We start from the raw sequence: 102,500 nt of genomic DNA, 5'->3' as shown, positions 1-102,500 counted from the left end.
AGACAGATATGTTGTAATAGGTAATTGATGAACCTATGATGAACCTACATACATACTTCTAAAGGTCCAAATCTGTCAAAACAGTGGAAATATATTTTTCCATTCCTCTGAAATGCCATAAATAGAAAAGTGAAATATAGACTACATGGCAAAAATAAAAATGTTTCCTACCATGAGCTTTACCACACACAACACACAAACATAGAGCTCATTAGAGCAACAAAGTCTCACGAACCGAGAAACACAGTTATCCCTGAATCCCCCCTCCTCTCCACCAGATCCTCACCTACAAAACAACATCTCCAAAACGAGGTGAACGGTTGCTCAAAATAGGCCCTGTACAAAATAACCATAAGCCATTACACCTCCAACACCAATTGATCAATTGTAATTACCTACCTGTGTATTAGCCTAGCGCTGCTAATGCTGCTTCTTAGGCACCTGGGGCTGGTGCTATAGACAGACCTGGAGCCGGAGAGCCAGTCAGTAGAACTCCATAGGAAGGAAGGGAGAAGGAGCTTTTAATTGCTTTGTGCACTGTGTGTAATTGAAGGTTGAAGTGTGTTTGCCATGAGGAGTGTGACTTCACTTGGCCCTGTCTAATTAATCCTGTCACACGAGCCTTCTGCCTTCAATTTTCACTTTGCCGCTCAGCATCGTAAGGTGAGAATACAACTGGAAAATAGGTTGGTAACTGTATACCGCTCACTGGGCCAGATGCAGCTCAAAAACAGCAATATGGAAGGGAGAGAGAGAGAGACTCTGTTCCTGTTTTTGTCAATGTGGGGGGAACACATATTGGGAGATGTTTGATTCAATCATCAAGCTTTAGCAAAGCAACTGTCCCAGTACACACATTTGATCCCAGTTTTTTTTTGTGCTATAGGACCAATACTGTTGGTTCAGGTGTATCAATACTGCTTCATTAGCATAGAGATTAATTACATTTTTAATGAGTGAAATCTCATATAGGATGAGGATGACTCATTCAGACCTTCTGGCTTGAAGATGTATATATCTTTCTTATATGATGAAGTCTTATCTAAAGATAAGAAGTATGCAGATGTAGAATCTTAATTTAACCTATATTGTCACAGCAAAATCCTGCAGCAACAGGATTTGAACGTTTTGTCCATAATGTTGCTTGATCGGTGGTTAGGCTATTAGCTGGCCAAAAGCAGGCTACATGAAAAGTGCAATGCTGTTAATATAACCGTGTGAAAGTGCGGGTTTTCAGTGAATTTATGTAAATCACGAAGCTCATCTGCATTTCCTACGGTGCAGGAAAAGCTCTCGGCAACAAAAGAGTGATCAAATTAAAGATCCTACATCTGTAGATAAATACTTGACTTACTTCTCAGTACACTAGAAAATAAACACCTACTCATAAAGTAATCACACATCTTATAACCATAACCTCTCCATCCTACAGACACTGAAGGGCAGAGCCAGAGACAAAACAAACAACCTCCTGCCTCCCCACAGACTTAATGCTGACATCTTTGGCCCACATTCTGCACAAAGACTTCTGATCATTATCACTTTTTACTATTTTTTCCCCATTTCCACTGTTTTCCCTGCCTGGACTTGCAGGAGGAGTGAAGACGAGTCGTTGCCCATAGTGAGTCTCCCTGGCACAGATAGACATGGGATGGCCGTGCAACAGTATGTGCAGCCTTACCTTCCTTCTGTTAGCAGTGCATCTGAAGATAGCAAACTGCACTGTTGCTCGCACTCCCCGATCCTGTTGTTGTCATTGGCCAGCAGCCACCACTATAGCGAGCCAACTGAGTTAACAGACACTTCCGCTCGGCACATAAGGAACCATCTGTTTAAAGGCAAAAAATAAATAAATAAAGGGCCTCTCTATACCAACCGTTTCCTCCCTCCTCCCATCATTCTATGGCCATGCTACAGTAAACAGTGTTTTACAACAGGGCTACTCCTCATACTTCACTGAATAGCAAATGAAATAGTGTTAAGAGTGACTAATGTGCCTATTGTCTCTATCTTAAAGGAATGACTTAACAACTATTTCTCGACACCTAGAAGGGCTTGATTCAGGACTCTCATCGCTGTCTAATAGGCTTTATTTAACCTCAAATGTTGATTTATATTATCCTTTTCTGGCAGCAACATTATTCATTGGTTGATTTCACACAATAAGTGTTGTTGTCCCTTATGAATTATTTCATTGTCATGTTACTTACTATGGCAGAAATAACAGACTTCTGCCAGAGTCTTTGAGCAGTAGAGTACTGTGGTCAATGTCAAGTAGGGTTTTGAAGCCTGATGATCCTAATGTCTCGTTGTGTTTAAACCATGGTTCCACAGTAGCCTTGGCTCTGTAAATCTCCTCAGACATGCCAGCTTGTAGCTAAATAAATATTGGCTGAGGGGCATTTGAAAAAACATATTGTCCTGGCTCGACATCCCTCTGCCCTCTGTTGCCAAAACAACACGATGGGGGTCTACAGCAGAATTTCTCCTCACATGAGTGGGTTTGTAATGGTCAACTCAAACTCACTGCCATGGCTGTCTCTCAGGCTTTGTTCAGGTTTTGTGTATATATCATATACTGTTTATATCATATATAGGCACATATTACACTGTCATATACAGTTCCTTCGGAAAGTATTCAGACCCATTGACTTTTTCCACATTTTGTTACGTTGCAGCCTTATTCTGAAATTGATTAAATAAAATAAAAATCTACACACAATACCCCATAATGACAAAGCGAAAACAGGTTTGTAGAAATGTTTGCAAATTTATTAAATATAAAAAACAGAAATACCTTCTTTACGTAAGTATTCAGCCCCTTTGCTATGATACGCTAAATTGAGCTCAGGTGCATCCTGTTTCCATTGATCATCCTTGAGATGTTTCTACAATTTGATTGGAGTCCACCTGTGGTAAATTCAATTGTTTGGACATGATTTGGAAAGGCACACACCTGTCTATATAAGGTCCCACAGTTGACATTGCATGTCAGAGCAAAAACCAAGCCATGAGGTCGAAGGAATTGTCCGTAGAGCTCCGAGACCGGATTGTGTCGAGGCACAGATCTGGGGAAGGGTACCAAAAAATGTCTGCAGCATTGAAGGTCCTAAAGAACACAGTGGCCTCCATCATTCTTAAATGGAAGATGTTTGGAACCACCAAGACTCTTCCTAGAGCTGGCCGCCCAGCCAAACTGAGCAATCGGGGGAGAAGGGCCTTGGTCAGGGAGGGGACCAAGAACCTGATGGTCACTCTGACAGAGCTCTACATTTCCTCTGTGGAGATGGGAGAACCTTCCAGAAGGACAACCATCTCAGCAACACCACCAATCAGGCCTTTATGGTAGAGTTGCCAGACGGAAGCCACTCCTCAGTAAAAGGCACATTACAGCCTGCTTGGAGTTTGCCAAAAGGCACCTAAAGACTCTCAGACCATGAGAAAGAAGATTATCTGGTCTGATGAAACCAAGATTGTACTCTTTGGCCTGAATGCCAAGCGTCACATCTGGAGGAAACCTGGCACCATCCATATGGTGAAGCATGGTCGTGGCAGCATCATGCTGCCGGTATGTTTTTCAGCGGCAGGGACTGGGAGACTAGTCAGGATCGAGTCAAAGATGAACGGAACAAAGTACAGAGAGATCCTTGATGAAAACCTGCTCCAGAGCGCTCAGGACCTCAGACTGGGGGTGAAGGTTCACCTTCCAACAGTACAACGACCCTAAGCACACAGCCAAGACAATGCAGGAGTGGCTTCGGGACAAGTCTCTGAATGTCCCTGAGTGGCCCAGCCAGAGCCCGGACTTGAACCCGATCGTATATCTCTGGAGAGACCTGAAAATAGTTTTGCAGCAATGCTCCCCATCCAACCTGACAGAGCTTGAGAGGATCTGCAGAGAAGAATGGGAGAAACTCCCCAAATACAGGTGTGCCAAGCTTGTAGCGTCATACCCAAGAAGACTCGATGCTGTGATCGCTGCCAAAGGTGCTTCAACAAAGTACTGAGTAAAGGGTCTGAACATTTATGTAAATGTAATATTTCCGTTTTTAATTTTTTTCATATAATTGCAAACATTTCTAAAAAAACGTTTTTGCTTTGTCATTATGGGGTATTGTGTGTAGATTGATAAGGAAAAAAACATTTAATCAATTTTAGAATAAGGCTGTAACGTAACAAATGTGGAAAAGGGGTCTGAATACTTTCTGAAGGCACTGTATGACGTTACGTCATGTAAGCTTGTGGAGGAGCCTGGGTGTGCCATTTACAATATCACACAGTGCCTTTGTTGTTCCCGATATGGTTAACGAGAAGAGGGGGGTTCTTGTTCTTCTGTCTTCTGTTTACACCTTGAAAGAAACACATTCAGAAATATATTTGTCTCCCTTGTTTATACATGTATTTTGAGATGGTGTTCTAAATCTGACAGGCGCCACACTGAGGTTTATTTTTCATCTTTAGATATCATTGGCCAGGGTCTGTGTAGGCCTCCGCAGACAATTGTTTGCTTGTGCAATTTCATATGTACACTCTTTTGAGCATTTTGTCAAGCTTAAAATCATAGTGTTTCTATTATTTTTGGTTTAGCTTACTTTATTGACTCTGTTAGGTTCCAATATATGCACATTCTTAGAATCTTGCAAGGTCCTGGATTGAGCTAACAAACCAAAGCTAACTTTTCTCTGCCTACCTTATTTAACATTAGGGAAACTTTAACACTGAGCTACAAAATAATTAAATAACTTTAAGAGAAGTATGATTAGAATATTACCACCTGTAGTCAATCTCACAGGTGAATGTCCCATAAATTCTCATCATAAAGAAATTAAGGTGTATTGTAATAGGTGCATTATTTAGTACATTTGACATGGCTGCCATATATTAACACAGCGACTGCGTCTGTAAAAACTCCACAGAGAAAGAAACTGATAATTTTCTCAGAACCTATTTCTATTTCTCCTCTTAAGCCTATTTTAAGAGCATTAGGTCGTTATAAATGTGAGGTGGTCTAAATTTAGCCTTGCAACATCTATCATCATCCGACTACATTAGTGTACTTTCCAGGCTCTGCACTGACTAAACTCTCTCTATGAATTAAACGAGTGGATTCCATGACTCTTATATTTAAAAAAAGTTACTTCTCCCAGATACATTTTTCTTAGAGTTGTCTTTATTATTATTTACACTACCATATAGTATCTATACAATACATATCTATATTGCAGAAAAATATTTGTTAAACGGCTGAGGAACGGCATGTAAATGGTTGAAAAATGAATTATGTATGTATACACTAAAAAGCAGCCGTCTGGGAATTATGTAGCTAGGACTCCATTTTGTGCCTATTAAGAGCCCCTCTGAGGTACAGTCGCTGTATATAGCAGAGCTAATGGTCCAGGGGAGGGGAAACTGTGCGTGCGGAGGTTGGGCCCAATGCTGCTAAGGTTTCCGGGCCCGGCGACAGATGGTTAGCCACCACACTGACACTGGGTGGCTGTGTGTACTAGGGTCTGTCGGTGTTGGCGTGGCAGAGATCAAACGACATTGTGGAAGGTGAAGAGACGGGTCGAGCGCCAGGCCAACAGTGTGACACCCTGGAGAAGGAGATGCGAGACGAGGCTCCATCGTGGCAACCCTGCCTCGACTGGGTTTTGACCTCCCGTTTGTGTGTACAAAACGTCTCCGGAGTCGAGCGTTGGCTGGCAGTGAATGTGGCATGCCACATGGTGTGTTGGGGCTGTCGTGTGAGAGTGTTAACCCTCACTACTCGTAGTCCAGGCAGGAGATGAAAAAAGTTGCCACACTAGCAATAAGTACAACAACAAATTATCACCATCATCATCATCATCATCAACACTAAATGCAAAAACAATTTGCAGATGCAGGCAGCAATCATGACTTATAGCTCTGTGAACAATAGATGCCATGCTGCCATACAATCACAGATCATCATCATGACACAAACACAGTGTTAGTAAGGGGTTGTTTAAATACATCACCCATTTTGACAAAGGATATTGTGTAAACGGTAACAAAGATAGGCCTACATATTGAATGGCAAAATACATTTGTTTTCATTTAATGGTAGTAGACAAAATTAGATGAATGTGATAAATCCCCATTGAAAACAAGCAGGGTATCCATTCTACAACAGATCCACCCTCTGGATAAAGGATAGGGCCGCTAAGCGATTACTACCCCGTCTTACATTCCCAATGATCAGATTACCTTCTGCCCACAGTCTAGTCAGAAACCAATTCGACCCGACGCTCCCACCTAAAAGCATCTCAATATCCAATTTCACAGCTTTCTAAACATGGATCACGCCCCTGTTTATTACTACCATGATCTTTGTGTCAGTCTCAGTCAGTCAGCCCCCAGTCTGCTCTTTGTGTTTCATCTGCTCCAGAACAGGAAGATGGCAACCAGATCAACAGGGGGAACAGTGTAATGAGCGTGGATGGAACCACCGGCGATGCCTGGATCTGAGAGGGCTCCTCGTAAATTACAGACGACGCTGTTCGTCTCTGGAGTCAGCAGCTTCTCTGAGACCTTTGATCCATTTGCTGTGAATGAGTGGCTACTGGAGAAAACAATTACAACAGCCTGTACAGTACACAATCTGGATGTGCTTGGTGCAATTGATGAAACTGGTAGGCCCACCTACATTGGACATTAAAGGGCCAATGTGAATTTATGAAAATGAGTGTTTTCATGTTTTACTTTCATTCTATTCCCCATGTTTAGTGGATGAAATATGATTGGTGTGTAAAATATATATATATGGAACCAGTTCAGAGAACAGAACAGAAAACTGGCAAAGAATGACATTTTTCAAGGAACAGAAATGGAACCTGGAACGAAAGTGATCCATACTGTTCCAGAACAGAACCGTTATTTTAAAAGCATGGGAACCGGTTAATAATGTTATTTTATGTTCCAGGCATTTCTTTCTATTCCCACAACAAAACGCAACAAAGCGCCTGCCTGCAAGCTAAATATCTTTGCCTGTGAGTGTTTAGGCTACCTGCCCCTCCCCCTCCAAAGCATAGTCTACTATAGCTACTGACGTTACAAGCATGATTCAGAAATTAGGGAGAGAAATTATTTATAAGCTAGAGAAGATTGGATTAACTTGTTCAATGCTAGTTAAGGATCCTATAGGCCTAGCTGCCACTTTTCACGTTGGATTAAAAATTACAAAAAGGTAAGATGTGTTTTTAATTCTGGTGCCGCTCTGAACGCACAAGCTTGTTAGCTAGCTAGCTCAAATGACATTCAAAGTTCCTCTATAGAAGTGGCTTCTCCTAGGTATAATTCTGTAGACCTAGTTCATATAATGCATGTCATAGCAAGATGCCCAGCACTTCAAGCCTCCTCCTCAACCCTCTCTCACTCTCTCCCCACCTGCAAAATTTCAGTTGGATCTTGCGCCACAGGCTACACCTTTTTTTGGTTCAATCCGGTTCAGAACTTTATTTTGCTGGTCGGAACAGTGGAACGAAGCGAAAAAAAATAGTGTTTCTGTTCAGAACGAAACAATTTGAAAATAATTTCAGTTCCAACCCCTGGTTATTTTTTTTATCAGCGGACAGGGCCTTTAACTGTACCAACAGCTGTAATGGGACTGCTATTACAGAGGCTTTATTATCTCCCTGCTTTTCCTTGTAAAACCACTGTTGTTCCTCTGATTTACTCCCTGAATGATTTATGCTCACTGGTCTGGCCACTGATAGACCCTGGCAGGAAAGATAGAAACACACTTAGGGGCTTTCTCGTGGGTAAACACACCATATTAAAAGCCAACTTGTTTCGAATGCCCAAACACATTTGCTACATGGGGTTGGCCCAATGTCATTTCACTTGTCAAATACCACAGTGTCAGAGCCAATCAGGCAACACGGCTGGCAACACAAGCCATTTAACCTGAGCAAACACGGCGTGTCATAAAGCCCAAAGAGAACTTAGAGCCTCTGCAAACACCGGCGAGGTATAGCGAGGACCATCGGGCACGAATCAAGGCAGCCACGGTGAAGACGAGTCACTCCCGTAATGGGTTTGTGATGACTCAAGAACCAAGGGCCATCTGCTTGCTCCAGTGGGGGAGGACAGAATGGACAGAATCACAGTTCAGAGACACACGAATCAACCGATATTAGCATGATTGGTAGTAAAGGGAAAAATTGGGCTACTGTCACAGAATGCATAAGGTTGAAAAAAATATACATCTTAAAGTGATAGTTCAGTGATTTGACATATTAATATACGTGTTTTCTTTGAAAAGCAGTATATGCACAATGAACGAAAATATGTCAAATAGCTGAACTATCCCTTTAAGCCATATTCTATGTATTGTAGCCAGATAACAGGATTAGCATGGTGATTTTCAGCTCCTATACAATAGAAGACTTCACAAAATTAACCCCTTTCTCCGAAACCCATTTCTTTCTTTGTGAAATAAAATGTTATAGGATCTCTATAAGCTCTCTTGCTTAGTGCTCTTTTGTAGGGCATTATATTTCCCTGATGACATGAACGCTCACCACGTATTTAAAACACAGAGGTTTGCATGGGATTTCAATGTGAAACTTTGAATAAACCACAGTCATTTGTGTCCGCTCTGCAACCGTGAAGTTCATTTCAACAGCCAAAGTCAACCACAGCCTCGGACACACACAACTGAGATGAGGCACCAGAACAAAAAGGCTTTTCTCCTGGAAGCACAAGTTTGACTGTACGGTCGTTCCACAAAAAGAGTGCCGTTTGCTTACTTTTAATATTTTAGGTAGAAATTGTGCATCAATATCTAATTTTAAAAGCCTGCTATATCAAATGAAATGCCCTTTAATATAGACCACATGGAGAATTCAGTAAATCACATTTGTAATATGAACAGAGGCTTGCTAAAGTGAAAAAAGGTCCAAGTTTCACCATCATTGTAAAGCCCTAGTTATTTTGTTGCTTTGATAAAGTCATTTCTGAAGACTATTATTTATTTCATGTTGATTAGTGACTCTGTCCCTCATTTTAAGGTCAACCCTGTTACATGAACTGAACTTTTGTTTGAATAGAGTGAAACTATTCCTTGCATTTTTTTCAAAAGAAGCATTGAACATCTAATAGTAAAATCATAGTGTAAAATCAGGAGAGCTGGTTCGAGTCTTTTTGGCCATTTTCTGATGTTTTGTGGTGGAAAACTGAGCGAGTCGAGCATACCACGTTAACCCTGTTACCAATAGATAGATATTTTAGCAAATAATTTGCCACTCCCTGTTGCACACAACAAGATTCCTTCCTCCTGTCACGAGGGGATTTATGGCTGATTTAACATGAAATCTCTAACCCTGTTACGGTCAACCCTGTTACTTTTATTTGGCATTTAATAGGCACTTACTATAGTCCGTTTTTATTTAACCTCTTGAGATGGGAAACTTGTTTTTTATGTATACTGAATAAAAAGGAGTATTTCTGTTTGTAATAAAGCCCTTTTGTGGGGGAAAACGCATTCTGATTGGCTGGGCCTGGGTACCCCGTATGCCCTCCCAGGCCAAACCAGGGCTGCGCCCCTGCCCAGTCATATGAAATCCATAGATTATGGCCTAATGAATTTATTTCAATTGACTGATTTCCTTGTATGAACTGTAACTCAGTAGAATCGTTGAAATTGGTGCATGTTGAGTTTATATTTTTGTTCAGTGTAGTTGAACATGTGCTCTTTATGAGTTACACTCAAGGCACCGAATTGGTGGAACAACCCTGTAATCAAATAATATGTAATCCATCATATTAAAAGTTAGGTGTTAAATGCTTCAAAAAAGCAATCAGATGGATAAAGTTAAAGGGGCAATACATTGCACTATAGGCAATCAATAAAAACATCTAAGAGTAGGACCTATAATAGGGTTTGCCTGTAACCTGGCCTGACAAATTAAGGCAAGCTGTGTTTTTTCATTACTTACACATCCGTTTTCATTTTTCCCCCAGTGAAACCAATTAAACAACGCTTCCTTAAATTAGCCATTGATTTTTTTCGAGTGACACTTTACACGAGGCAATAATAACTTTAAGGCAGTGTTACTTTTTCATTACTGACACTCCAGCTTTTTAAGAGTAGGAACAAAAGACACAAACAATTGTCCAACATGAAAAAAATACTGCCTTAAATTAGACATTGATTTTTCTTTGGGTGTCACTTTTGGCTAAATGCTTTGTGGTAGGGAGTATCCCCACCAACCTGGAAATTGACAAGTTACTTTTCTCCATTGCACTTCACTACACCAACACACACATGCTTGGTTGAACTGCTCTAAATTTGTCTGTGCCTGTCAGTAAATCTATGAACTACAACCTGTTATCCTTACTGAGTAATGTGGTTTTGAAACCTTACAGAATATATGTGTTTTATGCAACAAGAGGTTTCGTGGTAAGATTGGCTGTGGAAATGACGACAAAAATGTTATTTTCTATTTCAGTAGTTGCCATAGATAGCTCAACCAAGATCCCATACTTCGATTCTCTTTAAACATGTTTACTTGTTAAGACACTTAAATAAATCTGAAAATATTGTATTCATGGTAAAAAAAAAATATATATATTATTTTCATGGGTGACAATCACGCATATACCAGTTTTTCAGCACTATTTTATTACAGAATTTTGGCTATTGCTAATCCCATCCCAACCTGTATACTTTTTACAGAACTTCATCATGGTGACTTAATTTTTTTCATTTTCGAAGAAATAAAACAAAACATATGAATAAACAAAACACTTAAACAATTGAACGCAGAATTGCAGGTTGCAGTTGCCATTATTTTTAGACTATAAAATGACAGTTACAATTAGAAGCAGCAACCAATTTACCTGATTATACATGGAACCCTATTTCAGATATAACATGGATCTTTATCATACTATAAAATTCTAAATATTTCTGATATCTTTTTATCAAAATGCAACCCAAGTGATGGCAACGATGTATGCAACATTTTCATAATTTGTCTACAAACAAAAAGGAAAAAGTTAGATTTTTTTGATTTCATTTTGCATGTTTTTCTCTTTTTTGTATGCATTCCTCAAATTACATTTGATTTTAAAAGGGGAAAGCAACATCGTGTGATAGGATTTATTTAAAAGAAATGTTTGTTTTGTACATTTAACCCATTGTGGCCTTCAAATATCGGATAACTAGTGAGTGTTATGGCTGAATTTATACACATCATTAACATAAAAACCATTTGTGACATATAATGTAGGACAAATCAGAATTAAATGTTTGTTATAAAAATGTAATTCATTAAGTTGACTGCTGGTGTGATATACACAAAAATGCAAAGGCTTAATGAAGGTACAGTGTCTGCATTACATATGCAATTATAAAGTATGTTTAGGGTGAATTTGATTGCATCTGATCGTTTGTGTCGAATTTCTACAGGTCTACACTGTCAATGCAGTTTTGAAAAGGAACCCAACATCCAGTCATATCATGATGTACTGTGGGGCAGTCAGTATTGGCAGATAAAGGGGCACATTTAAAACAGGTAACAAGGCAGCATGTAGATGTCAACTAAGAGTGTTATAATTACATTACTGTTTCAAGTCTATAATTATGTCACTTCACCATAAAAGTATCTTAAAAGCATGTCATTACAATACATTGCATTATTCACTTAAATGAGTAAGAAAGTACACATGATGGAGATAAAAGGGTAATTGAACAAAAAGATAATTGAAAGAAATAATTGAGGATGCTTCCTGTAACTGTCGAAAAGATCAGGATTATTTTTTTCTTTAAGCTCTGAGGATTCACCTGCCTAGACTGCAGGAATATGTCCATATGTGACCGTTGGCCTTTGAGTCCTGTCTCATACAAATACGGCATGCTCGGGGGAAAAAAAATCCCTCCTTTAATATCAACATAAACATCTGAAACGACCCAATTACATAGCTAGCCCCCGCAGGTTCACACACCGTCAGTCAGTCCCTGTCATAAAGTGCACTCTCCATCCTGCAGTACAGCTTGGACGTCAAAAAAATAAGAAGAAAAAAGTTTGTGAGAGAGGGTGAGTCGGGGTCCTCTGAATGACAAAGTATTTTCCCCCGCTCGTAGCCACTGTGAAGTACATTGCAGTTCGGCGGCTTGGGGCTTTACGTTAATAAACGTAGCCCTCGCTGTACGGGTGTGGCGGGTTGCAGTAGGGCCCCGCCTCCTGCACGTAGGCCATGTTCTCGTCAAAGTGTGACAGCGGCACTGTGTCCTCCTCGTTGATCTGCCGCTCGATGTCCGTCTTCAGCACGGGCCGCTGATTGTCAGGGAAGGCCATGGAGAACAGAGCCTCGGGGTCGCACACAAATTTGTACACGTATCTCTCCCCTGCCACCTGGAGATAAGATAAGATTAGATGAGATAAAATCAGATTAACTTTATTGTCCCCAAAGGGACATTTGTCAGAGCACATGGTTGACTATGGAGAAGAAGGTATTACAGCTAATCAAACGCAGAAACATTGTCATATGTCTCTTGTCAGGGTGCAGCCTTAGGCCTCTTTTACCTTCTGCATAATGCCTTTTTCGTAGTAATAGCGTAACGATCGGCTGAGTTTGTCATAGTTCATAGCTGGTCGATTCTTCTGGATTCCCCATCGACGTGCAACCTTTGTTACACACACACAATTAACAGACAGACACAAAGGGGAAATGGTCATGGTGTTCATTATTAGAACCAAAATGTCATAGAAATATCACATTTATTATGTTTTGTACAGATTTGTGGCATTAGTCTTGTAAAATATTCCTTATCCATAATAAGAGCTGACAACATAACACACTTCCTGTTACACAACTTCCCAGTAAGAATGCAATGACGTTGTCTAAATGTCAAAGCTTACTAATCCATATTTCCTAATAACAGCAATTAGAGTGGATCCAGACTCCACACCCCTTAACAGAGATGTGTTCATTAGGAACTTGTCACCCACCCAGTGGAGCAGGCAGCAGATGTTACAGCACCTGTCTACCAGACCACACACCCTCACATCCTCCATTCCAAAGCCTCTCTCTGTGTACAGCTCTCTCTCTCTCTCTCTCTCTCTCTCTCTCTCTCTCTCTCTAACCCTCTCTCTCTCTCTCTCTCTCTCTCTCCTCTCTCGCTAACCCTCTCTCTCTCTCCCTCTCTCTAACCCCCTCTCTCTCTCTCTATTTTGCTCTCTCTCTCTCTCTGCCTGGACCCAACACTAAAAACGTTGCACCCCACTTTCATGTCCTCATGCTCATTCATGTGATACACCTGCCCGGGCCAAAGGCAGAATTTACGGCCACCCAAAGCCCAAAGTAAGCGCTTTTGGTCACCTGATGGTATGAATGGCCCCCCTGTTTCGCTGCAGCTGGCTGGTCCCACTGAGTTGGGGCATGTGGACTGATGCCAAGTTACCCCCCCACACACACACACACACACACACTCCTCTAACCATTACCCTACCAACACACCGGACATTGACCGTGCCTCTCTGTCTGCTATGTAAGAGCACAAACCCAGACCTGTTCCATTTCAAAGGGCCGAACCGTCAACACCGTTTATATTTTTAGGAACAGGTTCATTTAAATATTTAGTAGGCCACTCTCCGGTTGACAGTGTGTTTGATTTGATCAGATTACATACTTTTAGCACGTGGTGAGGCAATAAAAAAGGAACTTCAGTACGGTACATTGCTTCGTTCAAACATTTCCTAACACGTTATTCTGACCCTTTGAAGAGCAGATTTCACCTCAAATTCACATCAATGATCAGAATAATCTGGTCTGTTGCTTTAAGGGACTAATTTACATTTACGTCATTTAGCAGACGCTCTTATCCAGAGCGACTTATAAATTGGTGCATTCACCTTATAGCCAGTGGGATAACCACTTTACCATATGTTTTTTTTCTTTCTTTCTTTGGGGTGGGGTAAGGGGGGGGTAGAAGGATTACTTTATCCTATCCCATGTATTCCTTAAAGAGGTGGGGTTTCAAGTGTCTCCGGAAGGTGGTGAGTGACTCCGCTGTCCTGGCGTCGTGAGGGAGCTTGTTCCACCATTGGGGTGCCAGAGCAGCGAACAGTTTTGACTGGGCTGAGCGGGAACTGTGCTTCTGCAGAGGTAGGGGGGCCAGCAGGCCAGAGGTGGATGAACGCAATGCCCTCGTTTGGGTGTAGGGACTGATCAGAGCCTGAAGGTACGGAGGTGCCGTTCCCCTCACAGCTCCGTAGGCAAGCACCATGGCCTTGTAGCAGATGTGAGCTTCAACTGGAAGCCAGTGGAGTGTGACAGGGAGAGACTAAGATACTCTATGTGGAATATGATGAGACAGACATGCTCTCACCTCCTCTGGCTCGATGAGTTTGAACTCCATACCCCGGCCGGTCCAGGCTATAAAGTGAGAGTTGGACGGGTCGTCCAGGAGTGCCACCAGGAACTGCCAGAGCTGCAGAGATCCTCTGCGCTGGTAGGTTGGACCTTCACGGTACAGACCTGACTCCTGTTTTATATCACCTAGTGGAGGGATGGAGGGACGGGGGGATGGAGGGAGGAGGTTGTCATTTCACGTTTCAATTACTTAAAATGTCTTTGATTGAAATGACAAGTGAAAGCAGCAGTTTAGGTTTATGTGACGACTCTTGGACGACTCACTTTCGACCTTTTCGGGGACCACGCAGGTGTCGTCGTAGAAATGTCTCGTGACTTTATCGAACATGCAGCCTGAGAGACGAGACAGTGTTGAGAAAATCACATTAGGAAAACGGCAACATGAACAGGATGAATAACCCAACCAACATGCATATCTCCAAGTGTCATCCCTCACCTTCAGTCCTGCTGGTGTGAGCCAGATAGCCGTCTTGCCTCAGGTAGACAGAATGGCAGCTAGGCACTTCTGCTGGAGACAGGGAAGAATGGGTGTTAGAAGCCCTTAAGGGAGCATTAGGACAGTATCAGCTATCTGAGAGCAGTCAGTTACCGCTCACTCACTGCACCACTGCCCCTGATTAAAGAACATGTCTTCTAGCGTCACACTGGAGCTCAGCCAACAGTAAGTGTACAATATTACACTAGTACTGAACAGTGTAATATCACAGTCTAGGCTAAGCTCAGGATAACCTATTAGCAGCATTGGAGTAAATGTAGCATAACATGTTTGGGCATGTTTTCTGCTTGTTCTGTTTCTTCAGCAGTGAAGCATGATGGCTGTGATGGCTTTGTTTCACTGGTACTATTTACAACAGTATAATACTATACTGTATATGTCTGGGCCTCCTACAACATTACAGCTGCTGGTTACAATCAAAGGGCAGAAACAGTTACAAAGTGAATGTTCAATAAAATGACTAACCCCGTTAATTTAGGGCCATCAACATTTCTCTGAACTTCATCAAAGTAATGGACTTGTGGAGGAAATTACTTCTAATAAAATTATCAGGCTCCCCTCCCATCCTCTCAACAGGCCTGTTCTAGTAAACAAGCCGCAGAATGACTGCTAATAAATTCCCCTAAATGGTCAATCTGGTATAGAAAAGATGCTGGAAAAGGCCTCCTCCCTCAGTTCATCCATGCCATTGAGATACATGGAAACCTGGGTAAATGTTTGCAGGGTAGTGTTCATTAGGCACCAAACTGAAGAAAACAGACTGAAATAAACTGTCCAGTGTGGCTCAGTTGGTAGAGCATGGTGCTTGCAACGCCAGGGTTGTGGGTTCCATTCCACCGGGGACCAGTATTGGAAATGTATGCACTCACTACTGTAAGTCACTCCGGATAAGAGAGTCTGCTGAATAACTAAAATGTAAATAGTGAGGACTACCTGGATATAGAAACATTTGTTTACTGTTGCAAATGTTTTCTCTTGCGTGCTCTTATGAACATGTCCCTGTTGAAAAGGGCTCATGTTACAGAGAGAAGTCCAACTCAAAGGGAGCTCAGTGCTGTTTATATTGAAATCTTTCTCTGCAGGAGGCAGCAGAGTGGACGCCACATTCCACTCTGACTGGGCACACTATTACACCACTCCACAGTAATCTCTCCTTGGCTCTATCTTATGAATGAAGCCAGCAGTCCAGTGCAGGTTCATTCATTCATGCCCCGGCGTGGCCTCAGGCCTCCGGCCTCTGGGACCCGGATTAGAACCCCCCCACCACCCCTTCTGCGGGGGCGGACTGTGACCAGGCACAGACATTAGAGCACCACAGGAAATGGAGCCCGGCACAGACACCCAAACCAGAAACCCCCTGCGCTAATAATGGGTTAATCCAATCAACATGCTCATTCCTCAAATGACAACTATCTGGTTTGATTAAAAAGAGTGTGGCTTGATGCTGTGGTGGTTCCAAATGCACAAGTATTTGGTTATGTTATTGAGTGAAAATAGTGTTCTTTGGTCGAATTTGTCATATTTCTCTGATGGTGGACACTAAAATATAAATATACAGTAGGCTACATTTCTCTACAGTCCTTACCCTAGTTATAGATTCAATGGTTGTAAAGATGGGGAGAGGTCTGTCCGTAATAAAGAGATTTTCTGCTTTTTTGACACCACACTCCACAAAGCAAGTCCTGCAGGCTGTATGTTTTGATATGTAGACTATGTATGTAGTTCTGTCCTTGAGCTGTTCTTGTCTATTAATGTTCTGTATTATGTCATGTTTCATGTTTTGTGTGGACCCCAGGAAGAGTAGCTGCTGCTTTCGCAACAGCTAATGGGGATCCTAATAAAATACCAAATACCAGTTACAATGTTACAATGACATCACAATATTAAACACAACATATTTTACTGTATCTCTCTAACAACCACCTCCTCCCCCCAAAAAGAAGAGGACACCCAACACACCCACTCACCTGAGTCATAGGTGAAATCCCTGGGCTCTTGTTTGATCATCATGGAGGCGGGGGTACGTGTGGGGGATGGGGGCCCCCACCATGGCAGGGTGCTCAAACAGGGGGTCAGGGGTACTCCTGCTTGAAGCCTTGTGGGGGGAATGGGATGTTGGGCTCAGACATCTGTCTGTGGTACATGGGCCTTCCATCCCGAGACATCGCCGGTGGGGAAGGGAACGAGTGGCAGGGCTCCGACAGCTGACGTCGAAATCTGTCACAAATATTTTCACTCATTTTCATGATAACTGATTGAGACAGACGGACTGACAGAAAGGCACATTTTTAAACCTTAACAATGTATACAACCCGTTGTGTCTAATTAGAATGGTACATCTAGATTCTGGTAAACTGTACTGAATGTACTAAAATGATCAAATAAACGTCAAATGTGCACTTGAAACTATGTCAATAATGTTTTGTTAGTGACATTTTAAAGAGGATGTAGTGGTAGCCTACAGTATACAGTAGCTGTGTAGCACAGTACCTGTGGTCCATGGAGTAGGCGCTGTCCGGGAGGGGCTGGGAGGGCTGGAGGTGGGGGTACGTCCTATCTGGTTTAGGGGTGGGGACAGCCGTGGGGGAGCCATGATGAAGGGGGGACACGGGGGTGCTGCAGGGGGGTGTCGCTGGGCTGGAGGGCTTCATGCCTGTGGGGTGTTTGTGCTGCTGGTAGGCACTGAGAGACACACGGGGTGGAGGGATCAGTCTCTTGTTGTTTTTAGATTATAGCCATGCATGTCATTTGACAGAAGCCATTGTAGTGTGGCCTAGTATTTGAACGCTGTCAATCTTTTTTTATTTAATAGTTATTGTCAAAATGACAGTTTTGAAAACTTTTTTGACATAGGCTCAGAATACATTTTGACCAAAAGCTTGACGAATTTGAATTCTGACACATTTTCCTTCTTTAAAAAATATATATTTTTGCGTATGTTGAGGGTTTCAAATAGTCTTGTGTCACCTCTTCTAGAATACTTCTTCAAGATGATCCTTGACGTACATGGTACTGTAATATCATAAGCATATATCACAATGCCATATATCACAAGTCAAATAAATTCAAGATTTAATGTAACTAGGCAACTCTTGTGCCATGGGCATTTTGGTTCATTTGAAAAAAGCAGTTCATTGAATTTAATTGAACGTGCACCTTAGGTAGACAGTATATTATCGTAGATTCCCCAAGTCAAGTGCATCCCACTTGAAACATTTAGCACAGCACCTGGCCTTTTGTTTCATAGGAATGGCTGCAATTCCAATGTCTTGAATTCTCAAAATGGAAGGAAGTAATACAACATTGAAAACAGAGTGGGAAGCCAGAAGTACTGTAGTTTATCAAGCAATCATAATGAAGTAGTCATTATCCATCCAACAGTGTGGAGATATATTAGACAGCCCGTGGAGATGAAAAAAGACTGTACAAAGTGTATTTATTATTTTTTTCATCAAACCACATTTACCTGCAGAATCCTTGTGAGTGTCACTACAGGTAAAATAAATACTACAATATCCCACAGGATATTTTCCAAACCACCAAAACCTAAGGTGTTCATTTTTGGGTGTTAGTCTATTTCTTTGTGTGCAATCTGGCACTGTTGGTTCCAGACTGGGAAAAATGGAACCGCATCTGATATCATACTGGCTGATGCAGAGAACTCTGATGTTTTCAACCTGTTAATACTTATTTTATCAAGCTGAGGCTGGTGCTGTGGCTTACCTACCTGATGTTGTACAGGCACTTCTCCCCATAGTGGAGTTTGAAGGGCCGCTCCTGGTTACAGGTGGAGCCCAGCTCGGAGCAGGGGCTGTGGGGCTCTTTCTTGATCTTCAGCTGCAGTCCGTGGAATGCCACTACGACATATATGTGTGAGAAGGAGGGAGGGAGGGAGGGAGGGAGGGAGGGAGGGAGGGGAGACAGGTGGAAAGGTACATTAGATAGGTGATGTTGAAACATTTATTCAGTAACTAATTCATTATTTATCAGTACTCTATATGTCCAAATGTACAATAGTCATATCACCATGGAAAGTAAACCTATTCTGAAGGCCCTTCCACCATATAAAAACATCCTTATTCCACACTTGGGTAATAGGTATACATAAAAGCATGTCCAGCACTTCATCGTACTCCACTGCTGTCCCTAAGGACAGGGCCAGGGAATATCTAGTCCAGAATCCCAGTCTTCATCACTCACTGTAACTCACTTCTCGCAGTTACACAATGTGAATCTCTTCCTTCATGAAATATGACAATCTCAAAGCAGGTCTAGACTCCACTAAATCCCTATCATGTTTCAGCTAACTGCCAATACTGTCCAGACAACAACAACAAGGCCCATTGATCTGAGCCCACTCTCTGTACCTATGCCCAGTTGCCCCACAGTGGCCTGTGCATTTAAGAAGCTGTTAAGTGCCAAATCAGTCCTGATTAACGTCCCATCATCTTGAGTCATGATCAACACTAATTCAATTGGCCACGCTGATGAAAACCAAGTCAGTCAGGATCAAGTCAGTCCTGGGTACCTGGAGAGCTAGCGTGTCACCGCTAATAAACACACATAGGCTATGAACGTGCACAAACATGCACACACAGTTGCACCAGGCACACGCACAACTACTAAGGAGAGTATAAACCCAAAGTGCTTTACTTATGCAGAGAATAGGGCACAATCATTTCCTCATTACAGTTGACAGGAAGAGGTGTGTCAATCTTCATTTCAAAATCCGCATCAGACACACTGTGACGTCAAAACAAATTAAATACCGATCTTGAAGGGAAGTGAAAACCTAAACAAAAAAATTAAATTGCTTGTCTTTTCTCTGGTTATTTAGGGCTAGAACCATGCTAAAATGTCTACCTGGGGGATTGCCAGCCCAGTGTATGTTTTTCTTGAATGGGCTTTGTAAAACAAGTCCATTCCGGGGCTGATGACTGAGGAAGTAGTTTAGGGGTTGAGGAGCTGAGAGAAGCGGATGTTTTGAGTTTCTCACTGCTGACTGACAGCTTGCCCTGTGTGACAGTGTCACAGTCTCTCTGTGTGGATGAGTCGATCTGTCAACACCCCATCTGACGCCTGGGTCCCCGGGGACTGATGCACGGGGCACGTTGTGGCAAAGCACAGGGGATGTTCACAGGTCTCGCTGGCCTCAGTGGGGCGCGACCTTTACGGGTCATCGATCGGAGGTCAAAGTGGTACTTCCTGAGGGAGACCTTTGACGAGGTCGAACGGCGTCACAGGCGTCGCAGACACAGAGGCTGCAGCCTTATCTGGCTAATTAAAGGCTTATGACAAGAGGGACAATAAGCAGCAGAGACTTATTGTGATGATTGTGTCTGTTCATTTCGCTATCGAGAAGCTAAAGGTACAAGTTGTTTACTGTTTTGTGATGTACATGTATTTCTCAATGGACATACACTGAACATAAAATATAAATGCAGCATGTAAAGTGTTGGCCCCATGTTTCATGAGCTGAAATAAAAAAATCCCAGAAATCTCTCACATTTTGTTTACATCCCTGTTAGTGACCATTTCTCCTTTGCCAAGATAATCCATCCACCTGACATGTGTGGCATATCAAGAAGCTGATTAAACAGCATGATCATTACACAAGTGCACCTTGTGCTGGGGACAATAAAAGGCCACTTTAAAATGTGCAGTTTGGTCACACAGCACAATGCTACAGATGCCTCAAGTTTTGAGGGAGCGTGCAATTGGCATGCTGACTGCAAGAATGTCCACCAGAGCTGTTGCCAGAGAATTGAATGTTCATTTCTCTACCATAAGCTGCCTCCAACGTTGTTTTCAGAGAATTTGCCAGTACGTCCAACCGGCCTCACAACCGCAGAACGCCAGCCCAGGACCTCCACATCCGGCTTCTTCACCTGCGGGATTGTCTGAGGTGGGGGTGGGGCCTGGCTGCCAAGTGGATGGCCTATGCCCTCCAAGGCCCACCCATGGCTGCACCCCTGCCCAGTCATGTGAAATACATAGATTAGGGCCTGATTAATTTATTTCAATTGACTGATTTCCTTATATGAACTGTAACTCAGTAAAATCTTTGAAATTGTTGCATGTTGCGTTTATATTTTGTTCAGCATAATTATGCTTTATGAAATTATGTATTTGTTACACAACATAGTAAGTTAATATGTACATGAACTGAATGAGCTACAATGTTAAGAATAGCTCATGCGCTCTAAGAGAGGCACCTAAAATAGAGATGGAAATGTCACAATAGATTTATCAGTTGGGTGCCAAGGTACACCAATCAATAGGGAAGACATCACCTGTAACTAGAACAGATGCATCCCTTTTTAGAATGTCAGGTCCATCAATGTTAAATTGCTGTGATTATCTACAGATTGATTTATCTAAATGACTGTGTTTTTTAAGAACAAGCATTTATGACTTATTTGGCTGGTTTTCTGTACACAAATGAATATGTGTTATGCTTGCCCACATTAATTGCATTTTGATAACAAATGACTAGTGTTTGTTTTATAGCTATTCCTTATTTAGAAACCAAAGCATACATTTGGTTCAAAACAACCATTTGATCATAGTTTTATTTAAATACAGATTTTAGTCTATTTGCATTTTGTCTCTGACTTTATGCTTTGCAGTGCACAAAGTAAATGCACACACTCTCTTTCATTGATTATTTCGGTTCCCTTATTTAAATAATATTTGAAATACCCCCCAACCAGCTATGCCATTCACAGTGAATTTTCTCAATACAGCCACTATATTAGCTGCAAGCTAAGAAATGTCATTTTGGTTCCAATCATTCCTAATTACCACAAAACACCCTTGAGGGCAACAGTTGTGTGTGTTGGGTTGCAAACTGTGTATTTTGCCATTTACAGTGAAGTCTACTTTTGGCAGATATTTCTCCAGTCCATTCATAAAATATCTGTTTTTTGGCAACAGGGAAAAAACCCTGCGAATTATCACAAACTGTAAGTGCTCGCCATTACTGTTAATGTTAAATGTTAGTAGCTCTTATCCGCTGATTACATGTGGTCTCATTTTACACCACCTACAGCACTTCTTCGTACCCTGCTAAGTTATGCTAATGAGAGCTTGGAAACCACTCAAAGAAAATATTTCCTCCATGTGCACAGCCTGAAGATTCAATGGCTGGTGTGTGGAAGTTTCCCCTTCAAATTTGATGATAAGTATGGTCGATGGACCTGGAAAAATTGTCCACAAGTGAGGTGATAAAGTGAGGACATAATGCTTCTTTCATCTCTATGAAGCGCAAGAACATATGTCAAAAATATCTGCTTATATTAACAGTGTTCTCAAAGTCTATTTCCACGTTTCCACCTATTCTCAATGTCTATTTCCTCATACTGTAAGTGACTGCCATACACCTCGTTCTACCTCTATTGACCTCTAAACAATCCCACCATCCTCTCTCTCTCTCTCTCTCTCCTTGGTGAAACCCATATTGGAGTGCTGCAGGCTGGGACGCCTGCTCGAGAGCCCAACCACGGTGCCCTCGCCCTCCCTCCCACCATCTGTTTGTATCTCTCCAGTCTGGTCCAGCATGCCAACAGGACGTTTCCTATGGTCAGCAGTCTCCTACTACAACGGACATGATGGGCCCTGGATGGCTTTGAAGGACATGGGGACGGTTTCTGTGACCTCAAGACCTTATGGATGTTACTGTGCAACCATTTTGGATCCTATAGTGGATATGTACCACACTGTGGTTCCTCAAAGCCAAACAGTTCCTTGAGACAAAGAAATAAAAGTAGTGAAATGAATAAAATATTCTGAGGTCAATATCAAACATGTGAGTGATAGAGGGAGGTAATGGTTATTATAGACAGATAGAGCACTAAGGGCGTGGACACAGTTTCCTGCTTTCTCACTGTTGCATAGGCCTTTTGTCTCATCTGAAAGACATGTGCTAGCACTGGATCCCACTGAGCTCCACTCACTCCAGTTCTGTCTACACGCTGGCTGACTTGACTCATAACCACATTGTGCCAACAGCCTCGTCTCCACTCACTTTAAAGGCTCACTGTACTGTACCACCAAGTGCATTATAATGTATAATGAATACATTTAAGTAACGATATATTTCGATTTTTTCCAGTATAACCATCACAACAAATACTGACAGTTACAAAGATGTCTTTGTTTCAGATTATAAAAACCTGTTGGAAAATATTGAGTTTGAGAAAAAATAAAATAAAAATTAAACACTATCTGATTATTATCACTCATTGCAAATGACTCCAAATATTTTTATGTTTTCCTACATAAATAAACCCCAGTGCTATAATATCACAGCTACCTCTTCCACCCCCTCTCTTCTGCACCTGTCTGCCAACCCGCAAGACTAGCTCTCTGGAGAGCACATGTGAGAGTGAATGTGGGGGTACTGAGAGACATGGAAAAACACACACACTCACACATACACACACAAGTTCAAACACACACACACACACAAACACAGACTCACACATGCATACACAAATACAATAACATTGTGGCATCATATACTCACAGTTTTCAGTCTGGAAGTCTGGGACAAACTGCTCGTCATTGTCGGGAACTTGAGCTAGAGAAAGAAGCAGAGAGGAGAGGAAAAGGTGATTTTCATGCCGATGGACAACACCAAACAATGATATCTAGTCTAACCGTCTCAATCCTTTCCTTTGGCGAAAAGCCTCTAAAGACATTAAACATCTCTTTATGGACATGTATCTATTCATGAACAAAGCAATGTAACTGTAGAATCCTCCCAATGTTTATCTAATGTATAATGCACCGATGGACAAATAGAATGCAAATGGAGCAGCTAAAAGCTAAAATAATGGTCTCTAGGGAGAAAGAATGTATTGGTTGTCTAGTCTGTTTTTTAGATTATGCTGTAGCTTCAGGAGGAGTTTGCTATCTCCACGCCGATAGCAATAACACCAATTGTTAACAGTAGCTAATTGGGCTCCTCCCCACTGCTGAATCCACCTGTACCTGCCGAGTTAGCTCTATTCCAATCCAGAGTGTTTCACCTATCATCACACTCCTGTGCTTTCGGCTAATGCTAAGATAATGAAGGCTCTGCACAGGGTCCAATTAGGCATGTACATATTTATATCACACATATTTGCACTTTTTAGGTCCCTGAAGTTTGACGAGTTTGGAGAATTGTGGCAAACGGCAATATGAGAGATTTAAATGTGTCATTAGCGCGTCTATTTTTAAGCACAAAGAGGTGGATTCTCATTATCACTGAATCAGTAACATGTTGAGGCAGGTCTGTATCACATGATCAAATTCTGTACTTTCACTTTCAAAATGATCTTGATGTTTTTTTAAATCTGGTGTGAAATGACGAGAGAGAACAAACAATCCAAGAAAATAGAAAAATAAAAGCTCCTATTTTCTCACAATATAAGTGGTGTAAAAACAACTGAAAAACTATTACATCAAGCCTTGTGTGAACTAATGTTCACTGTAACCAAGTGTCAATACAGTACACTGTTCTGATACACACTAGGAAATACGAATTATATTGTATGGTGCAATACTGTATAGTAATAAAGATCAACATAACAGCAACTGAAGTATAATTGTAAAACCCTGTGCACCTGCTGACTTCAACTCTTTGTGCCAGCCAAGCCCCCTCTTGAGGGTGTGTGGTGTGCACTGTGATTTCTGCATCAATATGGCCATTGTAAGAACTTGAACCGCTTCATACAAAGCACCCTTTAGTGCAAAATAATGTCATACCTAGCCACTATATATAATTACAGACCATAACTTTCTCTCAATTCAAAATACTGGCTCCACCACAAGACCATGACTGGCAAACATTCACCCAGTGCAAGCCTGACCACTCAAAGAAAATAAAACAACAACGTCTCCACCACAACCATGTACAACTTCTTTCTACCTCAAGTTTGCTAGCACTGTGTAACACACGCACACTGCAGACATCACAAAGTCGCAAGGTTCAAAGCGAGAGGGGAAGAAGAATGGAGACGGACAGGCGGAAACGAAAGGAGAAGGGGGAGAAAAGTGATATTGCAGCCAGAAGGAGCTGCAGCAGGATGCATGAGTCACTGGACCCAGTCTGTGAATGGGCCAGCTGATCCCTGCAACAATTCCTGGGGAGAGCACCAAAACTGGAACTCTGCCGCCATTCACAAAAAGAGAGAGAGGGAGAGAGAAAAAAGAGAGAAAAGAAAAACAGCAAAGCCCCATACACAGGCCCTGAGTAGTAGTGGCACATCCTTTGTCTTTTTCTCAACCCGTTCTTTTCATCTCAGCCCTGTTGTTGGCGCGCTAGCTAGATTTGTTTGAAACCCAACACCATCGGCCTCCTGTACCTACAAGTGCTGTGTGTCTGATTGTGTTGGGTTTCAAACAAATCTAGCTAGCGCGCCAACAACAGGGCTGAGATGAAAAGAACGGGTTGAGGAAAAGTATTTACCGTCTCCTTTTAAAACTTTGAATTCAATAGACCAGACTACATCAACTATCATTTTCACATTTGTGTCAACATTTTCTTTAAAAAATGACAGTATTCAAAAATTGTGGTAACCTCACTGAATAGATCTCAAAGTCAAATTGATACTTGAAGAGCTCCCAAAAAGAGAGAGAAAAAAAGCCTTGGCCAAAATGGCCAGGTTAAGGACCCTTCAACCTCTCAGACTATGATGTCGGAAATTCAGTCCGTCTCCCATAGCTCCTCCTCTTATTTCCAATTACCTGAATTAATAAATCTTTGAAATAGGTAGCTAGGTATTCCTTTTTATCTTAATGGACAGGAAGTCATTTATTAAATCTACTTCAATCTTGAGACGTACATCACATTGATCCACGACAGGCAGAACTGTACTCCTTACAGTAATATCTATATCAGGAACCAAGGGCTTTTTTTCTCACTTAAATATTAAAACGACGTCTTATTCTTTTATAAGCCCTGCGGTATATACTTCATAATCTAACTGGCAGAGAGTAGCTGGTAAAGTATTCCAATATCTATTTCAAAGCATACTTCTCATTTTTAAAACCACTAAATTACACTGCAAGCATTTTTAAATGTATTAAAGAATAGATGAATCTCATCAATTATTAAGTTGCCTATCCACCTGTGCAAAGCAGGGAGCAATATTTTTCTACCTCTTTGGAAAATGTATTAAGATAACCTCAAAAAACTTACCAGAAAAACATTAAAGTTGATAGAGTATAATAAAAATGTATACTATTAGTTAAGGATCTGCTGTACACTTTAGACCTTAACATTACAACTAGAATCATCTGCCAGTAAAGACTAAGGCCTACTGGATAAAGAAGCAGGTTGTCTTGTTCAATTCTGATATAGTGCAACAGTAGAGCTGAAGAAAATATTCAAAAAAATGTATGATAACTACACATTTTTCTATATGAATTAGAAATATGTGGTCTGAATATAAATAATCAAAAGGTCAACCTGTCATCAAACATTGATTCCCCTCAAAGCTTGAGAGACCAACAAAGGAAAAAAGCCATGACACTGACATAGATTGAACAACAAAAGAATGATGTCATTACTGATACCAAATGTAGCATAATTCTAATCCAAACAATATTTGTTTTAAATAGTTAGCTGACACAAGATGTTGGCATGTTTTTATCTTCCATAATGCAGTCCACATAAATCAACTATGTGTTGAGCATATAAGGGGAAAAGTAAATATGCAGTGCATTGAGAAGGATGTTATACTATGTGTAGAAAGGGAACTCATGGTACATTTACAATACGAGTTAAGGTGATGGGCCCAAATTATACAGCACAAAATGTTGTGGGCTTGTTTTGGTCCCTAAGCAGGCAGCAAGTACAAACGTCAAGATTTGTCATGCATGCATACAATCATATTGACATTGGAAATTATAATGATTAAAAAGTAATGCAGATTACTTTTATAAAAGCTACAAAGAACTCACACGTTGAATCCACATCCTACTTCATATTTACACCACTATTTACTCAGTCAGAACCTTTGTGATTTAATGTTTTAAAACCTAATGCCAATAACATAGATTGGACATATGGTATATTATAATTTATAGCTCACTCTAAATGTAACCAAAGCAATAATAACATCCATAACTGTAGCAACAAAAGTTTTAAAGAATAAAAGGCCATGTTTTTCTGTTAACGCATATTGCAGCTTATTAGCAATCAATTGTAAGGAAGAAACATTGCAAACTAATAAAAATGTCCCATGCGAAGGAAAGCATTTTCAATATGTAAATGATATTCAAGAGAAGATGAACAAACGTAGATACAAATAGCAGACTAATACGTTTACAAACTTAGACATGCACAAACACATGAAACATGCATCTTACGTAAATGTTACAGGCACAATATGATCAATATTCTTTACTAACCAAAACTTCTGTGCTGCAAACAGGGCGGAAAGAAGACACCCGCGCTTAAATCCTGAAGCATCACGTCTGAGTTATACCACACAGAGCAAGTCTTGCCATTAGAAAAAAAATGATTAAATAAATAAATAAACTCTCAGAAAAAATCTCTGTTGCTGATCACAGACCAACTGATTTTTCTAAGTAAAAAGTAAATCCGTTCTTTTTCTTCCAAAAGAAAAATAAAGAAATGGAGAGGACAGCTGATACTATAGATATAGCGGATGATCTTTAGAGAGAGATGCACTTTGAGGAAAATAAAGAGATTGAGTGAGGGAGTGTGAGAGAGAGGGAGCAAGAAAGAGAGAGAGATAGAGAGTGAGTGAGAGAGAGGAGATGGTAGAGGACCGGTGGAGGTGGTGCGGTGGTGGCGGCTCACGTGCGTTAGCTCTTGCCAAAAGCAGAAGAGACAGTGAGCAGCGGAGAGCTTTCTCCTGGTAATTTGTGATGACACTCTGGGTAGAGCCTCCTCAGTCTCCCTCAAGACCACGCTCATCACAGTCTCTAATGTATGCATGACACACAAGGTGCCTCTTCCACACAAGCTTTAATTGGACTGCACGTTAGTAGGAATGTAACTTGGGGCCGATTTTTTCTACATCTCTACCGTTCCCTTTCCCTCTCTTCAATTCTCTTACTCTGTCTTTCAAACCAAGTGAGCTTGTTGACCTTCGACACTACAGTAAATGGGTAAACACTTACCTTCAGCCAGCCAGGTCTCTTGCAGTTGACTGAGGTCCTGGAAGAGTTCTAGGGGAATAAAACAATGGAGGACAATCATGGAGGGGAAGAAAAAACACGACAAAAAAGCTTCAGACACAATTCCTTCCACTATGACAGAATGATAGGCTTAGAGTGCCATTGGAGGCTTGGCCAGATGATTCAGAGGCACGTGTGCAGCTAATAACAACTCAATTTGTGTCTGTAGCCACTGACAGATGCTACTTGCAATCTTCACAGGTGAGTGTGTTGTAATTGAGATTTTGCTAAAGAGTACAGGTGGCCACAAACCGATTGAATTTTGCTAAATGTTAAGAAGCCGTGAAATTAACTTTTCCCTCCCCTCTGCTCTACCTACCTTCAGTGTCCAGGGCCAGGTCAGCGTTAATGAATTTTCTTTTTCTGTCATTTGCTGGTCTCTCGCTGCAAGACGTCTTCCCTTGTGGCCTCTAAAAGGGAGGAAACAAATCAATTTTTCCCACTGGAGTGATTCTGTTGTGTACTAGCACACTTACACAGAAGACAGCTGAGAGAGCAATATATGGCCATCAATCACACAGCTCACACACTTTTAAACTTGACCATGTCCCCTTTCTTTACCTATAACTACAGAGGGAATGCAACACATCAGTGATAACTAGTAATAATATTATTACAATATTTCTTTGAATATATAACATCATGTTTTACACAGTAATAGTTAAAATATTAGGCTATCCGTTCAAACATCTGCACATGGATGTGACTGAGGATGTGACTGAGTGACCAGCTTGCAGGTTTTACATCAACTTAGTAACACAATGATGAATAACAATTTCCTGATATCTAAGTGCTGTTTATTTGTTATTTGGTCTTGGGTTATACTCACATTGGATTTAATATAAGGCACTTGTTGGTCTTGAATCCCATCCATTCTGCAACGCTAGTGCTCTACTTTAATTGATAAGCAATTAGCCAGAAATGTCCGCCGAGTGTGCCGTCTGACCACCCTATATCAAGATGGATTGGGGGAAAAAACATGAATGGACCGTCTAAACCTGCCGAGGTAACCGACCTAAAACAGTTTCATTCATAAAGGAACTTGTACTACGATTAGCCCACTACAAAAGTAAATAAATGATATATTAGCTGCATAGCTCACAATGAGTTGTGTTTACTAACCTTTGTAAAGAGGTAGGCTACGCACAAGGTTGTTTACTAACGGTCCACTTCTAGCTATAGGCTGTGCGCACGGATGGCGATAAATATTGAGAACAACCACCTAACGTGACCAAAAGCTCTCCTAAATAATATTCAAAGGCATGTTGTAAACACAAAATAGAAAAGAAAAGGATAGGATATGGACACTCACCTAATTAATATACGACGCATTCATTCACGGGTTTCTGTCTGTACTTAGTAAGAAACAAAAGTCAGCGATGTGAAGCCCACTGCTGAATCTGCCGCTGAAGCTCGCGCACACTCAGCTCTGGTGTCGCTTTCGCGCGGCTTGGCTTCTCTTCCTGGGGCCTCCCATGGAAAAAGAAGGCGCTCCGTTTCCTATTGGTTGTCAATGTCTTTCACTGGATCAGATTTCCACCCTTCAATCAGACACAGTTTTAATCATGTGTGTTGAACTTCTAAAGAGAACAACTTGTGAAGAACAGTGTCACAACTGTGTGTGTGTCTGTCTGTCTGTGTTTATGTGTGTGTCCGTGCGCATGTGCGTTTTAAACTTTTATCACTTTGCACAATGTTTCTCAAAAATGGCATGGGGCTTTTAAAAAGCCACTTTTTATACATTTACTTGATGCTACATTTGAAAGAAGGAACAGGCTACCTGTGTACAGAACCTGTTTTGTTTTGTTTGAGAGCATGTTTCTCAGAGCATGTTCTTGATCACACACACTCTCTCTCTCTCTCACACACACACACACACACACACACACACACACACACACACACACACACACACACACACACACACACACACTTATGTTCTTCTATTTTCCCTAAACCCCTAACCCTAAACCTAACCCTTACCTTAACCCTAACCTTAACCCGTAACCCAAAACCTAACTCCAAACCCTAAACCTAACCACTAACCCCTTACCCTAAACCTAATTGTAACCCTAACCCTAACCCTAATTGTAACTCTAACCCTAAACCTTAAACTTAAAATAGCCTTTGTCCTCATATTCCCACGAGGAAAAATCCTTGTTTTACTATCCTTGTGATTTTAGGTCCCCACAAGGATAGAAGAACCAACCCCCCACACACACACAGACACACACACACACACACACACACACACACACACACACACACACACACACACACACACACACACACACACACACACACACACACACACACACACACACTCTCACCTGGACCCTTAGCCTTAACCCCAAAACCTAAACTTAACCCTAACCCTAAACCTAACCCTAGCTCCTAACCCTAAAACTAACCCTAGCTCTTAACCCTAAACCCAATTCTAACCCTAACACTAATTCTAACCTTAACCCTAAACCCCTAAGAAATAGCATTTGACCATGTGGGGACTAACAAAATGACCCCAGTTGGTCAAATTTCTGTCCCCACAAGTATAGTTAAACATGTCCACACACACACACACACACACACACACACACACACACACACACACACACACACACACACACACACACACACACACACACTCAGACATGCACGCACACACACTCATACTCACTATCTCACACACAAACACACACTCCCTCTGTCCTTCTTTCTCATTCAGAAGCAACACACACACGTGAACACACACACTTTGTGACCATGGAAACAGTGTTTTGAAGTGTTTCCAGAGGGACTTGCTAAAGCTGCAGCTCTCCCCTAATGTAAGGGATACATTATTGAGTGTGCCTCAGACCTGCAGAAGGCACTGACCTGTAAGTAAATCACAGGTCACTGGGCAACTGAGGACAGGTTTGCGCACCGACAATGGGACACTAACACACACTGAGAGCAGTCTGGTGCTTTATAGGTAGCTTAGTGGTTAAGAGCGTTGTGCCAGTAACTGAAAGATCGCTGGTTCTAATCCCCGAGCCGACTAGGTGAAAAATCTGTCGATGTGCCCTTGAGCAAGGCACTTAACCCTAATTGCTCCTGTAAGTCGTTCTGGATAAGAGCGTCTGCTAAATGACTAAAATGTAATAAAAGAAAAATATCACAAACACTCACACTTGACTCCCCCCCCTTAATAGCGCTGACTTTGCTGATAGCTACAGTTGAAGTCGGAAGTTTACATACACCTTAGCCAAATACATTTAAACTCAGTTTTTCACAATTCCTGACATTCAATCCTAGTAAAAATTCCCTGTCTTAGGTCAGTTAGGATCACCACTTTATTTTAAGAATGTGAAATGTCAGAATAATAGTAGAGAGAATGATTTATTTCAGCTTTTATTTCTTTCATCACATTCCCAGTGGGTCAGAAGTTTACATACACTCAATTAGTATTTGGTAGCATTGCCTTTAAATTGTTTAACTTGGGTCAAACGTTTCATGTAGCCTTCCACAAGCTTCCCACAATAAGTTGGGTGAATTTTGGCCCATTCCTCCTGACAGAGCTGGTATAACTGAGTCAGGTTGTAGGCCTCCTTGCTCGCACATGCTTTTTCAGTTCTGCCCACAAATGTTCTATAGGATTGAGGTCATCGCTTTGTGATGGCCACTCCAATACATTTACATTTACATCATTTAGCAGACGCTCTTATCCAGAGCGACTTACAAATTGGTGCATTCAACTTATGATAGCCAGTGGGACAACCACTTTTTTTTTATGGGGGGGAGGGGAGGGTGGGGGGGGGTAGAAGGATTAATTTTATACTATTCCAGGTATTCCTTAAAGAGGTAGGGTTTCAAATGTCTCCGGAAGGAGGTCAGTGACTCCGCTGTCCTGGCGTCATGGGGGAGCTTGTTCCACCATTGGGGTGCCAGAGCAGCGAATAGCTTTGACTGGGCTGAGCGGGAACTGTGCTTCCGTAGAGGTAGGGGGGCTAGCAGGCCAGAGGTGGATTAACGTAGTGCCCTCGTTAGGGTGTAGGGTCTGATCAGAGCCTGAAGGTAAGGAGGTGCCGTTCCCCTCACAGCTCCGTAGGCAAGCACCATGGTCTTGTAGTAGATGCAAGCCTCAACTGGAAGCCAGTGGAGTGTGCAGAGGAGCGGGGTGACATGAGAGAACTTGGGAAGGTTGAACACCAGACGGGCTGCAGCGTTCTGGATAAGTTGTAGGGGTTTAATGGCACAGGCAGGGAGCCCAGCCAACAGCGAGTTGCAGCCAAGGTTCTTTGCACTCTGGGAGGAGGACACAATGGAGTTATCAATCGTGATGGCGAGATCATGGAGCAGGCAGTCCTTCCCCGGGAGGAAGAGCAGCTACGTCTTGCCGAGGTTCAGCTTGAGGTGGTGATCCGACATCCACACTGATATGTCTGCCAGACATGCAGAGATGCGATTCGCCACCTGGTTATCAGAAGGGGGAAAGGAGAAAATTAATTGTGTGTCGTCTGCGTAGCAATGATAGGAGAGACCATGTGAGGATATGACAGAGCCAAGTGACTTGGTGTATAGAGAGAATAGGAGAGGGCCTAGAACTGAGCCCTGGGGGACACCAGTGGTGAGAGCACGTGGTGCGGAGACAGATTCTTGCCACACCACCTGGTAGGAGCGACCTGTCAGGTAGGACGCAATCCAAGAGTGAGCAGCGCCGGAGATGCCCAACTCGGAGAGGGTGGAGAGGAGGATCTGATGGTTCACAGTATCAAAGGCAGCAGATAGGTCTAGAAGGATAAGAGCAGAGGAGAGAGAGTTAGATTTAGCAGTGCGGAGAGCCTCCGTGACACAGAGAAGAGCAGTCTCAGTTGAATGACCAGTCTTGAAACCTGACTGGTTTGGATCAAGAAGGTCATTCTGAGAGAGATAGCAGGAGAGTTGGCTAGAGACGCCACGCTCAAGAGTTTTGGAGAGAAAAGAAAGAAGGGATACTGGTCTGTAGTTGTTGACATCGGAGGGATCAAGTGTAGGTTTTTTGAGGAGGGGTGCAACTCTCGCTCTCTTGAAGACAGAAGGGACATGGCCAGCGGTCAAGGATGAGTTGATGAGCGAGGTGAGGTAAGGGAGAAGGTCTCCGGAAATGGTCTGGAGAAGAGAGGAGGGGATAGGGTCAAGCGGGCAGAATGTTGGGCGGCCGGCCGTCACAAGTCAAAAGATTTCATCTGGAGAGAGAGAGGGGAGAAAGAAGTCAAAGCATAGGGTAGGGCAGTGTGAGCAGGACCAGCGTTGTCATTTGACTTAATAAATGAGGATCGGATGTCGTCAACCTTCTTTTCAAAATGGTTGAAGAAGTCATCCACAGAGAGGGAGGAGGGAGGGGGAGGAGGAGGAGGATTCAGCAGGGAGGAGAAGGTGGCAAAGAGCTTCCTAGGGTTAGAGGCAGAGGCTTGACATTTAGAGTGGTAGAAAGTAGCTTTAGCAGTGGAAACAGAGGAAGAGAATGTAGAGAGGAGGGAGTGAAAAGATGACAGATCCGCATGGAGTCTAGTTTTCCTCAATTTCCGCTCGGCTGCCCGGAGCCCTCATCTGTGAGCTCGCAATGAGTTGTCAAGCCACGGAGCAGATGGGGAGGACTGAGCCGGCCGGGAGGATAGGAGACATAGAGAGTCAAAAGATGCAGAAAGGGAGGAGAGGAGGCAGAATCAGGAGATCGGAGGGAGAAGGATTTAGCAGAGGGAAGAGATGATAGGATGGAAGAGGAGAGAGTAGCGGGAGAGAGAGAGCGAAGGATGCGACGGCACATTACCATCTGAGTAGGGGCAGAGTGAGTAGTGTTGGAGAAGAGCGAGAGAGAAAAGGATACCTTGACTTTGTTGTCCATAAGCCATTTTGCCACAACTTCGGAAGTATGCTTGGGGTCATTGTCCATTTGGAAGACCCATTTGCGACCAAGCTTTAACTTCCTGACTGACGTCTTGAGATGTTGCTTCAATTTATCCACATCATTTTCCTTCCTCATGATGCCATCTATTTTGTGAAGTGCACCAGTCACTCCTGCAGAAAAGCACCCCCAAAGCATGATGCTGCCACCCCTGTGCTTCACAGTTGGGATGGTGTTCTTCGGCTTGCAAGCCTTCCCCTTTTTCCTCCAAACATAACGATGGTCATTATGGCCAAAAAGTTATATTTTTGTTACATCAGACCAGAGGACATTTCTCCAAAAAGTACGATCTTTGTCCCCATGTGCAGTTGCAAACCGTAGTCTGGCTTTTTTTATGGCGATTTTGGAGCAATGGCTTCTTCCTTGCTGAGTGGCCTTTCAGGTTATGTCGATATAGGACTCGTTTTACTGTGGATATAGATAATTTTGTACCTGTTTCCTCCAGCATCTTCACAAGGTCCTTTGCTGTTGTTCTGGGAATGATTTGCACATTTCGCAACAAAGTACGTTCATCTCTAGGAGACAGAACGCGTCTCCTTCCTGAGCAGTATGAAGGCTGCGTGGTCCCATGGTGTTTATACTTGCGTACTATTGTTTGTACAGATGAACGTGGTACCTTCAGGCGTTTGGAAATTGCTCCCAAGGATGAACCAGACTTGTGGAGTTCTACAATTTATTTTCTGAGGTCTTGGCTGATTTCTTTTGATTTTCCCATGATGTCAAGCAAAGAGGCACTGAGTTTGAAGGTAGGCCTTGAAATACATCCACAGGTACATCTCCAATTGACTCAAATGATGTCAATTAGCCTATCAGAAGCTTCTAAAGCCATGACATCGTTTTCTGGAATTTTTCAAACTGTTTAAAGGCACAGTGAATTATAAGTGAAATCTGTCTGTAAACAATTGTTGGAAAAATTACTTGTGTCATGCACAAAGTAGATGTCCTAACCGACTTGCCAAAATTATAGTTTGTTAACAATACATTTGTGGAGTGGTTGAAAAACAAGTTTTAATGACTCCAACCTAAGTGTATGTAAACTTCTGACTTCAACTGTACTTTATTGAGGAAAAAAGTACTTGCTATGTGATATGAGGTTGTCCTACCTAGCTATGAATGCACTAAATTAATGCACTATCTGTAAGCGTCTGCTAAATGACTAAAATGTAAATGTCAAATATCAAAATCAAATGATTTATGGGAAATTCTAAACAGTTATTCCTAATATTATACAAATTGGTTTTTACATTAATCAATTCACTTGCATGGCTGATGAAAATACCACAGAAACACATGTAATGTTCAGTTGAAATGGTGCTATATGTCAGTAGCAATATTGAAGCCATCCTATGGACATTATTTAAAAGAAAGGTAAAATATGTTTTATTGTGACATACACTGGATAGGTGCAGTGAAATGTGTTGTTTTACAGGGTCAGCCATAGAAGTACGTCGCCCCTGGAGCAAATTAGGGTTAAGTGCTTTGCTCAAGGGCACATCGACAGATTTTTTCACCTTGTCGGCTCGGGTATTCAAACCAGCGACCTTTCGGTTACTGGCACAATGCTCTAACTGCTAGGCTACCTGCTGCCTAAGATGTTGATGGGGATAGGAAGTGAAGTATCATGTCACTCCAATGGAACCCCCCGGAGGCCTGAGAAACACAGGTCAAGCGGAGGTGTCCTGTCCATCTGACACCAAGCGAAGAGGTAAACACTAATGCAACACTCATTTGCAACATCCCTAGAGAGTTAGGAAAACAAGCATTAGCTGTGTGTTCCATTTGATATTTTACATTTTATTGAATGAGTAGCAATACCATGTAGTTACTTAGTGCAGAAGGCATTCATTTTTTTATGTATAACATAAGCCCACAGTAAAAATATAAATGAGATCATAATGAATGAGGAGTTAGGAATGAAATTATGTAATCTAATCAAGATTATTTTCATTATTTTAAAAGTAGTATAGGCTAAGGGAAATTATTAGATTTGGTAAGGGACATTTCTGACTAATCATATATCGATTTAGTTGAATCAAGCAACAACAACAAAAAGCATGTTAAAGGGTAATTGAAGGGTCATCGCAGGGTCAGGGTGTAAACTGTACACAGCACTGTCAAGTGTGACATACCATGAGCCATAAGACAGTTTGACAAGCATCTCTCGTCCACTGTATAAATAGCTTTAGAGCAGGTGTAAGAACACTAACAGGATAGTGAGTGTCCTGTCGGTGACAGTCAACCCGTCTCAGGTGACATTGAGTGACAGGGTTAAAGGTAAAAACTCATGTAAGCGAGCATGTCAAACGACAACATTTTATTATTTTATTATTCGTTTCTCAGTCAAAATAGGCAGGCTCTTTTTGAACAGAACAACACATTGGCGTGAATTACAGAGAAGAGCAATGCGTTATGCAGAAAAATAACATTGTGTACAAAAATACAACTTCACTGTACTAAGCCAACACTGCACTTACAAAGCAAAGTCGTGGAAAACTTGGCGGAACCAAATCTTCCATAAGCAGGATGGCACTTTGAACAGAGACAGAAATCCAATACAGTAATCTTCTATCCTTGAATTGTACTTAGAAAACATGCAGGAATGCATTTCAGTTGAAAACATGTATCTATTCATGTACTGTATGTGTGTCATTCATGTGTAACAGATTTGAAGAATTTCAAACAGTGTATGGATCTGATCTGAATATGGCCTTTTGTTCTGTTTATCTTTGGTAGTATATTATATTGAGGTAAAATGGGTCAGTGGTTTAGGTGAAAACTGGAGGAATTATGTCAATATAATAACAAGTCACTATAGATTTCTGAAATTAAAAATACAAAATACTATTCAGAAAAGGTTCACAATATCAGGACCTTCTTATAGATAGTCTTACTTATATGCACCTCTAGTGCAAGACAAAATAGCCTCTACAGATATCTAGAGGCAGGACACAGAGCTTATTCTTGTCTCTGAATAACCCAGTCATGCAAATTGATTAGACTGATTCTCAAGATTGATCTTCAATTCCAGCTCAATAGTAATTTCACATTTGGACTTGAGTTCTAATTGGTTAATGTATGCATGTATGAGTGATGTATTGTAAACATGCTCAATGGCAAACAGCTAAAAAAGACTGAACAAATCAATGACCTAAGGAGGTCAAAATCTGCTCTGGAGTCTCGACTGTGCTAATTGTACTACATTTACATTACATTTTAGTCATTTAGCAGACGCTCTTATCCAGAGCGACTTACAGTTAATGAGTGCATACATTTTTTCATACTGGTCCCCCGTGGGAATCAAACCCACAACCCTGGTGTTGCAAGCACCATGCTCTACCAACTGAGCTACACAGGACTACTACATGGTGTACTCAATTCTATTCTTTGAAAGGTTTTTGTATAATAATAGTTATTGTTTAAACCTTTGAGCAATATTATATCTTAAAAATACCTGAGTACCTGCCCTTGAAAAACAGGACTCCCTGACCACAAAATGTTGATTTCAGGTTGATATGATTTCATATAGTGTGAGAGAAAGGCAGTAGTTGAACCCTGACAAAGTATTTTACTTTCAAAATGACCAACACAGTACAATTCCACAGGTTCAAAAATAGATCTTGGTTATCCATGCAACTCAAGATGTGCACAGCACAATTAGAAGAAATTGTCTGGATATCCCGTGCAATATAGAAAAAGTGTATATGTCATGTGACATGTGTCATGCATTTGTTACCAATTAATATTCCTTAATTGTTCTATGATCCTTAATATAAATAGTTTATATGATCCAGCTGCAAGACATTTGAGCATCAACCTGTCAAACATGTTTAGTGGGAAACCTAACAAAGCCTTTAAGATTCTTAAATCCATTCTCTGATAAAGTCAACATTGAAGAGAAAGTCAGTGCCCGAAGAATTGCGTAGCAAATAACCTGAAACTTTACCTTAGACCAAACACTTATACTATACGTCAACTCAATGTCATCACTGTCCTTATGCACCCTGAAAGATATGTTCACCCCATAAACAGTAATCCAAAGTCCATCATGCATTGGGGTGTTCAAATGCAAACACATTAAAAACATTGATGCAGCATAAATCAATACCTTCTCATACAAATGACTTTCAATGATTGACAGAAATGTGTCGCTTCCTTCAAAGGACTTGATCCACATGGCACGTTGCACAAGACCTCTCTAAAAATGACATTTCGAAAAAAAACATGCCATCGTAACGGTATAAAGTTGTAATCTGGGAAGGTAAAAAACTGTTCCAGAGGAACAATGCCACTGCGTTGGCATTGTGGAGTGGCACCACATCATGAACCAAAGCCTCTGTTCCTCACTCTAATTAAGTAAGGGGGGGCACTGACATTTCCATGGCAGCTGTAGCATGCACAGCTACAGTATGCTATTGAATGGAGCTAGGCTAAGAAATTGGAATCCTAGCATCATAACGTAGTGACCCAAATGGAGCTAGGCTAACAAATTAGCATCCTATCATCAAACCTAGCGACCTCCATGGGTAAGAGGGCTTGTTTCTCTGGAGAAGAAGTCTCTCTCTCAGTCTTTGCTCTCGCTGCATGTTCGTCGGATCACAGAGGAGAAGAAGCTGTTGCCTTGTGGGGGACCCATCAACATCGGGGCCTGGTTCTTATGCACTATTTCAATCTGGTGTGGACAGAGAGTGAGGGAAACAGGATAGAGTTACATGGTGGTATGGTATGGTATGGTTGGCTGAATGCTTTCAAAACATGGAGCACACACATTTTTATGGACCCACTGAACATACACTGTACAGCAAGGGAGGTCATGGTCTATGTGTAATAATGTAATCATGCCATTCCAATAAGCGACCACAGAGAAAAGCTTGATGCTTGAATTCTATGAGTATTAGATGCTATTAGTATTTCAGAATTAAAAAAAAGTGAAACTACCACAGATCAATGAAATGGTGAATACCAACCATCAAGGTATGCCCTGACCTGTATGTAGCTCATTATACTATAGCCCTCGTTGTACAAACAAGCATAATGAGCAAGGTAAATGGAATCATCAGCATAAAAGAAACCCTTTTACTTCAAAGAGAAGCATGCCATTCATCGTTCCTGAACTCTAACACTGTAGTGGACGTTATTGTGCATGGGCTTGATGTCCAAATTATATTCAACATGATTGAACTTAATGTTACTGGAGTATCACTTAATTGACAAATTAACCTTTCCATGGGAATTGAGGTCAAAAAAAGGTTCAGCACAAAAGAAGGACTTGAAAGAGAAGCTGAACATGTTTGAAAGCTTAAAGGGCTAAAATAGTTTGTATTTTATGGTAAAGGGGAAATATTTAGTTGAAACCACAATAAAGCGGCTACCCCGCCACTGTTTTGGTAAATAGCTGAGGGATGGGGCTGGAGAATGTAACCACTCTGAAATTCATCAAAACTGGGATTGACCATCCATTAGATGAAAATATATTTTTAACCATGTTTTAACGCTACACAGTCAGTGTTTGTTTACAATTGCATGGTTTACAAACAATAGAGTAAAACAAATGTATATTTTGGGTTGAACTAAGATAATTAAGGAATTTATAAGTTATACCCTTCAAGAATCAATGACTATATATAATGAATTTAAAAAATGTATGCCCCTTTAATGGTTATGCCAGTGTACAATAGAGATGTAGTAATACATGTTATAAGTGCAAATTAATGGGGTTAATTATCTTATGCATGCAAAACATGATTTGCATAACCGTTCTTGTTAATAATTAGTTGGATATCATCCCATTTTAATTGTACTGTTTTTGTGAACATTTAACAGGTTGACTGTAACTCACCATGGAAATCACGCAACACACAATTATGTATTGTCAGAGCCTAACTTTGATTTGTGGAGTTTTGCCAACAGACACAAGTGCACTTATAAACTACTTGTTTTGTCATGCACTAGATTCTCCCACATTGACTGAAAGATCTGTATGTAAATTCTGTCTCCACTTCATCTGTGATGCTGTCAGAGAAGTCACATTGTAATTAAAAGTAAACACTGGTTTAATCAGCACAAATTTAAAACAGAATAAACACTTGTACTTGTGTAGGGGAGTTGTATGAGGGACCAGGTGAATACATTAAAAGAAAAGGTTTGTATTATTACATATCAGTTATGATAAATTACGAATATGTATAAAACAATGCAACTTCACTCTCAAGAACTTTCAAGCATTAATATCTGTGGGAGCATAGAGTGCAGCAGATGATGAACTTTCTATATGGACCACCTGTGTGTAGCACATTGTACATGCATTAATACCACAATAAACGGAACATTGACATGACCTACAGTACAGGGAGTCTGCATCCAGGGCTCTCCATCAATCTGCATGGGGAGGGCTTTGGTAGTCCTGACAACGACAAACAAAAATCCCTCTTAAAACATTATTCTTGACTTCTGTAATGTCTTCCATCTAGATTGTTTCTATGTTGTTAAAAAGTCTGAAGGTTGAATGGATGGGATAAAACAAGGTAACTTCAAGTTCCTTGGTGTCCACATCACCAACGAACTATCATGGTCCAAACACACCAAGACAGTCGTGAAGAGGGCACGACAAAGCCTATTCCCCCTCAGGAGACTGAAAAGATTTGGCATGGGTCCTCAGATCCTCAAAAAATTATACAGCTGCACCATCGAGAGCATCCTGACTGGTTGCATCACCGCCTGGTATGGCAACTGGTTGGCCTCCGACCGCAAGGCACTACAGAGGGTAGTGCGTACGGCCCAGTACATCACTGGGGCCAAGCTTCCTGCCATCCAGGACCTCTATACCAGGCGGTGTCAGAGGAAGGCCCTCAAAATTGTCAAAGACTCCAGCCACCCTAGTCATAGACTGTTCTCTCTGCTACCGCAAGTCTAGGTCCAAAAGACTTCTCAACAGCTTCTACCCCCAAGCCATAAGACTCCTGAACAGCTAATCATGGCTACCCGGACTATTTGCACTGCCCCCCCACCCCATCCTTTTTACGCTGCTGCTACTCTGTTAATTATTTATGCATAGTCACTTTAACTCTACCCACATGTACATATTACTTCAACTACCTCAACTAGCCGGTGCCCCCGCACATTGACTCTGCACCAGTACCCCCCTGTATATATAGCCTCCCTACTGTTATTTAATTTGACTTCTGCTCTTTTTTTTCTCAACACTTTTTTTGTTGTTGTTTTATTTTTACTTTTTTTTGTTAAAAATAAATGCACTGTTGGTTAAGAGCTGTAAGTAAGCATTTCACTGTAATGTCTGCACCTGTTGTATTCGGCGCATGTGACCAATACAATTTGATTTGATTTGATTTGAACTGTGGTCAGACAGTGATCAGTGGTTGTGGTCAAGGGGTACTGACCTGATGGTGACCGAGGAGCACTGGGCCAGGCGTCTTCCTGCACTCCTCAGGCCGATATGGATCTGTCCCATCTCCATGGCTCCCTCCAGACCCACCACCTCCAACAGCTGGTCTGACGGGTCTGCAGACACAGAGCCATAAACACACTTACACATAGAACTCAGACCATCTCTCGAACATCCTGTTGACCTGAGCTGAGCATTACAGTTTGAATCGATCCTAAATCAAGCCATTGGTTAACTCAGGAATCCATTCACCTTGAGTAAGAAGAAGGAGGAGGAGGAGGAAGAAGAAGAAGAAGAAGAAGAAGAAGAAGAAGAAGAAGAAGAAGAAGAAGAAGAAGAAGAAGAAGAAGAAGAAGAAGAAGAAGAAGAAGAAGAAGAAGAAGAAGAAGAAGAAAGATGGTGAGAACAGGAGGGATAAAAGAGGCGAAAAGGAGGTGTGCCTCATTTTCAAGGTACACAGTTTGCCTTCCGCTCTCCAAAGCCTGAATATTCACTGTTGAAAGGAAAAAAAGAAGCAACAAGAACAACAACCAGCAGCCATAAACAAAACACCTATTAATTAGATTGCGCTGGCAATGCAAACCAATCTTGTCTTCCTATAATTATAAATTTATTTTCTGTTTTGAAGTTATGAGCATTGATTTTGCCCCTGCTGGAAGCCCAGTGTCGCGCTGAGCCCATCTGTTTCAGCAGGCCTGTTATTCCTCCTACTCTCAGACTACTCGCCCCTCCGCAAATTAAGCCCTGTTGGGAGTGCAGAGAGACACTAATTGAAACTAAGACCCATTTTAGGGCCTTGGTGGGTATGGTAGAACAAACTAGCATGCTGTCATTGTCGTGCTAAGTTGCTAATGCTAGGTTGCTGCTGCTAGGGCCAGGTTCATGTTAAGGACTTCTAAGATGTTTGAGTGTTGCCTTAGATTACCATAGTTACCATACAGTGAGGGAAAAAAGTATTTGATCCCCTGCTGATTTTGTACGTTTGCCCAATGACAAAGAAATGATCAGTCTATAATTTTAATGATAGGTTTATTTGAACAGTGAGAGACAGAATAACAACAACAAAATCCAGAAAAACACATGTCAAAAATGTTATACATTTATTTGCATTTTAATGAGGGAAATAAGTATTTGACCCCCTCTCAATCAGAAAGATGTCTGGCTCCCAGGTGTCTTTTATACAGGTAACGAGCTGAGATTAGGAGCACACTCTTAAAGGGAGTGCTCCTAATCTCAGCTTGTTACCTGTATAAAAGACACCTGTCCACAGAAGCAATCAATCAATCAGATTCCAAACTCTCCACCATGGCCAAGACCAAAGAGCTCTCCAAGGATGTCAGGGACAAGATTGTAGACCTACACAAGGCTGGAATGGGCTACAAGACCATCGCCAAGCAGCTTGGTGAGAAGGTGACAACAGTTGGTGCGATTATTCCCAAATGGAAGAAACACAAAAGAACTGTCAATCTCCCTCGGCCTGGGGCTCCATGCAAGATCTCACCTCGTGGAGTTGCAATGATCATGAGAACGGTGAGGAATCAGCCCAGAACTACACGGGAGGATCTTGTCAATGATCTCAAGGCAGCTGGGACCATAGTCACCAAGAAAACAATTGGTAACACACTACGCCGTGAAGGACTGAAATCCTGCAGCGCCCGCAAGGTCCCCCTGCTCAAGAAAGCACATATACAGGCCCGTCTGAAGTTTGCCAATGAACATCTGAATGATTCAGAGGAGAACTGGGTGAAAGTGTTGTGGTCAGATGAGACCAAAATTGAGCTCTTTGGCATCAACTCAACTCGCCATGTTTGGAGGAGGAGGAATTCTGCCTATGACCCCAAGAACACCATCCCCACCGTCAAACATGGAGGTGGAAACATTATGCTTTGGGGGTGTTTTTCTGCTAAGGGGACAGGACAACTTCACCGCATCAAAGGGACGATGGACGGGGCCATGTACCGTCAAATCTTGGGTGAGAACCTCCTTCCCTCAGCCAGGGCATTGAAAATGTGTCGTGGATGGGTATTCCAGCATGACAATGACCCAAAACACACAGCCAAGGCAACAAAGGAGTGGCTCAAGAAGAAGCACATTAAGGTCCTGGAGTGGCCTACCCAGTCTCCAGACCTTAATCCCATAGAACATCTGTGGAGGGAGCTGAAGGTTCGAGTTGCCAAACGTCAGCCTCGAAACCTTAATGACTTGGAGAAGATCTGCAAAGAGGATCCCTCCTGAGATGTGTGCAAACCTGGTGGCCAACTACAAGAAACGTCTGACCTCTGTGATTGCCAACAAGGGTTTTGCCACCAAGTACTAAGTCATGTTTTGCAGAGGGGTCAAATACTTATTTCCCTCATTAAAATGCAAATCAATTTATAACATTTTTGACATGCGTTTTTCTGTTTTTTTGTTGTTGTTATTCTGTCTCTCACTGTTCAAATAAACCTACCATTAAAATTATAGACTGATCATGTCTTTGTCAGTGGGCAAATGTACAAAATCAGCAGGGGATCAAATATTTTTTTCCCTCACTGTAGATACAGTATATAAATCAACCATAGTTGTATTTCTATGGATGTTTCTGTTGAGGGGTAGTGTCCAGCTGTCACTATAGCAACAGGCTGGGTCCACACCCTCTGTGTTAAATTGCGAATGGAGAGCTTGCCCTGGCATGAGAGCTAAAAAGAGAGTTTGTGTGCGTTCGCACATGCGTGCTTGTGTGTGAATACATGTGTGTTCACACCTGTGTGTGTATGTGTGTGTTTATGCATGCATGCCTGTGTGTGTGTGTGTGTGTGTGTGTGTGTGTGTGTGTGTGTGTATGCATGTGTGTTTGCACGTGCGTGGCTGTGAGTGTGTGTGTATGCCTCCGTGCCTGTGCATGTACACAGTGTGCTAACCACCTGACACTGGGCCCTCCCTCCCAGCATGCCTTCTCACGTTAGCGCTGCTGGCTTACGCAGCCCCTGGCTGACACGTATGATGGACAGTGTCACTACGGCGATGGATAAACGTGTGGAGATTCCTGGTTGCCCGGGGCTACACACAGGTCATATAGTATACCCCAGAGTGCTTACTGTGGGAAAGGCCAGGAGCGTGATCTGCTCTCAGCAACCAAGGTCAGGGCAGGGAGATCATCAATGGACATTTATGAATTTGCCTATGTTTGAAAATAACAAATGATGGGTATATGATTATCATAAACAGTGGTGGTTGTATTAGTATTTTCATGAGGCTACTTCAGTTGTTTAACCTCTAAAAGCATAAGCCGTTGGGGGGAGGGGTGGGGGACTAAGCTAACATATGAAATTATTTTAAGATGGTCATACCATGGATCATTTAGCTATTTGATTTTGAATTTTAGGACCCCTTTAGGTATCCCCCAAAAATAAAACGTGTACTATTTTTGGCCTTTACTACTATTGCCCATAGAAACACATTGAATAACACAATCATTAATAGCAAAATACACAGTAAAAAAGATTTAACCCCGTATTTTTGGGGGCACAAAACTACCTCCATACTTCCATTCGTTTGTATGGGTTACCTTCAGACGAGCCCCGTGACACTTGTGGGTCGTAGATATCTCTAGCTTAAACTGACAGATTTTGATGGGGATTTTTTTACTATGTTACTTAGATTGACGCACAGGTGCGTCAATAGACTCTTAAGGATGAATGAATGCGTGTATAATACAATCTGACTGTTACAACCAGTGCAGTGCCTGTTTAATAATAGTGATGGATGCCTGGTCTGTAGTCTATAGTCATGGAAGAAAGAACAGACTCCAGTTTTGATTTGATTTGAAAAGGAAATCATGTGAGCTCAGAGGCACTAGTTGCACATGTCAGACGAGAGAGAGATTAAAGATATATTTTCTTTCTTATTTTCAAGTGATAAAAAAAAGAAAAGGTCAACACTAGTGACACCAGCACTTCCGGACAGGTTTCTCTAACTCAGAGCCATGTAAATATATGGGTCTGCTCTCACTAATCTGTCTACATCATTCTGGTCAAGTGTTATTGGTTGAGAGTTGGTGATAGCGAAGAGGTTTTCTAACATATCATCAAGTGCTGTACTCTGAGAGAAGACCCACATTCACTCATCATGCAGTGTTTAAATGGGTAAAAGGTGGAGGGTGAAGTGGAAACATAGATCTAGCAAAAATAACAACTTGTTAGTGTTGAGCGATTAGTGCTTTTTGAGGTCGGTTCTGTTTCGGTTCGATTACTACAAAATAATCATGGATTTCGATTATTATTATAATTTTTTACATTAAATTAATTATGAAATAATGACATTTAAATGATTTTAGAGCTTTTTAATGGAAATTGCAAAGCCAAAAATAGTGATCATTTAATCGCCAAAACATTGAAAATATTCCATTGTCTCTGTCAGGTCCACACTGGGTAGACATCAACAGAAACATAGGAAATTACTATGAAATAATACAATATTTCAGTTGTGTATATTACTTCGTTTTTATTTGATGGCTTTATTATTTTTCATTCCTTAAAGTCATCATCTCATCTCTGCTTAGACAGTAGCAGCCATACTGTACTGTCTGTAGTCATCCTATTTAGCTAGGCTAGCCTGCCTAAGTATGCTGCAGAGCTGTCTGACGAAATCATTTTACTAGTTCTTCAAAGTAGATAAGGCATACTTTCACAAGCTGTCTCTATCTCTCTCACTCGTAGTTGTGTTGTGTACATTCGGTCTCTGTGTATCTAATCTAATGTAGCAGGCGTAAAAGTGTATCCATCTCTGTCTGAGCCGGAAAGAACAGGTGCAATAGGTTATGGTCATTATAGTTAATTACCACGTTGCTGCTCTGAACTAGGTTGAATATTTGCTTACTGAAAACTACAACTCCCTTCAGCCCAGCATCCCACATAGCTCTTGACTTGATTTCTCTCATTAATAATTTGATTTTGCTCTAGAAAAATGGCGCATTGTGCTCACAAAAAAACATAACTAAATGGAATTCAAGTAATTGAACTAAAGTCCGTCAATTACTTGTTTAATAACCGGGGGGGGGGGGAATTACATTTTAGTTAATCGCTTAGCACTACAACTTGTCCTCTTCATACATCAACCCCACTTATCTTAGATAAATGGAAAATACAGAGTCATACAAGTAATAGGAATTTAGTTTTACACTCATAGTAGTTTCAAAATAATCTGTTTAGAAGAGGGGACCAAATAAAGACCAAATCATTCCTGTTCACACATCAACATCACTTATCTCAGATAGAAGACAAGACCGAGTCACAGAGATGTTGCAGTTGCTTACGCACACAGCCAAGTCCTGCATTAAGCAGCCCACGCCTCATAATCGAGTTGTCACAGTGCAAGATTAGTCCCAGCATCTTTGTCATTGTCAAATACCTGTCCAGGGCAGTCTCTACTACACTGACAACATGCAGAGTGACAGAGAGGGAGTGGGTGAACTACGTTGAGACCACCTTTGGAATCTCCGTGGTACATGTCTCAGGGCATCAATCCCCCACACCCACCCTCCACGCCCCCTCACCCTCCCCTTGTTACCCCTCCCTTCTGCCCCCGTTCTAAATAATTCACCCATAGCCATTCCCTTCCACCTGAGGGGCTTGTCTCCTGGCGTCAACAGCGGGACGACTTAACAGCTCCAGAAAGGTCAGTCGTTTTTTCCCAGTTTGATCCACACTTTGCGCTCCGTGCTCTGGGTATGCGTATAGCCACCAGCCCCCATGGCCCCCAGCCCCAGGGCCCCCCAGGCTAATGCACTCTGTGTTTATGGGCCCCTCTAATACGCCATTCTCTGATCTGACAAGTTGGGCCTCTCACCTTGAACATACCTTCAGCAAGGGCAACCAGCAACCAGCACTCACTCACTGGCCACTAAGTGCCTTTTCAGGTTCAGGCTGAGGGTTAGGATAAAAAAAAATCCTTTACACCAAATCAAATGATTTTTGAGTGAATTAATGGAAGGGAGTGACTACTGTAGTGTATCGATGCTGTGTGAATTGATCATCTCCGACCACCACTACCATCTTAAGCCCTCTTGCCAAAGCCGTCATTTACAGTGAGGGACAAAAGTGTTTGATCCACTGCTGATTTTGTACGTTTTCCCACTGACAAAGAAATGATCAGTCTATAATATTAATGGTAGGTTTATTTGAACAGTGAGAGACAGAATAACAACAACAAAAATCCAGAAAAACGCATGTCAAAAATGTTATAAATTGATTTGCATTTTAATGAGGGAAATAAGTATTTGACCCCTCTGCAAAACATGACTTAGTACTTGGTGGCAAAACCCTTGTTGGCAATCACAGAGGTCAGACGTTTCTTGTAGTTGGCCACCAGGTTTGCACACATCTCAGGAGGGATTTTGTCCCACTCCTCTTTGCAGATCTTCTCCAATTCATTAAGGTTTCGAGGCTGACGTTTGGCAACTCAAACCTTCAGCTCCCTCCACAGATTTTCTATGGGATTAAGGTCTGGAGACTGGCTAGGCCACTCCAGGACCTTAATGAGCTTCTTCTTGAGCCACTCCTTTGTTGCCTTGGCTGTGTGTTTTGGGTCATTGACATGCTGGAATACCCATCCACGACCCATTTTCAATGCCCTGGCTGAGGGAAGGAGGTTCTCACCCAAGATTTGACGGTACATGGCCCCGTCCATCATCCCTTTGATGCGGTGAAGTTGTCCTGTCCCCTTAGCAGAAAAACACCCCCAAAGCATAATGTTTCCACCTCCATGTTTGACGGTGGGGATGGTGTTCTTGGGGTCATAGGCAGCATTCCTCCTCCTCCAAACATGGCGAGTTGAGTTGATGCCAAAGAGCTCCATTTTGGTCTCATCTGACCACAACACTTTCACCCAGTTCTCCTCTGAATCATTCAGATGTTCATTGGCAAACTTCAGACGGGCATGTATATGTGCTTTCTTGAGCAGGGGGACCTTGCGGGCACTGCAGGATTTCAGTCCTTCACGGCGTAGTGTGTTACCAATTGTTTTCTTGGTGACTATGGTCCCAGCTGCCTTGAGATCATTGACAAGATCATCCCGTGTAGTTCTGGGCTGATTCCTCACCATTCTCATGATCATTGCAACTCCACGAGGTGAGATCTTGCATGGAGCCCCAGGCCGAGGGAGATTGACAGTTCTTTTGTGTTTCTTCCATTTGCGAATAATCACACCAACTGTTGTCACCTTCTCACCAAGCTGCTTGGCGATGGTCTTGTAGCCCATTCCAGCCTTGTGTAGGTCTACAATCTTGTCCCTGACATCCTTGGAGAGCTTTTTGGTCTTGGCCATGGTGGAGAGTTTGGAATCTGATTGATTGATTGCTTCTGTGGACAGGTGTCTTTTATACAGGTAACAAGCTGAGATTAGGAGCACTCCCTTTAAGAGTGTACTCCTAATCTCAGCTCGTTACCTGTATAAAAGACACCTGGGAGCCAGAAATCTTTCTGATTGAGAGGGGGTCAAATACTTATTTCCCTCATTAAAATGCAAATCAATTTATAACATTTTTGACATACGATTTTCTTGATTTTTTTGTTGTTATTCTGTCTCTCACTGTTCAAATAAACCTACCATTAAAATTATAGACTGATCATTTCTTTGTCAGTGGGCAAACGTACAAAATCAGCAGGGGATCAAATCGTTTTTTCCCTCACTGTATAAGGCTCTACCAATTGCCTTTCTCCCAGCCTATAAGAGTAGAACTCCATGAAATGGATGATGCCTTAGGATATTAGAAAGAACATGCATGATCCAAATGGGTGCATTCATCAGTCCTTGACTCATATTGACTGAAATTAAAGAGCAGGGGGAATCTCTTCAATACTCCACTGTTGGCGAAGCACACAGGCAGATAATGGATTTGGTACATTGATTTTAACTGAGAAGGATATATATATATATATAATCAATGGGTTGCCTATTATAAAGTGCAGTGTACATCGCAGTGGTACTAATTCATGAAAACATCCTTGGTATAATTTTACATTTGACTGTAAAAAATTGTCACATGCCCAGTCTTGTGTGATTTGACTTTAACTATACACTGTATGAATCTGATTTGGTTGATCTATGATCTAATCAAGCCTGGACATAACACACCAGCAAAATACTACCACATACTACAGATGTAGAATCTTAATTTGATCACTCTTTTGTTGCTGAGAATCTTCCTGTGGCGAAGGAAATGCAGATTAGCTTAGTGATGTACATACTTTCGCTGAAAACATTAACATTATTGCACTTTTCATGTGGCCTACTTTTGTCCAGCTAACAGCCTAAACACCAATCAAGCAACATTATGGACTAAATGTTCAAATCCTGTTGCTATTATTTCTCTACAACAATACTGGTCAAATTAAGATCCTGTATCTGTACAATGCCCTTGTAATAAAATACTGTACACCTTTCAATACAAATACTCCCCTAACACCTTGCTCACACCTACAGCGTCATTGCGCAAAATGGTATGCAGCATCATCTGGATATGCGTGCAACAAAAGTTTAACATTCACCTTCTGCTACCATTTCTGTCAAGCGGTCTACGCATACAGTTTGATGCATACGTTTGATTAATCCAACGTATGCACCTCACAGAACGCACTGCAACTGCCTCTGCAACGCAATGCTGCGACGCAATGACGGTGTGATCGAGGCGCAAGGAGTAACCCTAGTCCACTGTGAATTACACTCCCCTACATTATGCTGCTCCATGTGAGGACAACCCTCTACATAATATTGTATAAGAAGTTGATAAATGCTTGTTTACAGTAACTTAACTAGTGACTAAGGTGATCATCCACAAACTAGACATGAGTAGACAGGTTACCAGTTTACCGTCTGACGTTAACTCCTCCTAAACAATCATCTGTGTTAATTCATAGATTCTCATTGATGGGCTCCCTTCTGACATATTTATGTATTCAGTGCCCACAAAGGCAGCAGAATTCACACTGAGCTCATACAGTCTGCTCCTATTAGGCTAGGTTGTCCACTGCCGCCTACACAAGCCATTACCAGTCTAGTGACAGTGCGAATCAGTGACATTAAACCGTACCCCTTCATCCCAAACCAAATCTAAGCACTGTGATTTAACTTGTCATTGGTGAAATATTCATACCAGTGCCGTGGAAAACTTGTCCCAAAGTTTGTCTCTGATCTGTCTAATGTGAGCTTGGACAAGGTCTTGCCTCTTAGTGTCACAGATTATTAGGAGAAAGGGTCTTCTATGCTCAAAAATCTATACACAAAATGGCAGCCGATCAGCCATGGAGTTGTAGCATTTCAAGCCTGGTGTTACCCTGTGTATGCTTGGTTGTAGTACTGATCTGTAAGAGGCATACCTGAATATGACCAAGCCTTTGACATTTTAAAAGACCTTAAAGGACCTATGTAAAATACTCCATGTAAAAGAAATTGACAATGTGAACAATGTTTCCTCAAAGTTGGAATTGCAATAAATACATTTTAATTTCACCAGTATCCATCATTACAATAGCTACCTTGGACAGCAAATTGAAGCTCTTTGGGGTCCAGCACTGTTGTCCTCTTATCCTGGGTCTTCTTCCCTCCCCGGCGGTTGCTCCGCCTTTTCCTGCTCTCACCCCACAGGTTGGAGCCGCCATGCATGCTGGGAATGTTTAAAATTGCGATACCTTCCAAAGAGATGCTGTCTAGGTCCAGAGTGATGCCATCGCACTTTACAAAGGACAAGGGTCAGGAAAGAAAGCAAGAGAGAGGGAAGAGGGAGGGAGCAAGAGAGAGAGTGATTACATTTACGTCATTTAGCAGACGCTCTTATCCAGAGCGACTTACAAATTGGTGCATTCAATTTATGATAGCCAGTGGGACAACCACTTTTTATTTTATTTTATATGGGGGGGTAGAAGGATTAATTTTATACTATTCCAGGTATTCCTTAAAGAGGTAGGGTTTCAAGTGTCTCCGGAAGGTGGTCAGTGACTCCGCTGTCCTGGCTGGCGTCGTGGGGGAGCTTGTTCCACCATTGGGGTGCCAGAGCAGCGAATAGCTTTGACTGGGCTGAGCGGGAACTGTGCTTCCGCAGAGGTAGGGGGGCTAGCAGGCCAGAGGTGGATGAATGTAGTGCCCTCGTTTGGGTGTAAGGTCTGATCAGAGCCTGAAGGTAAGGAGGTGCCGTTCCACTCACAGCTCCGTAGGCAAGTACCATGGTCTTGTAGTAGATGCGAGCCTCAACTGGAAGCCAGTGGAGTGTGCGGAGGAGCGGGGTGACATGAGAGAACTTGGGAAGGTTGAACACCAGACGGGCTGCAGCGTTCTGGATAAGTTGTAGGGGTTTAATGGCACAGGCAGGGAGCCCAGCCAACAGCGAGTTGCAGTAATCCAGACGGGAGATGACAAGTGCCTGGATTAGGACCTGTGCCGCTTTCTGTGTAAGGTAGGGTCGTACTCTGCAAATGTTGTAGAGCATGAACCTGCAGGATCGGGTCACCGCTTTGATGTTAGCGGAGAATGACAGGGTGTTGTCCAGGGTCACGCCAAGGTTCTTTGCACTCTGGGAGGAGGACACAATGGAGTTGTCAACTGTGATGGCGAGATCATGGAGCGGGCAGTCCTTCCCTGGGAGGAAGAACAGCTCCGTCTTGCCGAGGTTCAGCTTGAGGTGGTGATCCGACATCCACACTGATATGTCTGCCAGACATCAAATCAATAATCAAAGTGTCTCTCTTGAAACATTTCTTTAGTACTTCAAGGTCTCAGAGCGAGTGACGTCGCCGATTGAAATGCTACTAGCGCGTACCGCTAACTAGCTAGCCATTTCACACCGGTTACACTTGAGCCAAAGCATCTCAGTTAGGTGTTTTCAAAACTTTACATGCTCATCTGACAGCGTTCACTGCTGAGTGATGATTTACCATCTATGTCGAAGCCATTTGATCTTTGGCAAGCTGGAAATGTCCACCAGAAGGGGCCCTGCCACCAGCCATGACTCCTAACAGCCTTATACTAGTACGGCATCCATATTAGGAATTCCCTCAGTTGCCAGCTGTATAATAACAGGCCACTTCTCTGTCCTCTCTCAGTGTATTTTAATACAGAGCCTGTATTCCACACTATACCTGCTCCCCTTCAGTACCGTACTGTCCACAGCTAATTAATGAAGACCTCTGCCACCGCTGATGGCTCTGAGGAGGGGGAGATGGATCGGATAGACACCACCTTCATTATCCCTCAATATCACACACAGCAGGGTCGTGCCGGGATAATTACCTGTGTGTTGGGCTGAGGATCAGTTAGGGGAGTGGGAGGGGGAGAGGGGAGGCCTCCCTCCCTCCTCAACACTTCCAGAGTGAAATTGGTACAAATGGAAGGCTATTTGTGGATCAGGAGGTGGCTGGTGCTCAGTGTCTTAAAATGGTGTGCACTAAATTAGAGGCATTATTCTCTCTCCCAGGGAGATTGTACATAGGTGTTTTACTTTTTGCTTTTTGTTCTCACTGCACTGATGTGATGATTGTGTCTGCTTTCAAAGACTTCATTTTTCATGTTAACAGTAGGTGTTATTGTTGCAGAGAACAGTACAAGTGAGAATAGTTTGTTATATTATTACTTATTTATTACACAGTAGTGCAATTAAATGGTGACAAGTCATAGCATTAAATAGCATACAAATACTTAGTCCCAATCTCCCAAAATTGAAAGCAGGCAGTTGTATTTACCTCAACCTCCAGAAAGTCGTGGAGCTTCTTGCATGTGGCCGAGAAGGTCTCAGAAGTGCCAAACTCAAAGTACCACAGCTTATTCTTTGTTCTGAAAAACAAAACAACAAGAAGTGTAAGGGGACTAGGAGGAAACAAAAATCTATCTCTCCCCACATCAAAATCTACTGCCATACAGTGAGCAATACAAAAAGTGGACAAAAAGTGGATAAAAAGTGATTTCCCTCTCTCTCCTCGCAATTTCTCTTTTAGTCAGTCTGGGTTTTATGGAATAGCTCTCTGTCTATAATAGCTTTGATTCATGTACAGTTTGTCAGAAATGTATTTATTTCAGACTTTTCAGAATTGATTTGGAAGTATTCTCCACCATTTTTTATCAACAAAAATATATATTACAATAAAAAAAGTTTTATTGTCACATACACCAGATAGGTGCAGTGAAATGTGTTGTTTTACAGGGTCAGCCATAGTAGTGCGGCACCCATGGAGCAAATTAGGGTTAAGTGCCTTGCTCAAGGGCATATTGACAGATTTTTCACCTTGTCGGCTAGGGTATTCAAATCAGCAGCCTTTCGGTTACTGACCCAACACTCTAACCGCTAGGCTACCTGCTGCCCTACAACCCACTACTGTAAATACCATCCACTATTGTTTGAGAATTTAAAATACATTTGATATTGGATTTAAAACATATTCACAACATCTCCAAAAACATACGTCATTCATTAACCATAATGTCTCACACACGTAGAAGCCCAAAGGCTAACGTAAAGCCGATTAACCACCAGAGTATGTGGGGTGGGTACCTAGCATTAAAACACAGCAAGGGGTGAGAGAGGGTAATCTAACTGGCCCTTCAATTAACTGAGGACTGAGGTGCTGCTCCCCTGGTTTCCTAGGGGCACACTCTCCCAGAGCTAAGCCTGATGATCAATGACCCTGCTAGTTAGAGTCACCATCTGTCTTTATAACAATGTGATACTCTGTATAGAAACTATATGCTTTTACTTTACTGAGCCGTGTTGTATTTATTAAGCGTCTCAGAATAGGAGTCCGGGACTAGGATCAGGTTCCAACTGTCCATTTATTACAATCTAAAAGGCAAAACTGATCCTAGACCAACACTCCTACTCTGCGATGCTTTATGAATACTGTCCCTGACGTTAATCTGAGGATTGATGCAGAATGTAGGAGAATGGATAACTGTAGGCGTAATACCCAAAGGGAAATGATCATACAGAACATAGAACAAAAATCTCTATGAAGACAGGATTTCTTATAGACACTCCAAGGTTTTAAAGGCCTACAAGGTGAATCAATATTGCTAAACGCTCTGGTAGCCACAGTTTGGCCAGCAAAGATTAGTTGTCTCAACTTATTGCACTCTGCCCATAGAGTTAGTGAGCTTTGAAAGATTCATAATAACTCGCAGCTCCCCCTTTGAGTATGAATTAAGTGGGGAAAGAAAATATCTATCAACATGTGTTAAGAAAGATGTTCAAACTTCTTTCGCCTGGCAAAAACAGATGGAGCAATCTTTGAAGGAGGAATATTAGCTACTCTTTGTAGACCCTGTACTGTACATGTAGTACACATTGAAGTGAAGTTTAATAAGTTAATTTAATGAGGCATAAAACAACGATGGTGGACTGATTGCGAGATTTCTTTGAAAGCACACCTCACAGCCATTGGTTAATTTAGCCAGAAACCCCAACAGAAGATTTATCATCATGGGGCTTTCGACAGAGAGAAAAAAACAACCTTACAACAGTGCTGACATGCAGAACTGAATACAATAAAAAATGTCCTTCTTTTTGCTGGAATCAAAGCCTTACAAGCGGGATGTATTAGTGTAAGCAGAGTAACAATCACTAAATGATTGATTTCCTCATTAGGAATTTTGTCAGGACCATTTAGCCGCTTTGTAAATGAGCTTTCATTAGCCACTTGCAGGATAGCCCGGCCCGATGTTGATTTATAATGTGCAACATGGTCAATAGGTGCGGAAAGAGAGGAGTAAGGAGAGAGAGAGAGAGAGAGAGAGAGAGAGAGAGAGAGAGAGAGAGAGAGAGAGAGAGAGAGAGAGAGAGAGAGAGAGAGAGAGAGCAAAAGAGAGCGAAAGAAAGAGTGAAAGAGAGAGAGAGACAGTGGGGGGAGACATGGGGCATGCTGAGAGGGCCTACTACACAATAACACATCTACCATCTCTCAAACATGACTTCCAACAGCTGCCCTGGGCTCCATGTGCAAACCTCACCATAAATCTGTGCGCTTAGCAGACTTGGGTTCAAATATTATTTGAAATAATGTAAAATACTTCCATTGTGCTTGATTGAACTTGCCTGTTGCAATGTACCAATAGAAAAGTCCCCAACATGCAATTCCCCTGACCTTACACTTAAGGCAGGCTAAAGCAAATGCTCAATGTAGGCTATTTCAAATATTTCAAATACTATTTGAACCCAGGTCTGGTTCCTACTCACAAGAAACTTGCCTATGGCAGCCGAGAACGAAAACACACAAGCACTCCTGTTGCAGACAAAACACAAATACAGACGTGAGCATAATTTGCAAACAAAAAAATGCGGTGGCCTATTCACCAGTCTATTCAAAAACAAAGCAACTAGTGGTGTAACTGAAACTAAATGATGTGCAGTCTTTACACCTGCAGTGAGCTGTTGGACGAATTATTTCCAGCGCTAGCTGAGGTGAAATTATTTTGGTTTGTTTTTGTTATTTTCAAGAGGCTCTCGCACATCTGAAGCCCTGCGACCTTTAAGACACAGGGGAACTACCCAGGTCTCCAAGCAGCTGTATTACTTGGTTGCCAGGCGGAAAGTTTCTCGCTGTTTACATAAGAGATGGAATCTCAACAGGAGGCTATTATTCTCCTCCGATGTACAGTACCTTTTGTACAGCGCACCACTTATCACCACAGTAATAGGCTTAATACAGCATGTCTAAAACACATAACATACAGTACACACAGCACACACAGTACAATATAACCAAAACCAAACACAGCACTTTGTAGACAGTCTCAAGTCGAATGGGAACAGATAGTCGAAATCTAAATGTCCTGTTTGTTCCCTCCTCTTAATGTAGGATGTCTAAAACACGTGTAAAACATACAGTAGTTTATACAGCAAATTCACTCTTTTACAGTACAATATCAAGTTTATATTGTACTATAAACAGAACCAAAACACAGCACTTTGTCGTCCTCAAGTCTACTTAATGTAGTTATACAAGGGAATAGATAAAGTCAAAATCAACATATACTACTAGAACATTGACTTTTTTACAGTACAATATAACCAAAACCAAAACGCAGCACTTTGCCTTCTTCAAGTCTACAACTTTGTGTAGTAGTTAAACATGGGAATAAATAGAGTCATCTGACAGTCCTGTCGATTCCCTCCACTTAACCTAACAAGAGAGCCATGGCAACAAATCACGGCCTTATCTCCCTGTTCATTAAGTAATTAGGAGCATCCCATTGGCCCCATCGGATTCCCATCCTTTTTGTGCTGATAGACTGGCGCTCAGCACCATGATCTGACACACAGCTGGAACAGGGAGAAGCTCCAATGAGATGGCCATTGAGGATCAATGGAGAATCAACTGAAAATGATGGTCTGAACAGGTTGATACTTTTAATGTGGGTCAAGAGATTTGAATATAAAGGGGTTTCATTAACCAGAGTGTGTCCATAATATCATAACATATAATATATCGCAAATGTAAGTTAATTTTGAAGATCAGATACACAAAGAAAGGTACTTTTTCCACCATTGAGTGCATTAGAGACAATTTGTATGGGCGGCAGGTAGCTTAGTGGGTAAGAGCGTTGTGCCAGTACCTGAAAGGTCGCTGGTTCTAATCCCCGAGCCGACTAGGTGAAAAATCTGTCGATGTGCCCTTAAGCAAGGCACTTAACCCTAATTGCTCCTGTAAGTCGCTCTGGAAAAGAGTGTCTGCTAAATGACTAAAATGTAAATGTTGTAGCTACAACTGCAATGTCAAAGACAACACTGTCTCAGGTTTCACCAACCACTGAAGCAAGCAGCTCCCTGAGCAGACTTAACACAGTATTATGCCCCTGTTCTCTCCTCATTAGTCAACTCATCTACTTTATAAACCCCTGTCTCGTCACTGTATTAAAAAGTGTCAAAGGCAAACAGGCTTCAGTGTAGCATGGCTAGGCTATCCCCAGGCCACAGCACCTTGTAATGCTCTTTCTACTGTCCACTGTTAGCATGAGGCACAGAACCATTGATTTTTCCCTCTGACACTTAATCTAAGCCCCCATGATCTATGACCTTATTTTCACACTAATTAATTTTTTATCAGAGGTGATAAATATCACATTGACATAACCAACTCTTTGTGCATTGCATCAATGCACTGTTTTGTTAAACATGACACCGCCCCGAGTGCTACAACACTGACTGGCAGCTTGAAAAATGGCCTGTGTTGTGTTGTCTCCCCTTTCTTAAAGAGATAACGCCAAATAAAACAGTACAATGAATGGGTTTGTTTGAACTACAAGCAAATGATCCCTGGGTGTATTTATAATATCAGTATCATCCCAGCAAAACAAAATTGGTTCTGTGAAAGTTCCCAGAACATTTGTTAAGTTGCAGCAAATGTTCTCATAACACAAAAACTGTCCAGTCTTGCTGATGATTATACAATGTTTGTATAAAACATTCGCCTGATGTTGCGAGATCGTTCCCAGAGCACATTTAGTCTGTTCTTTAAAGGTTCCCAGAATGTTTCATTAGATTGTGGGAACATTGTGGGGATACGACAAGGTTCGCAAAACACTAAAACTGTCCAGTTGTGCTGATATTCAGATAATGTTTGTATCAGGGTGCACAAAACATTCCTTTGATGTTGCAAGAATATTGACAGATCAGCGTTTCTGAGTACTTTAAAGGTTCCCAGAACATTTAATTAGGTTGTGGGAACAGTGTGGGTACAATATATGCTCAGTTGTGATGACATTCATACAATGTTTAAGTTAGGGTGCACAGGACATTCCCTTAATGTTGTAAGAATGTTGACAGAACACCTGGTAAAAATTCCCAGAACATTTAATGAAGTTATGGGAGTTGTCTGGGATGTTGCAAGAATATTATTGTGATACTCACATATTGTACTTAAGAGATTGCACAGAACATACCCACAATATTGCACGATGTTCCACAATTTCCAAATAAGTCTGTTTTTATTACTTTTATTTGTTTTATGTTTAGAATACTATTCCATTGATGTTCACACAATATATATTTTACCTTGTCTTGGAGGTAGCCTGATGAGGACAGCTTGTCTGTCGAAAGGTTGGTTATTAAATGATTGCATCTGAGCTCCTAGAGTTTGCGGCTCTCCTTTTCTTTTTCAAGTGTTCTACTCCGCTAGCCAGCACCTCGCCTAAACAGGTGTGCCTTTCTTTCACCTTCAGATTAACCTTGTCTTGGAGGCCCTCAGAACATTTCAAGAAAGTTTAGAAAATGTTCTATTTAAGTTTTACCTAATATTACCACAACATTCTCAGCATGCACATTTCTAGTTCCTTGAAGCATACTAATGGCAATTTGCATTTGAGGATTGTATTGTAGGCCCACTACAAGGTGATATAGACACACAGCATTTCATTTCATCCATTTAATGTAATCTTTTCTTGTCCAATATTGAAATACAAATAATCCTAGATTCATCACAATACATATACTGAAGTAACAGAATGGTTTGGAAGGGATATGGTCCTATCAATTGTTATAATATAGGGACTACAATAATCAGACACATAAAATCTAAAAACTAAAAATCTATCTAATGTACATTATTTGCAGTCTGTTATCTCTCACCCTAGACGTGAACATACTGCTGGTGGGAAGGTGTGAGAAGGGAACCGTGTAGCCAGCTGGTGGCTCTGCAGGGGCCATGGGGGCTCGACAGAGGCTGGGGGACACAACAGGGACTAGGAGACTATCGGAGGAGTGATGGGGAGTCAATATGTGGTTGGGGTCTTGGACAGTAAGAGCTGCTGCTACAATGTGAGAAATCAGAGGGCATTGAGACTACTATAGGGGTTTCATCTTAGAAAAAAAGGGTTCCAAAAGGGTTCTTCGGCTGTCCCCATAGGAGAACCCTTTTTGGTTCTAGGTAGAACCCTTTTTGGTTCCATGTATCACCCTCTGTGGAAACGGTTCTGCATGGAACCCCAAAGGGTTCTACCTGGAACCCAAAAGGGTTCTACACCATTTTTAATTAGAGTTTATGGGATTTACTGAAGACTGGTGGCTCACTTCTGAGGTCCAGACAAGTGTGAAACTATGTTTATATAGGATATACGGCTGTGTGTGTGTGTGTGTGTGTCCATGCATTAGTGAGTGTGTGCGTTTGTTCATTTTTGTGTGTACAGTATATGTATGCGCTCACTGCGTATGCACGTGTGTGACTGTGTGTATACTCAAGCTGGGCTGGGGACAGGGCCACAGGTGAGATCTCTCTAAATTACACTCACAAGTGGCCATTAATTATAGATGACATCCTGGTCAGACAAACGATTTCATCCTCAAATGAGGTCCGAGGGCGGCCCCTGCCCAGGTCCACAGGGGCCCAGCGGGGAAGCGGTTTGGGAGTGTGTGTGGCAGTGTGTGAGTGGATCTAGTGGGCCCTGTACGCACGGCAGGCTTTGATGAACACACTCATTATGCTAAAGAGCGCTCCATGCCTGGGCTTCCCTGTGCCTCCAGGAAAGGTTAATGCCGGAGTGGTTCAACAGCACAGCCACAGGCTACATGAGGGAGAATGGTAATAGAACCAGTGCCTAAGACAGTAGTAGTAATAGTAATAGACTGTCATACATCAAATACAATACCTCAGGCTTAGAACACAGACCTGTGTTGGTGGCCATTGAACTGTTGCTAACAGGTTATTGAAATTGGGTGAAAGTGTAACTGCTTTTGAGTGTACAAAGGCAAAAACAACGGGAAAATCTCTATCTCGCTATAATCACCTCTCTCTCTCTCTCTCTCTCTCTCTCTCTCTCTCTCTGAGGCAGAGATTAGTGTGTAATTACATGGGAGATCAGTAAAAAGAGAGAGAAGAAAAGGAACAGTGTATTTTAACTAGGCAGAGGGAGGTAGTGTGTGGTGTCGTCAAGGACCGACTGATTGTCTTACTTTTAATCCTCGACCTCATTATCACCTCTTGGTCAGGCTGCAGTCAGTAAATGAATCTATCTGCCGACGTGTCAAATCTTCACACTTTCTCCCTCATAATCACACAGAGGTGCCAATACAGCCCGGCCCCAGCATTCATTACATTCAGCAACCAAATCCCTTCATTTCATAATTAAAAAAACAATATGCCATTATTTTGTTGCTAATTAAACCTGATCAAATATGTATGTCTTCTTTAAGGTCAACCCGAAGACAAATGTAATTGATATCCTCTGAAGAATGAGAGAAAGACTGAAAGAAAGAAAGTAGGGCAGTGTCTGTTGTGATTTCTATGGGGGAGGAAGGGAGGAAGGGAGGAAGGGAGGAAGGGAGGAAGGGAGGAAGGGAGTGGTGGGATGCTTCTTCCATTCATTGTAGCTTAGTAGCCTCCCATGCCAGTCCTGATGGCTACTGAAAGACACTAATACAGTAACTGAGAGACTGTGAATATATATGATTTGGAAGAGTCATACATTTATGTGCAGTTCAACTGTGACACTCGTAAAACTGGGGGTTTTGTGGGAATGTGTGTTGAGTTGGGCCTGCTGTGAACCTTCATGTGTCTTGGCGTTGGCTTTACACAGGCCCAAATGTTCTATCCTGCACAGACAGTGTTCTCTGCCTTACACCCGCTATTGAACACTGTTCATACACTCGGAAGGAAATGGCTCCATGATAAGTTGCATTCTACTTGCAATGGACATGAGCCCATTGGACAAATCCAACAAAATATATGCTACCTTGAAAAACTATAATCATGCATTATTCAATTGGCAAGGATAGTGTGTAATAGAGAGATCCTAAACCCATTCCCTCCTGTAAATTATTCATTGAATTCAAATAACAGATGGTATAATTTTCTTAAAATATCTCAATCATTTTTCACATGGGCTTAAAATGGTTTAAAACAATATATTTGATGTCTTTGTATACATTATTTTTGTCCTGTGTATTAATATATATAGCCATATAATGTAATTGATTGATATTAACAGTTTGGGAATTTAGATTTAACCCAATGATTTAAAAATACGCAGTGTGGTTAAACCTGTACCTTCAATGTATGGCTACAGTAGCATTCAAATATGCTTAAAAGACACATATTGTAAAAAAAACAACAACAAAAAAAACATGCAATGCAAGGAAAATTTGAGTACTCTCCCAAATTTCTCTTTGTACTGCAGCAATCCTTGCAGATCATGTAGCCTAAACGAACCTTTGGATAATAGTTCGCTAAATGTTGAACTAAAGTCAGAGTAAATATGATATATTAGTACAAATGGGATTATTAGGAGACTGTGTGTCATCACTCCGACAGATACAGTGGGGAAAAAAAGTATTTAGTCAGCCACCAATTGTGCAAGTTCTCCCACTTAAAAAGATGAGAGAGGCCTGTAATTTTCATCATAGGTACACGTCAACTATGACAGACAAAATGAGAATTTGTTTCTCCAGAAAATCACATTGTAGGATTTTTAATGAATTTATTTGCAAATTATGGTGGAAAATAAGTATTTGGTCAATAACAAAAGTTTCTCAATACTTTGTTATATACCCTTTGTTGGCAATGACACAGGTCAAACGTTTTCTGTAAGTCTTCACAAGGTTTTCACACACTGTTGCTGGTATTTTGGCCCATTCCTCCATGCAGATCTCCTCTAGAGCAGTGATGTTTTGGGGCTGTCGCTGGGCAACACAGACTTTCAACTCCCTCCAAAGATTTTCTATGGGGTTGAGATCTGGAGACTGGCTAGGCCACTCCAGGACCTTGAAATGCTTCTTACTCCTTCGTTGGCGGTGTTTTTGGGATCATTGTCATGCTGAAAGACCCAGCCACGTTTCATCTTCAATGCCCTTGCTCAAAATCTCACGATACATGGCCCCATTCATTCTTTCCTTTACACGGATCAGTCGTCCTGGTCCCTTTGCAGAAAAACAGCCCCAAAGCATGATGTTTCCACCCCATGCTTCACAGTAGGTAGGTATGGTGTTCTTTGGATGCAACTCAGCATTCTTTGTCCTCCAAACACGACGAGTTGAGTTTTTACCAAAAAGTTCTATTTTGGTTTCATCTGACCATATGACATTCTCCCAATCCTCTTCTGGATCATCCAAATGCACTCTAGCAAACTTCAGACGGGCCTGGACATGTACTGGCTTAAGCAGGGGGACACGTCTGGCACTGCAGGATTTGAGTCCCTGGCGGCGTAGTGTGTTACTGATGGTAGTAGGGGTGTAACGATCCATCTACTACATCGATGTATCGATTTATATTCCTATGATCCAACTACATCGATCTGTGCTCGGCGAGTTGGCCTTTTGGACAACATATATCAATCTAACATCGTTTTAAAATGTAATAAATCGATTGTATCGATACTAGGAAATAACCCATTGGATTTAAGCACGTCAGACTTTATATGGATGTTTTTTCTTAGCACTTTTAATGATAAAGGCTTTAAACATTACTCAATTCAGTCTGCCTATCCGTGACGTCATCGCCCGCGCCAGCAGCAGCGCAAAGGCGCAAAGACAACAAAACATAGCATGGCGGACGACAGAGGAGAAGCCGACGAGCGAGAAATTATCAAGCCACCATTGCGGTCCTTACAAGAAACAGGAATCTAGGAAACTTCACCTGCACTGTCCAGTATCCAGGTATTTATTTCAGTCACACTGGTTGAATTTTTGGCTAAAAGGTTACTGAATCGATTTCAAGTCACTGAATCATTTCGGATCGTATCGTTCTAAATGAACCAATATCGTCCTTGAATCGTATCGACAACCACGAATCGTGATACAAATCGAATCGTTGTTAAAACGAATCGTTACACCCCTAGATGGTAGGCTTTGTTACTTTGGTCCCAGCTCTCTGCAGGTCATTCACTAGGTCCCCCCGTGTGGTTCTGGGATTTTTGCTCACCGTTCTTGTGATCATTTTGACCCCACAGGGTGAGATCTTGCGTGGAGCCCCAGATCGAGGGAGATTATCAGTGGTCTTGTATGTCTTCCATTTCCTAATAATTGCTCCCACAGTTAATTTCTTCAAACCAAGCTGCTTACCTATTGCAGATTCAGTCTTCCCCAGCCTGGTGCAGGTCTACAATTTTGTTTCTGGTGTCCTTTGACAGCTCTTTGGTCTTGGCCATAGTGGAGTTTGGAGTGTGACTGTTTGAGGTTGTGGACAGGTGTCTTTTATACTGATAACAAGTTCAAACAGGTGCCATTAATACAGGTAACGAGTGGAGGACAGAGGAGCCTCTTAAAGAAGAAGTTACAGGTCTGTGAGAGCCAGAAATCATGCTTGTTTGTAGGTGACCAAATACTTATTTTCCACCATAATTTGCAAATAAATTCATAAAAAATCCTACAATGTGATTTTCTGGAGAAAAAAAATCTCAATTTGTCTGTCATAGTTGACGTGTACCTATGATGAAAATTACAGGCCTCTCTCATCTTTTTAAGTGGGAGAACTTGCACAATTGGTGGCTGACTAAATACTTTTTTCCCCACTGTACATGATGTCAAACTACCCAAGCAAATTCAATTACCCACGCCATTACTCCATACTGCTAGTGGAGACGTATTGGTCACGTTAAATATTGATGGGAACATAGATGCCACATTTGTTCATCTCCAAAGGTGAACACATCTATTTAAGGTAATCACAGATGCTAAATATGAGGCAAGTCCATTTACTGTATCAAGTGGCTACTGAAAAAATAAGAAGAAAGAGTCTATTGCAATACGAAGGTTCTAGCCATGTTTTTAATGGACCGAAGTTTAGTATTGTATAGAGCTTTCTGTCTTGGTGAGTATTTCTGTTCATAGATGTCACACAATCAGAGGTTTTGAATGTCACTTTTTTCTCATATTGCTAAATGAATGATCAACTTCAGAACCATCCCTAGTATGTTTTAACTATAAACTTTGACAGAACCTACTGTATACATTGACCAATCAAACAATCTAAAAGTCCCCCTGTACCAATGCAAAATCCATTTGACTCATACATATGTTTGATAAGTAAACAAAATAAATCAAGTTAGATATGGGCTAAAGTAAGAGGAGAGAGAGAGAGGGAAATGTAGCATCACTTTATACCAGTGTTAACCATATACCAGTTAGAAGTGGTAGCTTCACAGGTACTGACAGTCAACAGGGAGGGAGGAGTTAACAGGAAGTGTTGGTTAAAACCCAACAATACATACCTGCTGTTAAAGCGTTCAGGGTGTCTCTCCCTCATCATGTGGAACCGATGTGCAATGGAAGCATCCTTAATAAGGGAGAGAAAATAACATGGATTCAGCAATGACTTTGATTTTGATACTCATTTATACAGTGGAAAAGGCCTATTAACCAATGACTATATAAATAAGGGGTATACATATATTAGGGGTATAGAACTATATAAATATTTTCATTTTTAAATAAGCTACAAGACTAAAAGGGTTTAAATATTGTAATTTCAATTAATTAATTTATGAGATATAAAGATGTAGCAAAATACAGGCAAGATGTTGGTACTAAAAACAATACGATGGCTTTTAAACACCAATTAAAGTCAACTTCTTCCCCTCTGCTGATAAGCATCTCAGCCAACTTTCTATTGCATCCAAAAAACGACACATATGCCTGATGCATATTGATATGCCTAAACAGAACCAGGGTGTTTTGAATTCCTGGCCAACTGGAAGGCGGGCGGTGGCTTAGGTTTGAGCCAGGGATGAGGGTATTGACAGAGAGCTTGACGAACAGCACGCCGTCTTTCCACACAGGCTAATTAATTAAACACACATCGCTAGTAATCACAGCTCCCAACGTACAGGATGCTGCCGGCTCCCCTGGCAACCAACTTGTTCTCTCTCTCTCTCTCTCTCTCTCTCTCTCTCTCTCTCTCTCTCTCTCTCTCTCTGGCTAGAAGTGCACCACATCGGTAGACTCACAGGCAGTGGTGGGTGTTTGTTTGGGTGTTTGCGTGCATGCATGTGTGATGACAATGACAGACTGTGAGATTGACAGCTACTCCAGTAATCAAGAGAATCTAAGGAAAGAAAATCTGTGCCTGTTTGTTGAAAATTCAGTGTATTCTGTGAAATGCTACCAAAAAAGTTGACTACCCTTGGGCCATTTGAAGATGAAACCTCACTAGAATTTACCATGGTCTTTGAGAGTCACGATGATTGCCAAGTAAAAACAACAACAACTGACGAATAGTCTTCAACCACAAAAAGGGGGGAAACTTCAGGAAACTTTTGGGGTTTGTTCCTATCCCCCCACTTGAGAAATCTGTTTTGACCCGCTCCTTCTTGAGTGGCTCTATTGAAACACCAGCCACAGGGAGGACCCCCTGCTAGCTCTCAGTACAAGATGTAGGAGAAGCCCAAAAAAAAATCAATGCCGTTTTTCTTGATGTCTTTTCAAGACGCTGTTAAATAAAGACCAAAGAATTTCCAAGATCCCCGCAGACTCTATTTATCTTCAACACAAGCCAGAAAAGGTGAGATGATGGATATATCTGAAAGATTGTAACTTGATTTTCTTACAAACAGGACAATAACTGAAAACAAGAGAGCGAAACGAAGGAGGGGTTGTTTCCCCTTTGGTTTGAAATCTGTGAAAATATACTGTAGCTCAGAAACCAGTGAGCAACCACTTCAAGTAACCTCCAAATTGAAGAGGGTACACTATAACCCTGTATACAGTATGTCAAATCAAAACGAATTTTATTGGTCACGTACACATATTTTGCAGACGTTATCGCGGGTGTAGCGAAACGCTTATTTTCCTAGCTCCAAAAATGCAGTAATACCTAACAATACAAAACAATACACGCTAATCCCCAAAAAATTTAAGAAAGGAATTAAGAAATATAGAAATATTAGAACGAGCAATGTCAGTGTCCGGTGTATATAGACATTGGTGTGTATAGACATTATGGACAGTATATTAATAGAAAAGGTGTGTACAGCAGTAGTTATAAAGGATGAGCCTTGACTAGAATACAGTATATACATAAGAAGTGGGTAAAACAGTATGTAAACATTATTAAAGAGACCAGTGTTCAATGACTATGTACATAGGGCAGCAGTCTCTAAGGTGCAGGGTTGAGTACTGGGTGTTAGCCGGCTAGTAACAGTGACTAAAGTTCAGGGCAGGGTACTGGGCAGAGGCCGGCTAGTGGTGACTATTTACCAGTCTGATGGCCTGGAGATACAAGTTGTTTCTCTGTCCCAGCTTTGATGCACTTGTACTGTCTCCGCCTTCTAGATGGTAGCGGGGTGAACAGGCCGTGGCTCGGGAGGCTGAGGTCCTTGATGATCTTCTTGGCCTTCCTGTGACACCAGGTGCTGTAGATGTCTTGGAGGGCAGGCAGTGTGCCACCAGTGATGCGTTGGACTGACCGCACCACCCTCTGGAGAGTCCTGCAGTTGAGGACGATGCAGTTGCCATACCAGGCGGTGATACAGCCCGACAGGATGCTCTCAATGGTGCATCTGTAGAAGTTCCTATCCTTCCTATTGAAGTTCCTGTCAGTTTCTATTGTAACTAGATGGACTGCTTCTGCATATGTGATGTACTGTATGTGCTACTACATTCTACTAAAGCTACTTTGTCTCTTAGGGCCAATGTAATGTAGAGCAAGTTCATATGTACATTAAGAGGACATTAGCAGTAGATCATCTGAACTGATGATACAAACATCTTCAACCTCAATCCCCAAACAGCAGTAGGGCAATGGAGTCTCACTCTCACACTCCCTCTCACTCATCTTGGGGCCGCCTTCAAATAATTACCATTGTAAAACTCTGGCACCCAAATTAATACAGGACATGTGTAATGTAATGTGCCCTCATAGCTCAAAGTTTAGTCCAATTATGAGTGGTGCTCAGGCAGCTGACGACTCTCCTTCACAGGGAGAGTAATGACTTTGACATGCGAGCCCGGGTCATTAGGCGAATTGACTGCATCATCTTAGGACCTCCTCTGTGATTAGGTCTGTCCCTCAGCACACTAAGCCCTGATTGAGATCATTACACTTCACGTCACTTTAACGTCTTCATAACGGGATGGCGCCATTAATTCCATTCAACTGGATGGAATGGCTAGATTGGAAGGATAGGAACAGGAGGTGTGCTAAAATAGTTGACGATGTGGTCGGATGATGGTCTATTGGGAAGATTTTATGACTTGGCGTTTGGTGTAAATCTTGTAAAAATGGAAGAGGAAGTTGTAGGTGATCCTAGTACTTTGTGAAGTTTGACAGGAATGGTGGGTTCAAAAATACGTTTTGAAATATACTGTCCCCATCCAACACTGTTACCCATTCATTCACCAACCCCAGGGCTTGTACAAGTTCAAACAGACGCCTTTCGGTTTGTGCAATGCCCCAGCCACCTTCAACGCCTGATGCAATGGCAGGTTGATGCTTATTGTCATAAATCTTGCCCTGGAGGCAGAAATGAGCGATTTCCGCTGGATGGGCCAGTTGCAAAGTCAATTGGCTGTATTGTAAAAATTCAGGAAAACAAAAATGATATTTTTGGTCTTAATTTAAGGTTAGGGTTAGGAGTTTAGGGTTAGCAGTGTGTTTGGTTAAGGTTAGGGTTAGGTTTCAAATCCGATTTTATGACTTTGTGGCTGTGCCAGCTAGTAGCCATTCTGCAGAGCTGCCTCCAGTGCAAGATTCATGACAATAAATGCCAACCTGTGATGCAACGCTTAGAATTTTTAAGATAAACAGATATGTACACTCAGTACATGAAATGTTTTAAATCCAAGAATAAGATGCTTATGATTACACTTTTCTGTGCCTCGACATACTGAAACCTTTTGGTTACTACTGATCTTCAGAGTTTGACTCTACAGAAATGTCATTACAGAAACAATCTTTCTTCATCTGCATAATCTCTGAGGTAATTATTAGCATGACTTGTTTTGTAATCTTTATTATATTCAGTGATTTCTTCCAACGGAAAACAAAATCTGATGTGAAATGTAACACAAAATATATCACACTCAATTCCATCGAGGGCTCAGAATCTTCCTAATCCTGGGCAAACAACTTCATTTGTCAACACTTTCGTTAGATACTAATCCCACTGTTAGAAGGCCATGAAAATAGTGTTATAGCAATGAAGTCTATTGGTTGCAATGGCTTAAAGTAATACTTCTGCTAAGGCTGCTACCCTTGTTTGGTTGAAGGGTATTGCAATATCTGACATACATTCAGAAAACATGTTTTGCCTCAAGCCATGACGAATATTGTGGAATTATGAGAGAAATTATCTTTATTTATTCCCATGCTTACAACCCCTTCGTCTGTTAAGTGGACCTACCTTCGTCATTACGGGACAAAGCCAGGGCATTTATTTGACTAACATTTGTAAAGACATGCATCACTCATTTCCCCGTCATGTTCGAATGTCACAACACCAAGATGCCACCGTCTCCCAACCTGCAAATGTCAATTACCATATTTCCCCTGACATTTATCAGTAATGACCCACATGAGCTGGGTGTAATCAGTGTCATTATGTTGAAGATGGACAGAGATGGGCCTGACTCTGCTGTTGATGAGTTTAAAGGTACGTAACACCACGCAGATGCACACAATACAACATATTTTTCAATCAGAGGTGGTTGAAGCTTAAGCACATCTCAATAAAGGCTTATTAACTAGCATCTGATCAAAATGAGTAAGACTACTCAGAAGAACATATGATTATGTTGCTGCTTTAAATTCGGTATACAGTATTTATCCAGTTGAGGCCTTTATATAGAGTATTCGATTGAAATGGATGATCCACGATAAGCACGAAGTTGTCAGTCTTCTTGTTTTAGGTGAGCGCCTTAGATCAAACATGGCCCTCTCCTATTGATTAGTCCAGTTTGTTGACCCACTGTTCTTGCTTAAAGGGATAGTTAATCAATTTTAGATATTTAGATATGCGTTTTACTTATCTTGAAAGCCATCTATGGACAAGGAGTGACTGCAATCCACACTTTAGTTATGTTAAATAGCAACTGACAAGAATATTTCAAATCGCTGAACTATCCCTTTAATGTGACACATACTCTGTAAATTAGTGTAAGTAACTCACCACCCCAATAGAGAAATAGTTGTTGACGATGCTGTAAGGCACAGGGTCTCCCCTCTCTTCTTTGTCCGTGGGTGTGACGTCAATCTTCCAGCGGTCCAACAACACCTCAGAGCTGTTCTCTATGTCCCTGAGGATGTTCAGAATGCTCTCTCCCTCATAACCTAACACACAAACAACATAGGATAGCTTATGTAATACCCCAGACCAGAAGATAAAATGCATTATAGTATAGGCCATAAGTATTTTAATATAACATTATTCTCTGGAATTTTATGTATTCTAACTATTTATTCCTACTGATTTATTCCTACATGAAAACATTGGTACAGTCAAAGGAGAAAATGAATATATGGTGAAATCTAAATTCAATATCATGAATCACATAATTTGATTTTTTGCACACTTTGGGTCAGTAAATTGCCATTAAACATACCTCCTCCCCATCGCAGACACCTTGCCAGGTCATTTCCTGTTCCAAGGGGAAGTACACACACAGGGGGGTTCCTGTCCAGGTTGGCCTTATCTACACAAAAGGTACAAGAAAAACATAATGACATCATACTGAATTACTATTATTATGCCATTTAGCAGACGCTTCTTACAGTCATGCATATACATTTTACGTACGGGTGGTCCTGGGAATTGAACCTACTATCGTGGCGTTGCAAGCTCCATGCTCTACCAACTGAGCTACAGAGGACCACACCCTCACATTCTGACCACAACAACAAAACTGAACACGGATCCACTTGAATATACTGTATTTAATTTTTATTATTTAACTTTGATTTGCCCAGGTCTCTGAGTAAAAAAAAAAATCTCTATGACCTAATCCAAGTGCAGCACGGTCATCTGACCATCACTTAAATCTAAACACAAGTACACAGTGCAGCTCTGACATCTGTGCAACAACAGATAGACCTTGACTCGACGTGAATGTCCAGTCTCGCAGGCTATTTCAGGAGAAGCATTCATTCTGTCCATGTTATTACTTCTCTTTGTTTTGATTGATAAAAAATTGAGGCAATTTTTTAAAGGCAGAAAAAGGGAATAACTCTTCAAGAAAAAATAGACTTCAGGATATTTCTCAAATGACGACTAATATGTCGATTTTGATCATCCTGTTTTATCTTCCTTGAATACGCAGGCTTGGATGTAATGAACATGTTTATATACAAATCATAAAAAGTTTATTTGATGATTTCTTGCAAAATCACGAGTGCACTGTTTATTTCACCAAAGTAATACAAATTAATAATAATTGAAACGCACAACAAATGTCACTGTACAGCACAAATGTACTGTTTTTAAAGAGAACACAATCAAATGTTAAGGAAAGGGGAAAACTGTTATAATGCAGAAGTTAGTGGAAGTGCACACTCACCTATAAAATCCAGAATCCAACCGACTGTCCCATCCCCACCACAAGCTAACACTCTGAAATCTGGAACCTCTCGGAAGAAATTCAACCTTGAACGCAACAAAGAAATCATACACACAATATCAATCATATGTAATGCATGAAATAATCCCCTTTTAGAGAGAAACATATTATTTTCTTGATCTACTATAAATTCATTACAAATCTTTAGACATTCTGTCCTGAAAAATGTTACTATTTTGTCCAATAGTAAATTGAACTCAAGGCTCTTATTCAAAGCTAATTGTTTGATCTCCATACTTATCCCTATTTTATCTCACATCTATATTGTAACTCTGCTGCACTGGAGCGGCTCTGCAAAGGCCCCTGTAATCTCACAAAATAACACATATCACATTGACAATTATTCCTTCAGCCAGCTAGTCTGTTCAGAGGCTAATCGGATCAAGATGGCCAATGTTCAGTCCAACTTCTTCCGTTCCTTCACAATAACAAAGCCCTAACTGAATGAGGGAGCCTCCAAGCCTCGTATGGCGGATAAATGATTCGCTCAATTACTCTCCAACTGGGACCGCAAACCGTATTAGGTGCAAAACAGACTGCCGCGAACATGAAAGGCAACTTTGGGGATATTTAAATACCAAGAAACAAACACTTAATTTGGGCTAATTGCTTAGCGCTAGCGCTAATTGACAGCAGTGTGTGCGGCTGCCTCGGCCTGCTAGTGGCCACGGTGACCAGTCACCTTGTTAATGCCAACCGCATTACATACACTTCACCAAATATTAACAAGGTTACACCCGGGCAAGGTCATCTGGAATGTTCCCAGCTAAAGATAGAGGGGGCTTCTTCTGAGTGCAACAAGTCTCTTAGAGCCTCGTCAATAAACATGGCCTTCCCAGCCAACAAAGCTCAAAACACAGAGAATCAATAGTGAAGACACAATATGGCCGACAAGGTCAATTTCAAATCTTACAACTGTGTAAGACAGATCTATGGAGTAAAGCCATTATGTACACCTTATTTTGCCCCTCTGGGCCACCGTAATTATGAACACAAACTAAACCTTCTACAAAAGTTTATATTGGACTTTTCCTCTTCGCAAACCATTTACATTCTGCATTCAAAAACTAATCAAAGTCCAGCAACATCAGAGCACGAAAGTGATGCGTTCTTGCATTTCAGAATGTTCTGAAATTGGTGTGTCTAAACCAAAAGGGACGGAACCTTGTGCATCGAAATGATCTGCTCATCTTCTTAATCATAGACATGGATGGTCCACAGCCCCATACCCATGCCTGTGCAGCCTACAGCGGTATGCGTGATCACACATCAGCATGCCTCGCGTCACTCACAATGTATCGCTATTCCCACACACTGTAACCAATACTAGACTCAAGCACAGTGTTGTTGTCTCACTGTTTGTGATGTCTAATCTCACCTTTCAATCACGTCTGCATATGAATCCTGATTGAGTGAAACGCTCAAATTGAGAGACCTCCCTTGCATGAGATGTTGGATATTATGACTGGCCAACAGCGGAATACATTAGGGGTTTGTAAACAGTCGCTCATCCACCACTCTGATTCCACATGTAACTTGAGGGTAATATTGATAGTTGAATCATGACTGCAGAGTGTTCTGTGCACTTTAGGTGATGTTACGGAGTCTGTGTGAGATGATTAGAGCAGAACTTACCCAGGCATGGGTCCGTTCTTGGCCAGGTTGTATACCTGCCGAGGGTTTAAGAGGTACTGGAATTTTCTGTAGATCCTGGAGGAGAGGAGAAGAGAAGAGAGGAGAGGAGGAACAAGAAGAAGACAGAAGAAGAAATTGTGACAACCAGCAATACAGTGTTGAGATGACCCACAGAAACCTACTGAAGCATCTCCCCCTTACAGCTACCACAAAACATCTGGACCACGAAGAAAAGTCCAAATGCAAACACTTAATTGAAATGTGATCAACTGAACCCTACACTGTCTGTATGCCATTTTGCTACAGTATGATTGACAGCTCCAATGCCCTATCAAAGTGTCATTGTCAGCAACTGGGAGGGCTATAGGAAGAAGTCATTAGAAAGACTAATTCATTTTAATTTCAATTTCATTATATCAACTGGCTCAAGTCATATTTTGATCTCATCATTTAAACAAATGAGGACTGGATTAATAAGGAGTAGAATGAATATATTCAGTAATAACCCAATTAGGCCCTGGGTTAAAGAAGGAGGCCTACATCTATATACTGCCAACCAGGGATGTGACAGTCAATGATAGTGCCATCTAAGAACCTCTGCTGAATCAGGCAGGAGTCCGTAGGTAAATGTTATGGTGTTTCTATTTGACTAACTAAGCCATGAGCACTCTGTGTGCAGCCACGGGGCTATGCAGCTCTTTTATTGAAGAGCAGTTCTGAGAATCCCTTTTTACAGAGAGGTAGAGTGTAGGGAGAGAGTGTGCTTACCTGTCTCCCTGCTTCCCTCCACTCTTTGGATTCACAAACACTAGCAGAGGATGAGTTCCCTCTATTGTTGTGATCTATGCAAATATATCAAAACAGAAAGAGATTTCAGTCCAATTGCTTATAATGTAGTAGGCTGATCTTACGTTAGAGTATAGCGTAAAATCATTATTATAAACTGTGAAATAAAAATATTAATATTTATTTAAAAAAATGCCTGGCTGCTTCCCCCTGGTCCCTCTTGTTACTGGTATCGACAATTAAAAGTTAAAACATTTCTCATATGAACAACAGACATACAACACCCAACAAAATCCCAGGAAATCAACTGAACAACGAAATCCCTCCTAATTGCAAGTTATAACCATCACCATCTCCTGATTGGGAGAAGCAGTTTGAGTCTTGAGTGACTCGGAGGCCATCCGTAGGGACCAGCCTCCCCATCGCTACCTCTGGTAGAGTGGATAGAGAGAAGCAGTAGGCCTCTACCACGCTGGAGGCAGCCAGGGCTGAGGCATAAACAAAACAAGCCCTAATCGCAGGCTGTAGCCTACAAGTTCCTGCCGCTGAGTGGCGGGCGGCGGCGACAGTACGCCCGTGCAGCTCCCTGACACAGATGAAGCTCTTAACTCTCCCTGTCTGCTATCCCAGCAGGCCGAGCGGTGGATTAATGAGCTCCCTGTCCAGCCAGGAGTGATCCATTACTTCCTCTAATTATAAATAATAATCCTGATTATTACGCTGGTTAGCCAGAGAGGGCAGAGATGGATGTGGCGGGGAGATGATTCAGGTTGATTGTCACCGGTTGTCTGTCTGTTAGATATTAGGGAGGATTTGGATGGAGCTGGTTCTTGTTTTGTTCACCAGTAGAATCTAATCTCATATTAATCCCACCAGTGTCATTTCATATTATCCTGCACCCATCAAAATAAAAATTGTGGTTAGATTAGAAATGTCAATTTACAGTACACATTCTTCACTCAATTCTACTAAATGTTACCCTGATGCTTCTTTTGAAGAAAAATAAAAAGGTTTGGATTGTCACCTGTAGTCCTTGGCCATCCACCGTGACTGAGTTGGCTCTCTGCATCTTCCCTCTGCCTCCTGATTGGCTGGATCTGGAATCTTTCCTCACCGTAGACTGTCTTTCCTGGGGGTCAAAGTGCACAGACACAGTAGAAATGGGCATCTTGAAAACAATCTAATGCACGTTATCAAAAAGATCAACAATTTAAAAAATGGACATTGCCTCTATAAATATGGGAAACTGTGATCTATGTATGAGGAAATAATATATTTTCATAAAGCTATCCTGTGGTAAATTTGTATATAAGCAGAATATGGTATCGTTTTGAAAGTTAAACTCACCAGTACGACAGGACAGATTGTGTTGGGGGGCAGGATATGGTCCTTCAGCGGTCCACAGTCACACTCAGGTTTCACATGGGAGGCACACTTATTATGAAGCTGGATGAGGGGAAGCAGTCAATTACAACCGTATTAGTATTAGGGTGAAATTCAAGATCATAACATACTATTCAATGTTACATTTCATTTGATTGTAATCTGTAATTAGATTTTACAGTTCAACAAATTCAGTTCCTTTTAAATGTATGGGGGCCATAAAATATAACGTTCAGTTTGTATCAGCTATTTAGATACAAAAATGTTTAGCTAAACACCAAGTGCTATTGAGTAATAAGCAAAGAGCATGTTGTGTGATTTACAAAAACACAACCGGGTTTATTTAAAAAAGACTGATATCAAAACACATTTTTACTGTGGTTTATTTTCTATTAGCAGAATACTGGAAATAACTGTTACTTGGTGTAAATTGGTAAAGTGAGAGTACTCAGATAAAAGGTGCAAAAAATAAATCATAAACAGCAAGAAACAGTGGAAAATAATGAGGAGGCTGATTCTTCTGGGGGGGGCGTACCGTGATTTGGCACCACACACAGTGAAGCCCAGTCAGACCCTGGTAACACTTAATGGTTTTGTGACACTTGTCACACTTGGTCGGGCAGTTCCCCTCCACCCAGAAATGGTGCATCACCTGTGGAGCGAGAAACAGAGAGAAACAGAGGAGAAAAGCATGACAGAAAACAAGTGAGAAATAACATAATAGCAAGAAAGAAAGAAAGAAAGAAAGAAAGAAAGAAAGAAAGAAAGAAAGAAAGAAAGAAAGAAAGAAAGAAAGAAAGAAAGAAAGAAAGAAAGAAAGAAAGAAAGAAAGAAAGAAAGAAACTTTGAACAATTGTTTGTGATTTGGGCATGTATTTAAACCAGACTAAATATTGTAATTAGCTATGCTTAGTAGCAGAATGAGCTGTTTAATTCCATTAGTGAGGAAGGAGCCCTGGGTCTAAGCTCCGTGGAGCATCGCTGATCCGAGCGTGCCGATTAGTAAACACTCCAATTGGACGCACCTCTGTGTTTTTCTTGGTCTTCACGTAGGTTTTGATGCACGACGGAGGAGCACGGGCCACACAGCGCTCATGGACTGTATACTTGCAGACTGGGAGAGGTGGAACCCACATTTTGACCACAAAAAATCACAAAAACAACTAAGAATAGCAAACATTAAATTGAGGTTGGCGATAGGAATTTTCAAGTGGTGATTTGATGAAAAAGTGCAAGGAATAAACCTTTAATTAATGGTAAAAATGAGAGTAGACATGAGGAGACAACTGTTAATGTTACCATACTCACATGAGCAGCACAGTCCCTTGCTTCCCCAGGCCTATCAGCATGTTCAGACACAGGTTACAGTAGGCCGGCTTGTTGAAATGCTTCAGTCTCCACACGTGCTGCCCATCGTCTTTCACATTCTAAAGGAAAGATTATTGATTGGTTTGATTGATTGATTGGTTACTTATTGACTGGTTGATGGTTGGGTGATTAGTTATATGGCATGACGCAACGTTTTGGAACTTTCAGATATAACTCGGCCATGTAAAACAAACATGCCTCTCTGACATGTACAATAAGGAATCACATCGGCTCTATTCATGGCATTTTTATCTGCAGCGTTCGACAACGTTTGGCAACTGAATGTGGCCCATGTGAAAGATTTTGATAACTATTTACTGTTCTCCAAAGCCATCAACTTTAGTGGGGAGGATTGCCTGGGCTCTTCCCTTTAATCCTGTGTCATTAATCATGTCATCTATTATGTCAATCACAGCAAAATGACAGTCTGATGTTACTGTAAGAGACTATCTCATTAGCCTGTGATAAATAAAATGACTCGTTCAAGATCATTGAAGACAAAGACAGTCAAAAACTGAACAGATGACTCCATCTAGTGGACAAAGAGAGCTGGGACATCAGTGGTACCATCTGAGGCAGTTATTGACAAGTTAGATAGTGGTGGGAATGTCCACGACCTTGTACCTGATTCACACTATAGGGCCCACCCCAACCATACCGTGCTGGCTCAAATATTGTTTCCCAAATTGTAATTTCCAGCACGGTTCCAGCAACTATGGTGGATGAGGAACCAGGCTGGCCTAATACAGCTTGCCTTGGCTCGGTTTGGCCTGGTAGTGTGAATCAAGCTATGGTGTGTTTAAAGGCCCTGCAGTCAAAATTCAGTTTTTCCTGTGTTTTGTATCATATTATACAACAGCTGATGAAACTAACACTGTAAAGGTCTGGATTTTTAAATCTGTGTTATTTCCTGATAGTTGGGTCGTTCCACCAATTCTGTGCCTTTTGAGAAGTGTAACTTGGTCAATTTTCACCTACTTTTAACATTCTGTCATAAAGAGCACATGTTCAACTTCATTAAAAAAACACGTTTTCCCATCTCAAGAGGTTAAATAACAAAAATGACTAAAGTAAGTGCCTATTAAGTGCCAAATAAAGCAACAGAGTTGACTGTAACAGAGATTACTATTTCATCTTAAATCAGCCATTAATCCCTGCGTGGCACATGGAATGGAAGCTTGTTGTGTGCCTAAGGGAAGGGCAATTGAATGCAAGTTTTACAAAACAATTACATATCTAAAACATTTCTAGCCTGTCTATCTATGGGTAACAGGGTTGATGTGTTATGTTCGACACGCTCAGTTTTCCACCAAAAAACACCAGAAAATGGCCAAAAATAGTAGAACCAGCTCACCTGCTTTTGCACTATGATCTGACTATTATATGTTCAATGTTTCTTTATAAAAAAATATTTTAAAACGAGTAGTTTCGCCATATTAAAACAAGAGTTCAGTTCACACAACAGGATTCTCCTGAACATGAGGGACGTACGTAAATCAATCACTAATCACATGAAATCAATCATAATCTTCAGAGATGACTTTGTCAAAGCAACAAAAATAACTAGGGCTTTACAATAATGGTATAACTTGGATACATGTTTTGATTAAGTAGATTGAAATCGTGGCACTTTAGCAAGCCTTTATTCATATTAAAAATATGGTTGCTGGTTGAAAATACAATCTACACAGGACCTTCTAATCAGCCGTTTTTGCATGAATGGAGTTTCGGCTTCCCTGGTGACATCACCAGGCGGTAAATAAGTTAATAGACCAATAACAAAGAGAGTTCCAAACCTGCCTGCCAATAATAGCTAGTTTTCAGTTTTCAGACAGTCCTAGCAAAATTCTTGCTTGAGAAATAGCTTTAGCTTAAAAGCTATTTTTGTTTCTTTTTTACCATTTTAATGAAAAAATATAACAGTAAGGTACTTAATTGTTACCAAGAAATGATTTGATATTGATATAAAAATGGCTGCATTGGGCCTTTAACTGGGCTTGAACTAAATCCTGCACACACTATGGCCTTCCAGGACCAGAATTGGACACCTCAGAGCCATACATAGACATTCTCAATGGCTCTGGTCTAGAAAATCAGCCATTGAAAGTAACAACAGTGATGATGTTTAGGTAACACATTCTTGACTACTCACCGTCTCTAGGCCCAGTAGTACCAGCAGGGGGATGGTCGTGCTTCCTCCCTGGATCCACTCCTCTAGAGACACAGTGCCGTCATGGTCATAGTCGATCTCCTGCATCATCTCCTGCAGAATCTACTCACAACCAATCAGAGACAGTACAGTGGGATCTCTCAACACAGATTATATATACAGTGGGGAGAACAAGTATTTGATACACTGCCGATTTTTCAGGTTTTCCTACTTACAAAGCATGTAGAGGTCTGTAATTTTGACCATAAGTACACTTCAACTGTGAGAGATGGAATCTAAAAAATCCAGAAAATCACATTGTATGATTTTTAAGTAATTAATTTGCATTTTATTGCATGGACATAAGTATTTGGTCACCTACAAACCAGTAAGAATTCCAGCTCTCACAGACCTGTTACTTTTTCTTTAAGAAGCCCTCCTGTCCTCCACTCATTACCTGTATTACCTGCACCTGTTTGAACTCGTTACCTTTATAAAAGACACCTGTCCACACACCCTCAAACCTCCACCTCCACAATGGCCAAGACCAGAGAGCTGTGTAAGGACACCAGAGATAAAATTGTAGACCTGCACCAGGCTGGGATGGGCTACATCTGGCAATAGGCAAGCAGCTTGGTTAGAAGGCAACAACTGTTGGCGCAATTATTAGAAAATGGAAGACGTTCAAGATGACGGTCAATCACCCTCGATCTGGGGCTCCACGCAAGATCTCACCTCGTGGGGCATCAATGATCATGAGGAAGGTGAGCGATCAGCCCAGAACCACACGGCGGACCTGGTCAATGACCTGCAGAGAGCTGGGACCAAAGTCTCAAAGAACCCATTAGTAACACACTACGCCGTCATGGGACTCAAATCCTGCAGCGCACGCAAGGTCCCCCCTGCTCAAGCCAGCGCATGTCCAGGCCCGTCTGAAGTTTGCCAGATGACCATCTGGATGATCCAGAAGAGGATTGGGAGAAGGTCATGTGGTCTGATGAGACAAAAATAGAGCTTTTTGGTCTAAACTCCACTCGCCGTGTTTGGAGGAAGAAGAAGGATGAGTAGCAACCCCAAGAACACCATCCCAACCATGAACATGGAGGTGGAAACATCATGCTTTGGGGATGCTTTTCTGCAAAGGGGACAGGACGACTGCACCGTATTAAGGGGAGAATGGATGGGGCCATGTATCGCAAGATCTTGGCCAACAACATCCTTCCCTCAGTAAGAGCATTGAAGATGAGTCGTGGCTGGGTCTTCCAGCATGACAATGATCCGAAACACACAGCCAGGGCAACTAAGGAGTGGCTCCGTAAGAAGCATCTCAAGGTCCTGGAGTGGCCTAGCCAGTCTCCAGACCTGAACCCAATAGAAAATCTTTGGAGGGAGCTGAAAGTCCGTATTGCCCAGAGACAGCCCCGAAACCTGAAGGATCTGGAGAAGGTCTGTATGGAGGAGTGGGCCAAAATCCCTGCTGCAGTGTGTGCAAACCTGGTCAAGACCTACAGGGGGCCCTAGAGCCTAATACTTTGCTCTATATAAGGCCCTATAAGAAAATGTAAATGTTAACCATAATATGTACAATGGTTATGAAAAAATATGTATTTTACCGGCTTCAGTTCTGTCACGTCCCATTCCAAGTACTCAGCAACATGCATCATTTGAGAGATGATGTGCTCCAGTTCCTAGAAGTAGAAAACAAATCTTGTGTCAAAACACACTACCGGTCAAAAGTTTTAGAACACCTACTCATTCAAGGGTTTTTATTTATTTTTACTATTTTCTACATTGTAGAATAATAGTGAAGACATCAAAACGATGAAATAAAAGATATGGAATTATGTAGTAACCAAAAAAGTGTTAAACAAATCAAAATATATTTAATATTTGAGATTCTTCAAATAGCCACCCTTTGCCTTGATGACAGCTTTACACACTCTTGGCATTCTCTCAACCAGCTTCACCTGGAATGCTTTTCCAACAGTCTTGAAGGAGTTCCCACATATGCTGAGCACTTGTTGGCTGCTTTTCCTTCCCTCTGCGGTCCGACTCATCCCAAACCATCTCAATTTCGTTGAGGTCAGGGGATTGTGGAGGCCAGGTCATCTGATGCAGCACTCCATCACTCTCCTTCTTGGTAAAATAGCCCTTACACAGCCTGGAGTTGTGTTGGGTCATTGTCCTGTTGAAAAACAAATGATAGTCCTACTAAGCCCAAACCAGATGGGATGGCGTATCACTGCAGAATGCTGTGGTAGCCATGCTGGTAAAGTGTGCCTTGAATTCTAAATAAATCACAGACAGTGTCACCAGCAAAGCACCCCCACACCATAACACCTCCTCCTCCATGCTTTATGGTGGGAAATATACATGCGGAGATCATCCGTTCACCCACACCGCGTCGCAGAAAGACACAGCGGTTGGAACCAAAAATCTCAAATATGGATTTCCACCGGTCTAATGTCCATTGCTCGTGTTTCTTGGCCCAAGCAAGTCTCCTTTTCTCATTGGTGTCCTTTAGTAGTGGTTTCTTTGCAGCAATTCGACCATGAAGGCCTGATTCACACAGTCCCCTCTGAACAGTTGATGTTGAGATGTGTCTGTTACTTGAACTCCGTGAAGCATTTATTTGGGCTGCAATTTCTGCGGCTGGTAACTCTAATGAACGTATCCTCTGCAGTCTTCCATTCCTGTGGCGGTCCTCATGAGAGCCAGTTTCGTCATAGCGCTTGATGGTTTTTGCGACTGCACTTGAAGAAACGTTCAATGTTCTTCAAATGTTCCGTATTGACTGACCTTCATGTCTTAAAGTATTGATGAACTGTCGTTTCTATTTGCTTTTTTGAAGCTGTTCTTGCCATAATATGGACCTGTTTTTTTGCCAAATAGGGCTATCTTCTGTATAACCCCCTACCTTGTCACAACACAACTGATTGGCTCAAACGCATTAAGAAGGAAATACATTCCACAAATTAAAACTTTTAAGAATGCACACCTGTTAATTGTAATGCATTCCAGGTGACTACCACATGAAGCTGGTTGAGAGAATGCCCAGAGTGTGCAAAGCTGTCATCAAGGCAAAGGGTGGCTATTTGAAGAATCTCAAATATAAAATATATTTTGATTTGTTTAACACTTTTTCAGTTACTACATGATTCCATATGTGTTATTTCATAGTTTTGATGTCTTCACTATTATTCTACAACGTAGAAAATAGTAAAAATAAAGAAAACCTTGAATGAGTAGGTGTTCTAAAACCTTTGACCGGTGGTGTATATCTATGGTACAATAGCCATTCTTCAGTTGATGACAAACATCAATGGTTTTAGACTGATGAACGGGCGTGTAATGACCAGTTGGTACAATCTTCCCTCTCCAAAAGAGAGTTGTACAATGCACAACAAAAGCAGCTTGAAAACTGATACAGACTTGATGACTTAATTACAATGGTTGCCCTATTGGAGGGCAATTATCGTCTAGTGGAGAGTCGCCACATGCAGACCAGAATAATGAACATGATACATTTACTCGCCTGCTCCTCTGCAACAAGCCCAAGCTTTTTAGAGTGCTTGTGCAATGTTACTTTAGATTATATAGTACAAAATATTCTAAATTTCCATATGTCAGTGTCATGGTTAGAATGACTAAGATTCAGATTTCCAGAAGGTCCTCTATTGCAGAATTGTATTTATAGTACATTAGGTACCTATTATGTACCATTGTACACAGCATCATCACGGACAACTTTAGCATTTTAGCTAATCAGCAACCTTGCAACTACTTACTACTTTTTAGCTACTTTGCAAATAGAAGCATGTTAGCTAACCCTTCCCCTAACTCCTAACCCTAACCTTAACCCTTAACCCCTAACCCTAACCCCTAGCCTAGCTAATGATAGCAACCTAGCTAATTGGAATTCGTAACATATCATACGTATTGCAAATTTGTAACATATTGTACGAATTGTAATTCGCAACATATCATATGAAACAAATTAATACATACCATACGAAACGTAACATATCATACTAAATGGAGTGTCCTGGATTTCCATTTACTATGTTAAGTCTACCCTTGAGTCCAGGTTGCAGCACCAATAATTCTTCAGTACAGTAAATAACGTGGCGTGTATTGGACAGAACCATACATGGCTCTGGTATAGGCTTTAGCAAATAACAAAGATGATGTTTCATGTAAGGCTGTGTTCATATAATTTGTTTGGCATATTTTTTGAATACGTATGAAGAAGGAAGAATTATTACCGAACTATCCAGAGACCCATTCCCATCAGTATCATAGAGACGAAACATAACTGTGGAGAAAGAGATCAAACATTTATGAGTTTCAATTGTTGTTTGAGATGCAATTAATGTCATTGAGACACATTTTTACTACCAATTTTGTTTCATGAAGGCACTTTACTATGTTGAAGAACAAAAACTTCCTTCAGCTATTGCACTCCCATCAATTCAAAGCAACGTTTCCCCTCATAAAAGTGTTCTTAGCATCTCAGAGTTGAAGTCTTATGGGTTCCTCCACTAGCCTCCAGCCACCACTCAACACCATCACCATGGAAACAGACAGCTCCCTCACCAGAACAGTGATTGGCTATCCAATACAAGAGTGACACACACACACAAACCCCAGTCCTATAGTAATATAATCGTGACAACACTATACTCTGCCCCAAGTAATTTACATAATAATGGTTAGTCCCTATGCGTGGATAAAGTGTTTTTAGCCCAGTCTCAGCGTGATGCTACCCCCTCCCCCAATCTCAGTAGTGGTGCGGCTCATGACAAACCCAGCTGGATTGAGGAGGGTGAGCCGGTGAGTTCACTAAGGACTCGAAGAGGGGGGGGATTGTTGATTTCATATGGGGTTGACGTCAAGCTGCTGTTTGTCAGACCCTAATGAGGAGCTAATTGACAGCTTCCTGCTGTGGTGCGGTCAGGTCGGTCCTTTGGGGCCGGAGGAAGGGGAAGTGAGGTAGATGCCTGGAGGATTGGGAACTCTGCTGGAGCTGGGAAGGTGTTTGTGGTGGTGATCCAACATTGCCACAGAAAGGTGATGGTGTGTGTAGAGATGGGAGGAATGGCATTCAGTCGAGTTACTCAAAAAAAAGCATAGAGCCAAGTTGTCTAACCCTATGAACCTACAGTATAAAGACTATTATTTATCGTTAGACCTCATCACCTCACCTCTTCAAAGCTGAAGTAGTACTAGTTGCAGCAAGACATAGGATATATTTCCTCAATCATACAGAACCAAGGGAATTTAGCTTGCTACTGATGATGATCAATACTCACTTTTTAGATGTTTCTCTTTTTGCCATGCATTCCCTGACTATGCACAACGTATGTAGACCTACAGATATAGTAGCTAAAATGAATGTACTGTAAGTGTAAATTGAAACCAGTAATTCTTAGAAGAACCAGCAGAGGGCCCTGTTTAGCTCCACAAGACATCAGTGAGGCTAGACGGAAGGAGGGGTAGGGTGGGCAGAGTGGGATTCTCTCTACAAGGAGAGATACTGTAGCATCCAAGGCTAAACCAATGATGTGCTCCCTGGGCCAGACCAGCTAAATTATTAACACACTTTATGCTTAATGAACAGCTCTGCTCTTCAATTATTCAGCAGTTGGATGAGAATTATAAGAACACATAAAAAGTCTGATGTTCAATTATCTAATATAATCTCATGAATAAATAAGTACACATCTAAAGTTTAAGTAGAATAAAGAGATACCATGGCAACGCTAATAAGGTCTTTCAGTAAACATAATGATTCAAGTAGACTACTGTGAAAAGGCTAGCCTGCTACTCCTGCTTAGGTAATGGGAAATATAGACCAGTGTATTGGGATGAAGCTCTATCTCATTTGGCTATGAGTGTTTGTATCTAGGGTACACAAATGTCATTATTCTCATGGGTAAAACACAAAATAACATTGTTGTTCTGGAAAGCCTAATTCTGCATTATAGCCAAAGGAGCTCCAGTATATTCCCCTTTTAGAGGAAACACACAGATATACTGTACAATCATTAGTACTCACACTCCAGTTTGTCCTCGGGTCGGCCACCCTCCAGCAGTGAGAGGTAGCAGACGATGTCCTTCAGTTGAACCATACCTAGAGGTCTGGGCAGAGTCCTGGGTAGAGTGGGCACCTTCAGAGGGGTCGAGTTCCCTTTGATCAGCTTGAGGCCTGCAGAGAGAAGAAGGCCAGGGAAGAAGGTCAAAATGTAGGCCGGTTATGATCATTGCTGAGCTTATGCATCTAATGTCAACCTCAAACTGTCTTTCAAACTGTCTACCAATAAATCAAAAATTAATGTTGTGAAATTGATTACAGATGTTATATAGATATAGTTTTTGCCAATACCAATAGTAAATGTTGACTAGACAGCACCGTTTTAGTTTATGATGATTGTACTTAGTACCTCAGGACACGTACAGTTTGGACATTTTGTGAAAAAGTACAAGCTGATGCTACATACACTGCACTCAATGACTTGCCTGCAAGCTACAGTCCACAACAACAAGGCAATCTGGGGTGGTCTGATGACAGAGTTAACAATACTGAACCAATTACAACAGCATCACCCAGTGAACATGCTCTTTGTGGTAAGAGTAAAAACTAAAGCAGACCTAAACAGCTCTAGGCTTTTATTTGATGTTAGAGAAATTGTTTGTCTGCTGCTGAGGTCATAGAGTTTCTATGCCTTCTTGATCTGTTCATTTGGGTTTGTCTGAAGTGAAGGTACAGTGGTCCTAAGGGCAAAGTAGCTTTAAAAAATTAAGTAACAGCGCACACAGACAATCTAAAGGCTACTTTGCTCCTTAGGGATACCATATGAAGGTTATAGCTAAAGTGCAGGGTCTTACCAGTAACTCTGGGCTTGTCTATGGAAGAGGGGCTGGGTTTTGGTCCCTTGTTACTGAATGATAAGAAGAGGTGTTGACAGAACTCCTCTGCCAGCTCGCTCTCCAGAAACGTCTGCATGAAGACCTTGAAGCCTTCAAAGTCAATCTCCTGAAACAAGACACAGAACATGATCCTGGTGTGTATAATTCTTATGAGGGAAGCTTTGATTACCATATCATGTCTGGGAGAACAAGAAATTACATTACCTGATTGAGTATGTCCTGCTTCTATGCAGCATTGAATAAAGACATTGGGCATCTCAATACATCAAACCTCCAAAAAGTACATTAGTCATATCCTGTAAAGCATACAAATAACCATGGTGTGACTTTCAAATGACAAAACCAAACAAAGATATATTGGTCTGAGGTGACTATAGACCAATACCATTGTTGAATGTTGTTGATATCAAAATAACCAAGAATTGGTAGCAAGTCTGAAGTGATGGTAGTGTTCTACATTATGAAGAAGCCTCAAAGTAGTTCTACAACGGTTCATGCAATACTAATGATGCCACATCACTACCAGAACAGTCAGAACAGTGTCTTATGGAAAGAAAGACTACCTCCTCTGGGTTATATTTCGCCAACACTCCATCTCCATGGAACTCCTGCAGCACATCTTTCAGCTTCTTGGTTGAGTCTAAAAGAAAAACATTCAGCACGTGTTATAACCATAAAGGCTTCCAATTAAATAGCAATTGATATCATCATGTCTGTGGAGGGCGATCCCACTGCGGGATCTCATCCAATTATCTCTAAACTTGGAGTTAGAGTGCAAAAGGTCCAGTCTACAGTTCAGGAGGATTTAGATCTGACACCCATCTAAATCACAGGAGGAATCACCAGACTCTGGAACGGGTAGCAGGTTAGACTCCTCTGCCTGGTCCGTTTGGTCTGGTTCCTGTCAACGTCTCAAACTATGGGAGTTTAGCCCAGGAGTGTCCTGGCAGGACTGGTCCATTGGGCTCCTGGTGTACACATTGTTTTATTATATTATTCCAGCTGTTCCATTATGATATTTGTAGCTTCTGGAGCAACAAGACTAGATTTGGAAGGATGACCACGCGAGACCATGATACGTGTGACTGAGTGCCAGTGTGATAAACCCACCAAAAATACGTTAAAAAGTATTAACTCATGCACCGTTTTCTTATCACTCCTCTACATGGTCAAAAAACGGTAATGTTGTCCTAATACTAACACTTCAAAGGAAATGACTTAGCGTAGGTTACTTTAGGCCAAAATGCATGTCACATCATAGTTCTTTTACACAGCACCTGGGAAAATACAAACCGCAATGTCTCTGTGCAAAAAAATCAATTATAATAATCGTCTCTGATTATGAAATCATAACTGCAGTGAAGTAGACTGTAGAGTATTGGTGCTCATGCAGTATGCGAAGTGAGGAAAGTGTGCAATAGAGCTCACTTCACTTTTTAATGAGAAGAGGGTGGTGGTGGGGGGGTAAAGTGAGCTGGAGGGACTGAAGAGGGAGAGGTGGAAACAGCGGAAGGTTCTTTGTTGCAGTTCGGAGAATGGGATATTTTATAACCTCTCGCTGCACAGGGAGCACAATGACTAGCTCTGAGCCCATCGAAACACAATTATCCAAATCTTTCTATTACACACTCACCCTCACTCTTTATTTCCATCTCATTTCCCCTCGGTCCCACACCCTGTCTCTTCTCAGACCTTCAGACATATAGTGAACCTGGAGTTGAGTTGCTAATAAAAGCCTCTCTCAATTCAACCCAATATGCAATTCAATTCCACAATGCTTTATTAACACAACTATTCATAACAGTAAACACTGCCGAAGATGAAAAAATCGATCCCAATCAGAGACATTAAAGAGAGGCTGGAGAGCTGCTTACAGTCGGCGAAACAATGTTGTCACAATGCGTAGAGCAATTAACGAGAGAGATGTCAAAGTGAAACGCTTTGCCTGCAGAAGAGATCCCTAAGCAAAAAGCATTAATTATTTAGATTTGGACTGAAGTCTGTTAATATCTAATAAAATAACCACCAGTTAAGATGCTATATACACTACTGTTCAAAAGTTTGGGGTCATTTAGAAATGTCCTTGTTTTCCATGAAAACATACATGAAATGAGTTTGAATAGGAAATATAGCAAAATGCATAGGAAATGTAGTCATTGACAAGGTTAGAAATAATGATTTTTAATATAAATAATAATTGTGTCCTTCAAACTTTGCTTTCGTCAAAGAATCCTCCATTTGCAGCAAATACAGCCTTGCAGACCTTTGGCATTCTAGTTGTCAATTTGTTGAGGTAATCTGAAGAGATTTCACCCCATGCTTCCTGAAGCACCTCCCACAAATTGGATTGGCTTGATGGGCACTTCTTACGGTCAAGCTGCTCCCACAACAGCTCAATAGGGTTGAGATCCGGTGACTGTACTGGCCACTCCATTATAGACAGAATACCAGCTGACTGCTTCTACCCTAAATAGTTCTTGCATAGTTTGGAGCTGTGCTTTGGGTCATTGTCCTGTTGTAGGAGGAAATTGGCTCCAATCAAGCGCCGTCCACAGGGTATGGTATGGCGTTAAAAATTGAGTGATAGCCTTCCTTCTTCAAGATCCCTTTTACCCTGTACAAATCTCCCACTTTACCACCACCAAAGCAGACCATCACATTGCCTCCATCATGCTTGACAGATGGCATCAAGCACTCCTCCAGCATCTTTTCATTTGGTCTGCGTCTCACAAATGTTATTCTTTGTGATCCGAAGACCTCAAACTTCGATTAGTCTGTCTATAACACTTTTTTCCAATCTTCCTCTGTCCAGTGTCTGTGTTCTTTTGCCCATCTTAATCTTTTATTTTTATTGGCCAGTCTGAGATATGGCTTTTTCTTTGCAACTCTGCCTAGAAGGTCAGCATCCCGGAGTCGCCTCTTCACTGTTGACGTTGAGACTGGTGTTTTGTTGTACTATTTAATGAAGCTGCCAGTTGAGGACCTGTGAGGCGTCTGTTTCTCAAACTAGACACTCTAATGTATTTGTCATCTTGCTCAGTTGTGCACCGGGACCTCCCACTCCTCTTTCTATTCTGATTAGAGCCAGTTTGCGCTGTTCTGTGAAGGGAGTAGTACACAGCATTGTATGAGATCTTCAGTTTCTTGGCAATTTCTCGCATGGAATAGCCTTCAATTCTCAGAACAAGAATAGACTGACGAGTTTCAGAAGAAAGTTATTTGTTTCTGGCCATTTATATTCTGTAATTGAACCCACAATTGCTGATGCTCCAGATACTCAACTAGTCTCAAGAAGGCCCGTTTTATTGCTTCTTTAATCAGCACAACAGTTTCCAGCTGTGCTAACATAATTGCAAAAGGGTTTTCTAATGGCCTTTTAAAATGATAAACTTTGATTAGCAAACACAACATGCCATTGGAACACAGGACTGATGGTTGCTGATAATGGGCCTCTGTACGCCTATGTAGATATTCCATTAAAAATCAGCCGTTTCCAGCTACAATAGCCATTTACAACATTAACAATGTCTACACTGTATTTCTGATCAATTTTATGTTATTTTAATGGACAAAAAAATTTGCTTTTCTTTCGAAAACAAGGACATTTCTAAGTGACCCCAAATTAGCTCTGTTGTTTTATTCTCCTCTACTATACTGGGATGAAGTTCTTCTTGTTGTGGTTATGTTGGAAGTCTTTTGAGATTCCTTCCTTTCCGAAAATTATTTAAAAACCAAAATAGAATAAATACTGAAAATAATAATGCTGTTAAACCTAATTGTTACCCTGGAAACAACCAATGCAAGAAAGGCTTCAGTGTATTTCACTATTCCCACTAGTGCTGAATTCAAAGGCAAAACTTGCACAGTCAAATATTTTATTTACGAAAACCTGATTACTTGCAGTAGCGTTCTTGAAAATAACTTCAAGATGTCCATAACTCTCTATGGCCCGCAGGGGAAGCTGTTGTGTTATGATTAATACTTTTTTAACATAAACAGCACCAGAACACCAGACAGATTTCATGCTTGAGCTGGTATGCTGCAAAATCAGCAAGGGGCTCCAATAACAGATTACAGACATACGGATGATTCCAAGTCATCAGAGAAAGAGTGGGTTTTGTACTGTTTGAGCTTTACACCAAATCAAGTTTGATTAGGCTGTGTTTCATAACGCAGTGGCAGTGCATGGAGATATTCTCTGCTTTGCTCTGATGCAGTCACCATTACAGTAACTGGGCTCTGTTGTCCTGCCATAGCCAAGCAGTAGGAACATCTCTCTCTGTGTGAGGTGGATAAGGACAAACTGCTGAGATGGGCTCTACAGTAGTTTCCTAATACAGTGTCACGTTTTATACCTGACTAGATTCAATTTTCAATGAAGTTTAGACTTGATTGTGAGCGTAAAGTGACGGTGTACGTGCACGCACACACACACCACACACACCACTCACACACACTGTCACAGACACAGACTTACATTGAGCATACTCCTGCAGAAGGGAGAATTCAGCTGGGGTCAGAGTGACCCACTTGTCCTGGTTGGTCATTGTGATGAGTCCTCTTCTCCCTCACATCCCCAAACTATCAGCCCACAGTCCACTCTGTGGAACAGAACATATATAAACATGTTAAATTGTTAGGCCTCTTTCATCATAGTCTCTTGTGGCAGACTGTTAACAGAAAGAGATTTGGTTTGGCTTCCAACATTCATTCCATCATCACTGGTCATAAAATTGCACAACATTATTGCATATTGATCCTCACGTCATTACATTGCTGTAGTATAGTATAGTATAGCATAGTTTAGCAGAAACCAAGAAATGCTGTTTGTCCATCTGCAACCAAAAAGTATATCAGTCTGTCAGTCAATTAGACAATGAGGCTGGGGACTTGTTTGATTCATAATACTTACTGAACCCCCTAACGAATGCATTTTTCATGCTGTCATAAGTATTTCATCAGACAAGTATATTACTCTTAGTATGACTGACAGCCAAGCTAATGCTATCTTGTCCTATACAGCACTATGTACTATAGCTAGCTAGCAATTTGCTAACTGGCATGTCAATATCCAACATGAACTTACCAACTCACTGCATTATTTCACGTCTGTCCTACTTACAGATGTAGGATCTTAATTTGATTTCCTGCAATGCAGGACATTTAAAACATGTAGTGTATTTGAAGTTTAAAAAAGGCTTCTGAAGTTTGTAATTTCCACGTTGAAATGTCAGACTTTATTTTCCCTTACGGAAATGTATCAACCCCTACAAAAATATCCATTAATTATAATCCACATCATAATTCACATTTCCTGTTGCTGCAGTATTATTTCCCTGCTTTAGCAAACTGGCTCAAATTAAGATCCTACAGCTGTCCCTATGACAACATTTAGCTTATGCGTAAAGAAGAATTTATGACAGACAGTATAAGGGACATATAAGAGTTTGGAGTCATGATTGTCCAGGACTGCTGCATGTCCTGTTGACAACAACAGAATGATGGGCCGGCTGCCAGGGGACAGCCAGCTGGCATCACTGATTATGAGCAATGCCATGGTGACAGAAGATTGGACAGTGTCAGAAAAGAGGGGATGTGATGCCACTTTTCCCTTGTAGTAGACCCCCTCCCACACACACACACACACACACACACACACACACACACACACACACACACACACACACACACACACTCAATGGGTTAGCACAATACAAGATATGTTTAATGTAAACTTAATCTGTACTACATTGTAACTAATGTAACTACTGGGAAGGGTTCAAAAACCATTACACATTTATGTAAGGAGAAATAAATAATGTGTGAGTGTTTTGGGGTTGTCGGTTGCTACAGTATATAGCCTAGAGTATTGTGTTCTGTAGACTACTGAAGCTGAATGTTCCGCTCCCCCCTCCTCTCTTAACGCACCTGTGTTTGTCTCAGAGCCTGCTTCCTTCCTTTCTGACCCAAATCCTTCTGACCAATTACAAAACCTCACAGCAACAAGTGCATGCAACAGTACTTTACCACCTCAGTTCACAACTATTTCCTAATGAAAGAGCTGGCATGGAATCATCCGTGTGTGTGTGTGTGTGTGTGTACTAGCAAGCGTGCATGCGTGTGTGTGTGCATGTGTGTGTCTGCGCATATATGTGTATCTGTGTATGGGCGTAGAACATACCCATAGTAAACACACATTTCTAACCTTAAGGAACCCCTGTGACACTTGAATTGGCACATACAGCCTTATTCTAAAATTGATTAAATGACATTTTTTCCTCAGCAATCTACACACAATACCCCATAATAACAAAGCGAAAACAGGTTTTTAGAAATTGTTGCACAGACCCTTTGCTATCAGGTGCATCCTGTTTCCATTGATCATCCTTGAGATGTTTCCACAACTTGATTGGAGTCCACCTGTGGTAAATTGAATTGATTGAACATGATTTGGAAAGGCACACACCTATCTATATAAGGTCACACAGTTGCATGTCAGAGCAAAAAGCAAGCCATGAGGTCGAAGGAATTGTCGAGACAGGATTGTGTCGAGGCACAGATCTGGGGAAGGGTACCAAAAAATGTCTGCAGCATTGAAGGTCCCAAAGAACACAGTGGCCTCCATCATTCTTAAATGGAAGTAGTTTGGAACAATCAAGACTCTTCCTAGAGCTGTCCGGCCTGGCCAAACTGAGCAATCGGGGAAGAAGGGCCTTGGTCAGGGAGGTGACCAAGAACCTGATGGTCACTCTGACAGAGCACCAGAGTTCCTCTGTGGAGATGGGAGAACCTTCCAGAAGGACAACCATCTCTGCAGCACTCCACCAATCAGGCCTTTATGGTAGAGTGGCCAGACAGAAGACACTCCTCAGTATAAGGCACATGACAGCCCTCTTGGAGTATGTCAAAAGGCACCTAAAGGACTCTCAGACCATGAGAAACAAGATTCTCTAGTCTGATGAAACCAAGATTGAACTCTTGGCCTGAATGCCAAGGATCACGTCTGGGGGAAACCTGGCACCATCCCTATGGTGAAGCGTGGTGGTGGCAGCATCATGCTGTGGGGATGTTTTTCAGCGGAAGGGACTGGTAGACTAGTCAGCATAGAGGGATAGATGAACAGAGCAAAGTACAGAGAGATCCTTGATGATAACCTGCTCCAGAGCGCTCAGGACCTCAGACTGGGGCAAAGGTTCACCTTCCAACAGGACAACAACCCTAAGCACACTGCCAAGACAACGCAGGTATTGGCTTCTGGACAAGTCTCTGAATGTCCTTGAGTGGCCCAGCCAGAGCCCGGACTTGAACCCAATCGAACATCTCTGGAGAGACCTGAAAATAGCTGTGCAGCGACGCTCCCCATCTAACCTGACAGAGCTTGAGAGGATCTGCAGAGATGAATGGGAGATACTCCGCAAATACAGGTGTGCCAAGCTTGTAGCGTCATACCCAAGAAGAGTCAAGGCTTTAATCGCTGCCAAAGGTGCTTCAACAAATACTGAGTAAAGGGTCTGAATACTTATGTAAAAGTGATATTTCAGTTCTTTTTTTTATTCAAAATTTGCAAAAATGTATAAAAACCTTTTTTTGCTTTGTCATTATGGTGAGATTGATGAGGGGAAAAAACTAATCCATTTTAGAATAAGGCTGTAACGTAACAAAATGTGGAAGTCAAGGGGTCTGAATACTTTCCGAAATGCATTATTGATGCAACTGTACATTATAGACAGATGACTAAAGAAGAATATACTGTACATCTCTGAAATACATTCAGTATCTGTGGCTAAATAGACCATAATGTGGTGCCGTGTATGCATTATGATGCTATTTAGACTGCGCAAAATCACAGAAGTCAATCGAATCGCTCTAGGCATTGGTACTCCCTCCCATAAACTTTGATCTATTACTTGTGTGACAAATACATACCACTACTCTGCAATCCCTCTCTGGGACTCATACTTATTGCTATCATAAATACTAGTTGTTATATCTGTCTTGTAATACACATTTACAATCCATTCCTAATGAGTGTTAGATATAAAGGAAAGCAAAATGCTCAAAATGATTCTCATTCTCTATTGTTTATAACCCGTATACATTAGAGGAGGCTGGTGAGATGAGTTATAGGAGGACAGGCTCATTGTAATGGCTGGATTGGAATCAATGGAACGGTATTAAACACATAAAACATTTGGAAACCACGTGTTTGACTCCGTTCCATTTAATTCATTCCATTCCATTACAATGAGCCCGTCCTCCTATAGCTCCTCCCACCAGCCTCCACTGGTATACATACAGTATAATGTACATATCCTCCGCACAATGCAACAACAGTAGCACAACAGTATTTCAACCCTTTAGCAAATTTCTCAATGCTGCGAGTCTAATTCCACAAGCAGTTTGTATCTGTAGTAGCAGCATTGAGACACTGATAGGCTTGATTCATTTCCAGTGGTGCAACAGCAGGTTATCAAACACTTTAGCTCTCCTCCTCTCTCTCAATCTTTGTATCTATCAATGAATTCATCGGCAATATCTCACCCGGTAGAGGACTCTACTGCAAGAGACACCAGCGATGCAACTAGAGAGTAGCTGACACTACACAAATATACCCACTACATTACACACACACTACATACACACTTGCATACAGTCAATGAACAAGCCCTATTTGTACCACAACAAACAATAGAATGCAGTATCAACATGATACTCACCTGCTGGATAGCCAAGGCAAACTGCCAGGAGCAGGGAGTAGTCTTCCAGTCAGATGTTTATAGATGACGCTTACACACTCTCACACACACGCATCTTGCTCTCTCTCACACGCTCACATTCAAATACATACACACTCACTCACATCATGTCCCCGCTGAATGTACTGGAGGAGAGCGTAGAGGGTTTGTCATCAGATGGTGTGTGTGTTTGTGAGTGAGTGTGTATGTGTGGCTGTGTGTGTATGTGAGTGTTAGACCCCCCCTATCTGCTGTGTGTGTGTAAGAGTATGCGTGTGTGTGTGTGTGTGTAAGTGTGTGTTTGTTCAGAAGCAGTCAGTGATCGAGGATAGAAACTCCAATAGAAAAAGGGGGAGTGTGTGTGTGTGCGAGAGGGAGAGAGAGAGTGATAGAAAGCACAGAACGATCCTCCGCTTGTCCGCAATGGTAATCAGTTCCCGTACTCACTGCTTACGTCACCCTTCTCCCTCCTCTCTTCCTCTTTCTGCTCCCCCTCTATTCCCTCGTGAGGCTGATGTCCTGAGCTCCCGCTCTCTCTCTCCCTCTCTCTCTCCCTCTCTCTTTCCCTCCCTCTCTCTCTCTCCCTCTCTCTCCCTCTCTCTCTCCCTCACTCTCTCTCTCTCCCTCTCTCTCTCTCCCTTTCTCTCTCCCTCTCTCGCTCCCTCACTCTCTCGCCCGCTCTCTCTCTCTCTTCCTCACTCTTTCTCCCACTCTCTCTCTCCCACGCTCTCTCTCTCCCGCTTTCCCTCTCCCTCGCTCTCTCTTCCGCTTTCTCGCTCCTGTTGCCGTGTCGCGTGTCACCATTAGCATTCAGCAGGCAGGTGGTAACCGCGGCGACCTGTGGGAATACCTCTTGATTGAACTGATGGGATGTGAAAGGGGCAGGGGCCGGGGGTCTAGGGGAGGGGGTGTCGTGTTCAACAGACATGAATCAGGAGTAATATTCTCTCATCACTGTGCTGCTGCAGCTGTGGAGAGCTATTGGACAGCAGCCCAAGGCCAATTTCATTCAGAATCAATAGGAAAAAGGATAGGCAGGGTCCTTGACATTTTAGATACTTCAAATACAGTACATGTTTTCTATGGCTTTAGCTGAAATGCAATGGAAAAAGACTGGAGGGCTATAATATTATCATATTATAGTTTGACGACAGACGTGTTCACCAAGGAAGCACACAACATCTGAATACAATAATAGCTATAGCTGAAAAGCAGTGATATTATTTCTACTCATACAGTTTGTACAACTTGCTGCTGTTATGTACCAGCCTTACAAAAGAGAGAACATGTCGGACAAAACACTATGCCTCCCAGCAGTCTACTCTGCTATTTGGACCAAAGCTAATACCCACCAATTCATTTAACAGCCCCGGATTATACATAGTCAGCTATCTATCGCCCCCTACACCTTTCACACAACCTCACAAATAATGGCTGTCTCATTTGACACTAAGGTCTCAGTGTATTGAATTGAATATCAGATGCCTGAAACAATTAGGGAAAATAGAGGCGAAATCATTGACCAATGTGCCAAATCTGCCAATACTGTTTATGTTTTCAGAAACACCTACATGCTCTCTCTCAGTCTTTAGCCAACCGAGGCCAAGGGTATTTGTGTTGTTTGCCAGTGGGCCCGGCTCCAATCTAGGTATTGACATTTTCTCCCATGTGACAGTGTGGGGTTGGGAGAATGCTCATCACATTGACGTAGAGACCATATCATTCCCTAGCAGTTGTTTTTCACATTTTATCAGCAATAAAGAACATGTACTTGTCATATTCCACTCCAGGTTTCAAATTGAATATGGATTTACTATACAGTGTATGTCAGTGCTAACCCATGAATGAGCAATTAGTGCATATGGTAGGGTGGTAGTGGCTGGCTTCTTTTTGGAGGGAGCATGCATGCATAAGTCATCCTTGCACAAGCATCACCCATCCATGCTATGGATGGACCCAGTCACGCAGACCAAAACAATGGTGGCTGAACGACATGAAAGCACCACTACGTAAATGCTAATAGAATTGCATATGATCAACAAGCAGTAGCTAGATGAGTCAGATTGTCTGTCTGTTGTGCCGCGCTTACATCATCCCTACTATGAATGAAAACAGTCAGTCGCTGTGGTGATGAATAGTCACTCAAGCAAAGTATGAACCAGGGCACAGATTAGACCTACGTCACTTCACTTCCTGACACAATCATTATTGATCTTAGCATCACTGTATAATTGACTTTTGTCATCCACCACACAGATGAGGCTTTAGCCTGTGGGCTTACTAATCAAATATTATGATTTAGCAAATATAAAGCTATATGATGAAGCTATAAACTGTATATAAGCTATATACTGTAAACATTTACCTTTACATTTACATTTACATTTACGTCATTTAGCAGACGCTCTTATCCAGAGCGACTTACAAATTGGTGCATTCAACTTATGATAGCCAGTGGGACAACCACATTTTTTCCCTTCTTTTTTTATGGGGGGGTGGGGGAGGGGGGGGCAGAAGGATTACTTTTAAACTATTCCAGGTATTCCTTAAAGAGGTAGGGTTTCAAGTGTCTCCAGAAGGTGGTCAGTGACACCGCTGTCCAGGCGTCGTGGGGGAGCTTGTTCCACCATTGGGGTGCCATAGCAGCGAATAGCTTTGACTGGGCTGAGCGGGAACTGTGCTTCCGTAGACAAATTATATAAGCTATATACTAAAGATATAAGCTATATTTAAAGTAACTGTCCAGTGTTTCCAGATTTCTATGAAATATTACCTATAATTAATTACAATATGAGTTAAATCGTTTTCCTTCCCAATTTGTTTTAAATTAAATATGTTAAAAAGCACCTTTTCTCTGTTGGAATGGTGTAGGCGTACTCCAACAAACAGAATGGTGTGGGCGTATACTGGTCATTCAAAATATTCATGTGAGTAGACCACTGATTGGCCAGCTCAGCCAATGAGCCAACATGACATCATGATCTATGGCCACAAATGTGACTATAGGACGAGTCAACAACATTATTTCAGTATGAGTTAACAGACTATTAACTTTTTAACTTTTTTCACTGGACAGTTACTTTAACGATATCTGTACAGTAATCCATGACCTAGCCTCACTAATGGATGGCAAAGCCTGTAGTCTCACAAATAGTACATATGGAAGGAAGTATGCTACTTCAACAGACAAATATAATGACTACCCCACCTAAAGCTGCTTCCTGTGCTAAATATAGCCACAGTATAGTGGTTGGAGTCTAGTATGGCTGGCTGACTGGCTGTGTATAATAATATAATATTACATAAGTGCCTTCCCCAGCATACTACAGCAACTACGCATGGGTCCCTAGTGGCTGGCGGTCTGTGTTCATTGTTACCTATTGGACAGTTGGTCCTCTCATTGTGTATCTGCCCCCAGAGAGTTGCATTGGAGCATGAACTTTGAAGGGATTGACAGTTGTTCTCCACAGCCCTCCTCCATACACAGCCTCTATGTTCTCTCATCTTCTCCATCTGTCGATCCATCACTCAATGATATAGTATAAGACAGGGCACAAGGCAATGCAGTGTTATGGTTTGAAGAGATTGGAGATGGATGGGATGGGGTAGTGGAGATTTGTCTGATCGATGTGTCCGATCGAATGTGTGTGTGTGTGTGTGTGTGTGGGCGTGTGTGTGCGCGCGCGCGTGTGTGTGGTATGTGTACTACCCCTTCCAGTGCCATGCTGACAGTTGGTAGCACAAGACTATTACCATAACATGAGTTATGGTAATAACATGAGAACCATAACACTAGAACATTTTATGGCAGTGGGAGAAGAAAAATCACATTTGTCGTTGTGGCTCTGCCCATCTGCTGGCTGGTACCATAGTAGAAGAAAAACCCAGAAAAATAACAAATCTACTAAATATCCATGATTATATCATATCCCCCAAGGTTGTTTTAGTTTTTTACTATATGGCTATCGATGCAGGAAAGGTGTTACGGCTATTTCAGACAGCATATTCTCTCGTATTTATGTTCAGGTTGCAATTACTGAAATGTCAGAGGTGAGAGATACTGAAATGCATTGCACAGGGGAATGCCACAGTGTGTTTCAGCTGACTGCTAATGTGAGTTAGTGTTGGTCGACTGAGTGGAACACTCTTAGACTCACACAAGTGCTTTGATGATATCACACTGGCATAACATTAGCTTCATACAGAGCCAGTGATGTGGGAAGAAACAGTGCAGTGTCTGTAATTCATCTCCTAATGCTGAGAGCTGGGAAGCAATGGAGGGGGATAAAGGCACTGCATCGCAGTGCTAGCTGTGCCACTAGAGATCCTGGTTCGAATCCAGGCTCTGTCGTAGCCGGCCGCGACCGGGAGACCCATGGGGCGGCGCACAATTGGCCCAGTGTCGTCCAGTGTAGGGGAGGGAATGGCCAGCAGGGATGTAGCTCATTTGGTAGAGCATGGCGTTTGCAACGCCAGGGTTGTGGGTTCGATTCCCAAGGGGGGCCAGTATAAAAATAAATAAATAAAACATTTAATATATAATGTATGCACTCACTGACTGTAAGTCGCTCTGGATAAGAGCGTCTGCTAAATGACTAAAATGTAAAATGTAAATGTAATAAAGCTACAGTACACTACATGACCAGAAGTATGTGGACACCTGCTTGTCGAACATCTCATTCCAAAATCATGGGCATTAATATGGAGTTGGTCCCCCCTTTACTGCTATAACAGCCCCCACTCTTCTGGGAAGGCTTTCCACTACATGCTGGAACATTGCTGCGAGGACTTGCTTCCATTCAGCCACAAGAGCATTAGTGAGGTCGGGCACTGATGTTGGGCGATTAGGCCTGGCTCGCAGTCGGCGTTCCAATTCATCCCAAAGGTGTTTGATGGATTTGAGGTCAGGGCTGTGCAGGCCAGTCAAGTTCTTCCACACCGAACTCGACAAACCATTTCTGTGTGGACCTCGCTTTGTGCATGGGGGCATTGGCATGCTGAAACAGGAAAGGGCTTTCCCAAACTGTTGCCACAAAGTTGGAAGCACAGAATCATCTAGAATGTCATTGTATGCTGTAGCATTAAGATTTCCCTTCACTGGAACTAAGGGGCCTAGCCCGAACCATGAAAAAATGCCCCAGACCATTATTCCTCCTCCACCAAACTTTACAGTTGGCACTATGCATTCAGGCCGGTAGCGTTCTCCTGCCATCCGCCAAACCCAGATTAGTCCGTCGGACTGCCAGATGGTGAAGAGTGATTCATTACTCCAGAGAACGTGTTTCCACTGCTCCAGAGTCCAATGGCAGCGAGCTTTACACCACTCCAGCCGACGCTTGGCATTGCGCATGGTGATCTTAGGCTTGTGTGCGGCTGCTCGGCCATGGAAACTCATTTTATTAAGCTCCCGACGAACAGTTCTTGTGCTGACGTTACTTCCAGAGGCAGTTCGGAACTCGGTAGTGAGTGTTGCAACCGAGGACAGACAATTTTTACACGCTACTCGCTTCAGCACTCGGCGGTCCCGTTCTGTGAGCCTGTGTGGCCTACCACTTCACGGCTGAGCCATTGTTGCTCCTAGACGATTCCACTTCACAATAACAGCACTTACAGTTGACCGGGGCAGCTCTAGCAGGGCAATTTTTTGACTTGTTGGAAAGGTGGCATCCTATGATGGTGCCACGTTAAAAGTCACTGAGCTCTTCTACTGCCAATGTTTGTCTATGGAGATTGCATGGCTTTGTGCTCGATTTTATACACCTGTCAGCAATAGGTGTGGCTGAAATAGCCGAATCCACTAATTTGAATGGCTGTCCACATACTTTTGTATATATAGTGTAATTACAATATACTGTGCCATCCTTTTCCATATTATAGGCATTTACTCAGAATTCATCCTGGAGTATTACTCAGTGGGGGATGTTTAAGACAAGAATAGAACAGAGATTGAATCAGTACAAAGAAGCATTCAGTCTTGGAAGACATTATCACAGTAAATAGCATTAGTGTCTATGCATTCTTATTGATGTCTGCCTGTTATAAATTCACAAGAAGGTGATGAAAAATACATTTTTATATGGTTAAAACAACATATCTGTGTTAGAAAATGGCTTTAATAGAATGTTGTTTGCTACTGATGCAGGTCAATTTACAGCTGAGATATCGTGTTGAAGGCTTGGAGATGCAGAGATGCTTTACTCACCCAATAACTCTGTCTGCAAGTGATAAATGTGGGCCTGTAGAAGACCTTCATTTGTTGGATGATATCATGGAGATTTTTGGATTGTTTTAGACTGAGATAGAGAGGAAACAATATTTTCTTTAGTCAGAGAAAAGGCTTTTGTAAACTTCCATCATAAAAGCTATATGTCATATTAACTACATAACAGATGTCATAAGAAGATAGCTAGTATCAACGTGTGACAACTGACAAAATGACGCCGTCATAACACAAAACATTGTTGTGTTGATATCAGCTACAGGTATAACATGCTGTCTCTCACTGCAGCTATTGAAGAGGCCAAAACAAAACAATTCAGGTACAATACAATTACTGGATAATATCTCATACAGAAAATCTCACAAATAGTGGTGTCGTGTACTGGGTTTGACACCTATGGGCATCCTTAATGTGTGATGTCACTACTTGATGCGTTGTACTCTGGGACTAGGGAACAGATGCACATGGTGTGCCATGCAGTAAAGTGGACATTCATGCAGTCATGCGGTCTGAGTCTTATTGCATTCATTTATGATTTAGTTCAGTCCGTCTAATGAAGTATTAAGATGGAGACAGAACAAGTGGAAGTGTCATTGGGGTATCATTATGTTTGTAGGGGAAAATGACTGTTCCTAATTGCATTGTGTTTCCTTTGGCACAAGGGGGTGCCTTGTGAGATCATATTCTTATTGATTCTCTTTCCTTTTTTATTAGGGTAAACCCAGGAGGAGAATTCTCCCACACCCTTATAACTAACAATGCTTTGTGTAGAGATGCAACAAGCCCAATTCAGATATACATGATAGACCGATACACAGACAATGTGCCTAATTGATATTTAAAGACAAACAGTACACATCTGGAAGCAGCATAACCAACAACCTTGCAAACGTATGTAGCCTACACACTCTGTACATAACGTAGAACGTTGCAACACTACTTCCAGACTCATTGTGCTTGACACATTCTATTCAAACATTGAGTCTGGCATTTGTATGCCTTCATTTCCAAATAGAGCCTTGGAATGGTGAGGAACTCTTAGAAATGAGATGGCATGCTTTGGCTAGTCTCAATCATCAAGTGATGTGGAGTGAGTTAGAGAAGTAATCCTATCAAATTGGATTCTGAAGCCTAGTTTTTCATGTCATATGGTTGTAGCTTAATTTCTATCTAAAATAGACATTGATCGGTGTCACAGAGCTTGTGCCCTACTCATTTAAAGGTTACACTACTGTAACGGAGTTAAGAGTGTATCGTAACATCACTCCACAGCTAGCTTACAATGTTCATGTTGTATAGCTCAAATGGCTCGTACGTTGTCAAGCGGGCGGTCTGTGTGTTGGCGAGTTAGAGGATTCTGGTTCAAGGCCAGTCAGAGGCAAGTTACAGGAGGAAGCGCTACATGCTAAGCCAGCACACTGACACCAGTTATACTACATCCTTTTTGGACTCATAAATCATTATATGTATCAGTTGATTCTTGAAGAATTTAACTTAGAAATGCCTCATGAGTTTAGTTCAACAATTGTACCCGTTCAGAACCAAAAATATAAGCTTATTTTACTCCAATGTTTGTAAACAAAGTAATGTAAACAAAACACCATATAGCCTTAAAACTATAATTTTGATATCATGGATGGTCAGTCCTTTTGATATCTCGGATAATTACATTTCTGCTGCCTGATTGGCTGAATATCCTTTGTTGTTTAACGCAACGTTCTACATGCCATTCCAAAATGGCTGCTGTGGCTTCTGCTACCTAGCATGAGGACGAAAAATGCAGTTTAATAGAAAACTAGCAGTATTTCAATCGTCTCAATTTGTCAACCGGGATAGTTAGTAGTACAGCGACATCTTCCATCCCTGGATTGAGGTACGTTGTCGAGCCATATCCAGCCCCAGCTCCGCGATGCTCTGATTATGGCAGCCAAGCGTTCCGACCTGTAGGGAAAAATGTAGGGCTAATCTTCTGCCTAGAGTGGCTTGCGAAAGTATTCACCCCCTTTTGCATTTTTCCTATTTTGTTGCCTTACAACCTGGAATTAAAATAGATTTTTTGTGGGGTTTGTATCATTTGATTTACACAACATGCCTACCACTTTGAAGATGCAAAATATTTTGGGGGTGAAACAAAAACAGAAAACTTGAGCGTGCATAACTATTCACCCCCCCAAAGTCAATACTTTGTAGAGCCACCTTTTGCAGCAATTACAGCTGCAAGTCCCTTGGGGTATGTCTCTATAAGCTTGGCACATCTAGCCACTGGGATTTTTGCCCATTCTTCAAGGCAAAACTGCTCCGCTGGTGTACAGCAATCTTTAAGTCATACCACAGATTCTCAATTGGATTGAGGTCTGGGCTTTGACTAGGCCATTCCAAGACATTTAAATACTC

The 102,500-nt window shown here is 41.7% G+C and overlaps 2 protein-coding genes across 2 annotated transcripts; both read right to left on the bottom strand.

Annotated features, from left to right (window-relative positions):
- Positions 1-10,624: 10,624 nt before the first annotated feature.
- etv1 (ETS variant transcription factor 1) lies at positions 10,625-29,512 on the bottom strand. The gene is given in 16 exon segments (XM_045217435.1): positions 10,625-12,380; positions 12,552-12,653; positions 14,357-14,526; positions 14,665-14,733; positions 14,837-14,905; positions 16,864-16,913; positions 16,915-16,973; positions 16,975-17,113; positions 17,387-17,578; positions 18,624-18,753; positions 23,424-23,477; positions 27,299-27,364; positions 28,037-28,084; positions 28,413-28,503; positions 28,923-29,043; positions 29,406-29,512. Coding segments are annotated over 15 exon segments (1,512 nt in total). The 5' UTR covers positions 28,968-29,043; positions 29,406-29,512; the 3' UTR covers positions 10,625-12,152.
- Positions 29,513-37,300: 7,788 nt separating this feature from the next.
- LOC121562493 (diacylglycerol kinase beta) lies at positions 37,301-94,364 on the bottom strand. Its single transcript, XM_045217436.1, is given in 26 exon segments — positions 37,301-38,682; positions 40,353-40,413; positions 41,408-41,528; positions 50,925-51,120; positions 53,121-53,211; positions 64,564-64,628; positions 69,457-69,617; positions 69,890-69,979; positions 70,841-70,926; positions 72,536-72,610; positions 73,304-73,377; positions 74,346-74,450; positions 74,669-74,767; positions 75,240-75,356; positions 75,730-75,818; positions 76,013-76,028; positions 76,030-76,131; positions 78,225-78,344; positions 79,835-79,909; positions 82,487-82,536; positions 84,280-84,429; positions 85,110-85,257; positions 85,356-85,376; positions 85,715-85,791; positions 89,629-89,754; positions 93,869-94,364. Coding segments are annotated over 25 exon segments (2,367 nt in total). The 5' UTR covers positions 89,699-89,754; positions 93,869-94,364; the 3' UTR covers positions 37,301-38,574.
- Between the last annotated feature and the right edge of the window lie 8,136 nt (positions 94,365-102,500).

Source organism: Coregonus clupeaformis, unplaced genomic scaffold, assembly GCF_020615455.1.
Source record: "Coregonus clupeaformis isolate EN_2021a unplaced genomic scaffold, ASM2061545v1 scaf1056, whole genome shotgun sequence".
NCBI classification, from domain to species: domain Eukaryota; kingdom Metazoa; phylum Chordata; class Actinopteri; order Salmoniformes; family Salmonidae; genus Coregonus; species Coregonus clupeaformis.
This window is presented reverse-complemented; position numbering and strand designations above follow the sequence as displayed.